We start from the raw sequence: 112352 nt of genomic DNA, 5'->3' as shown, positions 1-112352 counted from the left end.
ATTGGATTTGGCCAGGAGTGACAGGCATGTCAAGTAACAGCCACATTTTCACATTCAAACGCTCCGTTGTACACAGCAGACATTTCTTTGTCTGCAGGAGGATACAGGAGAGCAGAGGTGGGGTGGCTTCTCCACACTCACCAGGCCCCTTCCTTCTGGTGCCTGCGGCAGCTGCTAACCTGTGGTTTCCACCTCGGGCCCCACCATTGCTGCGTGAGCTCCAGCCATTCTGCTCACATTCCAGACAGCAAGAAAAGGCCGGAAGCAAAGGAGAGAAAATCTGCTGCTGTCCCATTGGTCAGGACTTAGTCACATGACGCTCCTTGCCGCACAGCAGGCTGGGAAATAATAATCTTTCTCTGCAGAGAGGCACTGTACCAGGCACCGGGGAATGGGGAGAAATAGGGAGTGAGTACTAGTGGGTAGGGGGTTTCTTTTGGGGCTGATGAGATGCTGAGATTGAGTGTGGTGGTGTCTGGACAATTCTGTGAATTTATGAAAAACCATTGAGTGACTACTTGTACACTTCGAATGGCTGAATTTTATGGTTAACTACATCACAATAAATGGTTTTATATTCTTTGAAGTAAATATTTGAGCACCTCACATTGCTAGGTACTGTTCTAGGCAATGGGGACCTGTCAGTGAGTAAAACAGAACCCCTAAAAAATTCATCCTCATCAGCTAGGTAAATGAAATGAGTGAAGCATAAAGTATGTTGTGATGGTAAGTCCCATAGAGAACAAAGGTGGAAAGGGGGATGGGGAATTGCAATTCTAAGTAGGGTGGCAGGGAAGGCCTCTCTAAGGTGACCTTTGAACAGAGAGTAGAAGGAGCAAACCATGTGGGTATCCAAGGCAAGAATGGTCCAGAAAGATGGAACAGCAGATTCAAAGGCCCTGCATTAGGAAGTTCTCAGGCATTTTCCAGAAACAGGGAGGAGGCCAGTGTGGCTGGGAGCCATGGAGGGTTCTGGGTAGAGGAGGGACATGGTCTGACTTGAATTCGAGCAGGATCCCTCTCACTGTGTGTGTGTGAAGAATGGGCTGTGGATGGAGTGGGCAGGAAGCAGGGAGACAGGCAAGGAGAAGACTAGGAAAGTCCAGGGAGATCTCTGCATTCACCGATGTTATTTGCAGACAGAACAGACAATGCAACAAAGAAGCAAGTCAACGTGAACTCAGTGTCAGGTACTGAGAGGACCCTGAAGACAAGCAAACAGCACAAGGGGATGTGGTGGAGACATGGAGGTGGAGGTAGCCGTGGCCTTGGACATGGTCAGGGAAGATCTCTCTCCAAGGAGATGGCAGATGAGCTGAGGCTTGAGTGAAAAGTAGCCGGCCTCGAGAAGAACCAGGTCAAGAACGTTTCGGGGAAAAGACGCAGCAAGTGCAGAGGCCCCAAAGAGGCAAAGGGCTTGGTGAGTTGAGGAACAGGGAGGCCGGAAGGCTGTTAGGCTGGGAGGCTGGGAGGCCAGGGCCTGCAAGGGGCGGTAAGAGATGTGCATGGGGTGAACCTCAGCAGCCAGTGCGAGCAGCCTGCTCTCAGTCTAAGTGCTCTGGGAAGCCATTAGAGAGTTGAAGTAGGAAAGTCAACAATAGCTTTCCTTTCAATGGAATCAATTTAGCTTTATAAGAATCTCATTCCATCGTCCCTATTTTTCTCATTCCATGGTGGACCGATGAACATTCAGACACCTTTAATGCACTGGTGTTTGGGAATCAAGGCCATTTGAGAAGTGACCCAGAGGGGTGTGTCTGCAGGGAAGGAGGGTGATGACTGGGCAGGGTGCTATCCTGTCACCCTGGGAACCGTCCCTGGGACCTTAGAGTGGCCTGGGAGAGACAAGGTTGGTGCACCCACTTCGAAAACCTGGGACAGTGAACACTTGCAATGATCAGGATCTCTGTGTGCCTTTATTTCAGGTGTTCTGAGGGCTGCCCACTGGGGGAAAATGTTCATCTCCTGGCCAAGAGCCAAACCCCCCAACCTCCTTGCCAAAATAACCCTTCCAATATAGGCAGCGATGTGCTCAGCCCAACCCCCTAATCAGTCCAGCAGTAGGTCTCAAGCACCTCTCGTCAGTGATTGAGCTGGTGGTAGTCATGTGACCCAGTAAAGGCCAATGAGGTGGTTGGGGAAGTCTGTGGGGAGCTTCCAAAGTGTGAGAGAAGCTCCATCTTCCTCCCCATCTTGGAGTCGTCATGTGAGAAGGAGGCCATGGCAGCCGTCTTGTGATCATGAGGGTAAGAAAATGTCAGCAAAATAACCAAGAATCCTGAGGCCTTTGAGCTGCTCCTGTGACAGACCTGGGATCACGTGTGTGTGGATTTTGTGTTAAATGGGGTAACAGGAGTAATAACTGTCATTACTGTTTAGACTCTAATTAGAGGCCATGTACCGTGGTGGTTCCAGCACCGGCTCTGCCTGGGTTTGAATGTCTGCTGAGCCACGAAATACCAGGGTGATTTGGGGCATCTCTCTGTGTCCCAGCCTCTGCACCTATAAAACAGGGATAATGGATAATAATAACATCTCCCTCATAAGCTTTTTGTGAGCTCTAAGTGCATTAATATTGTCATTCACAGCCAATGGAGGAGATGGAAAAATGAATATTCTCAGTTAGCCTCATAATACAGTTTCTCCAGGGAAACAGTATCTGACCCAGATCATGAAGAGGCAGGAAAAGTGATACCGGATCTGGGTTTTGAAACGTGAATAGGAGTGCTGGCTGGTGTAGCTCAGTAGACTGAGTGCCAGCCTGTGAACTGAAAGGTTGCCAGTTCAATTCCCAGTCAGGGCACACGCCTGGATTGCGGGCCACGTCCCCGGTAGGGGGCGTACAAGAGGCATCCAGTTGGTGTTTCTCCCCCTCTCTTTCTCTCTCCTTTCTCTAAAAATAAAAATATGTATATTTAAAGGGTGAATAGAAGTTCCCATGTGGGAAAAATGATGGTTGGGGTCAGGGAAGCATTCTAAGAGTGGAAGCCTGAGCAAAGACTCTGTATCCATTATCTGTAGCTGTGTAACAAACCCCCTCCCCACAAATGACATTATTTTTATAGTTTCTCATGCTTTTGTGGGCTGACAGGGACTCAGCTGGACAGTTCTTTGGCTGTTCTCGCTTAGGTTGGCCCTCAGGTAGCTGCAGTCAGGTGCCAGGGTCAGAGGGAAACCCGTGACATCAGAGATGGTGTCTTGCCAGGGCTGACTAACAGGCTGTGCTCAGCTGGGATGCTGCAGTGGCCGAGTCACTCTGTCTTTCTGTGTAATTTCAGGGCTTCTCACTCTCAAAGTGGCCTCCCCACGTGGTCTCTCCGTCTGGGGAGCACAGCGGGGGTAAGCCTTGTGCCTTTACAGGTCCAGCTGGTAGCTGGGGGAGGTTGGGTTAGAGCCAGGATAAAACTGAGTGGGGCAGATCACAGAGGAAACAGGTGAGATCGGGAAGTGGTGGGCAAGGAAGACAGAGATGGGCAGGAGAGACAGCAGTCCCCAAAGACTGAAGAGCTGGATTTTAATGGACTATTACCCTAGGAGAATCAGTTGATCAGCTCTTGATCTATGTGGCTTTGACTTCTCCCTTTTGCTGAGTCACTCCTTTCCCAGCACATCTTGGATTCCCAGGCTCCTCTGTGGGGAAGACATATTAGTTTACCTCTAATTGCTCTGCTGGAAGCCCGTGCCTTGGTCCATCCACGCCTGCATTTCATCATTGCTTGGCCACTAACCCTGGGAATTAATGGCTTTGGCAAAGTCCAGGCCACAAAAGAGCTCAATGGACTACATGCAGGTTTACCTATCTCCCTCCGTGGGGACCCTCTGGTGGCAACCGCATTTCCTCCCAGGGAGGGCGCCCAACGGGCCATTTCAGGGCTTAGCACAGAACATTACAGGTAGTAAACACTCAGAAATGTTAGATGGTGGCCAAGTGAGTGAATGGATTCAAGGGTAGGTGGATAAATAGGTGAGTGGGTGGGTAAGTGGTGCATAGATGCATAGGTATTTGGGATGGATGAGTGACTGAATAGGGGGGTGAATGAGTAGATAGGTAGATGCATGGGTGGGTGAATGGGTGAGTGAGTTGATCGGCAGGTGATTGGGCATATGGATGGATGGATGGCGGAGGAAGGGATAGATAAGTTGGTGGAAAGATGAATGATGTATGGCTGGCTGGATGGATGGAGAAGTAGTAGGTGGATGACTGGGTAGAAGGATGGATAGTGGTTAGAATATGTGAATAAATAAAAGAAAGATGAGTGGTGGGTGCATGGATCAGTGGGTGAGTGGGCAGATAACTGGGTGGGTGTGTGGTTGGAGAGTTTGGTGGCCAAGTGTATGGATGGGAGAATGGATGGTCGGGTTGATGAGCAGGCAGTCAGACTAGCACAGAACAGGCACTAGAATCAGACTTCTGGTCATTCAAGTAACAGCCAAAAGCTAGTGAGTCTTCTTTACATTAGAATATTTGGCCAAAGGGCAAAAACGCTAGACACACATTTAAATAATGTCAGACACACGCAAAACCTTTAGTACAGTGCCTGGTATTAATATTACCATATAGTAACTGCTTAATCAACACAAGCTGCTATTGTTGCTTGTTAGTATTGTGTGACTACTGTTAACATTAATGTGTATTTACTGATGTTAGGCATGGTACTAAGCACTTCGTACGCATTATCTCATTAGTCCTCCCAGCAACCATAGAAGGTAGATTCTATCTTTAATCCCATTTCCCCCATGATTATGATGATTATTATGGGATGTGGCAAGAAGAGAGATGGGCAAGAACACTGGCGTCCACGCTGTTGGGAATGCTGGAACTCTGGGTAAGACCGCAGCGAAGGGCAGTGGTCCTGAGTGACTTCCACTCAGAGATGTCAGTGATTTCCCTTGAGCCTTTGGGTCCCCTGATAACCACCCTCGTAAAGCAATTATTCCCTCCCAGGGATCCATGGAGGAGAGGGAAATGGGGATTAATTAGTCTTGCTCCGTGACCCGAGTGTTGAGAAACCTGAGTAGGACACTTGGTGGGATTATAAATAAGTAATGGCCTGGCATTGTGAAGTCCAAGAAAAAAAATCTAACTTCAAATGGACACATCTCTTGCCAGAACAATTTAGAGGGGGATTCACTTGTATCTACATGGATGCATTGTGCCAACTTGACCTCTCTCAGCTTTGGGGAGGTCTCAGCACCTCCCAGGGGGAGGTCTGAGAGGCCTGAGCAGGAGATGGTTTGTCACCTAGTGCTGGTTCTTGGCTTCCCACTCATTGCTTAGAAAACTGGGCTGCTGTTCCCCTCAAGGAGCCTTTTAGTTTTCTCATCTGTAAAATGAGATGGTTATACTTGAACTCTTCTTAATCGAACCTTCTGAGTTTTATTACTCTTTTTTCCCTGTTTCCTAGAAATTCATTTTTTGCCCTGTTTGCCATAAGTACAATATAAAGAAATGACACACTTCTGATTAGCAGAGAGAAAATTGTATCTGTTCGGGTTCTTTGGGACATAAATGAGAAAATCACATCCCCAAATAGGTTAAGCAAAAAGGGGTTTTTACTAGCTCACATAGCTGGAAAAATCCAGAGGGCTCTACCTTCAGGTATGGCTGGATCCAGGAGCTCTAATGACATTGTCAGGACTCACTATTTTAGTCTCTGAGCTCTACTTTCTCCCAGATTGTCTGTATTTCTAGGTAGTCTCTCCAATTATGGTGACAGAAAATTCTAAGAAATGAATACCTGTTGCTTCCAAATAATGTATATAGTCTTTTCATTTAGAAAATAAAAATTCTGAATTGGGCACTGTGCAGAGCTGGAGGAAACAGAGAGAGGCAAGACAACCTGTTTGGGTTTCTTTGGTCTTTGTGTGCCAGAAGCACAGACTTAAATTCATACCAAGACCAGCAAGTAACATAAAGGAGAAAGTGTCCTGAATGAGAAACATTGGGGAGGGGCAGAGACTGTGGCGAACTGGAGACCACATCCTGCCTAAAGGGAGCAGCTGTGACTCAAGGGCAGTCACTATTCTGAACCAGCCGTAATTTCTGTGTTACACTGGAACGTGGGCCCAGGGTGAATGAGTTCCTCTAATCTTTCAAGAGGAGCCAGAAATTCAGATTTTCATGTCAATGCCTCTGATGTTTAAATCTTGACTCAAATTTTTTAAAAAAAATGATGGTCAAACAGTACAAGTTCAAAAGTCACCAGCTCTGTTGGCTGTCATATGGGATTGCCCAGAGGACCAGAACACTACTTACACACTAGCCGTGTCTGCCTGCCTTCCCTCCCTCCCTCCCTCCTTCCTTTAAAAAAAAATGTTTAAATTTATTTATCTTTAGAGGGGAAGGGAAGGAGAAAGGGAGAGAAATATCAATGTATGGTTGCCTCTTGTGCGTCCACTGCTGGGACCTAGCCTGCAACCCAGGCATGTGCCCTGACTGGGAATCAAATCGTGATCCTCTGGTTCGCAGGCCCACGCTCAGTCCGGACAAGGGCTGGGGCTTGCGGAGATGCACTGACCTACACTAGCCAGGGCCCTCCTTCCTTTTTAAGGCTGTACACAAATATCAGTTTAGCTGACTTGAGGCTGTGAATCATCTCAGGGAGTCTCCTTATTAAAGACTTAGAATCAAGGAGGGAACAATAAGAGAGCTTCTTGCCAATTTTATTTCTGTATCCTTGTCGCCGACCCCACCAATAGGATTGGATAATTCTGAGGTCAGAGTTGTATCTTATTCATAAATTTCTGATATGCCCTCATGTAAGAGGATTATTCATTTAGCAAATATTTATTGAGCAGTTACTCTGTACCCGGCATTGTGCTGGGCAGTAAGAACAGTGTGGCAGACACTGTTGGTTGTTGACCCAAATTCTATCTCCACTTCTTCCTTGTTCAACACACTACAGTTTTGTAAGGGCAGTGATGAATGTTGCCCTGGGGGGGGGGCGGTCAGTCCTATTCTTTTTGTCAGTGATTGGTCTAGGAGTGGCTATGTGACCCATGGTAGAGAAGTTGGCAGCTGGTAGGGAGATGGTCAAAAAAACAAAGAAGAATAACAGGAGAATTATTGTTGGCCACCTTTGCCAACTTATCCTTTTTGCCTTGGAAAACAATTTTATGGCGACTGATGCAAGGAGTGGTAGCAGCCACTTTGTGACTCTGAGGCAATAAGCCCAGAATAAAGAGCCAATATAGTGTAGAAGACAGAGCAAAAGGATGGAAGAAATCTGGATCCTTAAAAACACTATGGAGCTGCTGAATCAACTCTCATACCAGCCTTCTCTGAATTTCTAATGTGAGATAACTAAATATCCTTACTCTTTAGGCCCTTATTAATTAAGGATTCTGTTACCTGAGATGGGCAAGACGGAGCAGCTCCTGCCCTTGGGTAGTCTACAGCTTACTAGATAATGAGAGCTGGTAACAAGTAGGTGCTTTCTATAAAGTTTCTCATAATAACCCTGTCAAGCAGGTACTCTATTTCCATCCCCATTTTACAGAAAGGAAAATTGAGGCCCAGAAAGATTAGACTTCTTGCCCAAGGCCATTCTGCATGTAAGTAATGACACCAGGCATTCTGACTCCAGAGCTTGCTCTCTGAGCCACTAGGTTGGCAGCACCACCTTCCTGAGCGAGGCTGCACTGAATCCTCGCTGAGCAAATGAACGGACAAGTTGCAGCAACAGGGTTGTTGGCTGGGAAGTGACGGAGCTGTTCCCATCATCTGCACTTCCAAGATCCAGGAGTATGCAGATGTTCTTCATCTGAATCTGCAGCCAGAATTTCAGGAATCAGGCCACCCAGAGGGAAGAATCTGCATGGAACGGAATATCTAGTGGGGGCCTTGGCTCAGGAATCCCTGCTGTTAGAGCCTCCGGGTTGTGAAAGTGCCCAGCCATCCTCACCACCATCATCCCAGTCCAGGCCCCATTACCTCTGGCCTGGGTGGGCAGTTGCAGAAACCTCCTGGTGGGTCTTCCTGCTGCCACCTTCTGACCCCCGACACTCCGTAATGCACACAGCAGTGGGAAGAATCACTTCAAGGCATAGCTCAGCAAATGGGACTTTTCTGCTTAAACCTCTGTCGTGGCTTTTCTTTTTTTTTTTTTTAAATTAATTTTTTTTATTGATTATGCTCTTACAGTTGTTCTATTCCCCCCCTTCATTCCCCTCCACCCTACCCCCCATCCCCACCATTACCCCCCCTTTAGTTTATGACCATGTGTCTCAAGTTCTTTGGATTCTATATTTCCCATACTATTCTTGCCCCCCATCTATTTCTATCTACTGTCTATGCTACTTATTTTCTGTACCTTCTCCCCCCTTCTCCTCCTCCCACTCCCCTGTTGCTAACCCTCCTTGAGATCTTCATTTCTATGTTTCCACTCCTGATCTAGCTGTCCTTTTAGTTTGCTTTTATTTTAGGTGTGGTTGTTAATAACTGTGAGTTTGCTGTCCTTTCACTGTTCATGTTTCTTTAACTTCTTTTTCTTAGGTAAGTCCCTTTAACATTTCATATAATAAGGGCTTGGTGATGATGAACTCCTTGATCTTATCTGAGAAGCACTTTATCTGTCCTTCCATTCTAAATGAAAGTTTTGCTGGATAGAGCAATCTTGGTTGTAGGTCTTTGGATTTCATGACTTGCAATACCTCTTTCCAGCCCCTTCTTGCCTGTAAGGTGTCTTTTGAGAAATCCGCTGACAGTCTGATGGGAAGTCCTTTGTAGGTGACTGTCCCCTTAGCTCTTGCTGCTTCTAGGATTCTCTCCTTCATTTTAATCTTGGCTAATGTAATGATGATGTGCCTTGGTGTGTTTCTTCTTGGGTCCAACTTCTTTGGGACTCTCTGAGCTTCCTGGATTTCCTGGAAGTCTATTTCCTTTGCCAGATTGGGGAAGTTCTCCTTTATTATTTGTTCAAATAAGTTTTCCACTGGTGGCTGTGCCTTTCCCCCTTCTGGTACCCCTATAATTCAGATGTTGGAGCGTTTAAAGATGTCCTGGAGGTTCCTAAGACTCTCCTCATTTTTTTTGAATTCTTGCTTCTTCACTCTTTTCTGTTTGGCCATTATTTGCTTTCTTCTGGTCCACTCCCTGGATTTCAGTCCCAGTTTCCTTTTCATCGCTATTGGTTTCCTGTGCAATTCCATTCATTTCAATTAGTTTCGCCTTCATATGTTTGTCTAATTTGTGGCTATAATCAACCAGTTCTGTGAGGATCTTGATCACCAGTGTTTTAAACTGTGCGTCAGAGAGTTTTGCTATTTCTTCATCGCTTAGATTTATAGGCTCTGGGGCTTTGAGATCTTCTTGAGCCATTTTTGGTGTGTTCGAGCCTGTTAAGTGCGGGAAGCGGAGCCTTGGACTCCCAGGTCGCTGGGTTATGACGCTGTATGTGGAGGCGGGGTCAGAGCAGGGAAATGGCGGCCCCCTCTGCTGTCTGTTTCTCGCAGCTGGGTGAAGAGCAGAGCTTTAGGGTGTTCACCGGAGCAGGGCCACTTAGGTCGCTGGATTATGACGCTGTATGTGGAGGCGGGGTCAGAGCGGGGAAAATGGCGTCGCCGCTTGCCGCTGGCGCTGCTGGCTCTCGTCCAATCGCCCACTCCCTCGCTTGTCTATCCACACACGAATGTGAGAATACGCGACCACAGTCAACCTGCAGCCCTGCTCCCTCGCTGTTTCCCCGCGGTCGCTTGGTGAGTTTCCCACCAGGTCCAACCCTGCGCCTGGATTCCGCGAGCCCGAGTCCATCTGACCGAGTTTTCCTGTGCTACCCTGCTCTGCCAGCTGCTGTTTTCGCCCCTCTTACCGGTCAGGCTGAAGAATTTGTTGTTATCAGACTTCTGAAAGGTTCAATTTTCTGTGTTCTGGCTGTGTTTTCTGTTGCTATTATTTAGTTGTCTGTGAACTTGGTTGTGTGAGGAAGCACGGCTTCTCCACCTATGCCTCCATCTTGGCGGAAGTCCTGTCGTGGCTTTTCATAAGGCTTTCTAAGCTCAAACTCATTTCTTAACCTTTAGTAGAAAAATCCCAGTGAAGCTCTGCGTGGCTTGGCCCTTTCCACCTCCGTAACGTCCCTTTCTAAGCTCATTTCCATCTTCGGGCTTTTCCTGTTTCGGTTTCCCTTGCCTGTACGCCCTTCCTCAGAACTTCACACAGTTAGTTGTCTGCTTTCTGCCCTCAGGTTCTCGGGGCAGGATGTATCACCTCCTCCAGGAAGCCTTCCTGGCCTGACCACCCTATCTAAAGTCGCTGATGCCTCTCTCAGGCAGGCTCTTTCACTTCCTCTTGTTTACTTTCTTCCTGGCATCTGTCATAATCTAAATGATCAGTTTATTTCTTTTCTTGTTTCTTAACTGCATTCCTCACCAGACTATACATAAGAACTGCCTTTTTTATTCTCAGTGTATCTCCAGTGTCTAGAGTAGTGCTTGACCCATAATAGGTGCTCACTAATTACTGGTTGAAAGAATAGCCTTTCCAGACCAGGACATGCCATGGCATTCTGTTAAATTAATTCAGGGTTTCTCAGCCTTGACACTGTTGCCATTCAGGGCTGGAGAATTCTCTATGGTGGGGGGCCTGTGCCACATGCTGGAGGGGTTTTAGCCACATCTCTGGCCTCTGCCCACAAGATGATGGCACCTTGGACAAGAATCATGAGAAGCTAACAGATTTAAACTATGTAATAATATATTCAACTCTATGGGGGGGAAATCCCTTTACATTTACAAGTTAAGGAAAGGGTCAGAGAGGAGAGGACCTTACCTTGGGGCCTAATGGCTTATTCACAGCTTTTCTCCTCCAGGGCAAGGAGCTCACTGCCCATTTACTTGTCATGCAGTAAATGTGCACATGAAAGAATAAATGAGTGAGTGGTGGGGGAGGGGCAACTATGACATCCTTAGGGAAAGCTTGCTGACTTCTGTGGGTAAGGGCTTCAGTTCTATATTCACTTTGGGGGATTGTTGATTAGTTCTGCCTGCCCCATTAGACAGGAGGCCCCAAGGGAAGTCATCTCTTTTACGGAGCCTGCCACAGGGCCTGGCGCACAGGAAGCTCTCAGCAGCTGGCTGTCCATCATAACGAGTGAGAGTGAGTGAACGAACGAAGGAATGACCAGGACAGATAAACCAGCTCTCCCCTCACTCTCTCTTCCCCTCACCTTGCTTTATTTTCCTTCTTCGCAGTTATCTCCAACTGCCGCATGGCATATTGGTTGATGTATTCATTGTCCACATTCCCCCACTAGAATCTATTTTAGAATTACATTTTAGAATCTAGAATGGAAACTCATGAAAGCAAGGGCTATTTAAAATTGCAGCCTGACCCCAGCCCCCACCTCTACCCCCTCCTTTGCTTTATTATCCCCCAGAGCGCTCATGGCTCTCTGACATCCTTTGCCTTTGTTTTCTTCGCTCTGTCTCTAGCCAGCTCCAGGAGGTGCCCAGGTGCCCAGTGTTTGTGTTTGCTTGAATGCTGTACCTCAGACGCTCATCCTAGTGTCTTGCACACAGTAGGCATTCACCTCACACTGTTGATAGGACTAAGAAAGGCAGGACTGCCAGGAAGGCAGGGGAGGTAGTCCAGGTGGAAAGGTGAGGACTGCCAGGCTCCTCCTCGCCCGAACCCCAAGCCCGCCCCCAAGCTCGGCAGCAGGCCAGGCTGGGCAGGCAGGAGTTAAGCGGCGCGCACGCTTGCTACCCGCAGGTGGCGCCGTCCCGCCTCGGTGTCGGACTCTGGGAGCTCTGAAGTGTGGGACAGAATCACAGGGAACGCGGAGCCGAAGCTCAGCCCCGACTTGTTGATCTCGCCCAAGCAGCCGCTGCCGCCGCCTCCGGAGCGGGAGGAGGAGGAGGTGGAGCAGGAGTCGCCTCCAGAACGCGGTCCTGCCACCCGCGCCCGCAGCGCCCGCCTGCGCCCCCAACCTCGGAGAGCTCGTCCGGCTTCGCAGCGCCTGCAGCCCCGGAGAGGCGCCTGCCCGGCCGGCCGGCATAGGCCGGGCCCGGCCGGGCCCCGGGTCCGCCGCTGCCCGCGGGCCGGGGTGCTCCGGCGGCCGGGGCGATGCCCGGTCCCTGGCCCCGGGAGGCGGCCGCCCTGAGGGTGAGTGTTGGGGCGTGCGGCCGCGGCGAGGGCGCAGGGGGACGTGAGTGGGGGACTCGCCTACCGCGCGGCTCGGCCTGTTGGTCTACCCAGGCTCAACGGCTCCAGACTGGGGTGGGTGGGAGTGGGGGTGGGGGGCGTGCGGACAGGGGCTGGGGCTTGCGGAGATGCACGGTATCATTCCAGGGCGAGGGGAAAGGGCGTGAGCTTCACTGCCAGGGGGCTCAGAGGAGCCCCCGAAATCACCAGTGCGCGGCAGGAGGAGGGCACGTTTTGAAAAGGCCAGAAAATTCAGCTCGTTTCCCCGCCTCCTACCTCCCCCACCCCCTTCCCTTCTAAGCCCCGGGAAAGGCGCAGAACCCGGAGTTATAAAAAGCCATCGCAGGAGAGGAGCGAGGAGGAGGAGGAGGAGGAAGAGGAGGAGGGGGTGGGGAAGGAGCGAGGGGAAGACGGAGCAGGTGGATCCCCAGGACTCTGCGCGCTCCTCCTGCGGTGGGTTAGGGGCACGGTGGGGAGGGCCGTGTGGGAACCCGCGCTTTGCGGTTCCAGGGCTCATCTTGTCGCCGGAGCGACCTCAAGATATACTCCCGCGGCTTGGGGAAAGGGGTCGCTCCACAACAGTGCGGGTCTGTCGTGACCACACACGGTCACGGACACACACGGAGGTCTGTTGTGACCTCCGACAGGTGGGCACCTGAAGTCCTCCAGAATCCCCCAAATTTTTAAGGTTTAGAAAAAGCAAACCTGCTGCCATCTGCCATCCCCCAGCCTTCAGATTCTAATTATCCCGGAACATGGGGAGGAAAAGATGCAAAGTCTTTTTTTTTAAAAAAAGTTTTTCACGCAGCTCCCCTCTCTCCCCATTCCGGGGCCAGGTTCGGGACTCGACGGGGACACCCAGAGAAAAGCGAGTTTCAGCACTCAAAGGGGCGGACAGCGCCGCGGGCGGCCGGGTCAGGCCTGGGCCTCAGAAACTCGGGTGGGGCCTCCCGGGTCCCTGGGGCGCCTCTTGGGGGCCCCCTCCCCGCTCCAATGGGCGGCTAGTCACTCCATCCATGGGGTGGGGCGGACTTCAGCACCGACAGGAGGGACAGCGCCCAGGCTTTCTGCCCCCCTGAGCTGCTTAATCTCTGGGAAGGTCAAGGCCAGCTGGGGCCCGGCTGGGGCCCGGCTGGGGAGGTATGGAGGGGCCGTGCCTTCCTGTTTGCTTACCTGCATCCGCTTTCTGCCTCGTAGCCGTCGGGATGGAGGTGAGAAGACGGCCATAAGGCGCGCCCGCGTGGCCCCCTGCACCCGCAACAGCCCACAGCGCTCCCTGCCCCCCTCCCCCACTGCGGCCGGCCTTGCCGTCCTGTGACAGCGGCCTGGGGGGGCAGGGGGGGAGGGGGCGGCCGGACCAGAGATGCCGGCGGGCATGACGAAGCATGGCTCCCGTTCCACCAGCTCGCTGCCGCCGGAGCCCATGGAGATCGTGCGCAGCAAGGCGTGCTCTAGGCGCGTCCGCCTCAACGTTGGGGGCCTGGCGCACGAGGTGCTCTGGCGCACCCTGGACCGCCTGCCCCGCACGCGGCTGGGCAAGCTCCGTGACTGCAACACGCACGACTCGCTGCTCGAAGTGTGCGATGACTACAGCCTCGACGACAACGAGTACTTCTTTGACCGCCACCCAGGCGCCTTCACCTCCATCCTCAACTTCTACCGCACTGGGCGGCTGCACATGATGGAGGAGATGTGCGCGCTCAGCTTCAGCCAAGAGCTGGACTACTGGGGCATCGATGAAATCTACCTGGAGTCCTGCTGCCAGGCCCGCTACCACCAGAAGAAGGAGCAGATGAACGAGGAGCTCAAACGCGAGGCCGAGACCCTGCGCGAGAGGGAGGGTGAGGAGTTTGATAACACGTGCTGCGCGGAAAAGAGGAAAAAGCTCTGGGACCTACTGGAGAAGCCCAATTCCTCCGTGGCTGCCAAGGTGAGCCTGGGATCTGGGGCTGCTGGGCTGGGGGACTCCTCCTGTGTCCCCAGGTTGATGACCTCTGCGGGGGAACTCGGGTCTTCTGATACGAAGACCAGAAACGGGGAGGGGCTATAGCCAGAGACCTTGGAGATAAGGACCAGCCCCTTCGGACTGATCCTATGTGGTATTGGTCACCCATCCTTTTATTATTCAATACTTTATACCCTGACTTATTTGGAGAAAGGGATTCATGGAGACTTATAAGAACCCACACAGCAGGAGATGGATACTGCAAACGAGGAAGAGAGCACAGAGAAGCAATTAAGCCTTGCCAGGGCATGTAGAGAGCTGTTTGGTCTATTCCACACAGTGCTTCCGAGTGAAGAAGTCCCAGGCTCAAGCCTGAAGGGTATCGCCCTGTGATTTTAATTTATCCCTCAATTTATAACCCCACTTTGCCTCAAGGAGGGAATTAAAGCAGCTTACAGACTTGCTTGGAGGATATTGAGATACTGTCAGGAAGTTTTTTACTTTAAAATCCTCACCCAAGGATATGTTTATTGATTTGAGAGAGAGAGAAAGGGTGGGGGGGGTTGATTTGTTGCCTCTCCTATGGGCCCTGATGGGCGATCAAACCCACAACCTAGGTATATGTCCTGACCAGGAATCGAACCTGCAACCTTTTGGTGTACGGGACAAGCTCCAACCAAACTGAGCCACTGGCCAGGGCCAGGCAGTTTTAACATAAGTAAGCAAAATGAGGCAAAGGGACTCTGAGAGGTGGGTGTGTGTGTGCATGACGCATGCAGCTGGCTGCGGATGCTTGTGGGCGAAGAAGGGTCACCCTCTGATTTGTTCTTTATTTATGTGGTGAGCTTATTCCAAGAATGGTTTGATGCAGGTTGTAAAGTTGCTTTCGCCATTGGAAGGAGATGTAAATTTCAGAACAGGAGAGAAGAATAGGCGATGTGGACAATAAAGCAGGAGGCAGGGATGAGTTTTATTACATTCTGGGAGCCAGGGGTCCTGTGTGCTGCCAGGTAAAGGCCAAGGGTATAAGGGACTGAGAGGCTTTGGGTGGGGGCCAGGCCAGAATGGGAGCGACTTCTCTGTGTCCTATGGGGATTCGGGGCTGCCTTGAAGAGTCAGGGGCCTGTCTTCCTGCAGCCAGTGTGCCAGCTGTCAGAATAAAGGACAACACAGTACGTTCGGCCCCATCAAGGAGTTCATCTGGGCCCCAGGGAGAGGCCAGAAAAGGGAGGCGTTGATGTCAAAATCCAGGAGGACGCAGTTGGAAAAGACGTGTTGAACATAACTCGCCCTCTGAGAGCAGAGCCAAAAAGCAGCGTGGGGCGGGGGGTAGGTCGGTGTATTCATGGAAGAAGAGGGAGAAAGGAGGAGAAGGAAGCCCGTGTGGCAGCCGTGATGTCCTAGCTAGGGCTGCCTTCACCCAGCCTGGCCTCTCATTGTGTGGGACCCCCCGGCTCAGTTAGCTCCTCCCCGAAGGCTCAGTTGCAAAGCCAGATCTGAAGGGGACCCTGTGGGGTCCTTTCCCCAGATCTGACTACCCAAGGAGACATTTTGGGAGGTGGGGGTGGGATGTGGGAGGAGTGTGGAGGAAAGCCTGCAGGTTTTCCCTCCTCCCTGGCAACTCTGAAGAGGACACATTCTGAGGCTGTGAGCTGTCTCTGGTCATAATCCTGCCCCAGGTTTCGTGTCCAAAAACCCTCCCTCTTAAGACAGAGTCGCTCACCCTTAACCGGCTTAGGATCAACAGACTTATTTTGCTATTTCCAGGCCTGACACAGGTCCCTGCCCTCCACATCCTGTTTGGGCCCAGACGTGACTCTCCCTCCTCCCCGCCCTGTCCCCTAAGACAGGAGATTGAGGGGCAGAGCAGGGGAGGGTCACAGGCAAAGGCAGTGCGTAGGTTGGCATTTGGAAGCCCCAGCTTGCAAAAGACACTGTTCGGGAATAAACAGCCTCATCTCTCCTTTGGGTTAATCCACTTGCAGGGACAGCTTTGTGACCTCTCTGTGATCCCGGGCTCAGCCAGCACACATTCCTGGCAGATGGACGGTCCGGGATATTCTGCAGCGAGAGCTGAAATGGGAAGGCAGGCCAGCTCATTGGCTCTCAGTATAGAAATCCTGACTCTCACTGATCAAACACCCACTGTGTTAAGAAGTATAACAATGCAATTAGTCCCTATACGGATTCTCTATTATTATCTCACCTTTCTCAAATAGGAAGGCTCAGAGAGGTTAAGTAACTTGCCCAAGGTCACACAGCAGGCAACACAGCAGTGCCAGAAATTCAAACTCAAGTGTGATTTTAAAGACCCTGTTCTTTCCATCATGAATAAGCGATGTAGCCTCCTTCCCATTCTCTGTTTCCACTCCTGCCCCTTGCAATCCACTACCCACACAGCAGCCAGAGTGAGCTTTCCAAAATGTAAATTGGATCCCATCGTTCATCTGCTCAAAATCCTCCAGAGGTTTCCCATCTCACTCAGAATAAAATCCCAACCTTCGCCAGGGCACCCCAGACCCCACAGAAGCCAGGCCTGTGACCTCTCTGAGCTCAGTTTTTCTACTCTCCTCTGGTTCACTCACTCCGCCCCCGCCTAAACGGGTCAGGCTTTATCCTGCCTCAGGCCCTTTGCACTTGCTGCTCCTGCTACTTAGAATGCTCTTTCTCACATTGGCTCACAGCCAGCCACTTCTCATTTCTCATTTAAGCAGGCCCCTGCCCGAACAGCCCCTCCTCAGAGAGACCGTTCCTGAGCCCTGTCGAAAACGGCCGCCTTCCCCTTAGTCTCTGTCCCATCACGAAATGTCTGTGCTGCACAGGCTGGAAGCCCCGTCTGAAATGGTATCTGCGTCCTTTTGTTTCTCTGTTTCTCCCACACATGAGTGTGAGCGCCGTGAGCTGGATTTACTGCTCCGTTCTCAGCACCCATCACGGTGCCTGGCATAGAGAAACTCAAATAACTACATGTGGAGTAAATGAATGGGTCAAGCAATCAGTCAGTCACTGTGTCTCAGGGTTTGGGGGAATCTGTGATGTCTTCCTCACTGCCTGCCTGCACCCCAGGTCTCTGTGCTCGCCTCACCACCCCCCACCCAATTTGGATGCCTTGCTGGTCAGGCAGCTAGGCCTGTGGAAACTTCACAGAGGCCACAGAGGCCAAGGAGAGGGTAAAATGGAGGAGCGTTCCTGAGTGGTTGTGAGATTCACAAATCTCACACATCTAAGAGCAAGAACATACCAGGGGTGCAGGCCCAGGTCTCGCTTCCTCCCTAGTTTCTGGCCTTAGGCAAGTTCTTCAAGGCTCCAAGCCCCAGCCCCCACCTGTGAAATGGAGGTAAAAGTCCCGTCCCCCCCCCCCCCCCCCGCAGAGTCATATGAGTGTTTGCCAAATCACACAGTAGGAAGGCGGCCTGTTGTTGTAAATATAAAGAGCTGAGTTCTCTCTGCACGGCTGGGTGGGCTGAGCTGCGGCAAACCCTTTCCCTCTGCTAGCGGTACCGGGAGGCTGAGCTGTCGCTGTTAATAATTGATGGGCTGTTCTGGCAACGCAGAGACAACCACAGAAGCGCAGGCACTAGCCTTCGCCGTCAGGGGAGTGAAAAATCAAAATCCATTAGGCAAAAGCTAGTGTGATTGATTCTTGTTTGGAACTGGGGTCAGCCCCAACAGAGTGAAAGGGTTTCGGTGCTGGGCCACCACTGGGTTTCCGCTTTCTCAGAAAACTACAGGCTTTCTCAGTAGGAGAAAGCGGGAACTAATTCACCAGGCTAGGAGCATCTGTGTTCCCCAGAGCCATCTCTGGGTCCAAGCCCTAAGATAACTCCTTAATATCTGGAGAAGCTGCGGCTTACTGTGCCAGGCACTGATTAGTGGAACTTTACATCCACCATCCCATTGAAATCCCTTCAGCAATTCAGACAGTCAGCTCATTTGGGCTGCAAGTAACAATAAAAAAACTTGAAGTGGTTTCTACAAGGAGGAAGATGTATCATCCCACATAACAGGAAGGTTCAGGGTAGCTGGTTTCGGGATAATGGCTCCATGGTGTCATCAGGATTCTAGATTTTTTTTTTCATCTTTCAGCTCCTCCAGCTCCTGCAGGTACCTTGGTCATCAGGCTTGATGCCTCATATCACAAAATGGCTGCCCAGTTCCAGCCTTCCAGTGTTGACAACACAATATCCAACCAGTGACATGGGGCATCTCATCCTTTGAGCCATGTTTTCCCCTGAGATAAACCTTTCCCCAGAACCCCCTTAAATCCCATTGGCCAGGATCAGGTCACATGCTCATTCTACAGGGAAGCCTGGGAAAGCCCATGTCTGGCATTCTCAGATGAAGGAGAGAATGGATTTCATGAATGGTGTTAAGACTCTTACAAAGAAGAAATAAATGGAGGTGCTAAGTGGTGCAGTCACTTGTCGGAGCACACACAGCTAAGTCCTCAGTAAATATTTGTCAAAGGAAGGAAAATGGCAGAGCCAGAGTTTGAACCCAGGGGCGTCTGGTTCCCAAGCCAGTGTTTCCTAATCCTGGAATCATTCAAGCTCGGTGAACTCCTCTGCTCAATGATGACCCACTTCTTTGGGCTATTTTCATGATTCAGTGATATTTCAGATATAAATGTAATTTGCAAATGGAAAGCACTTTATTAGCGTGAATTTTTATAATCAAAAGAGGGAGTATTCTTGATTTAGGGACAGTGGTCAGTAGTTTGCCCACCACAGACTTGATTAAGAATCAACTCAGGAGTCCAGCAGGTGTGGTCTGTTCCGTCCTACCAGGAATATGACAGATCCCTTTCCTTCTCCGGGTCTCAGTTTCCTCATTTAGGAAAGGGAGCCCACCGTGCAGGGCCATTAGGAGACAATCTGCATAAAGAGCGTGGGCCAGTGCCCAGCACCTGGTAAGCATTCAGTAAATGACAGTGGCGATTGCTAGCGTCATCACCGAATTCTTCTAGTCTGGCTACCTCCGTGGCTGGCAGCCTCTCCTGTTGCAGCGCTGTTGATTGTGGGGGATCGCTTCCTGCCCTGTTAGGGTTCCATACCACCAGTGGGATGGATGCGGGGGGCATCCATGCATCCTCATGGAGAAATAACGAGGGAAACCGGCTCAGAATTCGTGGGGCTTCTCTGTGCCATGAGTCGCCTGGCTGAGGCTCTTGCTGGCCCCAGGTCAGGCATCCTGGATGCTCCTGTTTATTTCTGGGAGACCATATGCCAGAGATTGAGAATCCTGGCTGTGGGTCAGAGAGGCCCGGGTTTGAATCCCAGCCCTGCCACTTCCTAGCTCTGGACTTGGTGCAAATCCTTCCCCCTCCCATAGCCTCCATTTCCTAGTCTGTCTGTGAAGATGGTGATACAAACCCACCTCGCAGGGCTGCCCGGAGGAGGAAGTATGGCAGTGCTCGTACAGTGCCGAATGAAGCCGCGTTTCATCAATCCAGAGTCTCGATTTGACTTCGTTGCACAATAACTTGACGAAAGATCAGGGCCCATTTCCAAACCTCTCCCACCCTCCTGTTACCCTCACTGAGGCTCGGGGATCTTCCCATTTCTGCAGGATGCTTGTCCGGGATGAGAGACTTTGGCAGCTGGTCTCTCAGGGGGTTTGAAAGTCTCTGATAGGCTAGAGGATGTGGAAATGCACAGGAAGAAAAAGTGGTGGCTAAAGGAGCAGCGTGGCCAGAGCTTAATTAACGGGAAGAGAACGGGCATGCATTAAGTGCCAGCTCCGTACCCAGTACTTTGCGCACTTCTATACCCGATGGCCTCAGGGAGAGGAGCCCTGATGGGAGAGCTGGATTGCCCAAGTTCAACGTTTGGCCTCTACTCACTGACCATGTGATTTGGGGCAAACTACTGCATCTGCCTGTGCCCTGATTCCTTTACTCATGAAATGGGTGCTGTAGCAGCACCTGCCCATTGCATGGCCGGCAGAAATGAGTCCACGCGTGCAGAGCACTCAACCAGGGTCTGACGCATGGAGAGCCCTCCAGAACTGTTAGGATGTTTTGTTGTTGTTCTTAGTTGTTGTTGTCTCACTTAATCCTCCTGACAATCTTGCTGGATAAATAAGCTTCTTTCTAAAAAAAGTATTATTCTTGCAAAATGATACCTGCTCACAGCCCCCAAGATAAAGCCCAGACTCCTCACCGTGGCCTTCAAGGCCTCAGCCAACATCTCCACCTTCTTCTCCTCCCAGCCTCCCTCCGTGGTATGATCTGCTCCCACTACACCGGCCTTTTGGCCTTCCTCCAATAGTCCTCCTTCCCCAGTCCCGCTCCACACCTTTGCCCAAGCTGATTCTTCTGCTTTGCACCGTCTTCTTCCTCCTGTCAAGAGAAAGGCCTGCAGCCTTCTCCCTCCCTTCCTCCACCACCCACACCCCCTTCCGGCAGCTCTGACTGCTGCCTCCTCTATGTCCTGAAAACCTGATGTTCAGACCTTCCTGGCACAAAACACCGTGACGACCAACTTATGTGTTGTTCTGGGGATGCCAGGACTGATCCACAGAGAGATAGGAACGCTCAGGACAACAGGCTCTGAAACGAGTACTTTTGAGCTGGGCGCCCTACAGCACATGACTTAACCTCTCTGATCAACTTCCTGATCCCTAGTTTGGGACCAACTCTATATTAAACCCTCAGAGTCGTGCCTGGCATTCAGCAAAGTGTCCAGTGCAAGTTAACTAGTGTTGTTTTTGTTGTTGCAGTTCACTGGTAGTAAACGTGTGTTGAGTGAGTCAGAGGGTAAATTGGCATGATCTTATGAAGGTAAGGTCTCCCCAGTACAGCCGTCCATCTCCTCCTCCCTCCCTTGTCTCCACCTGCCCACTCCCATGTCCACACTGCCCAGGCCAGGAAGTGGCGACAGCTCCCCTCTTCCACTTACGGCAAGGAGAAGGACGAAATTAGACATGTGAGGTGTTCCCTCGCCCCTGGCTGCTCCCTTTCGCTCTGCAGCGAGGCCGGCCTCCACCATAACTGCCCACCACGGCCTGGCAGGCGGACGCTGTCTTTGAGAGAATAATGTCACATTCGCCAATTCCACGCCATCACTCACATCTGCCAGGTAATGGACTTGGAATCAAACAGAGTCTAAAAATAAACCGCTACCTTTCCCTAATTGCTGCCTAGGGCCCTTCCCAGAGTCTTTCCATGGTCTGTATGCCCCTTGGGGCCCTTGACCTTGGCCAGCTCTGCCTCTCAGAGTCCTTGCAGAACAAGGAGGTGGCCTGTGATCACCGTGTCGGGGCATGTGAGAAGCAGAACGACAGGCAGAGATAAGATGATAATGTTATCCAGCTTTCCTTCTGCTTCTCAGGCCTGGAGTCCCCACTGTCTCTTTGAATGGATCAATTTTCTTTTATCTCCTATGCCTTGGATGAGTTTGCAGATCCTTTATTGTTCCTTGAAACACTGACTGCAATTTGACTCTGTCACTCCCTCCTATTCCTGGGACAATCCTCTTGGTTTCAAAGTTAGCTTCCTTTCTAGGCTTCTCTGATCCTTAGAACTTTATGTGGGTGTATGTGCGTGTTTTGAGGTCACCTGTTTTTTGTATGACAAACATTTATTGCTATATTCCAGGAACCGTGCTGGGTACTTGACAAGCACTTGTGTATCTATTAGTTAGGATTTTTGGGGTTGCAGTGACAAAAATGCAGCTCACATGAACTTAAGCAAGAAAAAGAGTGTGTATGTGTGTGTGTGTGCGCGCGTATCCTTGATTAAGTAAGTCTTTAGGGAGGGCTGAATCCAGGGGCTTAAGTAGGTCATTGAGGCTTGGTTTCCAGTATTTCTAACTCTTCCCTGTGGTGGCTTTTCAGCAGGCTGCACCAACAAGGCTGGAAAGATAGTTTCTAGCAACTCCAGGCTTCCATCCTGGGGGGGGGGGGGAAGCAAGCCTCTTTCCCAGTAGTTCCAACAAAATCCCAGGGCCGATTTTCATTGGCCCATCCCTGAGCCAATCACTTAGCCAGATATGGGTCACATGCCAATAGCTGGAGCTGGAATGAGAGAGTTCCCCAAAGAAAAATTCAAGTACTGTTTCCCAGAGAGGGAAGACTAAATGTAAGCTAGCAAAAAATAATCCACAGCCATGATGGAGTTTATAGCCGAGTGGAGGGCATTAGGCTTTAAACAAGTAAAAAATTCAATGAAAGAATAACCACGCAGTGTAATATGTATGCTGTGAAGGAAAGAAGCAAAGGGTTTTGATGGCTAATAGCAGAGCATGGTCAAAGAGGGCCTTTTGGTGTCCTCGGCCCTTTCTGAGCATTTGCACTGGATTTTTCCCCTTCCAGAGCTGCAGAAATGATGTCCTGTTTTCTGCAAGTTCTGCTTCTACCTCCCCTGCACTGCTTAGCACATTCCTTCTTGTTTTATCTCCCCAGCTAAAGCAGAATGTTCTCCAAGTCGAGGACTATATCTTACTAATTTCTGTGCTCTAAAGCAGGGTGGGTGGGCTTCCTGGTTTATAGATGAAGTTTAATTGGTACATCTGTCACATTCATTTACCTATTACCTAGGCTGCTTTGGGAAACAACAGCATTTACAGGAAAAGTGGACAGACTTGTGTTCTCAAGTCACCTCGGGGCCTGATGCCGAGGAGGGGCTTTGTCCGAGGGGGGTTGCAGGACAGGAGGGAGGAAGGGAGAGCACAAGATAGCTGTGTGAGCTTAAGGACATCACTTAACCTCTCTGGGCCTCTGGCTCCGTATCTTGTGATGCCAGCTGCCCCTTCTCGTCCTTCAGGTCTTAGCTCATGTGTCACCTCTTCAGACAGGCCCTCCATGACATTGAATGATCGGTTTGGACTGGGTGCTGTTTACACTCTTTCCGTGATAAAACGCCTCTGGTTTATTTTGAGATGAGGCCCACTTGGGGCAGCCGTCCTTCCCTTCCTCTTCCTCAGTGCTTCCCCTCCCCTCGCGAGCCAACCTCCTGGTAGGGAAAGTGGAAAGAAGTCTGGACACCCGAGTTTATAACCCCCACCCAGCCTCCCAGGAGCTTCGAGACAGACCCTGTCATCTCTCTGGGCCTCCCCTTCCTCCGTTTCCTCTCCGGGCGTGGTGACTGTGCCAAGTAAGAAAGACGGGCACTCACTCACCTGGGCCAGTGTGTGTGTGTGTGTGTGTGTGTGTGTGTGTGTGTGTGTGTGTGCGCACGCCCAGCACTGAGTGACCAAGCACAGATGCTTATTGGTTTTCCTTCTCCCTTTCTTTTCTCAAACGGGAGAGAGGAAAGAGCAACTGCCCCAAACCGCGCCTTAACCTGGCCTCTGATGAAACGGTGCTCACTCAGACTCTTCACGCAACATCTGTGCCGAGGAGTGGCGGGGGGTGAGGGACTCAGACACTCCCCCAGCCCCCTGCCCGGTCTCCGTCACACCCCCACGAAGCTCTGTCAAATGCAGCCACAGGCGAGTCCCCTAGTGCCCCCTCCCTCCCTCTAGTTTGCTGCCCCCAAACCCCTACCCCTGTATAACAATTTTAAACTGCTATTGGCCTCACGACTAGGAGAAGAGGCCAATCCAAGAGGTGGTCCTCCAGACAGATTGAGAAGTCCGTGGCGTGTGTGTGTCTGTTGTGTGTGTACTGTGTGGTGTGAGGTGTGTGCCATGTATGTTGTGTGTTATATGTGCATGGCATGGTGTGTGCCCCTAGTACTAAGTGATCCACTGGCAGGGCCAGCTACAGAATTTGAGGGGGTGCAGTGCAGAATGAAGGTGCAGCCCCCTTGTTCAAAAATTCACGGAGACAGTGAAGTAGTAAGCCTAGTGAGGTCCTTCTGTTGCTAGGCAGGTTGTACCCCAGGAAGCAGGCCCTGCCCTCGGGAAGGAATGACTCAGAAGGCCTAGGGGAAGAGTGGAAGGTCCTGGAGAATCTGTCAAGGAAAAAGTGCCTCCTCCAGCTCCCTGCCTAGGGACGCGGAGGTCAGAGCAGGGACCTCAGACTCGGATGGCTATGGGGGCCAGGCAGGTGGTGTTAACAGGTGAAGCAGTTGGACGGAAGAACGGGGGTAGGGCAAGTTCAATGAGGAAGCCAGGTCACACTCAGCCTTAGCGACAAGGAGGCAGCAGGGAGTGGTGGGGACTGTGGTAAACTGGGCCATGCGCTCCCATCTAAAGAATCAGCTGCTATTCGGTTCCAGGCTGGGTTCCTTTCTGGGCCCAGCCAGACATTTTAATTTTCATGTGCGGTATCCCAGCTTGAATGTTGGCAAATAATTTTTAAAAATTAAAGAATTTGTCACAGGCAGGTGTGGTTTAGTGGACTGAGCCACAGCCTATGAACTAAAAGGTTGCTGGTTTGTGGTAAATTTGTGGTAAATCCTTAACTCATTAGCTAATAGGATCCAACATGCCCCTCCCCAGCCCCAACCAGAGCAGGAAGGAAAAGCTTCTGTAGTGGTTAGAAAAAGCACTAGATATCAAGTCAGCAAACTGGACTGGAGCTGAGCCTCGGGTTCCTCATCTGCGCAATGGGAATAATAAACTCCTGGAGCTTGTCCGGAGGAACAAATAACATAAAAGCATGTAAAATGCTCAGCAAAATGCCTGACGTGCAGCAAGTGTAAGCTGGTGTTATTTTTATTATTTTGATTCATCATCTGAACATTTGGCTTATTTCTAAGTAAGAGCTGTGGGCCTGTGGTAGAGTTCATTGTATAGAATTAAAACTTCCTGTCTCTGTGGAGTGATGTCAGCTTTACAAATTCAAGCTGGAGAGCTTGGGCATTCAGAAATTCTTGGTAGAGATGAGTGTGCCAGGGATTGGGATTCTGGAGTTCAAGGTTGGAATTTTGCCACTCAGGATCACCGCTCTGATATTCATTGTTGAAGCATCCCCATTCAAGGTCACAACTCTGGGGTTCAAGGTCAGAAGCCTGCCATCCATTGTCAGAATCCTCAGTTCCGTAATTGGACCCAAGGAGTATGTGGCTAGAGCTTCCCTACTCGTGATCGAAACTGTAGCAGGCAAGGTCGGAATGCTGATGTTCCAGGTTGGAACTCATGTTCATAGTCGGAATGCTGAGGTTCAAGGTCAGGACACTTTGGCAGTGTTCATGACCGGGATTCTGACAGGCACATTTGGAACACCGACGTTTGGAGTCGGAACTCTTGTTCCCAATCCGTTATTTTGTGTGTCTCGCCCCTTATGTGTCATTAACACTTTACCGTCCACAGCTCCTGGCAGCAGTTTCTGAGGAAAGGAACCACAGAAGGTGCCCAGACCTCTCGGTAGCCAGTGGGGTCCTGTTACTTATGCCTCTTTTTCTTACTGTTTCTGACACCCACCCACTCGGGAGGTGCTGGCAGAGATGACACTATTCGTGGGAAGGCAACTACAGAATGGCCCCCCGGCCGCACCCCGCCCCAAACCCTTCAACCTGTTGTCAGCTTCATTTAAATCCCCGTCTCCTCACTGGTTGACCTGGAGCAGGCCCAGGGAAGCAGCGCTGCCGAGCCCTGGGGGGCACGGGGGTAGTTTCCCCACCCTGTCCCCAGAGAAGGGCAAATGGTGTTAGGCAGGGGTTGGAACAGTTCCCACGGCTCAAGGCTCCGCAGCCCAGATGTGTGGCTGGAAGTGACACCTGAGGAAGTGGAGCACTTTGCTGGTCACTGCGGTCACACCAAATGCATTGTTGGTGCCAACTGGGGAGGTTCATTGATCACAGGGTGGAGAGATGCTAAAAATCATCTTTTTTTTTAGAGAGAGAGAGGGGGAGAAAGGGAGAGGAACATTAAGGTGCGAGAGACACATCGATCAGTTGCCTCTCACACTCCCCGTACTGGGGACCTGGCTTACAACTCAGGCATGAGCCCTGACTGGGAATCGAACCAGTGACCTTTTGGTTCGCAGGCTGGTGCTCAATCCACTGAGCCACACCAGCCGGGGCGCTAAAAAATCATCTTTAAACTCTACTTACAATAATGCGCTCAGTGGAAAGGGGGGTGGCTGAGACGACGTGCTGGGTCCCATCCCCTAGTAAATGGTTATATTGCACCCTCCTCCCAACATTTATGCTCCACCCTTTGCCTTCCTTTGTTTTCCATCAGAGCCTTTTACACCACTTGGCACTTTACATGTTTATCTGGCTCTTGTCTGCCTTATCCCACTATGTCGTACGTTCCATCGAGACAGACTTGGTCAGGTTGTACTTCTATCTTCCCTGTGTTAACACGGTGCCCGGTATATAGTAGGCACCAAACAAAAACCTGTTGAATGAGTGAATGTTGCCATTCAGATATGGTGCAGTCACTCGATGCAGAGCCCGCCTCCCATCTCATCCACTGCACCTGTGCAGAGTTTTTGGCTGGGGGTGAGGGGAAGATGCAGTGGGGAGGGCCATCATCCCATCATGGCTCCTAATTGCTGTCAGGATAACTTCCAAAATCCCTACCTGGCCACTAAGGGTCTGTAAGAACCCACCTTCATATCACACACACCTCCTGTGGCTCCCTGCCTCCTTTCTCAGATCCCGGGATACCATTCTGGGTCTTGCCTCGGGGGCTTTGCATGTGCTGTGTTGACTAGCTCTTGCAGCCCCTACCCTGGCCCTCTTGGCCTCCTTAACTCATCTTTTAGGATTTTGCTTAAATATGCTTCCCTTGACTTCCCAGACTTGATGTCCTTCCCCTCACAATGGGCCGCTGGTCAGTGCTTTTAGGTTCCCAAGTTCATCACTGTGGGCACAGTCTTCCATGACCTGGAGGTTTCTTATGAGGGAGGTGGTCAGAGCCCCTTCCTTTTCACTCAAAAAAATGCCGAACCTGACCACCTCCCAGACACGAGACTCTCTCACTTAAGGGAGGAGGAGTTTGGGTCTCCCAGGGCGATTCCTTAGCTACCCTCCGAAGCCTACCCCGTACCAGCCCAGCACTGTGCGCCCTCTGTCCACCCAGTCACTGCTCACCCCTGACCTGCCCTTGCTGAGGACTCTGAGAGTTTAGCGGACACAACACAGTCTATTTCTCTGATGACACCCACATAGCTAACACGCATCTGCCACTCTACAGGGGTTATTAACTCACATAGCCCTCACAATGCCCTCTGAGGTTGGCACCGTTATTATCCCCATTTTACAGATGAGGAAACTGAGCCCCGGAGAGGTTGACTTACACATGCAAGGATAGAGCTAAGAGGTGGCAGGGCCATGTTTGAAGCCAGGCTGTTACTTCCCAAGCCCAGGCCCCGAATCAGCATGTCTCTCTTCCATCCTCTCTGTTGCCCTCCCCTCACTTACTTCTTCCTTTTATTCTTAGGCTCTTGCCTTCCTTTTGCCCTTCTCCCTTTTCTCCTTAAGTAACTCAAACTCCTCAAGGTATTAAACAATCCCATTGTGTGAATGTTTTGTTATATTTCCCAAATTTCTCCAATTCACTGGTGAATGGGTTGGGGGGAGAGAGTAAACTTCCTCCCAGTGTCCTTCAAGGCCAGCTCCTCCCACCCCCAAACTCTCTGAATTCATCCCCTATCACAATTTCTGACTTTGCTGCCACACTCGGACTTACCAAATTCCTTCTGCCTCAGGCCTTTGCACATGCTGTTCCCCCTGCCTGGAATGCTGTTCCCCTCTTCTTCACCCGGTTATTACCTGCTCATCCTGAAGCTTCCACATCTGGAAAGCTTTCTTTGATATCTGAATAGGTCAAATCCCCCAGGTGTAGAACTTTTCAAAGTTCTACGTGCCTATCTTGTTTGCATTATAATTTCACATCCCTTTACCGATCATGTGATTACTGCGCGCCTTCCCCCACCCTCAGTGGGCTCTGAGCTCCCAGGCGGCAGGACTCACCTGCTGTGTTCCGTGCCTACCTCCGTGTAAGCACTCCACGAAACTGTGTTGAATGAATGGAAGGCTGAATGAATTCGGAGGCTAGTCACAGTTGGCAGGAAGCTAACATCACACTTCTTTTCAGTGGGGAGTGGATTAGAAAGTCTGAAATGTCTAGCTGGAACTCGATCCAGAAGGTTCTTATCATCCCAGACTGAGAGGAACAAGGGCACCGCTTTTTTTACAAACAGCCAAGTGTCTTCTCTGATGCTCACAATGTGTTGAGTGGTGAATACAGTGTCTTCTATCAGATTCTTAAAGGTATATACCTGGCTTATATTTTATAGGATGCTATTGGATTTTCCTTAAGCAAACACCATAGGAAGACACTAAACCCAGGAAATGGAAGTTCTGAGGGAGGTTTTAAAATGATGGATCCCAGCGAGTTCACCAGATACATGGTTTACTTAGAAGTTGCACTAAGTAACTACCCTTGGGGGCAGGTGGACATGGTTCAAATCCTTGCTCCACCACTAGAGCCTGTGGCCTCAGACAGGCCATTCCTCTCACTGAAATGACATTGTCTCCAAACTCCATCCTCCAAGCACCAAAGACAGTAAACAAAACAAAACAAAACAAAAAAGGCCCTCATTCCTGGCTGTTCCAGCAAAAGTCCCAAGACCGGCTCTGATTGGACACACTTGCATCATAGGCTCGTCTCTGAACCAATCTCTGTTGTCAAAGCAAAACATAAATGTGGGGACCACCACTGCACCCAGGGAAAATTTCTAAAATAGGAATTTGCTTAATATTCTTTTTAAAAATCAACTCACTTATTTTATCTCAATCACGTTGTTTCGAGAGGAAATTAGACATCACGAAGAATTGGTACCATTTGCCATGAATCATGCCATGAAATTCTAGCCAGATGCCAGCGCCCGACACCTACTCTCCGTGCGTTGAAAGGGGAGATGTATGTGTTTTTGGAGAAGTGTTAAAATCCCATTCGCTTCAAACTGGGACTTTCCCCGTCAGGGAGTCTGAAGGTTGGAAGGAGAATTGGGAAGGCTGGTGCCTTCTCACCCTGAATCCATCTGATCTGGTGTCTTGCCCCTGTATAGCTGGACCAGTCTTGGCTCCCCCCAAGAATCATCTGAGGATCTTTACAAGACCGAGTGCCAGGCCACCCCCCCAGACCAATTAAGTCAGAATCTCTGGGGGGGTGGGACCCAGGGATTGGTATTTTTTAGAGCCCCCGAGGTGATGCCAGTGTGCAGTGAGGGTGAGAAATTCAGATTTCAGTGCCACCTGTACCGGTGGTCTGTGTCCCACATTGGCACACACAGGGGTTTAACAAGGCCACTGGGCTGTAGGAAGAGACTCCCTGGAGGCTGGGTTAGGGTGTCTCACAGAGTAGGGTCCCGTTTTTCAAAAAAATAAAGGCCGGGGAGTTGATCAGGGGTCCGTGGAGAATCATTCACCACTCTCCAGTGGGAAGGAAATGCATCCATCTGCCATTCAGAAGGATTAGATTCCTGGGGTGAAATTCAACTCTCACCCTGCCCCTACCCCTATTCTCTGGGTCTGACGGCTTGTTACTTGAACTGGCTGTTACTTCTTCATCTATCTGTCACCTGTCCCAGACACGGCTCTGCTGCTGGCCAGCTGTGTGGCCTCAGGCAGGTCACTCAGTGCTTCCCTGCTGTCCAGGTTCCTCGTCTGCATAATGGCAGCGCATTGCTGGGCTCTGTGATCTTGGAGGGCATTTCCCATCTGGAGACCAGTGGGTCTTCGTCAGGGAGCAGCCACGGGCTCCTCAACCCCACAGGTAAGCTCTAGCTCAGGGGTCCTCAGCCCCCCAGCAGGTCTGTCCCCCAGACCATAGAATCAAAGTCTCTACAGGCAGCCCAGGGCCTGCAATCTAACGAGGTCTCAGTTGATTCTGATACAGGTGGTCCTCAAAGTACAATTCTAAAGCACATCACCTATGTCCACCACTAAAGCCTCTTCTCCAGGGACCCAACCCCTGTGGACCACACCCTCCTCACTTGCAGCCTCCTTCTTACAGGCGAGGAAACTGAGGCTCAGAAAGGCTGAGTCCTCTGTCCAAGGCTCTACTGAGAATGCATCTCGGAGCTGGGATTTGAACACAGAATCTGCTCAGCTCCAGAGCTGGTCTTCTTCGTCCATTTTTAAATGGCAACTCCCCGCCTGCACTTTCTCCCTTCCCTGTGTTATTACTTTTCCATGGCAATGACCATCTCCTCCTGACCCCACTCCTGGTGCCCTTGAATGTGTGATACATGTGAGCAGGGGTTTCTATTTTGTTTGCTCAAGGATCCCAGCGCCTGCGTTAGTGCTGGGCACCCAGTAAGTACTTAAGGAACATGAAGGAACAATGAAGTCCTTGAACCTCTCTAAGCCTCAGTTTCCCCATGCGTGGAATTGAGTCCTTGACCAGCCCACCTCAAAATGCTATGCTAATAGCTGTTTTGCTCACTGCAGAGTGCTGTGCCCAGGTGAGGCGGCTTTACCTCGCCATGGGTGAAGGTGGAGTGTGACCTGGCCCTTGGCCTGTCCTGCTCAGGGCTGAAAGGTCTGGTGCCTTTCAAAGCTGGGGTTGAAAGGCACGTGGGTGAGTCACCTGCAGGCCAGGCCCTCACCTTCCCAAGGACCCTCCGCCCCAGTCTCCTGCTCTGCCACACCACCTCCCCACAGATCGGATCTCACCGCCCGCCCAGGGCCCGTCCAGGGGCCTCCCCTGAGGCCTGGCCAGGCCGCTTTGTCTTTCTTCACCTTGTAACTTCATCTACCTGGGCCGGTCCTCAAGCCAAGCCAGCCTGTCCTGTCATTCCTCGGTGAGTCCCTGCAGCGGGCACAGCAGCGTGACGAGCCCCAGAGCTCCAGCTCTGACACGCTGCCCTCGGTGGCTCATAGGACATTGAACTTGCACTCTGTTAGCCCGGATGTGGGACAGTGCCTTTTCTTTTCTTCCTCCTCCTCCTTTCCCTTTCTTCTTCAGTTTTGTATTTTTGTTTTTCAAACAACAGATTCAATGGCCGTCAGTGGAGGGCAGTAGAAAACGCAACCTCAGTTCAGTCTTTCCCTCATCTTTCCTCTAAGGGTTGTCCCTAAGTTGGGAAGGTTTTGGTGGCAATGAATGAATGCGACAGGGAGCAGTCGATGCAGTGGGTGCTATAGGTGCCTCACCCACACCCCTTTTTGAGCTGGCGCACCCCACCTGCTAATAGCTTATGGCTGCCCCCTCCTCACAACGACCCCTCTCACAATTGCCCTTGGCCAATAGGAGTCACCTGCTGGGGGCTTACAGCTCCCTCCCTGCTTGGGCAGCCCATAGACAATGACTCACTGAGGTGGGGGGTGGGGGACAAAGGCTCTGCCTTCTTTACTGCGAGCGAGCAAGATGGACTCCCTTGCAGTTCACGCTCCTGGGCTCCCTTATGGATCAGGCTGAAGGGAGCTTCCTGCTGAGACTTGCTTCCCTCGCTGGCTGCCTCCTGAAGGTACTTCCTCAGTGAATCTTATGCATAAGAATCCTTGTCTCAGGCTCTGCTTCTAGGGACCCCCACCTAACAGGCATGTGAGGAAGTGGTCGTTGTGTTGAAAACTTACATCCACGTACAAGTGCTAGGGACTGACAAGTAAGAGTGGGCCCCATCCAGGGCAGCCTGCCCCCACCCCAGCAGCTCCTTCCTTCCTCTCATTTCCCTCCATCTTCAGGATGGACTATCACTGACCACGCCCCATTGTCCCACTGGGCTGAAGAGTTTTGCTTCTTCTGCTGACTTGGTGGGGACATGGCCAGAGTGAGCTGCAGTCCAAGCAGTTGCTTGCAAAGGGCTTTTAAAGGCTGGCCCGGCCCTCCCTCCTGCCCTCTGTGCCAGGAATGCTCCCCGGCCCCAGCGGGAAAGCTCTGGCAGGCTGGGCCTTGTTTGCCTTCCCCCGGCGTTTTCTGAGGTTTCGCTTGGCAGCCTCCCTCGCCGACCTTGGACAGCGTAATGAAGTTGGGAGCGGCTCCACGCCAGCTCCCCATTAACGTGGGCTTTGCGAGTGCCTCCCGGGCTCCAAAATCTTCTGGCTTGCTCAGGGAAGGAAGTCGAGAGGGTGAGCCAGGCAGGGAGAAAATGAGAGATTCAGTGGTGCTGAGCGGTGTGACCTTGGACAAGTCACACCCCCTCGCTAGGGCTCAGGTCCCCCAGCTGTAAAGGAGGCCTTTTGGCTGGGCAATTGCTCCCAGCTGCCCACTGTGCCATTCACTGGAAAAACACGTATTGAGTGCTAAGTAGGTGCCAGGCACTCTTCTAGGTGCTGGGGACATAGCAGTGGACAAAACAGAGTCCCTCTCTCTTGGGGCGGAATAGCCCTAGTGGGGAGAATAGGAAGAGTGTGGGATTTTGAGCTAGAAGACCTGGATTCTTTGCGGAGCCTCAGGCACCTCATCTGTGCAGAGGGGTTGTTCTGAGGCATCAGAAACAGTGGGTGCAAATGTCTTTGGTGGTGGCTGCAGCCAACATTTATTAACTGCCTGCTGTGTGCCAGGGTGTGGGCACAGATGATAAGCCTCATGGTCTCTCCGTGAGCACAGAGACCATCACGGTGCTGAGTGAAGGCTCTGGAGCCGGACTGAGTTCAAATCCATCTCTGCTGCTTCCTCTGCTCCGGGACCTTAGACAAGATGCTGACCTCTCTGTGCCTTAGGTTGCTTGCCCATAAGAGAAGGGTCATAACTGTATCTAGAGTCTAAGGTTGCTGGAAGGATGGAGCGGGTCAGGACAGCGCCTGGCACGTAGGGCGTGGTCAGTCCAGGGGAGGAGCTGAAGGAGATGAAGAAGGAGCCTCCCCCTGGTCCGGACCCGGTACCAGGCGCTCCCTCAGCTCCCTTCGCCACCTGGACTAAGGAGGCCACCTGAGCTGCAGACTGAGGCCCAGGACTTACAGCTTGGAAACACCCCTCTCTGAGTGTGTACATGAGTGCATCCATGAGCTTCCGGACACATAAATCCAAGTACATGGCTGTGCGTGCTTGTGTGCACACATCTGACATGCATACTAGTCGCTGGGAAGAATGTACTTTGCTATTCCATTTATATGAGCTTTATGAACAGGCAAAACTAAACGGTGGTGAGAAAAATCAGAACAGTGGCTGCCTTTGGAGACATGGACCAGAAGGGGGCCTGAGGGAGCTTTCTGGGGGGAGGGAAATGTTTTGTATCTTAATTAGGGTGATGGTTACACTGGTGTATCCATTATCAAAGACACTGCACCAAACACTTAAAACTAGTGTCTTTTATTATGTGTAAACGATACCTCAGTGAGGAAGATGATATTGAGGGGAAAATTGATGTGTGGTCTTGTTCATTGAGGGCTAACTGACCATGTGCCAGACACTGTCCTAGGTACCTCCAGACATCTGTCATTTGATCCTGGAAGCACCCCATGTCACGTGCCTGTTTGTACACATGTGTACATGGTCCTGTGTGTGCCTGTCTTGGGTCTTTCTGTGCAAGCCGTGAGTGGCTTACAGAGCACACACGCCCATACTGACTCATTTCCACACTTAGGGACCTAAGCAGGTGCACGTGTGTCTGCAGAGGTGACCGTGAGAACAGACGTCTGCCAGCGCCTGTGTGACCTGCACGGGCACCAGTGAACAGCACTCCGAGCCCTGTGCCGTAGTTAGATGCTAATTGCATTCGAGGGCCGCAGTCTGTGTAGACAAATCAAGCACTGTTATCAGACAATAATGGCAGGGGATCGAGAGCCAGCTGTCTGTGCCAAGGAGGAGTGGGGACTCGTTGGCACCAGGCAGTGAGCATCTCAAGAGGGCGTCCAGGCTGAGTGGTGACTAATTTGCAGACATGGCCCCAGCAGCCAAGCACAGCAGGGGGGTGACGGGCCTCCCTGAGGATCTGTGAGCTGCTGCTGGCTGCAGGTTTTGTCCTGGGAGCAGCTGACGATTTAATTGTCTGAACAGAGCCTGCCTGCCCCTGCCACCCCTGCCTCTGTCCTTTCTGCTGCCTTGTGAGCTGGGGAGGATGTGGAGGCTCAGAGAGGGTGAGCAACTTACCTAGGATTGAACAGCCCGCAGGCCATCAACCCAGAGACTGAGCTTGGGTTCCCACACTTGCAGGCATTGTTTCTCCCAACGCGATCGGGCACCCACATGCAGCTTTCGTGATTTCTCGCCATTTCCTTTCACTCAAGGTACCATCATTTTCTTAGTATTATTCCTTACACAGACCACTTTTTAAATTTAAGTGAGTTTATTTTAAAAGGAACCTGCCATGAATAGAACATTAGTATCCGATACCCATAAATTGAAGCGGGGTGACCAACCATTTCTGTCCCCTTTTGCCTGGGATGGAAACAGTTTTCCGGACATTTCGGTTTTAAAATTGAAATGGTCCCCACAAACCAGTTTGAACTGATCACCCAAAATGGAAGACAAGTCTAAAAATGAATACCGTGAAAAGGAACTGGATCGTTAAACTCTCACCAGCCACAGTGGCCTGCCCGGGCTGAGCCTGGAGCCTGTTCTCTGTGCCAAAGAGAGCTCGGTCAGGACTGGGGAGCGCCCCTTGAACTGCAGTCCCTGCCCTGCCCCAGGTCTCACTCTGATTGGCTTAATTTGGTGAGTGCCCACACTGAGCCAATCACTGTTGCCAGGGGAATGCACAGTTCTGATTGGCCAGGCCTGGAGCCAGCTTCATCCAAGCCACCCGGTTCCCCAAAAGGGCGGGAGGGTAAAGGAAGCCCCTAGGCATGCTTGGAACAGCAGATGGCCCCCTCTGCCCTTCTAGGCCTAGGCTCCCCATTTGCCTCCTGCTCCCTGTGTCCCTTCCCTGCTCTGGGCCTCAGTTTCCCCATCTATAAAATGGGTGGTTGAGGGAGGTTAAGCTGAATGATCTCTAAGCATCTTCCAGGCTTTGACCTGATGACACATGTCTCCTTTGGGACAATTATTAATGGAGTTGGGAGGCGGTTCCTGCCTTTCTTCCTTTCACTTGCTCTGAGGTAGGTAAAGGGAGGTCACATAGCAGATGGAAGGAGCATGAGCCATTTCCAGGTGGAACTCAGTGGAACTTGCCACTGACACTTTCTGGCTCTGTGATTTGGGGCAAGTCACTTTACTGCTCTAAGTTTCCTTTCCTCACCTCTCAGATGGGAAGAAGAGGACTGTCTACTTACAAAAGTAATGACAAGGATTAGAACTGGCAAAAAGGTCTGTGATGAAGGAGGCAGGTCTGTAAGTGCATTTGAGTGCGAGAGACAGAAAGTGACACCAAGCTGGTCCAGACAGTAAAGGGCATGTATTGGATGGTGTAACCAGAAAGTTCCAGGGAGGCATGACCCAGGGGTCACCGTGGCGGTGGGTGGGTCGTGATGTCTTTGCCGTGTCTGTGATCCACTCTGCCGTGCCCTTCTCCGGGAGTCCGTGTGGTCTTGGGCTGGCTTCCCTCGTGGGAGCTGCATAGGCACTGTGAGGTCTCACCTGTGCTACCATGTCACCCAGAAGAAAACGGAACTCCTACCCTTCCAGCATAAGTCTGAAGTCACTCCGGTGGGCTAGTTTGTGTCACCTGTCCCCACGCTGAGTGATCTCCATGTCTAGAGAATGCAGTGTGCTTATCCTGGGGACGAAATGTGCTGATCGCGGCAGGGGTAGAGTCAGCGTTCTTAAGACCTTAGGGATCCCCTGCAGACCAGGGAGAGGCTGGGGAGGAAGCAGCGTTCCGGGAAGGACAAGGTCCAAAGGTTAAGATCGCTAAAGGTGGTCTCTGGTGATGATAATGATGAAGGAGCTCTCGGGGACAGCTCCTCTTGTGTTCACATCATCTTACACGAGGGGGAAACCAAGGCTCTGAAAATAGAGGCTGGTTCTAGGTGGGTGTCACTTAGACGTTGTGGGCCTTTGGCTGGGTCCTTCCTTGTAAGGCCCCCTGAAATAATAGTGACGCCCTGAGACAGAAAGGAAGGAAGGACTACAATGCATCGCACGTCTATTACGTGCGAGATTCCCTACACCATCTTGTCCTTCCGTCCTCGTAGCCACTGCGGGAAGTGGGCTCTGTCGTTGTTCTTATGTCACACATGCAAAATCTGAGTCTGAGCCAGCTGGGGTGGCTTGCCCAAGGTCCTACGCTAGGAGGGTGTGACGCTGCCTGTGTTTGAATTCCAACCCGAAGGACCCTTGCATTCAGTATGTGCCTACTGTGTGCTAAGTGCTTCCTGACTTGAGTGATCAGTGGGTCCGCCTCCATTTTGCAGACAGCCTGTCTGCGCTTAGGAGGGGGGCATGTACTCGGGGAGCTAGCAGAGACCTCTTCCTGGCTTCCAGAAATGGTCTCTTTTTCAAGCTGTCTTTGCCTTATGGGGCCTCTGTGATGTCTTTCTTGCTCTTTCTTTCTTCATCTTGCTCCCCATGCCCTGGACATTTTCTGGCCTGGCAGCTCCCCAGTGGAAGCTGCTCAGTCTTACAGGTTCCCAGTACCCAGCTCACCCAGTACCCAGAGCAAGCAAGTTTCTCTACAAACACCCAAGTCTTTGCCTGCCTGGGCCCCAGGGCTCAGCCCTGCCCCCAGCCACCGCCCCCGCCCCTCCTCAGCACTGGTTCTGTGCCAGTGTTTGGGCTGTGATGGTCCTGGCTAGGCTCGAAAAAGGAATTATTTCTGTCTCCTTGCATAGTTCTCAGCCCAATTCCCAAAATGGGAAGTGGCCTAGGAGGGCCTCCCAACCCCCAGCTCCAGGCGCAGAGGGAAGGAGGGAGAACTTGGCAGAGCCCGGAGAAGGAGGGAGGCCCGACATAAGACCACACAGACACACACACACAGGGACACACACACCAGCCTCTTGTCTAGCCCCGTGGTCTATAAAAATAGCAAACCTCTGGGATGTTCTCAGGCTGCTGCGTGTGCTCAGAGACTGCTGGGATGGGGCAGGGCTCGGTGAGGGTGAAGAGGAGGGGCGGCATGTGTGGGCCCCCACCTTGTGTCTAAAAGAGGACCGGGGTCAGGGCAAGAGGGGACACAAACAGGAAAACTGCCTTAAATCCTGGTCGGGGGATGGGCGGCCAGCCCACCCAGAATGCTTTGTTCCTGCCTGTGGAGCCTGGTCCTTCTGCCTCCTCCTCCGGGAAACTTTCAGTGACGGCCCTGGGCCGTGGTGTCAGGGTCCTGAGAGGAGTGTGCAGCCTGCCTCTCCCATTTCCCAGCATCCCTCACAGCGTCCCGTTGGAAATGCCCAGCCTGGGTGTCATTGTCATGACCAGCTGAGTCACTGGCCAGGGGGCTGGTTGGGTCTGACTGACAGCGTCTGACCGTTTGATTTGTCCTCCGCACCACTGATGGGCGAGCGGGGTGTCAGAGTGGTCGGCCTCCTGCCTTCCTGACCCCGTGCCTAACCGGCTGGCAGGTGACTAACTGGATGAATGGCTGTCTGTGTCTTTCTGCCCACCCAGGTGTCCGGCTGACCAGCCTGACCGGGCTGACCGAATGGGCCATCAACTGTCTGTCTGTCTCTGTGTCAGACTGAACGCTGGAAGCGGACTGGCTCCCTGTCTGGCTATGTAGTCGGAGTTCTGACGACATGGACGGCTGACGGTCTTTCTGCCTGTCTCTCTGTCTGACCGGCTGTCATAACTGAGTCCGGCAGGTCCTTGAATACCATCCTTTTGTTATGACATCGATGAGAAAACAAATTGGTTCCCGGCTGGGGCCACTGTCTGTGGGGTCTGCACGGTCTCCCCACGCACGTCCGTGTGGGTTTTCTCCAGGGACTCCAGTCCCTCCCACGCCCCACAGATGTGCACGTGAGGTGAACTGATGTGTCTGCACTGTCCCAGTCTGCGTGAGTGTCAGCATGTGCCCTGGGATGGAAGGGCGTCCTGTCCAGGGTGGGCCCTGCCTTGCACCCTGAGCTGCCAGGATCGGCTCCAGCCGTCCTCAACCCTGAACTGGAATAAGTGGGTCGGAAAAGAATTCTCTTACTTGTTTTTATTCATCTTTCTTAAGTGTATGTATACAGTTCACATTTCTTTCAGTGTTTAATATTAGGAATATTTGGGGTCTTTATTTAGAAGTTTGGTGATGATTTTATGACCAGAAATATGCCATAGAAACTTACTCTTGTTTCTATCAATCAGCCTGTGGGAAAATCGGTTTTACTTCGCTTAAAGTTTAAGTTTCCAAGTGCCTACGGCCGATGTTAAGTGAAGACTTGTAATTAGATGCAGAACAATTGCCCTCCGTCCATTTCCTTATTTAAGTGCCTTTCAGAGTGTCTGGCTGGGAGACCATTTGTCTGTCCACCCTGGGTGCCTGACCCAGTGCTGAGTGACTGATGGATGATCTGCCTGTCTCCATGTCTGTCTGTCTGGCTGACAGTCTGTTTGGCTGTCTGTGATTAAATGAATGACTAGAGTCTATCTCCTCTTCTCCTGGTCTGACTGCCTGGCTAGCTGTCTCCATGTCTGACTGACGAGGTGGCTGGCAGATGGCCTGTTGTCTGTCTGTCTGTCTCCTGGGTGCCTGTTGTATCTGACCAACAGATGACGATGAGAGGTCTGTCTGTCCATCTCCTTGTCTGACAGACTGACTGACCACCCATCTGTCTGCCTGGCCATCTGACCACACACCTGATCAAATGGATGAGTGACTGACAGACCGCCTGCCTCTCTCTGCGTCCGACTGACAACGTGGCTGACAGGTGGACCGTCTGTTCTTTCCACTTCCGTGTCCCCCTGACTAGCTCACTGGATATTTGACTCTCGACTCCCCAACTCAACGTAACTCGCAGGCTGTCCTGCGTGGCTGCAGGGCTCGAATGACGCGCATCTGGAACACCCCCACCGGCCTCGGCAAGCACACTTCCCTCCTCCCCTTCTTGTGTCCTTGCCCGGGGCCCAGAGGAGCTAACAATGTCCTTTCGTTCCAGTGGAAGGAGGGGAACTGGGCGGAAAACAGCCTCTCCTCAGCTTCCTTGGTTTCTAATGTCTGTACTTTGTGGGGGTGAGGAAGGCACAATGGATGTGTGTTCCCCACCCCCCCATCTGTAGGGAACCCCCAGGGGGCTTAAGGAGGGAACATTGTTCCTCAAGGAGGACACATGGCATTCTCCAAACATGACAAGCCCTGCCCGGGCCCTGCCAACCTTGGAAGCACCTTGGAGGACCCTTTTCAAAGCTGTACACCCTTCCCGTTCAGACGCTGGGCCCAGAACCAGGGAGCCGGCCGGCTGAGGGGCACCCAGCCGTGGGAGGACAGGCACCCTTTGTCAGAGCCTCCTCCCCCGACAGGAGCCGCACAAGCCGGGCCAGGGGAGAGTGAGGACTGCTCTGTGGGGTGGGGGAGGGCTCAGTCCTTTCTTGCTGGTGGCACTTCTTCCCGTTAATAGAATTCCGCCCAGCTCCTGGCTGGGCTGCTGTCTGACCTCCCTTCCTTAAAGACAGGATTCTGCTGGGGAATTTATTTCAGGACCAACATGTGTATGAACGTGGGAGGAGGAGCTGGAGAGGAGAAACAGGAGGAGTCAGAGAGCCTTCTCTTTGGACAGGGCCTCCCGAGAATTTAGCTCTGTCTAAATCATGCCTTCCTGGACTCTCTCAGGGCTCCTCGGGTGCCCAAGGTCGTCCCGGGGACATGGCACATTGGACAGTCTTTGCACAGGTGGCCCCCACCTCTCTGGGGGAGGTGGACAGAGGGCATTCTGAGAGTTCTTCAGATACCTGGACAGCTGACAACGGCATTTAGAGGTGGTCATGCATCTAAGGCCCACGTAAAGCTCCGTGTATGACCAGGGCATAGTTCACCAAGGTCATGGTTGACTCCATGGCCAGGATCAGGGCTCAACCAATAAGCAGGGACAGGACTTAGTAAGTGATCAGGGTCAGGACTCAGTGTTTGGTGAGGGCCAGGGCTTATTCTTGACAAGGATTAGGACTGGGTCTAAGACCAAGGGCACTGTCTAACCCTGGTCATGGCTTCGGTTAGGACCAGGTCTGGGACCAGCACCAGGGCTCAGATGGTAACCAAGGTCAGGGTTTAGACTAGGAACAAGGTCATGAAGGAATCTGTGGCCAGAGTCAGGACTCAGTGTGATCAGGATTAGAACTCAGTTTGTGACATAGGTCAGGGCTCATTCAGGGACTGGAACTAGATTCATTCTGGGCCCTTGGGCTCTAAGAGTCATCTCAGGTCCTTACCCCTGCAGAGGACAGCAGGCAGAGGGACCCATGTGCTACTGGTGGTTCATGCCCATCCTTATTGCTCTTCTACGTGGGCTCCAGGGGCAAAGCCAAGGTTCTTGTGAGTGCATGGGACAGGCAAGGTGCAGAGGGCTGCTCTCCAGTCCTTGACATTCTACTGGAAGTGGGACCAGAGGGCCATCTTCATGTCTGGGGCACAGTGGAGAGGCAGAGGACTGCCCCTGATGAGCAGGGAGGAGGAGGAAAATCAGAAACTCATAGAGGAAGTGGTTACAAGTGCAGGGTTGGAGCAGACTACCTGGGCTCCGATTCTGGTTCTGCCACTCACAAGCAGTGTGACCTTGGGCACGTGACCCATTCTCTCTGTGCCTTAGCTTTCTTATCTGCAGTATGGGGATAAAAATAGTATTTACTTCATAGTGTTGTTGTGAGGATTCTATAAGCTAAAGCGTGGAAAGTGTTTCTAGAGGGCCTGGCTGGGTGAAAGTTCTCAATCCACTTTAGGTGGTCCAGGGAGGGGAGCTTGAGCCTGGCTCCTGGCCCCCAGCCCATCTCCCCAGATGTGTCGGCCTCCCCTTGTTAGGTTCTGATGTCTCCATAACCCCCTGGATGTCATTGCTGCAACACTAATGATGCCTGTGGTCACTTCTCTAATCTCCCTGTCCCCCCAACTAGAATGTCCGCTTCCCGAGGGCAAGTTTGTTATGTCTTCCTCACCACTGTGTCTCCAGCACAGTTCCTGCACATAGTAGGTGCTTAAGAAATGGCTACTGAACACATGATCATAATAAAAGCAATGATTTACAGGGGGCCAGGCACTGGCTTTCTCTTCCCTCTAATTTTTTTTATTCTATCTTTTAGAAACTGATGATTTATTATGCTAAGTGAAATAAGCCAGGCAGTGAAAGACAAATACCATCTGATCCACCTATAAGTGGAACCTAATCAACAAAACAAACAAGCAAGCAAAATAGAACCAGAGATATGGAAATAAAGAACGAACTGCCAGTGACCAGAGGGGACCAGAGAGAGGGATAGTTGGAGAAAGAAGGGGAAGGGTCAAGTCAATGTGCATAGAGGCCACATGGACAAAGACAATAGAGGGGAGGATTGAATATGGGAGTGGGGGTGGGTAGGGCAGGGGAGAGTCATGGGGGGGAATGGGGACAACTGTAATTGAAGAACCCCCCCAAAAATGAATCCATGCACACGGTAAAGGCTGATGTAAACAACACAGAAAGGTATGTGATGGACGATCGAAACTCACCCCATCTCCAGGCTCGGGAAGAAAGCCCATTGTCTCAGACGGCCTTGTGCAACCCTCACCTGTTTGAGCACTCACATTCACATCCCACCCGATCCGGGGAAATAGTGAGTCTCGCCTGCCGTTTTCCACTGCTGTGTTTCCGCCACTTAGAACAGCACCTGGCAAATAGTACATTTTTCAATAAGGGTGAGTTGAAAGTTCAAGGTTTTTTTTCTAATACCAATGGGATTATGTCATACATACTGTTCTCTACCTTGCTTTTTGACTATTCATAAATTAATAAATCTTAGAGATCTTTCCGCATCAGCAAAAAGACACTTACCTCATTTGTTTTAATGGCTACACAATCTCCCGCGCCATGGACTTGTTATTTAAGTAAGCCCTGTGTAGAGGTAGTTTTTGGTTTTCATTTTTTCTCACTTGTAATGACAATGCCTTACTTAAGCTTCACACCTCAACTCTGCAGTTATCTCTGATTTGGGCCAAGAAGACTATACCTCAGAGAGGTCCAGGCACTTGCCCAAGGTCACACAGCAGACCTACAAACCCACTCCACCAGCCAAGCGTTTTCTCTGCTGCCTACCAGTGCCCCTCACTGTGTCTTCCCATCCCCAGCCTCAGAAAAGATGTCCCGCCACACTCCCATCACCTGCACAGGGCATGGTCCTCTGCCAAGGTGTCCCTGGCCTTTGGCAGTGCCCCCTGGGAGCCTAAGCTGGACTTGGGAGTATGGGAGTTCCCAGATGGATGCAGGATCCATTCCTCCAGAGCCGTGGGTAAGGCAATGCTCCTCACCAAGAGGTGATTTTGATCCCTGGGGGGCACTTGGCAATGCCTGGGACGGGACGTTTTAGGTTGTCACACCCAGGGGGATGGGTGCTACTGGCATCTAGTAGGTGGAAGCTAGGGATGCTGCTAAATATCTTATGGGGCACAGGACAGTCTCCCACGACAAGGAATTATCCAGTCCAAAAAGGCAACTGCACTGGGGGGAAGGAACCTCACCATAGGTTCCATGTTAAGAGCACCGACTTGCACGGTAGACTTTCTGGGCACACTCGGCCTGCCACTTACTGGCCGAGCGTGGACCTTAGGCAGTTCCTTGCACTCTTCTGTGTTTTCTTATCTGCACAGGGGTAAGAGTAGCCTCTCTCTTCCAGATTTGTGCATATCACCTTCGTAAGCATCCTGGCAGGTCCCTGACCTGTGGAGGCCCTCAGTGTGCAAACCTGTACTTGGAATCGTTGCCCCGAGAATCCAGGTGTCAGAAATAGCTGGGAGGACTGTGCTCTGCTGAGACCCCAGGACAGCCAGGCCACTCCCTGCTCCCACAGCCCGGCCTCCCCTGTGCAGTGCGGCCATAGTCATCAGATAGAAATGGAACCTTCTGGGTGCCGCTGACCTCTGATTGGTCAGAAGACAGTTACTATTTTGGGGGCTGCAAAAGCAGCTCCCTGGAGACCCTCAGCCTCAGAGATTTTCCAGAAGGGGAGTGTTAAAGGGTCTCAGAAACCAACAGCTCCACGCTGTCCAAGTTACAGATGGGGAAACTGAGGCCCATAGAGGGGGCAGGACTCATTCACCCAGCAAGGCAGTGGTGGATCCGAGCTGGGAGCCAGCCCGGGACATGCGAGGGTCTCAGGCACAGAGCAGCACCCAGGCCACATTCGTTCTCCCTCTTTGCTGAGAATCTCTGGAATCCAGCCTGCCAGGGAAGCAATGTCATGGAAGTGTTTACAAGCCCCGCTTTGACATCACACAGACTCTGGTTCCAATCCCAGTTCCACCAGTTAGCTGTCATGACCTTGGGTGGTGGGCAGGGGGAGTGAATCAAACTATATGCTGTGAGGAGAGGGTCCATACAGTGGTCTTCGCAGCTGAGTCCCCTCAGCTGCCCTCCAGGCCAAGGCAGGGCTGGAGTCTGGAGCCCAGGTGAGCCCCCGGATGCTATCCGAGGCTGGGCAGCCTGGGTCAGGCCAGACAGGCCAGTCCTCCATGCCAACTCGGGCGACCAGTGGCCAGCTAGTGTGAGAAGCCCAGGCGGGCTCCAAGTCCTGACATGCTGGGCTGAGCCGGGGATGCCGACCGGCTGCAGTGGCCGACTTTTGAGGCTAAGCGCTAGGAACTGTGACGTCACGGAAATTCTTTCTTGGGCCTCACAGAACCCCGGCAGGGCCTCCGCTCCTGCCATCTGCTCCTCAGCCTTTGCAGGGGCTGTTATGGGGAAGAAAATGCGGCTCGGAGAGGTGACTTCATGGCTCAGGGACACCAGCTGAGCGCCCTGTGCTAACTCTGCGGACCCCTGGTGACTCAGAGAAAGTCCCAGCCTGATGGGGCTCACCCTCTGGTAGGAGAGATATAAGAGAATTTCAGGAAGGGACATGTGTGGTCAGGAGAAAGAGGAGAGGAGCTGAGTGACAAGTGGAGGAACAGTAAACTTAGATGATATTAAGTGGACTAGACGCTTTGCTGGTGTTGACTGAGTGGCAGGCACTATTTGAAGCAATTTACATGTATCACCTGGTGAGGGGGTCAGTGAAGGCCTCTCTGTCACAGAGAAGACAGATCACGCTCCCCTCACACACACGCTTCTCGGTCCTTGAATTCAAACCAGAAAAATAAGGAGCCGTGTGGATAGCGGCCTGCGGGCTCCCCAGATGTGAAGGCAGCAAGTGCAGAGGTCCTGGGGTGAGTGGGGGAGATTCTAGGAACAGTGGAGAGACCCGTGTGTTGCTGTGGAGTGAACGGAGCGGGGGACTTGGTCAGCAAGGTTTGGGGAGTACAGTTCAGAGCGCGTGGCCGTTCAGGTTGACATAGTGGTGGAGCCCAGGTGGTAACAGGTCTCAGGACTCACACCCCAGTGCTGTCTCGGGGGCCACACTCTCCTGCCCCGTAACCCAGGCTTCTGCCCCACTCGCAGGCAAAGACCTCTCCTAGGGGGTCTGTGGCATCCTGCCTCGAGGCTGGGAACAGGTGACAAGCCCACCCCTTTCCCTTCCCTGCTCTGGTCCAACATCAGCCCATGTCAGAGCCCATCTTTACCACTTCCTGACTGTGTGACCTTGGACAAACAACTTTACCTCTCTGTGCTTCAGTGTCCTCGCGTGCCGCGTGGAAGCAACCGTAGGGCGGGCCCACCCAGGAGGTTGTTGTGAGAATGAAAGTAGGCTACGGTATATCAGGTACTTGGAATAACACCTCGTAAGTGCTTAATAAATTTTGGCTTTTATTAGTTTTGGCTATTCTTATTTTGCTTTATTTTTACTCCAGGCCTCTGATGTTTGCATTTGGCAGGGGTGGGGTGCTTACAGCCAGAATAACTTGGAAGCAGGGATCATTCTGTCTGGGAACTGGGGTGGGGGGGGATCCAGGGCACAGACTCAGGCCCCACCAGAAGGTAGGCGGTGGTTCAACTTGTGGCCACTTAGCTACTGGAGTGAGTGAACTTGTTAGGCACCTACTGTGTGCCAGGTGCTGTGCTAGGCAACGGTGGAGTGGAGGATGGGGAATCGGAGTCATTGCCATCCCCCCCCCACAGCCTCGCCCACCTGCGCAGGCCTGCAACTCTGCTGACAGTGGGCGTCGTCATGGGCGCCCCACCCGTGTGGCAGCTCAGGCTTTGTGCTCGGAAGGGCCCCGCACTCTGTGTGATCCTCTGCCGTCACTGTCTTGAAATTCATGACGATGTCTACACGAGGGCTCTGTGTCCTGTGCACGGCACATTACGTACCCAGTCCTGGCTAACCCCCACTCCTACCTGAGCCAACCATAATGGACGCTTTCTTTCACTGGAATTTAGAGGCATTATTTGTTCTATCTAGTGTAATCAAGTGCCTCGTGAGTTTTCTCGGAGGGTCAAGGAAAGCATTCACCCTTTAGAGGAATGGGAATGCCCAAGAAGGGGTGAAGGGGGCCTGATGGTGCACTGAGCGTGGGAGGGGGGAGGCGGAACATGCATTGCCAGGGGCTTGTCCCCTGAGGTATTCAGGTAAATCAGGCCTCTGACCCCCAGGGTGCCAGAGCCTTCTGGGAATGCAGGGAGTTAATGCTGCTTCACATCACTTCGTGTCGTTTCATTTCATTGTTATTCTTGTTACTATTAGCCCACTTTGCACAGGTTGAAACTGAGGCTCCAGTGGTTAGTGGGAGGAGGGGGAGGACTCAGGGAAAGGGGGAGAAGGAGGACGAGTGGGAGAAGAGGGGGCAGCAGAAGGCGGGACCATGCTTTGAATTCCATGGTCTCCTGGCTCCTTTGCTTCTCTCCATAAGAAACGTTAAACCCTAAATTCTGGCTGCATGAAAGAAAGACAAATGTGTTCGTGACACAGGTACATGTGAAAACTTTTTAAATCTGCAATCTTAAAGTTCATTCTTTATCTTTCTAATTGTAAAAGAAATTAAAACACTTGGGAGGAGCTCTGGCCAGGTGGCTCAGTTGTTTGGAACATCGTCCTGTGCACCAAAAGGTTGAGGGTTCCATCCCCAGTTGGGGCACATGCAGGAGTCAGCTGATCAGTGTCTCTCTCTCTCCTTCCCCCCTTATTCCCCTTCTTCTCTCTCTCTATTCCCCTTCATCTCTCTCTAAAATCAATGAACATATCCTCTGGTGAGAATTTTTTTTAAAACATGGGGGTGCGGGGAACACCGGAAGCCTGGTGAGCTGTAGGTCTGTGCCTCCCGGGCCTCCCGGGCCTCCCGAACAAGTCTGCCTGACAGGAGAGGCAGAGAAGGAAGATGAAGAGAGGCCGGGAAGGAGGTAGAGGAAGAAGAGAAGGGGCTACGTCTCGTGGCAAAGACACCAGGCTGCGATGAACAGCCGCGGGCCCTCTGTCCTCAGCCGCCATGCCTTGTGGGAGCAGGTGTGCCCTGGGCCCCGCAAGGGGACTGCCGACCCTGAGAGGGTGGACCACGGCCCTGTCCCCTCACCCCTCCTGCCCCAGATGCCACTGCCGGACTCCACCGAGTGGACCTGTCTCTTCTGATTGATGTCATCACCTTGGCAGGCCACACCTGGCAGGCAGCCAGCCAGTCACAGTTACCTTTTGCTGCCCTTAAGGCAGCTATTTACTCCCAGTAAAATGTCCTTAATTTCCAAGGCATTATGACTAATACCAGATGATTATGGCCATTAATATTTATGGCTGACATTCCCAGGAGGGGGCCTGGGTGCTAATTGGCACTCACTTCTCCTTGTGCCTCTTTTCTCAATGAGATTTTCGATTTCCGCTGCCGTTCGGGGTTTCAGCCACTTCATTTCAAAGGGAAATGGTGCGTGGGGCACTTCCTTATTTCTGGCTGATTCTCCCACCTCCTTCCTTCATTTCCTCCTGATTCTGTAAGCAGCCTAGAAACAGGCCGGATGCGTGAGGGACTCCAGGGCACCGGCGAAGGGCTGGGGTCATGGCCAAGGGGAAGATGGCTGCAGGGAGCTTCAAAGCAGGTCTGTGCTTTCGCCCAGAGGAAGTGAAGGGGAGGGAGGCAGCGGGGAATATGAACGTTTGCCCAGAAACAGAGCCCCGTCTCAGACACCCACGCCTTCCTCTATCTCTAATCAAACATTTTCTGGTCTTTTTACATAAGATGGAATCTAAACCAGCCCCTCCCAACGCCCCATCTCTGGGTTGGTTGAACACACGGGGGTGTTTGGAGGCATCTGCATTTGGGGCCCTGGTTGGAAAAGACAGCTCACACCCCTCCCCCTTTCGGCTCCTCGGTGGTGGTGGGGACAGGGGGCTGGAGTTGCCTGAGCGGAGGAGAGAGAGGTACTTTGTCATCTCTACGTTCAGGTGGAAGATGTGTTATACGCGGCAGTGTGTTCCCATGGCCACCGAGGGAGACCGTCCTCCCCGGGGCGGTGGGGGGTCCCCACGTGGCCTCACCCACTCACACGTGCCCCACCAGCTGGGGCTGGGTGGCAGTCTCAGAGTGCCACTCGGTGCCAGGCAGGCTGCACAGGAATGAGGTGCCAGGAGGGCAGGGGGTGCAGTGGAGCGCTTGTTACTTAACTAAAGGGGCAGCTGCTGCCCGGCTCCAGGGAATGGCTGCCACACAGAAAAAAATGGGCAGAGTGCGGCCAAAGCTTCTGGTTGTCTAAGAGAAGTGGGAGATTTGTATCATACGTCCACAGTCCCAATTATTTTTATGGTTAGCAGAGAAGGCAAATAATAAATTTGGAAAGAAGTGGCTATTTTGGTTGGCCAGTTGGTGGCCATCTTGCAAGCTGAGCAGGGCATGTCGCTGACAAAATAATAGTGGCCCCACTCAGCATCCTTTTGGGGTGTTTGGTAAGGAGGTGGGGGGTGGAATGTGTCCAAGTTCCCAAAATAGACTTGGATTTAGGAACTAGAAACCTGGATCAGTGGATCATGTGTCTCTGAACCATCATTCGAATCTACCCATTGGTGTGGATGTGAGGTGAGGACAGGGTCACCATGACTCTGGCCCACATCTGCCCCCACGTTAAGGAGTGGCCTTGGGCTATGGCCTTGCCTTCTCTGTGCCTTGGTCTCCCCATCAGAATAATGGTGGAGTTGGACTGTTTCCTGGGATCTTGCTAGTGCAGACCGACTGCCCCCCTGTGCATCTCCCAGAACATTGCCTGCAGCATGTAGTCCGTGTGATACCCAGTTGTTGGGGTCACTGTCAAGAGCAGGTCTCCCCTGCTTTATCCACTTATTCTTTAGCAACAGCATGTTGAACATTCTCATGTTCACAGGCATTCCCTTCTTCCTGTGTTGACAGGCACTGTGCTGGGAATGAGGGTAAAGCATTAAGACAGGGGAGGTCCCTGCCCGCATGGGCTCACGTCCCACTGGAAGAGGCAGGGAAGGTGGCAGAAGCCATCTGCATTTCTGCTCATTCTTGTGGCCGCAGGCTAGACTTGACTCATTACCTGGATTGCTTTGGCCAGGGTCCACCTGGCTACACTCGGCCGAGCTATTAAAGCTTTCAGGAACCCTTCTCTAACTAATTCCCCGTGCTCTTCTGCCGGCTGTCCCCGTGACTCAGGATTTGGTTCTGACTGGTCTAAGGCAGAGTGGCTCGACCTTGGCACTGTTGACATCTGGATTAATCTGTGCCATGATGACAGTCCTGTGCATAGTAGGATGCATAGCTGCATACTTGGCCTCGACCTACTAAATGCCAATAGTACCATCACACACATGTGCACACACACACAATTATTACAACTGAAAATGTCTCCAATGGTTCCCTGGAGGGAAAACATACCCTTCGATAAGAACTGCTGCTTTGAGACCATCATGGTTAATCCATTTCTTTTACTAGTGATGGTTTAGGTGTGGACACGTGATGCCATTCATCAAATCTGCCAGAGGATTTCTGGGACAGTTTTCCTCTATTTAAAAATGATAGGGGGATGAGAAGGTCTTTTTTCATACTCTTGGATGTGGTCATGTCTTCATGTGATGGCTAGAGCAATGGCAGTCATCTTGGGCTCATGAGGTGAGCCAGCCTGGGAATGGCATCAGTCCTCTGGATGGTAGAGCAGGTGATAGAGAACTTGGATTCTAGATGATACTGTTGAGTCCCGCCAAGGTGAAGTAACCTTATCTCAGGACCTTTTGTTGTATGAGGTAATAAATCTCATTTGTTTGAGCGACTTCTACAGCATCTTCTACTTCTTGAACCAAGAGCATTCCTCACTGATAGATCATACTTCAGACTTTATCTCTCATATCAACTTCCCCAGAGAGCCCTCCCCTATTGCTCAGCAGAAATTAGGTCCACTTTATTATTCTGAACTTTTCTTGGGTGGCCTTCATCCCAATTTATGTTGATACTTTGTGCGTCTACTAAGGCCTGTCTTCCTCTGCCAGATTGTGAACTCTATGAGAATGCAGAGCTTGTTTTGTCTTTTCTTCCACTGTACTCAGTGGCTTGACTAACACAGTTCCTGGCGCATAGTAGGCCCTCAATAAATATTTGTAGACTTAATTAAGTAGATGGGGAAATGGGTGGATGGTTAAATGGATGGATGGATGAACAGATGAATGGATGAGTGGAAGGATGAGTGGATGGAGATGCGAAAGGGTATGTGTTAGAATTGTTGCCTGTATACTGTGGGGGGAGATTTTTCTCAGGCCTGCAAACTCCAAAGCCAAACCTGAAGTCTCAGCAGTAAAGTGAGGGCCCCTAAAAAGCATCTCCCTTAACACAGGGGAAAGACAGCCTATGCAACTGCACCAGGCAGATGCTTCACAAAGCAGCAGCTTCATCTTCTCTCTTAGATCCCAACATCAGGGTTGTTTGAGAAGTGGTTGCAGAACACACAGCGTGTGAGCAGCACGCCACATTTCAGAAAGATGGCATTGAGAGAAACAGTGCAGATCTAGCCTAGAATCCCTGGGCAGGTGGCGCCCCGAGAAAAGACATTAGGCTTTGTCCAAGTGAAATGTGGAGAATCGTTGTATCACAGGCAGGTGGGGATGGTCATGTTGAAGCCCCCACCAGGCCAGTGAAGGGGGATGAGCTGGATTTCATAGTACAGAATGGGAAGCCCACAGAGACCAAGGAATCTGACTGGCAAGTGGGCCAGATCCCAGTCTGGACAAGTCCCATGTATTATAATGTAACCGAGAGTGCCAGGCACTGGCTATGTGACATTGGGTAAGTCATTTCCCCTCTCTGAGCCTCCTTTTCTTTGCTTGGATAATGGGAGGGCAGTGATACTCAGGCACAGCACCTGGACCGCCTGGACCTCTCGTCAGACTGGGCTCCTTTTCTCATCTCCGATCAGGCCACCTGGGGGGATTGACGGGAAGTGGTGTCCTACAGATTCTTAACTCTCTAGGAACAAGCCCTCAGGTAAATCCTTGGGGCTCAAGGTGGACGTCCCATCTTGAAATCCTTCCTGAGACATCGCACAGTGTGGGACTGCCTGTGCCGGGGACATTTTCTTATCCGTGCGTTCCCCCTTCTAAAATTTTGTTGTCATGGAAATGCTTCTTTTAGTGTTTTATAAAAAATGGTCGGGCTGGGATATAATTTACATGGCATAAAAATCACCCGTTTAAAATGTATAATTCAATAGTGCTCAGTCTATTCACAGAGCTGTGCAGCCGTCACCGCAATCTAGTTTTAGGGCATTTTTATCACCCCAAGAAGAAACCCCATATTTACCCGCAGTCACTCTCCATGGCCACTTGCCCTCAGCCCTTGGAAACTACTAATCCACTTCCTGTCTCTATAGATTTGCCTTTTCTGGAAGTTTCATAGAAATGGAATCCTGTATAGTATGTGGCCTCTTGTGTCTGGCCTCTTTCACTTAGCAGAATGTCTTCCAGATGCGTCCACCTTGTAGCACGGACCCATACTTTGTTCTTTTTTGTGGACGAATGAGATTCCATTGTCTGGGTAGACCACATGTTGTTGATCCTTCATCAGCTGGTGGATGTTTGGGTTTTTGACTGTCTATGAAGATTGCTGCTGTGAACACTCATGTACGAGTTCATGTGTGGATGTGACTTTTGGCTCTCATGGGCATTCACCTAGGAGTGGAATTGGTGGGCCGAACAGCGACTTGGTTTGGCGTTTGGAGGGGCTGCTCCCTTGGTCTTCGTCCCCCCTCTGCCCCCAGACTGTGCAGTAAGTGTAATTTAGGCCGGAGCTGTCCTTGTGATCAGGCTTTTACCTCACAGTGGGGCATTCCAAGTCTCTTCCTCCAGCCCCCAGTTCTTGGGGATTCAAATCCTGTCTCTGCCACTTCCAGGCTGTGTGATCTCAGGAAGACGACTAAACCTCTCTGAATCTCCATTTCTGCACCTGGAAAATGAGGACAAACTCTATTCCTGACTAGCAAGACAATCCTGAACATCAAAATGGGGGACTGTGTGTGAGAATTCTTTGTAAAAACCTGAAGACAGCTGTAGAGATGTTATCTGTTCATCCAAAGTATATTTATCAAAGGCCTCTTATTTGCCAGCTACTGCTTTATGTGACAGGGACAGGGCTGTGACCGAGGCAGACGAAATACATGCCCTCTGAGATTTCACATTCTGCTATTTCAGTCACAGGTTGTGGCCAACTGCTCTGTAATCTAGAGGAAACTGGGCTGCCTTTTTGGGCCTCAGTTTTACCACCTGTAAAATGGGTGGACTGGATCCATCCAGGAGCAGAAGAATCCCCATTTCTCCTCCCAGACCTTCATATAATGGGCACAAATGTACCATACAGTAAAGACTTCCAGCTGTCAGGCAGTGTCTTCGGGGGACAACAGAGGTGGGCTCCTCCTAGCCACACAGAATGGTCAAAGATGGCCCATCTAGGACAAGCACGTGGACTGCGAGGACCTGCCTTCCCCTCGCCTTGTTGGCTCTGGGACATAGTGACACCAGCATCCCCATGGAGCCCCTGGCCAAACTGGCACGATTCCGCCTGCTGCTTGCTTCCCATCATAGAGCCCAGCCTGGTGGTCGAGGCCTGGCCGCCAGGTCACAGCTGAGAAAAGGGCCCCTGGGAGTGTGTGTTCCTTAAGAAGAACAAAGATGTAGGCAGCAGACTAAAATACACATGGAAAAACACCACTTTTTGTTTTTTCTCTGGAAGGGTGGCTGAGTGATTCGCAGCAGGGGACCCAGAACATCTGTATTGAAAACGCTGTTATTATAAGAGAGCCAGAGGAGGGAGTTGGGAGCTGAGGGTGCTGGCGGAAGTCACCACCCCTCCCACCCCTGGATGCAGTCCAGGACGGCGTCTGGCCCGTGAGCTGGGCTTGATACCTAGTGCGATTCTCACTCCCCCTTCCCCACATCACTGCTCACTCGGCGTCCCTTTTCTTGCTGCAGAATCACCTGTGGCTCCCCATGACCCTCAGGAGAAGTTGAAGTGACTGAGCAAGGCATTCAAAGTCCTCTCAGTTCTGTCCCCAGACGACTTTGCTGGTCTCTTCCCACTCCCTGACTACTTATTGGCAGTCCTAGAACTTGACCTGCATGTTCATGCCTCTGGGCCTTTGCTTACCCAGTGCCTTCATTGAGAATGCCTGGAATAGTCCAGAAACTTCTAACTGATGAAAGCAAAAAGGTGGCTGTGCTCCATCCTCTTCATCCCAAACCAAAGACCCTTGGAGACCTCACATTGGAGACCCTCACCGCTAGCTCGAAGACTCCCAAGGCTGTGTGTGGGCACGAAACTGAGCCAACAGGACCCTGGCAAGCCGAATGCTCCTGGCTCGTCCGAAGGGCTGGCCGCTACGCTGCTCGGCCCTGCCAGCAGCTGTGGCCTGTGCAGGGATGCACCTTGACCTTACAGTGTTTCAAGAGAAGTTGAAAATTTGGATTTTCAGATGAAGCCTCCCGAATTTTAGAACTGTCAGCAACTCATTCACTCTTCTCGAAATACTCTTTGGACCAAACAAAAGCTGTCTGTCTGTGGGCCAGGTTCAATGTGCCAGCCACACATTTTCAGTCTCCCTCTTCTTGTTCCAATTAGGAGGACGGAGTCACAATCTGACGTTTACTATATTTAAATCTGTGTTTGGCCTTATCGCTGAGGCCGGATTAGGTGCCTTCTCCCAGGGTGGTCTTGATAATATCTCTCTGAGATGATGAGGTTTGTGCCGAGAGCTGAAGGGAGTCAGGGGGTCCAGCTGTGGCTGTCTGGGGGAAGAACTTCCTAAGCAGATGGAAGGACAAATACAAAAGCCCTGGGGCAGGAAAGTGCCCGGTATGTTCGGAAAACAGCAGCAAGGCTCGTGGGCTAGAATGGAGTAAGAGAGGGACAGTGGAAGGAGATGTGGACAGAGAGGTAACAAGACCAGGTCTATATAGGGCCTGCGGGACTCTGAATCGAAATCAGAATGAACAGTTGAGAGGATAAACTGATGAATGAATGAATGAGTTTCAAACTGCTTTCACTGCAATATTCATATTTGGGGAAGGTGCATAAGTGTGGCTGACTGGGCCCAGGTTCTGAAGTCCTGAGAATTAATTACCCTGAAAGACAGGTCAGTGGTTAATATCCCCATGTGGCCATGAGTCTTTCACTTTTGTAATGGTCCTTGGTTAGAAGCCTCAGGTGGAGAGGGTTCTTTGTGAGAGCCGGTACCTATGAGAGAGACCAAGAGGAACTGAGGCAGAAAGAGATGGTGCTGACCAAAATACGCATCTACTTCAGCATCCTCATCCCAGCCAGCCAGGGGCACCGGGCCTCCATGGGGGACTCTGAGTTCATCCATGCACCCACAAGATTTCCTAATCGCCGAGTCCTCACACCCCCCACAGTAACCCCCGTCAAACCCACTGGCTATGGCATGTGGCAAGCCTGCTCCTGTCCTTGGCTGCACTTGGCCTATGAGAGTATTTTCTGCTTTGATTCAGGTGCTGGCATCCCAGCTGCTGGCAAGTGAGTCGGGTAGGGTTGCCATGGTGACCCTCAGGCATGGATTCCCAGAGATATTCCCTGCATCCTCCGGAGCCTGCCACCGCTGATTGCTGGGGGAGAGTGTGACTCACCGTTAAATATATCTCGGCCATCCAAAATTGGCTGCTCAGCCCCAGCAGCCGGATGTAGGGACAGGCAGCCTCTGGGGGGGGGGGGGTGGTCGGGAGGCTGAGAGGCACGACCTGTGTATCTTTGGGGCCTTTAGCTCCTGTCATTCCCAGCTAGTACCTTCACCAGCCCCCTGCTCCAATCACCTGCTTTTCCCAATCTGTTTGGGTTTCGGTCCCAGCTCTGTCACTTGCTAGCTGTGTGACCTTGAACAAGAGGCTTCAGTTCTCTGGGCCTCAGAATTCTCTTCTGAAAAATGGGGGTCATGTGTGTGTCAACGGTCAAAAACTGTGGAGGGTCGGAGATTTTACTTTGCTTGCAAGCTAACCAGCCAGCCTGCCACTGTTTCATGGATGCTGGCAGAAGACACGAGACATGGGGGTCAGAGATGAAGGACTTTATTACTCACAGTACAGCAGGCAACGTGAGCTTCGTGTTCACATCCGTTCTCTTTGCCCCGACGTTCCACAGGAGCGCTTGCTAAACAGCCCAGGCGAATGCAGCACCACTTAGATTTGTCACAACTGAGAGTTCCCAAGTTTAAGAAACCCCCCAATCTTATAAAAGGGCTGCTGGCACACCTGCCCAGCCTTTGCCCCTGAGAGAGACCTTATCTTTACTATACTGGCTGGGAAACAACCCAGAGCGAGTACTGTCTCTAACTCCCAAGGCTGTCTGCTATACGGACATCCTTGAGGAGATGGTTCAGGTCAGAGCTGTTATTGTCTCTTGTCCCAAAGCATGCAGAAATTAAGAGACCTGTGGGGAATTGCTTCCCAAGGTCACTTCATGAGGCTGTCCAGAGGAGCAGATGAGCTCATACATGTAAAATGTTTTGCACAGTGCCGGGCAGGAATACATACTTAGTAAGTGTTAGCTGTTATTCTTCTTTGCGGCTCTTACCTGACTCGTAGTATGATCTCTTTTTGACTAGTAGGAAGTCAGAGGCCTTCTGCTCCATCATTTCCCCAATTAGGCATAAAATCAAAGCTTCTCTCCCTTCTGACCAGGACACACTCATTTATCTCCTTAACAACCCCATCCCACCCACCTCATCTCCTCCCTCTGCCTTGCCTGGGCTGTGTTTTTAAAAAACAGCTCTATTGGGGAATAATTTACATACCTGAAAATGCATTCATTAAAGTGTACAATTTAATAACTTTTAGTAGATTTTCAGAGTTGTGCAGCCATCGCTATAATCCGGTTCCATGGCATTTCCAAGAGAAAACTCATGCCAGCTCCCCATTCTCACTCCCAGGCCTGGGCAATCTATTTTCAGTCTATGGGTTTGCCCCTTCTGCACATTTCCTGGAAATGGAATCATACAATGTGTGGCCTTTTGTATCTGGCTCCTTTCACTTAGTGTAATAGTTTGGAGGTTCATCCAATGGGTAGCATTTATCAGGCGTCTGTTCCTTTTCGTTGCTGAGTAGTATTCCACTGTTGGATAGACCACAGCTTGTAGCGGCTACTTTCAGTGGGTGCCTAAGAGTATTTTCCAAGACAGTGCGGGTGAAAGCTGTCAGTTACAGAGCAGGCATGGAGTCTCATTGCTCAGACCCTCTCTGCTGGCGCTCCTGAGCCTTGTCCTGGTGTCATGGCCCTTTTGGGACTACTAGCTAACTTAAGAGAGAAAGAGGAACTAGCTAACTTAAGAGAGAAAGAGAGGAACAATTTGGCAGATGGAGTTTCAGTGATCTTTAAAATCACATGACAGACCCACTTCCATGCAAAACAGGCAAACCTACGTCCATGGAGCCAGTCCAAGCCCTAGAAAAAGGAGCGTTGATAAAGAATTTACAGGCTGAACTTCCCTGACCTCTTCCCAGTTCCGTCTCCATGGCAGCCCCATACAATCCATTCCGGAGAGGAGCAGAAGGAGCGGTTTCCGGTGCTTTCCTACGCAGTGGCCTTATTTCCTTCGATATTCCAAACAGGACTGCAGCTATCAGTTAACTTGATGTTCCATGAAAAATAGCTAAAATCCTGAATTAAGGAAGAACGTCTCTTCTCTACCTCTGCTGCCTTCACCCCTGACCACGGAGGACTCTGGAGGTGTGTTTGGTTAATAGAGGATTCTATCTGAAATAGCGAAGAGTCCGAGACTATTCTTAGCTCTTCTTATTGAGGACACTGGAGAGAGATGGGGAGAAGCTACAGGCGACATTTCCTGGCCTGATTTATTCCTTCAAATAACCAGGACTCCCTTTTATTATTACAGTCCTGCATCTGGACTTGGGGTTCCTGCAAGACCCAGGAAATTCCATCCAAGTTGGGAAGGTGTTCTGGTGACCTATTGCTCTCTAACAAGCCACCCCTAAAGCTTGGTGGTTTGAAACGAAATCTTATTTGTTTGTGAGTCTGGCACCTGTTCACACACACGGCGTGCACCGGGCAGCTCAACAGCCCCACCTGTGTGGCTGGGGAGCAGCTCCCAGTGGCCTGCGCTTCCTCACAGCGTGGTGGCTGGGCTCCGGGCAGGATCACACCAAGGGAAAGCAAGTGAATGATGCTGGTTTCTCCGGGTTCAGGTGTTTAAACCGGCACCACACCACTTTGGCTCTGGTCCACTGAACAGGCAATCACAGAGCCCAAATTCAAGAAGAAGGGACAGAAACCTCACCTCTTGGTGGAGGAATGGTGACAAGTGGGGGAGTGGTGTTTGCAGAATCACATGGCACGTCAGCAGGTCAGGAGGTGGGGGAGGAAAATGCTTCACGGGACTATTACAGGGCTCACCCCAGAACAAGATCTTCCTACTGCTTCGCGTTGGCCAGCGTCGATTTGGGCCGACTTTCGTCTTGCCTCACGGGCCACGTGTGGAGCAGGTCTCTGCCCTGTTTGTTCTGTGCCCCTTGTGCCCTTGCCTCCCACCCTGAGGAGCTATGTGCTTGGAAATCCAGGTCTTGTTGCCCAGCCCTGGGTTACGATGTCATCTCAGAACGGAGGCGGGGGGCTGACAAATGAGTCAGCAGAACCGTGGGCAGCTGGCGGCTCCCGGCCTTTAGCTAAGCGCCTGCCTTAATGGAATCCAGAGAAGGCTTTCCAAACACATCTTCCCTCGCCTCTCACTGTATCTCTTAGGAGAAGATGGCCAGTCTTTGGATGTCTTCTAAAGAACCCACCAGCAGGGAGTCGTGACCCCAGACTGAACTCGGGGCCCTATGTGACTGACCGCCTTTGTTGTTTGAATGACCTGCAGTCCTTACTCATTTCAGGCCCTGGCCTGCACAGCTGTGCTTGTCCACATGGCCGTCTTAGCAGCCAATCACCAGGTCTAGTGTTCTCTGAGGATCATTACTTGGATTTGGGGTGAGAAAACCAGGGTTTGAGTACTGACTTCTTAATAACTCCTCTTAATAACTCTGGGATATCCGGCAGGGCATTTTATTTCTCTGAGCCCTACTATCCTTTTCTGACAGGCAGAGGAACTATTCAAGGAGACCGCCAGGATTAAGTAGACAATGTACCTTAGTATGCTCCACACAGTGCCTTGCCCATAGTAGCTGCTCAGTTAATGGTAACTGTCTTTGTGAATGATTATTTTCTGTATACCAACAGTTTTTTGACATGGAAGCCAATCTGAGGAAAGCCAACTTGGCTTAAGATCTCATTTGCTCTTTACAAAGAAATCATCCTGGTTTTTCTCTGCTTCCTTGTCCAGGGGTCTCTGGAGGAAGAAGATTTTTTTCTTGGGCCACACATTAAATACACAAACATAACGAAAACAAAAAAACCTCTTAATGTTTTAAGTAAGCTTACGATTTTGTGTTGGGCCACATTCATAACCATCCCGGGCAGCTGCGGCCCACGGGCTGCGGGTTGGACACCCCGGCGTCAGGCATTTGGAGCAAGATTTCACTCTGTAAATTTTACCTTGAGCTCAAAGAAGCTATGGCTGTGCTGGTCTGACTGCTTTGAGGAAATGGAATGTGCTTTGCCTCCAGTCGCAAAACAGCCAGACTGGGTACTGTCGCTGTCGTGACTTGGGCGTGTGGCCAGCAGATGAAGTGCTCGACCCCAGGAGGAAGTTGGGTTTGCGTGTCCTGGAGAGAAGGATCCATGATGATTTCAGAGCCCTCTGGCCCAGGCAGTCCGAGTCGTGAGGCGTCTGTCCGAGGACCTGGAATCGTGTGTTTGCTCCTTTAACAAATCTTTACTTAGTGTCTACTATATACTGGCCCCTGGCCTGGTGCTCAGGATTCAGCAATCAAGGAAATGGACTAAGGCCCCCTCCTCCCCAGCTCATGCAGTTTGCATTTTAGAAGAGAGAAAAGAGCCCTGGCTGGTGTAGCTCAGTGGATTGAGCCTGCAAACCAAACAACCTCAGTTCGATTCCCAGTCAGGGCGCATGCCTGGGTTGCAGGCCAGTTCCCAGCAGGAGATGCACAAGAGGCAATCATACATTGATGTTTCTTACCCTCTCTCCTTCCCTTCCCCTCTAAAGATAAATAAATAAAATCTTTAAAAAAAAAAAAAAAGAAGAGAGAAAAGAGCAGTAAACAGTAAGACACAACTAAACAGATGCCAGCTCTCCAAGATGCAATATGTCAGGAGCGAGGGGACAGGCATTGATGGGAAGTAGGTGCCGTTTGAAACAGAGGGGCCAGGGGAGTTGTCTCATGGAGGTGACACTCCAGCAGAGACCTGAATGACGATGTAAGGAAAGGAGACAGGCAGAGGGAACAGCAAGTGCGAGAGCCCTGAGGCTGGGGAGGGCCTGGAGTGTTCCAGGAGCAGCGAGGAGGTCACTGTGGCTGGAGTAGAGTGAGGAGAGGAGAGGCAGAGGTCAGAGAGGTCAGAGAGGTAAGCAGGGGCCAGGCCATGCAGGATCTTGTGGGCCGTGGTGAGGCCTTTGCCTTTTGTTCTGAGTGCACTGGGAGACGTGGGGTGGGAGGTTAAGCAAAGAAGGAGAGGGTCCGGCTGAGGCCCTCACAGAACCCCTCTGGGTGAATGTGGAAAATGGATTGCATTGTGTTGTAAGAGACCGGGACAGGAGCAAGAGGATAGTGAGGAGGTGATGGCAGTTGTCCAGGCAGAAAAGGTTGGCGGCCTGGACCGGGGCATCTCTCTGGGGCTGGTGAGCGGTGAGAACGCTCCAGACGCTGCTTGAAGACAGGTCTGGCAAGTCTTGCTGGGCCCTGAGATATTCTGAGATTGTCACCGGGGGCTCAGCATGCCTCCCCCACCACCATGCTCAGCAGGATGGCCCTGACTAGAGTCATCAGGCCTCTGCCCCAGACTCTGCCCATTGGGTGAGAAGGAGCCTCTCCCACCCATGCCCAGGGGACCGAGGCCCTGGACTAGGCCCACCCTGTTTCCCCCCCACCCCACCCCTCGCAGGTGTCTCAGTGAGAGATACCTTACCGAGTATAACACCCCCAGCCCTGTGACCTTAGACCAGTCTCGCTACCCCCCCCCCCCAACACTCTGACTCTGGGCTTCCCTACTGGTAGAATGGGAATCATGGAACCCACTCTGCTGCCTCCTGGGTGGCCGGGAGCATCAAGTGAGAGGTGGCTGGTCACAGGCTGTGAAGACCGTGGAGAGCGATGCTCACGAATGGGTTAAATTCAGATACATGATTAGCAGGGCCGTTTGGTCATTTCCACCATCACGCAGGCTGTTGGGAGATTTTGACCTTGGATTAAGTCAGGCTGCAGCCCTGGTGAAATCAGCATCTCTCACTCATTCTGTGGAGCTGGGCAGAACTGGGTGGAGCTTCTAGCTTGGCGCTGGGAAGGGCTGTTTGCAAAAGAGGCAGCAAAAAAACAACAGAGAGACCCCTCACTTCTTAGCAAGACCAGCCTTGCACACTGGGAATTCCCTCTTGCCCACAGTCACCAGGGCACATGTTCTCAGGGGCAGGACTGACCCCGCCCTGCACCCTAATGAGGTTGTCTCGGTCCCCAAGGAGTGGCTGTTTCCATGCTCTGAACCTCCCCAGTCTGTCCCCAAGGAGAGCTGAGGCAGGGTCCCCTCAGGCCACGAGAAGCCTGAGAGACTTCTATTTTTTGACACTCCCAGAATATTAATTTGTCTTAAAAAGAACTGAAGAATCCCTAAAGTTATGGTACATTGAAAATATTAAGTTCAACAAATGCAGGCTTTGGATTCACCTGCGTGAAATTGCAGCAAGCTCACAAGATAACCACAGGGCTTGTTCTGATTGCCTGCATACTTACATTTTAAATTCGTGTTATTCTCTGAGAGCGGGTCTGTGGCAGGGTGCAAGGGTGGCGCGGTGTGACGGACGCAGTCTTCCCTCTCTGCTCCCTCGGTGGCCCTGTTCATGCTTGCAACCCATTTAGAGATAAGGCCAACGTTCTAAAAATGGTGCACTGTCAGCTTTTGGGATAGGTCATCTATTTGCTTAGTATGAACGTCAAAATATCCACAAAGGCACATAGTGAAAAGTCCTTCTCCCACCCCTGTCCCCCCGATCCCCTCCCCAGAGGCAGCCACTGTTGCCGGTTTCTTCCGGAAATACTCCATCCACATGAAGTAAATCCAGATCCTTGTATGTGTCTGTTCTGCTCTGTGTTTTACTGGCATGGGAGCTGGTTTACACGTAACCTGTCTCATCACACTTTGTTTGCTGACAGCATCCCCTGGGGATTGGCCCCCATTTGTGCTTATTGAACTACCTCGTTCTTTTTGACAGTGGCATAGTGGTCTGTTGTAGGGGGACCCACCGTTGGTGTAACTTCTCCCCTGCTGATGGGCCCTGCAGCTGTTTTCACGGTTTTTGATATAGGAAACAATGGTGCAGTGGATGACCAACCTCACACTTACATCATGAAAACCCTACTTAAGACCCTTAGGGGTTGGGAGGTCTGGACATAATGACCTCCCTTTTGCCCACCCCCCAACCACTTCTTGGAAGCTGAGCCTTGGTTGATAACAGCATCACAGAATGAGGAGAGCATTCCAGGCAGAGGGGACTGCCGTGCAAAGGCCCTGAGGCATACTTAGCTCAGTGTGCTTGGAGAATGGCAAGAAGGTCATTGGGACCAGAGTGGAACATGCAGGGGGAGAGAAGTAGGAGATGAGGTTAAAAGAGGCCCCTTCAGAGGGGAAGGGGTTCGTGATGAGGCAGGAGGGCGTGAATGAATGAAGCCACATCTATGACAACCGAGAAGGCATTATGTTCTGAGACAGGCATGGCCCTCTCCTGAAGTCTGGTTGCTGGAAAGACTGGCGGCCCCTCCCCTCTTGGGTCCCCTAGACCTTTCCCCGATGTCACCCATACAGAGGAAACAGCCCAGTACCCTGTCACAAGCCTTTGGTGGACTCGGCTCTGACCCTTCCCAGTACTCACACTGGCCTGGGCCGAGCACATCCTGGGAAGGAGGGAAACTCATGGGGGGAGCAGCTGAGGTGCCCCAATATCAGCCACCCCATCTTTCCTTCATCTTTGTGTGGCCAGCCCCCACCTGTCTCAGTTCAGAGCACCTCCTCAGCCTACTAAACGTCAGGTTGCCTCTCCCTCCTTGCCCCGACGCACCTAGCCACCCACCCCCACTGTTTGGAGCCGCCGTGAAGCCTGGTGGTTTCAGAGGCCAGACCGCCCAAGTGGAGCCCAGCTCTGCCCTGAGAACTGCAGGCAGCCCGCTTCACTGCTCCCACTTCAGGGCTGGAGCAAGACACAACAGGTAAACACAGGCCGAGCCTTCCAAACAGGGTCTGGCACAACCAGGGCGCTCAGAAAGGTCAGCCGTCCGCCCTTCCACCTGATGCCAATCCCCGCCTTAAATCCTGTCTCCTTTTATTCGTTTCTTATTTGCTGTCATCTCCTCCTCCGAACCATGCACTCAGAGAGGGGGTGTTGCCCATCGGGTTCAGCCTGGTACCCCCAAGTGATAGCTAAAGAGACCTTGAAGGACCAGAGGATGGCCGAGAGAACATAGCCCTCCTGTGGCCCCAGGGAGCAGCCTAGTGTGGAGGCGGGGGAAGAGAACTCGGGCTGGGGGAGGTAAGGAGTTGGGGAAGAGAGAGGAGGGGAAGTGAGGGGAGGGCAGGAGCCAGATCGGGGGGCCTTGAGAGCCACAGCAAGGAGTCTGGATTCATTCTGAAGGCACTGGGGAGCCACAGAAGGCTCTAGAGCAGAGGGTAGTGACCAGATCAGATCTTGTAGAAAGATACTTGGGGTTCTCCAGTGGGAGAGACTGGAGGAGGCAAGCCTAGAACAGGCCTCACTTTTCCCAGGTCAGACAGACCTCTCTGTCTCTTCTCCCCTCCCCTCCCTTTTTCTTCCTCCTCCTCCTCCCCCTCCCCCTCTCTCCCCCCTCTCCCATCTCTCCTCCTCTCTTTTCCTTCCTTTCTCTCCCATCATATTCTCTCTCACACTCACTCAGCTTCTCTCCCCTCCTCCCCTGATAACAAAACTGTCCTTCACCTTCCCCAGGCTGGCTGGCCGGCCCTGGCGCCCTTGCTCTGGCACAGATCATTGTTTTAATTAAACTCTGGAATCTGTTTTACTAACCTGACATCTTGCTTAGGGAAACGGAAAGATGAGTTGCCTGGGGCCAGAGAGGCGAAGTTGCCAAGGGGACTGTGGAAAGGTTTCCATGGCCCCATCCCAGGAAGGGGCCCTGAGGACCCGCTGAGCCCTAAAGAGGCATCGGGCACCGCGGTTAAGGGTTTGAGGTCTGGCCTGGCCTCTCCGCTCCATCACTCACTCGGGCAAGTGTTGCTCTCTGAAGCCCTTTCCTGATCCAGGAGGTGGGGGTGTTAATAGTTCCTCTCTTGTAGAGTGTTGTGAGGTGTAAATGAGTTATACCTCAGTGCTTTTCAACCTGAGGGTCCTAAAATCGATTTAAGGGGTCACAACCACCAACGGGGGGGAAAAAACAGAAGGGAAGGGCCCCAGTAGTATTGTCATAAGGATGTGGGTGTTGTGGGTGTTTATTTTAGGGGAGTCTGCTCCAGGGGCTGTTTTTGTAAATGTACCTCTTACTTGGCTACCCTTCTGAAAGGCTGAAGCGCCACAATAAACTCAGTTAGAAGAGTTTATACAGTAGGTGCTTAAACAGGGATGGCTGGCATTTTTTAATGGGAGCAAGAAAGATTTCTCATTTTTCTGTCATGTCCATGATGTCACCCCATCTTACACATGGGGAAATGGAGGCTCAGAGAACAAAGAGGTTGCACTAAGGCCACTCCACCAAACCGAGCTGCAAACGTTGGCGTGATCTGGCCTATGTTTGTGCCACTGACCTTCCGATCGGGAATCTGCAGGGGACAGGACTCAAGGCACAGGCTGGGTGTGGGTTCTGGGGCTGGGCCACCCTTGGCTGTGACCTCAGCCAGCACAAGGAGGCAGCAGGAACTCCTGATCTTGCCTTGCTAACCCCCACTGCGCCCCACCCCCAGCAGTTACAAGGGAAACCCCAAAGGGGAGGAGGCTGTGGTTTTTCTGCTTCCTAATGGATTTTCCAGAAACCGACAAGTCTAGAAAAGGTCCCCATGTGAGGCAGGGGAAGACGAGCGGCTGGCACAGGGCTGGGAGGGGGCAGCCAGTGCATCGGGGTGTGCAGACCACAGGGACTGTCAGGGTTCTGTGAGGCCATGACCGAGAACAAGCCCTCGATCGAGAGGCCTGGGTCCCAGCTTGGTTCTGCGGCCCCAGGCAGGGCTGTGTGCCTGAGGGCTGGCTCCTTCCCCTCTCTGGGCCTTGGAGGTCAGTGACCTCTGTGCACTGGGCATGGTGGCGATGATGATTTTAGAAGTCTCACCATTCACATGTTTCAGAGATTCCCCCAGGAGTCTGTGATTCTGATTCTGAGAAGTCTTCTCAACTTCCCCACTGGGGGAGACCTTGTGCATCTACCCATCCATCCAACACACATTTATTAAGCACCCCTGTGTACCAGGGGTTTGGAGATACATCAGGGGTCAAGACAGACACAATCCCTGTCCTCTCAGGGCACCCACATTCCAGTATTCGAGACAGTGAGCCAGTCAAGAAAGAAATGACCCATTGCTCTGAGAGCCCTTCCCTGTGTCCTGTGGCAGCAAGGCCTCCCGGTGCAGGGGACACCTGAGCTGAGCCCTGCAGGGCGAGAAGGGAGCTGAGTGAGGAGGCCACTGCACTAGTCCTACAGGCTGTGCCCGTGGCCCCGACAGGGTGTGGTGCTGGAGGTGGGAGGAGCGGTCAGACTGTGGACCTGTTTGAGGGCGGAGCCCACGGGGTCTGCTGATGGACAGACGCAGCCGAGGCGGGGCTCTCAGGTCTGTGGACCGACGATCCAGGAGGATGGAGGTGCCGTTTTCCAAAACTGGAAAAACCTAGTAAGAAGCAGGTGGTACAGGATCAAGAGCTCCACTTGACCTTGTTGTGTCTGAGAAGCCCGTGGAACAGCCAAGTGTCAAAACAAACCTCCTCCCACCCAGCCAGGCCCCACCAGCCCAGATCATGAGTGGAGGGGAGCCCGCCGTGTGGCAGATGAATTCCCATGACCCACTTCTGTCTGCCTGTGGCTATCTGGGTCACCCGGGCCGCAGGTCCTCGCCCCCCTCAGAGCCTGTCCGGCCTCCTGTTCTTTTCAGTTCTCTGGCCCCTGCTGCCCAAGAACACTGAGGGAGGGAACCAGAGCATTCCTCTCGCACTGGCCCCTCCGTGAACCTGAACTTCCCTGCCTCTGTGCCTTTGCTCTCCCTGTGCCCTCTGCCTAGAAGTGCCCTCCCCTCCCCCACTCTCACATGTCCACATTTGTCCCCTCCTTTTATGTCAAGCCTGAAATCCTCTGAGAAACCCTCCCTGGTTTCCACTAGAATAACAGAAACCATATTTTGAGTGTGTACTATGTGCCAAGCCCTGTAAAAAGTCATTTATCTTTCTTATCTCATCTCATCTTTGAAGGTAGAGGTTATCATTGTTTGACTGATAGAAAGTTAAGAGCGAGGGAGGTGAAACCACTCTCTCAAGGTCATATGAGAGAAGTGGCAGAATGGGGCTTCAAACTCTACACTCTGTCATGTCCTATAAGGCAACTTAGGTACTTCCTCTGCCTAAGGCACTTTGGGCTCGTCAAAGGCATAGAACGGGTCTATTTAGGTTATGCAGCCCCGGAATCTGGCGCAGTCTCCCCGTAAATGTTGGATGGCCGGATAGATGGCTGGGTGAATGGACAGGTGGATGAGTGGGTGGATGGGCAGATAGATGAACAATGGATGAACAACTGGATAGACGAATGGATGACAGATGGGTGGATGGATAGGCAGGTAGATATGTGGATGGGTGGTGAGTGGGTAAATAGGTGGACAGGTGGACAAGTGCGTAGTTATGTGGATAGGTAGATAGATGAATAATGTATGGCAAGTGGGTGGATGATGGATGGATAGGTAGAGAGATGGTAGGTAAGCAGATGCATGGATGAAAGGATAGACAGGCAGCTGGACAGACAGATGGATGGATGGATGGATGGATGGAACTAAAAAAGAGATGAGGGGGGTGTGAGAGAGAGGAAATTTCCGCCTGGCAGAGCAGTTCTTGCACATCAGGCCATGGGTGAGGCCCCCCTCTCACTTTGGGAAGCTCACGTGAGGAGTCCAGCTCTCTCAGAGAAGACAGGCACAGATCCACTGTCTACTGAGCCCCACCCGTATGCACCAGGCAGCATCCTAAAAGCCTCACACATACTAACTTAATCCTCAGGAAAGCCCTGTGAAGAAAATGCAGTCCTTATCCCATTTATCAGATGAGAACACTGAGGCTCAGAGAAATCAAGCCACTTGGCACAGGAGGGAGAACCCTATGGATAAGCATCACACAGCCTGTTGGTGGGATGTGCACTGGAGCCTCCGGTAGCCCTGAGGGGTCCTCCCACCCCAGGGCCTTTGGGCTTTCTGGTCTCTGCCTGCCGTTCTCTGCCTTAGGCTCCTCCCATGGTCAGCTCCTTCTCCCAGTCAGGTCTTGGCTCAAACCTCTCCTCTCGCAATCGCCATTGTTAACCACCCCACACAGTGCCCGAAACCACTCTCAGAATAATCACTTAGGGCACAGATTCGGCTGCAGCGACAGAGACCCAGATAGCAGTGACTTAAACAACATCAAAATAGTTTCTCCTCTTTCTCTGTCAATAAGGAACTCCCAGCTGGGTAAGCGGCAGAGCTGAGATTCGAGCCCAGAGTCTCCTGGATCCACTGCCTGTCCCCCTCTCCCCTACTTCGTATGCACAGGGCCCTGGGACAAAGGCAGCATCTGTGCCTCTCCAAGGCCCAGTAGGGAAACAGACTCAGAGAAAAGAAGGAATTTTTCTAGGTCTGGGGCGAACCCAAACACTGGCATCCGGGTCTGACTCCAGAGCCTGTTCGCTCAGCTCCGTGTGGCACTGCCACCTGAGTCCCCACCATTCGTGCCGCTCCTCCACTCCACCCAAACACGCCCCTGTCAGAAAGTCCTTCTGAGATCTGACTCAAAGCTACAGCATGTCACCAAGGGAGGGAATTCACAGAAGCTTCCGTTTCTGTTCCCGCTGTAAGTTTTGGTCTTGGGTGGAACCAGCAAAGCATGGAGAGTGGTGAGCACAGAGGACAGAGCACATCTGAACCCCAAAGGAGGCCAACTGCCAGCAACGACGCTTCAAAGAAGGAGTTGGAGGCCAGGGTGCCGGAGTTCAAGTTCTAGCCCCAGCGCTTCCTTTGCTGTGTGACTTCCGTCAAGCCAGTGACACTCTCTGTGCTTCTGTTTGTTTGCCCTTGTGGAAAAGAGGCCTTAATGGGTGGGGAGTTATGTCCGGGTGCTTTGTCATTTGAACCAGAGACGTCACACTGGGTGTGAGTGGAGACACAGGCCCTGCTCTCGGGGAACTTGAGGCCAGCAGGAAGCCCAGGCCTCCCAGGGGAGAAAGCATGGGGACAGAGCAATCAAGGGGACAACAATAGCAGTTGTGATGGTGATTAATCACCATGTGCAAAGATGACAGGATCTGTGGGGCCTTCCCAGGGGCCGATGTGGCCTGGAAAGGGGTCCCGATTCTTCGGGCAGCCGTCTACTGCACAGCTGCAGCTGGGGTCGGAGAATTGCCTGTTGTGGGGTCTCCCTGAGCACTGAGCGAGTTCAGCAGCAGTTCTGGACCTGGTTTCTCCAGGCAATGGGCCAGCCACGCACCCCCTTGACCACCTCACTCAGCTTTGCAGTAATTTGCTTGTCTGTCTCTGTGCTGTTAACCTTTGCAGGCCTGGCTGCTGGCCCAGGGCCGATCATATTTAGCCGTGCAATAAAGTTAAAATGTATTAATTTTAATTTTCAGTTATCTGAAATATGCAGCCCTTCATTCATTCAACCAGTGACTGCGATGCATTGGGCATCATGCAGGGCACTCTAAGTAGAGTGCAGACTGGTTGCTGCACTGGAACCCCCAGCACAGGGGCAGAGATGGGCGGGCATCACAGTGAATCACAGAACTGTCTAAAATCGTGTTGGCAGGACCAGGAAGAGAGTGAGGCAAGTGCAGTGCCCAGGGCACAAAATGTAAGAAGGTGTTCACTCTCAGGGTCGTGCAAGGGCACGCCTCACCCTCGGCCAGGCCCTGCACTTTGGTTCTAATAAGTTTTGCAAAGAAAAAGTCCAAACGTGCACAGGCCCATGGGGCTCAGTTGGCTAGAGCACCATCCGGTAACCGAGAGGTTGTGTGTTTGATTCCTGGGCAGGGCGTGTACCTAGGTTGTGGGTTTGGTCTCCAGTCCCGGCCTTTCGGGAGGCAACTCTCAAATCAAGGTTTCTCTCCCTTCCTCTCTCTCTAAAAAGCAATGAAAAAAGTCCTCAGGTGAGGATAAAAAAAAAAAAAAGAAAAACTGCAAATGAAAATTTAAGCAGAGAGATGTGGCCCAGTCAGGGAGGTAGGAGAGGGTGGAGGAGGGCAGCCATCCGTCCTTCCATAGGTGGGACATAAAAACACACACCATTCGGGGTGATCATTCTTACCCCCCAACCCTAAGTTCCCTTTCTAGATATCAACTACTGTGTTGGCCGATGTTACCACTCAACTTCCCTAGAATAAAATTTGTAGGTAATATACCTTACCAATATACAGAATTCCCCAACCCCCTTCAACAGAATGTCCTAGCTTTAATAGAAAGGAGAATTACAAGGAGATAATTTATATTAAACTCGTAGGCATTTCAATATGCAAATGCCTGGGTATAACACCAACCCCAGAAAGCACCATGAAGGTGTCAGGTGCTTACCCTATACATAGAAGCACCGCGAATGTGACAGTGACAAAAACAGAGAGCTCCAGGTGTGTTGGCAGCTCAGATGCCACAGACGGCATCACCATCATCTGCGTGGTTTTCTTCCAACGTGGTGAGTAATTCTTGGGAAAGATCTGAACAGAAGGAAGTGTCGTTCTTCCCCTGCTCTCTCTGATGGTTAAATTTCTGGAAGTTCGGGGTACATAAGACCTTGGCAGAAGATATTTGGTGTGTTTGTATATAAAATAGAGCCCGAGTCTAGGTTCAGGAAATTATAAGCAGCCCTGTCTCGGGCATCACAAGGTCACCTGGCCCGCAGGCCTCTGCCCACTCAGTGCCTGCAGCATCCTCTCCCATCCTAACGACATCCTCCCAGGTTCCCAGCACGTGTTCCTGTGGGCAGTGCATCCCCTGAGAATCACAGCACCCACCCTCCAGCTCCCAGCCAGTCTCTGAGGGCAGGCTGTTGGGTATCTGTTGATCTTTCCATTCTCAGCCTAATGGTTTGTTTATTTACAAGGCCGTTATCAGACTCTGGCACAAGCCCGAGTGCTCTTCCACTTGCGCACATCCTTGGTAATTATCCTTGGAAGTAAAGGAGCCAACAGCAGCACAAATTATCTCCCGACCAGTTGGAACCAGCCTTGCGAAAGACTCCCAAGGAAGTCAGCAGCCCCTGGCTGAACCCACTCTGAAGTCTCGGTCACTCCAGACTCACCCTGTGGACACAAGCGGACATAAGGTGGACACTAGCCAGCTCCCGTGTGGGATCAGGCCAGAAGCAGGCAGCTCTGAAATCCAGAACCCCTGCCGATTGTTTCTTAGAACCGTGACCACCACGAGCCCTCTCCCCGACCACAGGCTTTTTGTTAGAACAGGGTTTCTCTAGCCAAAGCATCCAAGTCATGAGAACTGAATTTTTCTCACTTGAAAAGGAAGAAAGACAGAGAAAAATATTTTTCTTTTTTTTTAAAGATTTTATTTATTTATTTTTAGAGAGGGAAAGGGAGGGAGAAAGAGAGAGAAATATTAATGTGTGGTTGCCTCTCACATGGCCCCCACTGGGGACCTGGCCTGCAACTCAGGCATGTGCCCTGACTGGGAACCGAACAGCGACCCTTTGGTTTGCAGTCTGTGCTCAATCCACTGAGCTACACCAGCCAGAGCAGAGAAAACTTCTTTATTTACTCCTGCACCCTCTCATTGCTCCCTAACGCCCCCCACATCAGACACGGGCCTCCCAGCCTCAAAGATGGAGATCACTTCTGCGATAAGCCACATTACTTCTGGCCTGTTGAACTTCCAGGTTCTGGGTCCTCACAATTGAAAGGTAGGGATTTACAAGAGTAAATGATGAATATCCATCTCACGTGATTATATTTGGAACCCAACCCATAGGCGTGTGAACCTACTGTGTGTTATTGCTCATCTTCCTCCACACCTGAGAGGTAGGTCTTCTCATCCCCATGTTACAGATGAGAAAACAAGCTCAGAGAGGGCTGTGGTTTGCCCAAGGCCACACAGCAGGTTGGTGGCAAGGCTGGGGTTTGTGCCAGATCCGCAGCCCCCACAGCCCACCCTTGTGACTGTCACCCTGCTGCGAAGTCCTTTTCCTTCTCTCAGGGAACAAATAGCTGTTTACCCAATTTCCTATGAGCAGGTTTCTAAAGAGGCCTCCAGAGTAGATGAGCAAGCCAGAGAATTCATCAGTACAGCACCTCATAGGGAACTTAGTATTAGCCAGCCGCCCACCCGCCTGGCTCTAATTAAAGGCCTGTCTGTCTTCCTGCTTTATAAATCGTGGTTTCCTGGGGCCTATAATTTAACCAGTCACAGTCAAGGCCTGGCCACCACTCCCGTCTTACTGAGGCTAGAGATAGAGAGTCAGGTACTATCAGTAGGGCCTCAGGCTCAGACCCTGACTCTGCCATAGGGGCCAGGACGAGGGGAGGCAGGGAAGGAATTCTTCTAGGGCACAAAGATCCAGGACCAGGAATAGTCATTTTTTCTTTTCCCGCAGACACCAATGTAAGTCTGCATGGCGAATCCTATCTTTATAGAAGATGTCACTCTTTTGCTCACCATAGATTTTTTGCATGATTTTCTGACATATTGCATGAAAAGGCCTGGCTGGTGCAGCTCAGTGGATTGAATACCAGCCTGCAAACCAAAGAGTCCCAGGTTCGATTTCCAGTCAGGGCACATGCCTGGGTTGTGGGCCAGGTCCCCAGTAGGGGGCGTGTGAGAGGCAACCACACATTGATGTTTCTCTCTGTTTCTCTCTGCCTTCCCCTCTCTAAAAATAAATAAATAAATAAATAAAATTTTAAATGTTGCATGAAAATATAACATATTGATTACTGAGGTTTTTAAGGATTTTCTTAAATTTTGCACCCTAAAATTTTTTTGCTCTAGTCTGGAGCCCTGCTGCCACAGCATGTAACTTCTGTCCAGTACCCATCTTCCCAAGCCGCAGTCGTCCCATTTATAAAATGGGAGTACCAACAGCATCTACCTCATCAAGCTTCTGGATCTGAAGTCCCTGGCGTACAGCTGGCACTCAATAATAACTTCCATTATGGGGGAAGGGAAGAAACTGGGGACATTATTGGCATTGGGGGCTAGACAAGACTTCAGGATGCAGGACTGTTTGTACATCACACAGTGTCTCTCCCATCCCTGGTTCCCACCCACTGAACGCCAGGGAGCACCCCCACCCCAGCACTGTGACAGTCAGAAACGCCTGTCCACCCTCACATTTCCAGCATGCCTCCTCAGGGACCTTGCCGCCACCACTGGGCTAGATTGCAGTCTTGGAGTCACACAGACCTGGATTCAAATCCAGCTGGTCCTTTAGCTGTGTGGCCTTGGGCATGTTCCTTAACCTCTCTGATCCTCTTGTTTTCTCCATTTGTAAAATGGCGATAATAATATCTCATAGGGGTGGTTCAAGTGTTTGGATCTCCAGTTTCTACTAGCTGCTACTGTTATGATGTCGTTTGTATTCAAAGCTATACACTCTTCTCGGAGCCTGCTCTCTTGCGGCAATTTGTGGGGGAGGAGACAACCAGCTATCAGCAGAGCTCGCAAGCTTGCAGGAGGAAAGGAGCAGATCTAGACTGTTAATGTGTATTGATTGAACCAAACTGCATTTACATATTTTAATTAATTGCCAACGTTAACAATTTGGGAGATTTCACACAGATACAATAGATTTTTTTGTTTGTCTTGAGAAACTGGAAAATTAAGCCTCCCTTGGGCCACCTCTATTCCCCTTGGAGCCGGTGAGAGGTGGCCAGGCACCAGCCCCACCACCCCAAATTTTACATGCAGCCAGCTGCAATCATTTGCACTTCCTGCCTGGCCCCTCCAGAGGCTGAGTTTTGAAGCCTGGCTGGCTGGAAGAGAGAGGAACAGAGCAGGCTCAGAAACCCAGAAGGAAGAGTTTTAGAAGGAAGCACGGGATTGGGACTGAGTTGTCAGGGAAGATAAATCCTATAGCAACTCAGTGTGCCTCAGAAAGTGGCTGAGAGAATCAAGGTTTTTGTTGTTCCATCTTGCAACTGCCTTTGCAAATTGCTAAGAGCCAGGAAAATATTAACCTTCTAGGGAAGGGGTCTGGGAAGAAGCATAGTAGGAGCAAAAACCTGGAGCCTGGAATTATCCTTCATTGCCCAGGTAGTATTGACAGGAGTGGGGAGACAGTCAGGTAAGGGAGAGAAAGCCAGATCAGGAGACCCTAAATCCAGTCCTTATTCTGCCATAGACTGGCGTGGTGACTTTGGTTAGTCACTCCCCTCCCCCACCTCCCCCAGAATGGGTGAAAAGAAAAGGCTGACCTGGAAGGTACCTTAGGACTCAGAATTTGAGATCATCTTTTTTGTTACACACCCCCTCAGACCAGTGCACAGTAGGTACTCAAACAGCACTGTACTGTTTTTGTACAGAGCTGTGCAGCAATTTGGCCCGTCCCAGGGCTGTGTTCTCTGAAGACAGTTGAGAAGAGCTGTAGGAACAGCCAGGAAAAGTGGTTGTGTGTATACGTGGCTGCCTGGTCCTTGGACTAGAACTCTAGGGAAGGTTCCGAACACAGGCAAGAAAAGAACGCCTGGATGAGAGCTGGGGTACCTTTGAGGGCTCAGGAGACAGACTGTTGGGTCAGGGCAAGGGGGCCTGGCCCTGAGCAGCAGCCTCTACTCTGGGTTAACGTGCCGTCTCTGAGAAAGGGATCAGGTGGTGGTCACTTTATCCATGGCAGCTGACACAGGGCCTGACAAGCCTGGAGGCCGAATAAATAATTGATTAAAAGAAAGATGGAAACAAAACAGAAAATGAAGGGAGAGAGGAACGGATGAATGGATAAATGGATGATACAAGACAAAAGGATGTTTGATGGTGGATGAGTGGATAGAAGATGAATGAATTAAAAAATGGAGAAAGCAGAGGGAGGAAAGAAGAAAGAGAAATAAGGAGAGAAAGAAAGTGAAAGAATGGACAGGTTGAAAGTTGGGTAGGTGGATGAACAGAAGGAAGGAGGGGGGGGAAGGAAGATGGGTGATGGATAGATGGAGAAATGGGTGGATGGAGGAATAAAGAATGGAAGATCGGTAAAAGAATGAAATTGGATGGGTGTTGGATAAATGGATAGATGGATGGTTGAGTAGGTGGGTGGAAGAAGGGGGCCTAGTTCTGCCTGAAAAACAAGGCATTAATCAGCACCCACTGCGTTCCTACTGTGCGCCCAGCCCCACGCTCGGCACTGCTCAGAGACAGAGCAGTAAAGTCAGTATTCCCCTCTCCCACCACCCCCCCCCCAACAGGGAGTTCACTGTCTGGTGGGTAGAATGGTTTGGAGGCTGAGTCTGTTGCCCAAGGCTGCCCAGGTAAGAGGTAAAATCCACAACAGCCCTTCAATTCTGCCTGCAAACTGGGCCCCTCCACTATAGTCTCAGACCCCTGAGGAAGGGAGAATGACCTTGGTCAGGCTTCCTGTGTGGCCTGGGAGGGAGGCTCCGTGGAAGGTCCTGGAGCCCACCAGAGTGGCAGCTCCGCCAGGGCAGGAACCAGGTCTGTGTTCGCCACTGCATCCCAGCCTCTAGTGGAGCCTATGCTCACACAGAGGGCAGTCAGTGACATTTCTTCAATAAATGGATGAGCGGGTGAGTGAATGAATGAATGAAATGAATTTGCGTAGCTTTGCCTGTGGCTGTAGGCGGATTCCATCCTCTTCCTAAACCTCAGTTTCCTTGCCCCTACAATGGAACTAACAATACCCAGCATGCCTTGTGAATTATGTAACCCAAGGAGAGGTTTACAAACTGACAGTGTGATGTTAATAGAGGTGACAATAGTAGTACCAGCGTCAGTCACGGGAGTAGTAGTGGCCCCAGCGGTCATTTGCATTCATAGTGGCAGTAATGGTATCATTACTGGTAGTGGTGCTAGAAGTATTAATACAAGTAGTCATTGCATTGCTGATGGTGGTGATGGCTATATTCATGGCAGATGTAAGAATAATGCTGTTGGTAGCTGATGAGAGGAAAAGGAAGGGCATTCCAGGAAGAAAAGCATTCTGATTTCAGTTGCAAGTGATGGAAATCTAATTCAAATTGGCTTAAGCTAGAAAAGAAAGGGAGGGATGATTTATTGGCTCATGCAATTGCAGAGTCCAGAAGTAGCTCTGGCTTCTGGCCCAGATACACATGCCCTTGAACTGTATCGCTAGGACTTGTCATTGCAACTCAGTCTCTCTCCATCTTTTGTCTCTGCCTTCCCCGGGGTGGGCTTCACTCTCAAGGAAGCTCTCTCAGCCTCCAGGCTTCCAGTCTCCCAGCCGGTCAGTCCCTCTCAAAGGACAGCTCCTCCTCTCAAGTAGTTATAGCCAGAGTCCCAGGGTTTGCTGCCAGTGGCCCGGTTTGTGTCACATGCCCATCCCTAGGCCAGTCATTTTGGCTAGGAGTAATGGAGCGTGCTGATTGGTCCAGCCTGAGTCACATGGCCACTCCCAAAGCTGGAGGTAAACAGGGCAGTGTCATCAGAACTGGGGGAAAAAGACATGCGTGGCAGGGTACCAGTGGGTGGCCTTCAGAGGTATGGCCAGGTAAAGATTACAGAGGTCCAAGGTAGATGCTCAACAATTAGTTTTTCTCCTCCCTGTGCTCTGAGGATAGGGAACAACCCATAAAACGTGGAGGGGAGAGCAGACCTGGATTCAAATCCCAGTTGCTGGCCGCGTGGCTTTGGACAAAGTACTCAGCTTCTCTGTGGCCCAGTTTCCTCATGTACAAAATGGATTGTTTTGAATATGAAAGAGCTTTTTGCTTAAAACAGAGCCTGGCACAAAGTAAATCCTCAATTAATAGAAGTAATAGTGCCAACTGCTATGATTTGTGAAGATTAAAAATCTCGTCCTTCTGCCTGGATGCTCCTCTCCCAGATCAATATGCAGCTGGATCCCTCTTCTCCAGTTCTCAGCTCAGACGGCACCTCCTCAGAGAAGCCCTCCCTGACCACCAGAGCTAGTGATGCCCCTCTACCCCCAGTCACTCTCTATCCTGTTAGCCCATTCTCTTGCCTTTGTAGTACTGGAAGTGACCTTTTAAGTTTATGTTTCCTCATTTAATATCTGCTTACCCCACCTAAAGGTTAGCGCCCTATAGACAAGGTCTGTCTTGGTCACTGCTGTAATCCACATTTGCTAAATGAAAGAATGAATCCCTTTCTTTCACCAACATGGTGGTTTTGTATAGTGCCACCCGCCATCAGGAAAGCTTCTAGGATGGAGATGCGCTCCCAAACTGGCCAGGGTGGAGGGTCGGGGAGGCCTGGCTGAGCCTGCCACCCTCTGCCCTTGGACAAGAGCTCCCTCTGGTCTCTGGTCCTAACTCTGTGGAGGGTCTCAGCTCTGGGTGGCCTTAGGGGACTGGAGCATCCACCTTGACTTGGGTCATTCAGCCAAGGTCAGGATAAAGCCGACAGGACAGGGCGTTCAGGCCTTGAATTACACATCCTTACACATCCGGCTGCTTAGCAGGGATTAGTGCAGACACCACGCCTACCCTGTCCAGGCCGGAAACAGACCTGGGCAGATGGCTCACCGGCTGCCTCTCCCTCCCACTCCTCAGGCCCATCCTGCCCTGGGGAAGCCACAAGACCCACCGAGACTGGGCAAGGTTCTGGGCAGCGTGGCTGTGGTTTCTGTGCATTTTCATCTCTATTCATGGAAGGCCTACTGTGGAGTCGGCCCTGAGTTCACATTTTATATCTTCTCGCTCTGTCCTTCAGGATGGAGCAGGGGCTTTTTTAAAGAATTCTGTTCCTCGATAAATGGTGATGGGGCACCTACTGTCTGCCAGGCACAGGTCCAGGCCTTGGGGACGCAGAAATGGCCAAGTTGGTCCTGTTTTCATGAAGCTTTTAGAGGGGAAGACAGGCACTCTGTGAGCAGATAAAGAGTTTTGAAACGCATTTCAGCTCTGAAAGCAGGGAATGGAGAAGCGGTTGGGGGAGGGAATGCATGCTTCAGCAGATGAGATCGCCTTAATTTACACCCTGGTCCGAGGGAGCTGAGTCGTGCCCATAACCCATGGCTGCTTGAGGGAGCCTCGCTCCCTGGCAGAGGGCGGAGCGTGAACCCTGGGCTCCTAAATGTTTGTTGGACGGCAGAATGAATATTCCGCTGCTGCTCTAACGCCTTGCCTAGCTGCCCATTGCCCGCAGGGTCTCCTGCAGACCCCTCAGCTAGCACCAACTGGCCCCTCCCAGTCCTAGCTTTTCTGGCCTCCCCAGCATGCCCTTCCTGGTCTTCCCAGCTCAGGAAATGCCCCACCATCCTCCCCGTTGCGCAGGGAAAAACCCGGGATTCCCTCCCAGGTTCTCCTTTTCCTCTACTCACGCATCTGAGCCATCAGTGGTTTGGTGAGTTTCACCTCCAAAATATGTCTCGAATCTGTCTTCTCTGTTCTTGACCGTCACCATCTCTCACCTGGACACCTGCCAGGACTCCTCACTCAGATTCCTGCTTCTCTTCCGGTCCCCTACAGGCTGTTACCAAATGCAGCTGGAGGATCGTAAAGCCTACACTGGACCGAGTCCCCAGCCTGCCGAGAAGCCCTCTGTGGCGAGGATGGTTTTCAGAATAAAAATGTCTTCTCAGATCTCCAGGCCTTCCTCACTTCTCTCTCCGACCTGATCACTAGTGCCTTTGCCTTCCTTCCATCTCCTGGTACACTGTTCTCCTTTCTCTTCCTCTAACATACTACTCTCTTCTCTGTCTCAGGGCCTTTGCACTTACCTCTTCCTGGAGCAGCCTGTCCCCAGATCTTCCTATGCCCAAGCTCTTTCACATCCCTCAAATCTCCACTCCAATGTCACCTCCTCAGAGAGGCCCTCCGAAGCCACTTGAAGTAAAAGTACCCACCCCTCCCCACCCTACTGTGTTTTTTTATTCCATCACTTTCATTGGCAGAGTGAGTGGTAGAGACTGGAAGGGGTCTTTAGGGAGTCCTCAAAGGGGGGTGGGGAGTGGAAATGCAGGCCTGGGCTCAAAGATAGCAACTACACAGCTTCCCTGTGGACCAGGAAGAGCAGGCCACACACTGGTGGGTAAGGAGCTAGAGCAGACAGATTCCGTCCCGCCTCTCTGGTTCAGAGAACCCCGTGGGCCCAGCGGCGGGCCCAGCGGCGGGCCCAGCTTCCCTGAGGAACCCGTGACTGTTTCTCTGGCAGGCTTTAGTCCTTTCCCTCATCGCTGGCCCCACTCCTAATGATTTATTCCTAGGCTCACAGACCCAGATCCCTGCAGAGGCCAGGCAGGCCTCATAAACAGCACATGTGTGAGGCTTGAAAAGCATCGGTCTGGAGGAGCTGGTGGTCAGCTCCAGCCCTGGGCCTGTCGCTGAGGATCGCAGGCCCACAGTAGCCAGAGCTTCAGAGTCTTTGTGAGAAGCTGGAAATCTGGATTTGTTGGGGAAATAAATATTGGCAACTAATTCACCGTGTGGGCCAGACAACCCGTTCTCAGGTCAGTGGAACCCTCCAGCTGGCAGGGTGGCCTCTGTTCTCACTTGTTACAGCCACACCAGTGGCGGTCCGTGGGGTACACCTGCTCCATCCGTGATTTCATCACTACCTCACAGATACAGGTGTGGTAAGGGGGAACCCACTTATAGATGAGGAAACTGAGGCTCAGAGAGATGCCGTGATCATCCATGCCGGGGCTGAGCCTACATGTGGCCCAAAAACTAAAGAACTTCCAAACTCTGCACTAAGAGCATCTACCTTTGTCTGATTTCTTCTCCCCATCCTGCCCACTGCACACCAGGGGAAACCAAGGCTCGGCGAGGTTAAGGGATGGACCAGAACTCACCCAGCAGGCAAGAGCTAAGACTGCCACGCAGCTCTGTCTGACATCAGCATTTGCAGGCTAAAAACCCTCAGTCTCTGTCCAGCTTCAATGTGAAGCAGCTTTGAAAAGTTCAAATGACTTGGCAATAGTGAAACTATTGTTGGTGCAAGCTCCTACTAAAGCTCCTACTAAGCGTAAGTCTTTAAGAAGTGCTAGGACTCTGGGCCCTTCCCTGGACCCTCCCCACTCCCCATCCTGCCAGACGCAGAGGACAAGGGAACAGGGGTTGGCTCTGCAGAACCTATGGACAGTGTCCTTGGCTAACATTTCCTGTGCTCCTTGTTTTTGATTCAATCCACTGCTCTCTGCAGCAGGGATGGACCGATGCCATTCATCACTGTTAAGACTGACAGTCCCTTCCTCAGCTCCTAATGCCCTAAGCCCGTGTAGGGAACTGGCAATCACTCAAGCAGAAAGGACACCGGCTCCCCCTCCATTTCTCCCTATCAGCTCCTCCCTCTGCAGGGACCAGAGTCAAGTCCCCCACCATCACCAGAGACATTGTCCTCAGATGGGCAAGAGGTTGCAACACCACGAGCTCCCAGAATTCCTGCTTTGGCAAGGCTCGTGGGAATGTTGTTGAACTGTTAGGAAGAGGCCATCCGACCCAGGGCTTGTTCGGAAGAGTCAGGTCACCTCGGGGAGTTGGGGTTTGGCAAGTGTGAACCCTCAGTTACTGCAAACAGATTCATATCTTGTCTGGAAAGCTCTTCATATGCTGTAGCAGTCTTCGGAACTGCACCAGTCTGGGTTTGCGAACTCAAGGCCTGCAGAGCCCTGACAGATGAGAAATGAGAGACGGCCTTGTGGGGCGGCTGGCTCTTCAGCGCCAGCCAATGGTTGCTGCCAGGAGTGCAGGTTGAGTGTAGACACATCATCTGATTTTCCCAGAGAATCCGAATATATGAAGTTTTTAGGTGAAATCTCCCCATTTTGAAACTTGGGCAAATATGTGAAAATAGCTTTTTCAGGCCCAGGCCTCTGGTTTGTAACGCCTAGGACACCCCCTGCAGTGCCACTCCACCACCTTTCCAGCTTTGTGACTTGGTTGCCCTCTTGTGATGAAAGCCTCCCGTGTCTGGCTCACCCCAAGTCCTCTGTCGTCATCCTGTGGTCCAAAGGCACAGATCCCGGGATTTGCGTCTCTTTGTGCTCAAGCGCGCCCCCTGCAGGCGCCTGACTCCAATTTCTCATCAACCCCTCACCAGGGGCCCTCATGGTCAGGGGAGGGGGGGACAACCATCAGTCTGCTCCCAATCCCCTTAATCGGATCAGTGCCAGTGACCCTTTATTTAAAACTCCCTGGCGGTAATCTCTGCCCTTAAAGCTGCGGAATCGGAAGTGCCATAAAAGGAGAGGAAGGCTTGATGGTCCGGAAGCCACCTCCTCTTATGTCCTTGAAACTGGCTTGGGAAACCCACAGACTTGAGACAGATCTACCACTTACAAGTCATGTGGCCCTGGAAAAGTCACTTCCTTCTCTGAGCCTTCGATTGGTTCACTCGCCTTTTTATGCATTCAACAACTATTTAGGGAGCCCCTGCTCTGTGCCAAGCCCTGCTTCAAGCTGGGGACACAGCCGCGCCAGACTGCTGACATTCTATTGTGGAACACAGAGGAAGAAATTTCAGCTCAGCAAGATCAGTGCTGTGAATGGGAGGAGCTCAGGGGCTGTGGGCGTCCAGAGGATGGACGTGCCCAACCGAGACCTGGGGGCCAGAGAGAGCTCACGGGAGCAAATGGCCTCTGAGCTGAGCCCTGTATGGGGTGCACGAATCACCCAGGAAAAGTGGGGGAGGAAGGGCACTCCAGGCAGAGGGAACAGCATGGGCGAGGATCTGGAGGTGAGAGCTACCATGGCAGTAAAACTTGGGAAACGTGAGTGGCTCTGCCAGGATTCCACATGAAGCACATGGTGGGAAATGCAGGCGATGGTCTGGAGAGAGAGGAGGAAGGTAGTCTTGATATAAAACCTAAATCACTGTATCAGGCCCGCCAGCCTTACCCAGATCTCACCTCCTCCCACTTTCCCCTTTGCTCATTCAGCCCTGCCCTCACACAACACCTTTCTGTTGCTGGAAATGCTAGGCTGACCCCCGCAGCAGGGCCTTTGCCCATGCCGTGCCTCCTCCCTGCACTGCTCAAACCTTTGAACAACACACCCCTCTTCCTCAAGTCTCAGCAACCAGGACACCTCCTGAGAGAGACCTGCCCTGACCACCCAACCTCATGTGGACATACCCAGTGCTTCTTCCCCGATCCCCCTGGTTTGTTTTCAGTAATACGCAGCACATAGCACTGACATCATCTTGCTCCTTTATTGGTTTATGGGTTTGTTTGGTCTGCTTCTCCCTACCAGCTCCTTGAGTCCAGGGAAACTGTCTTTCTTCTCCATGCTGCATCCCCCGCAAAGGAGTTGGAACTTCCTCCAACAGCATGGGGAGCCACTGCTGGGTTCAGCACAGGGCTGTGGCTTGCTCGGATTTCTGCTTCTCTCCTCCAACCTGTCCCCGTGGTTGCGAGGATGAAGAGCAATGGGGTACTCTTCATAGAAAGCAAGCTTTCATAGAGCTTCCATAAGGCTTATTTTACGTGTCATACAATTCACCCATTTCCAGTGCCCAAGTCAATGCTTTTGTTTTTAATTTGCCAAATTGTGCAACCATCACCCTCAGTCAGTTTTAGGATGTTTTCCTCATCCAAATGAGATCCTGCCTGCCCGTTAACTGGTAATCCTGTCACCACCCTGGCAACCACTTCCTGTCTCTGTAGATTTGCTTTATCTGGACATTTTATAAAATGGAATCATACAGTATGCGGTCTTTTGTGTCTGGCTTCCTTCACTTAGCATACGTATGGTTTGCAGGATTCATCCATGTTGTCGCACGTATCGGAACTTCTTTCCTTTTCATGGATAAATATGTTTCATTACATGGTATGGGCCTAGCACAATTCATATTTTTATAGATATGAATTCATATCTCGGCCGATAGACATCTGGGTTGGTTCTACTTTCTGACCCTTATGAGCCATGCTGCCACAAACGTGCATGTGTATGAAAAGCAGTTTGCAGCCCTTAAACTTGAGCTGCAGCCCTCAGCCTGCCTGAGCTTCTGGTTGTCACTGTGCAGACTTGACCCCAGAGGGCTGTGTGACCATGAACCAGTCCCTGCCCTTCTCTTCGTGAGCCCTCCCACCTCGCCGAGATGAGGCTGGGCTCTTTTCTGCGTGGACATTCTGCGCCTCGTCCACATTCCCGGCAGCGCAGGGAACTGTGCAGAGGACGTGAGGATAGTCTGCACTGAGTGCTGAAGCCGGAGGTGGCTGTCCCTGCGATCAGCCCCCAGAGCTGACAGGATGAGGAGCACCCGGCCTCTCTCAGATCTGTTCTCCCAGAGCACCAAAGCCCACTCACCCATTTGGCACAGACAATGGGCTCCAGAATCCAGAGCCTCCTCACAGGGAGGGAATTTGGGGATAACTCCCAAGTCCCTAGTCCTGGCTCCCGCCTCTGCTCCCCGGGTCCCTGGAGTCCTGCCCACACCCGACTGGGCTCACATCCTGGGAAAGCAAAGCCAGAAATGCAAAGGCCTAGTCAGGGGCCTGAGCTGGGGCCGAGAGGACTCGGGGTGCTGGCTGGGCCTCCACTGCCGAGACCCATCTCAGAGACCAAGTCAACACTGTTCATTCATTTGGGTTTGAAGCTGTTTGTAGGATGTCCGTGGCTATAGCCAGGCCTTGGGCCCTTCAGACCTAATCCTGGACCTCCAAAAGCAACCTGTCTGGGGTTCAGGGTAGGGGTGACAATAAATTACCCAAATACTAATTTAATAACATAACATATATTAAGTGACTGTTATGTGGTAAGTGCTCAATTATTCGCATCTTCATTTCAGAGATAAGGACCTGGAGGCTCAGAGAGGGGAAGTGACTCACCCAAGGCCACACAGCCTTGGAATAATAGTGTCGTGACTCAGCTTATAAATAAGTGTAAGCCTGTGGAGTCGCAAAAGCTGATCTAAGAGCCCATGAACTCATTGAATTCTTATTGCACCCCTGCCATGACCGACATCCCTGCCTTGCAGATGTGGAAACAAGCACACAGGGTTTAACTCACATTAGGAAGTTCCCCAGCCAAGAAGTGCGGCCCTGACTCTAGTGGGTCCTGAAGAGAGAACGATCTTGAGGGTGGGGCCAGGAGGGGTCAGTCAGGGAAGCCTCTCAGGCTGTGTGACTGCACATTCTATGTGGCACTTCCGTGGGCTTACACACCAGGAAGGGCACTTGGCGCCCTGTGACCCTTCCAACCTATCCCTGAGCAGCAGGCACCCAGGACCCAGCAGGGCCTCTGCGCTGCCCCCCCCCCATTTTCTTCTTTCCTAGGCTGAGAGGAGGGAAAGGGGAGGGCACAAAGGGGGTGCCCGCCTTAGAATAACAACCCTGAGGACCGTTCAATAGCTGGGTGCATAATTCATGGGTCTGTCCGAGACATCAATTGTGTAGGCCGCCCCCAGAGTTGTCAGGGGTTAGAAACTGGAGCTGGCTTCCCCACCAGCCTCAAGGAAATGGGATCTCCCAGCTCTTAAAGGAACAGGCTCCCCAGGGACCTACTCCTTCTCCTGCAGGCTCCCTCCTGGCTGGAGTCAGAGGCTACAGCAGCAACCTTGGGGCTCAGCCCAAGGCCCTGGCTGGCTGCCCAGTAAGCTTGGACCCACTCTGGGCCTAGCTGGCCCTAAGCTAGTAGCTACATGCACAACCTCCCCCCACCCCAGCCTATGAGGGGCTCACTATCGGTATAGCCTGGGGTTTCCCAACCTTGGTACGGTTGACATTTGGGGCTGGACCCTTCACTGTGGGGCTGCCCTGTGTATTATAAAACATTTTAATAACATCCCTGGCCTCCACCCACCAAGGTGTCCTTCCCCCAAGTTGTGGCAACCAAAAATTTCTGCAGAATTTGCCAGAAGAACTGCTGGTGTAGCCCTCATTTTGCAAACAAGGAAACTGAGGCCACCCAACCAGTAAACGGCAGTGCTGGCTCCCAGGTCCAGGATCCACGCTCCTACCTCGATGCAGCCGTTCCCAGCGTGTACTGCCAAGGTGTTCTATTCCAATGACCGCGGATTTATTTTCATGAATATTTAATACATACAGCCCTAGCATGCAAAAGCAGTGATTTATTGCTTAGGATGAGGCTAAAGGAAAACAATGAAGGCGAGTGGATTTTGTTTGTTCATTTTGGGTTTGGTTTTGTTTTTTCCTGTTCAGGAAAGAGTAGTACAGGTAGCAAAAGAACATGTGCAATATGATGTCAAAACTGAGCCAAATGAAACCATTTGTCAGGGCCTGTGTACATTTGTATTAAACACTCTGCACAAAAGCAGAGAGATGAGAGGAAATTCTGATGATCTCAGGGGTGGAGAAGGACACAGGAAGTCTCACGTTACTGTGACGGGTTCTGTTTCTTAGCTTGGGGGGCGGCTTCACAGATGTCGTTCGATTATGGTTCATAAACGTCTGCAAATTGGATCTACTTTTGTGCGTATCAGATAGTTTATAAAGTGATTGCAGTATTTTTCTTGTTCAATGAGTGTCAATCGAGAAAGTAAAACTCAAGCTTTTTTTTTAAGACCCCATTATAGCAAAAAAATCAAGATGTTGGTAAAGCAACTGAGATCGGGAAGGCTCTGCACCGCGAGGCGCTCCCTGTCCTGTTCTGAGCTGGCCTAGAGAGACGCCGGGGCCCTCTTGCTGCCTGTGGTTCCCGGTGCCTCACACCTAGTAAATGATCAATAAGTAGTTGTAACACTGACAACTGAATGCTGGTCCTGACCCTTGCACTTGTAGCTCGGTGAACTTGAGCAGCAGCCAGCAAACACCGGGAGTGCCTGCCTGTGTTATGCCCAGGCCTGGGCGCAGAGATAAGTCTAAGAACTGATCCTTGCCCACCCCACCCCCTCACAGAGCTCACAGGTGCTGGGCAGTGATGGACACGCACGTTACCCTGTGATGCGACGTGTGTGATATGTACCCCAAGGTACAGCAAAATAATAGGGGAGCCCCAAGGATGGAGTGGCCAGACCCACCTGGGGATGGTGTCAGGGAGGAAGGGACAGGGGGACATGGGCTTGGTTTTTAAGGATGGCCTACAGTTCACTGGACAGACAGGAAGAGCACAGGCGTGCGGAATTGACCGGCAGTTGTGAGTAGCTAGAAAACTATAAAGTTTGGGAACCTGCAGAAGGTGAGGCCAAAGAGAGGGGTGGGAGGAGTCAAATGCAGAGGGACCTGACAGCCAGGAGTCCTGAGTGGGGATTCACTGCAGGGAATAGAAGCCCCTTACACTCTCCCAGACAGCAACGGTGTTCAAATGCAGGATTCAGCGGGCAGTTTCCGAACAAGAGCAGGAAGCAGAGACTCGCCAGGCCACCCGGAGGCTGGGCGGTCTGGGCAGTGGGGTGGCGTGGGCTGAGATATTCCCCCAGGACAACAGCGGGCACTTGTCAGCCCCTCGCTGTGTTCTGCTAGAAGCTGTCCTAAGTGCTCTGGGTGTGTTGACACATTTAATCTTCACTGCAGCTCTCTGACGTAGATACTGTTATTATCCCATTTTGCAGATGAGGAAACTGAGGCTTTGAGGAGCTAAATAACTGGCTCAAAGTAAGGAAGTAGCAGAGCTGTGACTTGGACCCAAAGTGGTCTGACACCAGAGCCCACGCTCTTAACGGCTGCCCTCTTCATCCTCTGTCAAACCTCCTGGGTCCTTGCCGCTCCTTCACTCTGTCCCTTCCCTGTGTTCTCTGGCTTCTCTCACAGGGTCAGCACTCTGTAATTTCTTTATGGCTTCTCTGTTCCCTGCAACATGGGACACACTTGCTTGGAGCTTGGGTTTGACGTCAAGCTGGTTGAAGCCCCTGGGCCAGTCAGTAGCAGTTAGGATCAAACTGCGCAAGCTCGGTGACGGAGCAGCCCTATAGCAGGGACTACAGGGGAGGGGACAGATCTGAGAATAGGGTGGCAGATGGGGTCGGGGGCAGCTGACAGACCATTTTAGGAACTTGGATTTTGACCTGAAAGCAGGGGAATAATGTGAGGATGTGATTGGATTTATAGTTTTGAAAAAAACCCTCAGAGCAATTTTATTACATCCGCTGGCATTTCTGAATAAGCTGCCAAATGACATAGGCTCCATTAACCTCAGCAAACATCCAGTAAGCCCTTTCTCTGGGTGAAACCCTGTTCTTGACCCAGGGGACTCAAAGGTAGTTGAGCCTCCAAAGGTCCATGGTCCCTACTGGAAGTTAATAACATGGGTCCATGATGCCCGTGCCTTTCCGGGGAATCGCCCGCCAAGTCATATGTGTGTGGAAAAGGGTCTATAACTTTTACCTGATTTCTAACACAGTGTAAAGAGCTCGCGCTCGGGGATCAGACTGGCCGAGGTGAAAACCCCAATTCCGCCACTTCCCAGCTTCGGAACCCTATTTTCCTTCCTTGCTCATTGGAGATGGAACACAATACGCTATAGATAGAATACTGAGGGTTTTGCAAGAATGAAATAAGGTGTCTCATGAAAAATGCTAAACATGGTGCCTGGCATACCATGAACGCTCAGTGGGAGGTAACTATTGTTACCGTCATCAGTCTCACGGCGTGAAAGCAGCTCCCACCCTGCGGTTGTGATGCACCGCGGGTCTAGTTCACGAGTCAGGGAGCTGCCTCTTTTTGTCAGTAGTTTTACTGAAACACATCTACACACATTCGTTTGTGTGCTATCTAAGGCTGCTTCCACACTGCAATGGCAGAGCTGAGTAGTTGCAACAAAGAATTCATGGACTTTAAAGTCTAGCATATTTACTATCTGGCCCTCCATAGAAAAAATTCACCAACCCCTGTGTTCCATGATTAGCTTCCAATGACTTCAGTTCTCTGAGCCAGTTTCCACGTCTGTACAATAAATGGGTTTGTATTTAAATCATCTTTTTAGCTCAGCCGCCCAGCCATTAAGTGAATAGTGTGATGGGAAATGTTCCCGAATGCTGAGGAGCCTCCTGCAGACTCAGGGTATTAGGGTGACCACCCCATTGCTGGTTGATAACTAATGTCACTCTCTTCTCCTCACAGATCCTTGCCATAATTTCCATAATGTTCATCGTCCTCTCCACCATTGCCCTGTCACTCAACACACTGCCCGAGCTACAGAGCCTTGATGAGTTTGGCCAGACCACGGACAACCCCCAGCTGGCCCATGTGGAGGCCGTGTGCATTGCGTGGTTCACCATGGAGTACCTGCTGCGGTTCCTCTCCTCGCCCAAGAAGTGGAAGTTCTTCAAGGGCCCACTCAATGCCATTGACTTGCTGGCCATCCTGCCGTACTATGTCACCATCTTCCTCACCGAATCCAACAAGAGCGTGCTGCAGTTCCAGAACGTGCGCCGTGTGGTCCAGATCTTCCGCATCATGCGCATCCTCCGCATCCTTAAGCTTGCACGCCACTCCACTGGCCTCCAGTCCTTGGGCTTCACCCTGCGGCGGAGCTACAACGAGTTGGGCTTGCTCATCCTTTTCCTCGCCATGGGCATCATGATCTTCTCCAGCCTTGTCTTCTTTGCGGAGAAGGATGAAGAGGACACCAAGTTTAAAAGCATCCCTGCCTCTTTCTGGTGGGCTACTATTACCATGACCACTGTTGGGTATGGAGACATCTACCCCAAGACTCTCCTGGGGAAAATTGTGGGGGGGCTCTGCTGCATTGCGGGGGTCCTGGTGATTGCTCTTCCCATCCCCATCATTGTCAACAACTTCTCTGAGTTCTACAAGGAGCAGAAGAGGCAGGAGAAAGCGATCAAGCGGAGAGAGGCTCTGGAGAGAGCCAAGAGGAATGGCAGCATCGTGTCCATGAACATGAAAGATGCTTTTGCCCGGAGCATCGAGATGATGGACATCGTGGTTGAGAAAAATGGAGAGAATATGGGTAAGAAGGACAAAGTACAGGACAACCACTTGTCTCCCAACAAATGGAAGTGGACAAAGAGGACACTCTCCGAAACCAGCTCAAGTAAGTCCTTTGAAACCAAGGAGCAGGGTTCCCCTGAAAAGGCCAGGTCATCTTCTAGTCCTCAGCATCTGAACGTCCAGCAGTTGGAAGACATGTACAATAAGATGGCCAAGGCCCAGAGTCAGCCCATTCTCAATACCAAGGAATTAGCCACACAGAGCAAACCAAAGGAAGAACTTGAAATGGAGAGTATCCCCAGCCCCATAGCCCCTCTGCCCACTCGTACGGAAGGGGTCATAGACATGAGAAGCATGTCGAGCATCGATAGCTTCATTAGTTGTGCCACAGACTTCCCTGAAGCCACCAGATTCTCCCACAGCCCTTTGGCATCGCTCCCCAGCAAGACTGGGGGCAGCACGGCCCCAGAGCTGGGCTGGCGGGGAGCTCTGGGCGCCAGTGGTGGTAGGTTTGTTGAGGCCAACCCCACCCCTGATGCCAGTCACCACTCTTCTTTCCTCATCGAGAGCCCCAAGAGTTCCATGAAGACCAACAACCCCTTGAAGCTCCGAGCACTTAAAGTCAACTTCTTGGAGGGTGAACCCAGTCCATTACTCCCCGTTCTGGGGATGTACCATGACCCCCTCAGGAACCGGGGGGGTGCTGCCGCCGCTGTGGCTGGACTGGAGTGTGCCACACTCTTGGACACATCTGTGCTGAGTCCAGAGTCCTCCATCTATACCACAGCAAGTGTTAGGACACCCCCCCGGTCGCCCGAGAAACCCACAGCAATAGCATTCAACTTTGAAGCAGGTGTCCACCAGTACATTGATGCAGACACAGATGATGAGGGACAGGTACTATACAGTGTGGACTCCAGCCCTCCCAAAAGCCTCCATGGGAGCACCAGTCCCAAGTTCGGTGTCGGGACAAGATCAGAAAAGAACCACTTTGAAAGTTCCCCCTTATCCACCTCCCCTAAGTTCTTAAGGCAGAACTGTATTTACTCTACAGAAACATTGACTGGAAAAGCCCCCAGTGGTCAGGAGAAGTGCAGACTTGAGAACCATATCTCCCCCGAGGTCCGGGTGTTGCCGGGGGGAGGGGCCCACGGAAGCACACGGGATCCGACCATCTGAACCAGCCCACATGGAGGACAGACTTGTGGCAAGGCCCGTAGAGGCGTGCTGCTCAGCTTACCTGCCACAGAGCCTTTCTGCATGAACTCTGAAACAGAAAGGCTCTGCAAAGCCCCCAGAAAGAAGAAAAACTCTGGAGAAAGCTCCCCAAGACCTTGAGAGCCATGGTAGGTCCACCGGAATGCAGCTAGCCAAGCTGTAGGACCTGGCGCCTCCCTGTAACAACTCCACTGCCCTCTCTGGGAGGTGACATGAGCAGAACTCACAGCCACCACTACCACACTGTAGACGTAACCAAGGCCACCTGCTCCCTGTCCTTCTCTCATGGCTCTCCATCACAGCTGCAGAAGGCAACATCTCCCGTCCCTCCTGGCTTCAGCTGGAGAAGGATATTGGAACACGTGGCTAGTATTGGAAAAAGTGGGTTGACCAATTTGCTCTGGGCGTTGCCTGGCCACCTCTGGGAGCTCCTGTCCATCACCTCCTGGGTGGACCCCACGGTTAGAAGGCCACAGGGAGTGCTTGTGTCATGGAGAAATCTCTGCACTGTAAGCCTCGATCCCAGTGCAAAACCCTTACTCAGACGGCTTCATTGACTTCCCCGTTTCGTAGTCCCTGAGGTTTTATTTTGAGATATCATCGGGGTGAGTTGTACCACTTGTACTCAATTCTAATTGCCCCCTGGCAATCTGGGAAGGGTTCAGAAGGCGGGCATTCAGCCAACGGTGTGAATGCTGAGCATTGCTTTAGGGTTGTTGAGGGAATACATTTTCTGTACATCACTGGTGTAGACTCAAAAAATATGCAAGTGTCAAATATGCAAAAGAAATAGCTTATTCAAAAAGACTGTATGTTCCCGAAGAACAGAATAAGATCTGACTTTTTTTTTTACCTACAAAAATGAAAGGGAAAAAAAATCCCCATTTGAAATGCCCCGTGCAGACTTTCGAATACTTCCTGCTGTGGCAGGGAGAGCATCTACTATAATAGAAATCCTCTTTCTGTTTCCTGTGGTATTCAAGTTTTTAAAAAAGTTAAAATAAAAAGCACTTTATGTTTTTCAAAAATAGGTTCTACCAGGGACAGTGTCACCATCTTGCACTTTAAAAGAAGCACTATTTCCCGCGGGCTGCTTCCTGGGACTCTGGTTGGGTGGATGCTACAACACATGCCTGTGTCCAGCCACAGTGGGTGACACTGTGCTGGTATTGTCGTCTGCCAGGTCAAAGCCTGCAGGCGCCTTCCCTGCCCCTCCGAAGCATCCCCTAAGTCCCCTTGCAAGGAAGAGTACGTGGCCCATGTGGAGGGCCTCTCATAAAGTCACGTGTACAGGACAGGCACATCTCAAAAGAAGACAGTAGGCAGTTGGGCATTGGGTACTGTACTCTGTTCTCTCTCTTGTCAACCAGCTGTCGGTGTGTTTTCGGTGTCACCGTCTATATTAATAAGCTCAGCTCTCCTTCCTGCAGCCATCAATGCAGCCAGTACAGACAAAAGCAATAAGTATCTGTGCGCATCGTGAGCGGTTGTAGCACATCTTCTGGTCTTGGTGTTGCTGTCCTAGTGTGGTGCACTGGCGCTGGTCTGCTTGAGTTCAGTCTGACCCTGTGGTGTTGCTGGCTGTTCCTCAGTTCATTGACATTGGGTTGAGCCACTGGTTAGCATGATGCCAAGCCGATGGCCCATCTGTCAGTAAAGATAATACGTTATTGATCTGCCTGTTTGTAGTACCATGGACTGATGCTGTTCTCCTAACACAGTTTTAGGAGATGGTGTCCCAAGTACAGCAGTATATATCTGTCCGTCCTCAGCTGTGACAGGTATGTGTCTTCCTGATGAGACAAGACATGGTGTTGTTCCGCTGTCCTTCATACAATGTTATCGGTCCACCTGTTAGTACAGTGGCGTGATCCACCTGTTCCGTACACCAGTGTCACAGAGTTGTTCTGCCTGCCCTCCGTACAGCGCCACAAGGCTGGCTGCCCGTCACAGGTGTGATGACGTGCGGTCATTCCTCGCCCCTAAAAATGTGTGTCCTCTGCTGAATGCACACCTGGCTCACACTGCTTCTTGGCATCTCCCAGGACAACAGATCCCTCCAAGAGGGGACAGTCCTGCTCTGTGCTGTGTTAGCAAAGACAAGGCATGTGAAGTATCTTGACTCTTCCAAAGTCCCTTCAGAGGACTTGACGGCAAATGCAAAGGGACTTAAGGGACAGAGAGAGAATGAGGTCATGCTGTGCTAGTGACACACCAGAGAGAGGCAGTGGCAGTGCCCCTGGGGGCTTGGCGGGGGTGGGGGGGCATCTCTTCTTCATTTTCATCAGTGTCTGCCATCAGCACAAACGGGAAAATTCAGGGAAAACAAATGCTTTTTAATAAAAGTAAATAGTTGTGATTTCTGATTCAGATATTTTTAGAGCTGATGCTATCTGTAAAAATTAATAATATAGTCTATTTTACATATCAGGAAAGTGAACATGTTTAAATATAGCCATATATACTGAGAAGGAACTTACCACCCCTTCTTCAAATCAAGGCGTTTCATTCGTTGGTTGAACCAGATGAGAAGTGTACAGATTGGAAATTCTCTCTCTTTTTTTTAAAACTAATAACCAATTGGTGCAACTCTCCTCGTAACCAAAGGCCCTTTCTGCCTTGTGTGGTCACGCAGGGCCCGGCCCTTCCTTCCTCATGCATTTTGTCTGACCTTAAAGTAGCATTTTATCGAGTCACTTTTGAAGGACGAATTCAGAAGTATCATGAAGAACCTACCTTTTCAGGCTGAATAGCCAGAGTCCTATAGAGTTCTTATAGAAACAGAATAATTGAAACTCAGCATATACTATGCTTAGAAAGTATTGTGTTCTGTTTGGGTTTTTTTCTTTTACTTGTGTATGTCTTGTGGGAACATAGCTCTTACCCTGTGCCCGATTAAAATAGAGCGCTGGGAGTGTATCCAGGCCCTCACCTGCCAAAAAGGAACACACTGAGGTTTTTAATATGTGTACATCCTACCTGTACCCGTGTACATGCACTAGGAAATCTACCTAGGAGTCTCCATGAGAAGCTAACCTTGACCAACAAATCTTGATGGAGGAGGGGAAAGTCATGGTTTGGAAGCAGGTATTGCTTTACCTTGGTGGTCCATGTCCCACCCATTTCTGAACCAATAAAAGCGGGAGGAAAAAGACAAGTCAACCCAAAGAAACAAAACTAGGGGCTGGAGGCGAACTCTGTGAAACTTGTCCAGAGCCCAGCTGAACTTGAGTCCCCCCAGCTTCCACCATTATCAGAAAGGGCTAGGGACCAGGTAGCTATGTGTCCCAACCACACAGAGCGGGGAGAGTCTGCGAGCCGCGGACAGAGGCAGCAAGCTCTGGAGAAGTCCTTCGGTTCGCCTTGTTCTGTCTGGGGAAAGAAAAAACAGCAACAGGATGTCGGTGCAGTAGATTTCTCGGTGCCTTCTTTAGGAATTTTATCTTAAGCACACTGAATGGGGGAAGAAAAAAGAGGAGAGAACCTTTGTTTCCGTGAAACCCCTTTCTCTAAAAGCACTGGGGATCAAGAAGGAAGCATTAGACGTGGAAACAGCAAAACCCCGAGGAGGCCATTTCCTCTCAACCCGCCCGGCTTGCCCCTGAGAATTGCTGGCCATGCAAACTTTGTCAGACTGAGTCCCAACCTCTCTTCCACCGTGTCTTAGTCACCGTAGCCTCGTTTCTGCCCTTTCTCCTAATAAGTCCCACCTTTCTAAGGTGGGAAAAAAAAAAACACAGCAAGATTCTCCTCTGTAAAGTTGTAATGTAGTGTTGACTTTTGTAAACTGTTGTATATTTCTGTTTCCTCCAAGTCACGGCTGGAGTGTCAAATCCACGGGAAAGGGCAAATTTAAAATCCACCACGGACAAGGCTCATTACAGCCAGGTCTCTGGCTCCCTCCTTTCCTTGTATCTCTGCCAGCTAGTCCCAGGCTTCAGCCTCCAAACAAGGAACTTTGAATCAAACGAGAGCACGGTGAGCTGCCTCTGAGATTCTTTGGGAAAGGACTTTTTCTGTGGCTGCGAAGCTGATAGGAGGGAAGAAGGAGGCTCAGCCCAACCCCCCGCGAGACAGAGGAGAGCCTCCAGCCCTGAGCTGAACTTGCTGACCTCTCACTGCTTATAGGACAGCATCCAGATGCTCTAAAGGGACCCAAGCCAGCCCCAGCGACCCCCACAAATCAGAGTTACCTCTGCAGTTTCCATTGCCATTTTTCTGGCTCTAGAAGTATCTGATGTGTGACTACATCATATAGGTTGTCCACATATCTCAGAGTAGTCTATTTTTCTGTTCAGATAAATATAAAATGTATTTTTAGCAAATTTATAATAGGGCCACTGAGTCGAATTTCTTTTGTAATATAGAATAACACCTTAGGAGGTTTGTTGTCGGTCATTATCGTAGCTGATGTCTTCTGGTCTTTTACGTCCATTGTCCCGTGGGCTGCTTTTTTTTCTTTCTTCGCTTCCTAATGATTCTGATTTTCTGCGAGCGCAGAAAGATGCCAGGGTTTGACTTCCTCGGCAGACATTTCCTGCCACGAGGCCTAGAGACTATTGATATGGTCAGCTTCTTCATTCTGTCTCTGTGTTTCTCGTCATCGTTCTGAAGAATCCAGGACACACATGCAGGATCGAGAGCAGGTGACCCTCAAAATCAGGACGGGATGTGGGCTTGGTTTGGCTCGTTCCTACACACGTTTGGGAACCTGAGGGGACTGAGTTTTCTCCTCCCCCCCAAATTTCAGACCCAAAAATCCCATGCAGGCTAACTTCCCGCTGGGCGTTTCTGTGCTCCAGAACACACCCACGCCCCTCCTGGCTGGCCTGTTGCCATGTCCAGCGCCCTGCTCCCTGTGTCAGCAACTGAATCTGAAGGACGGAACATGTTTGGTTCTTGAGAACAGGCTGGGCTTCAGATCTCATCAGCTTTTTATCAGTTCTTCATTCCAGTTCTTTGCCAGCAGCCTCACCAACAGACAGTGGCCAGACAGGCTTGCAGCCAGACCCTGTGAAGACATGTCCCCAGAATCTGCCATCTCATCTCTCTTTCCTTTTGCAGCTGCTGGCTTCATAGAGCCAGAGATCTGGTCTCTGCGGCAGGGGCTGCCCACGCCCTTCTAGGCCTCAGGGAGTTTCTGGTCTGTCCTGATTGTAATTCCACCAGGTAGTTTCCCCCCCCCCCCCCCGCCGTGGGTGGGCAGAGAACACCTCACGAAACACGATCTTCAGCAAAAAGCAATTTTTCCTTCCATCAGCTCATGCAGGAAGATGAAGAAAGCTCAGATAATCTCCAACTTGCATTCATTTCAATTTTCATATCCCACCCGCCTCACTCTCCACTTTAGGGCTCTGGCCTCTGCCCCGAATCAGAGCTCAGAGCCAAATCAGGACTCCTAGAGGGCAGCGAACCACTCCCTGCCCCACCCTACTGAAACATCCCCAAGAGGAACTAATCTGAGTACCAATCTATTATTCTGGACTAAGACCCTAATCAAAGTTTTTCCAGCCCCCATATTCTTGGTAATCTGATTTGAACCAGAGCCAAACAAAATAGACCAGATTTGTTAAAACTTCTGCACAAGAACATTAAAAATAAATTGTATTTCCCAGTAGCTTGCTGAGTTTGGAGCCCAGATAAACAAACACCCTCGCCTGTGGCTGTCTGCAGCTAGAAAGAGGTTGTATAGTTTGGGTACCCATCCACTGTCCCTGATAACTGTCTTAACCTGGAATCTTTCGGAAACTCCCCGAATTCCAACTTGAAGAAATGGATTTAGAAGGGTCTCTGTTAATGGAGCGGCACCTCAACTTCACCTCTAACTTTTCCACTCCTCCCTGCAAAGATCCCAAAAAGATCAGAGATGGAGTGGGCAGCTCCCCTGAGGAAGAAATCACCCACCTGCCAGAGGGCTGCAGGCGGATCTCTGAAAGTTTCTCTTGCCTGAGAAGAACAGGGCGGTCAGCTTCAGCTCACATGAAGAAAGCACTTTTAATAGGTAGGGCTGCCTCACCATGGAACTCGTTGCCGAGCTGGGTAACGGTCTCCCTGACATCACAGGTGTTTAAAGAGAGGCTAGACGGTGTACAGAGTGGAGATTGCACAGGGACCCTCTCGTTGCATAGCAACGGGACTGAACAACCTGGGAAATTCTCTCTCCCCCTCTGTTTCCTGGCGCGCGTGCGTGTGTGTGTGTGTGTGTGTGTGTGTGTGTGTGTGGTTTGAACATCTGGGCGTAGACTCAAGTCACTGAGGCAAAGGCAGGGAGGGCCATTAGCAGGAACTCAAATGTTAGGATTTGCAGCTTTCAAAGAGGGTTCTAGGTTGAGACTGTGGTGCAGGACACCCTGTTTGCTCCTGTCCCATATCCTGGACAATGTCAGTGACCCTGTCGATCACCCATCCAACCTAGTCTCAGTGTCCTAACAGGAACCCCGTGGGGTGGGATGACACTCATGCTACCCTCCCCCAAGGCCACCCACAAAGCAGCCCCATCTCTGGCTGGCTGGCTGTCTCTCGGTGCTTCAGCCCCTCTGCCCAGCCCCTGTGCCCTCATAGACCTGTGGATTTCTGTACAAAAGACAATTATCTTTTACCCACTAACCAACCAGCTACTGCCCAGGCAATAGCAAATGAACAAACTGCCCAGGCAATAGCAAATGGCACCATTCCAAAAGGGCTTTTTTCCCCCCCTGGCAAATAAAACAGGAAATCCCATTCAAATCCTTTGAAAGTCCCCACCCAAGGAAGTTAAATCCAGAAGGGACAAAAGAGAGAGGCAGCCGTAATCCAGTTCCAAAGCAAAATAAGGCTTCGGCCACCGCCAGGCCGAATACCTTCTCCCACCTCTGTAGCCCCCTTCCCAGGTCTGGGTACTGCATTCTTCAAGGGGAGCATGTGACAAAGAGGTTTTACAGTCCCCCTTAGTTTGTATATGCTGGGTTGGAGGAGGCAGTCTCCAGCTACTTTATCACAAGGTAAGGCAGGATATGTGTGAACAGAGAGACTGAGCAGCTGCCAGTTTCCAGGCTTTCCCCTTTGAGGCTCTTTCCTGCAGAAATAGCTCAAGTTAGTGGCTGCAATGGTATGACAGTCCTGAAAAATGAATTAACTCCCAATTCTGTGTCGTTAGGATGCTCTCAAGGGTCCTGCATGGACCACCCCATCCTACTTTCCTCCCTGAGCTAATCCAGGTTTGGAAAACAAGGAGGGAAGCACAGGAGAAGATGCCCACGAGAGTTGGATTTCTCCATGACTTGGCTCATGGACCCTGGTCTTCACTAGGGCTTTGGGCTCTCTCCTAGATAACCTTGACCTCTGAACTCGATGTGTCTGGTAGATAGGGAAGAAAAAGGTCAGCAGCTGCTGGGGCGGCAACTGGCCCTTTTTTCTCCAGAACTATCCTGGTTTTAACCCAAGGTCAAGGTCTGGGAACACCATTATCTGCACAAGGAACTCAGGGTTATCCCCCAATGTATGTCCTTGGCACATAGTGGTCACCCAACCTGTGTTTTTGAATGAATGTGTAAATGATTGATTTCTGAGTGAGCGATTGATGAGTGAATGTGTGAGGGAATAGAGGAGTTTATTAGTTCTCACCTGGCTTGAGGTATTGCTAACTGGGAAGGAAGGAGAAATGGGGGGCCCTTCCGATTAAAGCCTGTAGTAGCCCCACCAATGCCATCTGTCCTTTCACTCCATCAGGGGCCAAGGTGATGACCAAATTTGACACTTGTCTGCCCTAAGGGCCATGGCCTTCTCAGAACTACACTTCCAGGGGACCTATGGGGCATTCCCAGCCTCCTTCCTACTCTTCCACTCTGCGTTTCCAGCCTCATGTTCCAGTGTAGCTCACATGTAGCCCATGCAGAGATCACAGAGTGGTTTTCCAATGAGCAAAGCCAAGGGTTCAAAGTAAGGGTTTTCCATGGTCTGGGATTTGCTGGGGGCAGGAACACGGGAGATGACATCTAGAAACTGGATCACCTTCCCTGAGCCATGGGAGTCCAGCTGAAAAAGAGGCCCAGCCTGCCCTCCAGCTTTTAGAGCCAACAGTCTTCCTCTTCGAATGCCCCCATGGTAGCATGTGCCCGATCCTGTTAGCTCAGACCCTCTGTCACTCCAAGGAACCAGGGTGTGAGGTTGAGGTTCTTCTGCCAGCAAAGCCATTCTGATCGCCCCGCCCATGATGGGGGCCAAGCCAATCACATTAGCCATAAATGACCAATGTCCTTAGCTGCTCTTTTCTCGGGGTTGTGTTCTTGGGTCCTGTTCATCTCTGGTCAGTTGACGTCTCCAGTCCTACCTGTAAAGGTGAAAACAAGCATTACACAGACACACACACACACACACACACAAGAAAACTAAACAAAAAATCCAGTGTCTTTATGCATGTGATGAGATGAAATTGTGACCTCCAGCTGCTGTCCTGTCTTGTAAAATACGTCCAAATGTTTAAGAATTTCTAAGCAAATGGTCCCTTAACGAGGTCTGCAGAGTTCAATAAAAAGGTATGGAGAAAATAAGCTTGGTGGAATTTGTCTTATTTTCTGGAGGGCACAGAAAGGCAGAGGTGTGCAAATCTGCAGGGGAAGCTGAACTGAGGGACTTGGAGGGGCACCTCTGGCTGTTCCTCTTCACCTGAAAGAGAGAATATGAAAATATCATTGGCTTGTCACCCCAATGTACAAGGAGTAGCAACCCGCCCCATGGGGTGCTGATGGACCGAAGCCCCCATTCGGTCTTCCGGCTCTCGTGTCAGTGGTACCTGGGGATTCCTGGCCTTACTATCTCTCTGTCTCATAAAGATATCTCACTGTGCCTACAGGGGCCACACACTCCACTCTCACCGTCCATCCCTTCTCTGCTTCATTGTTCTCCGCGACACTTATCACCTCTGAAACAATATACTTAACCTATTTATGCTGTTGATGGTCCACCGCCCTCCAATAGAACATAAATTTGGGAACTAAAAAGCAGAGAGAACAAAGACCAAAGGAAAGAAAATAGAACAGGATACTCGTATCCAAGGATGGTGTCTGTGTGTGTGTTTGTTTTGCTTTGTTCTATTTCACCCCACACAAACAGTAACTACCGTGTACACTGCTCTGCACTTGGCTTGTCTCATTTCATCCTCATACCTTGCAAATCATTCTGTACCAATACAAAGACAGCTTCCTCGTTCTTTTGTAAGCCTGCATCATGTCTTGTTGTACACAGTAATTATTAGTCTCCCACAGCTGAGCGTTCAGGTTGCTTCCCAACTTTTGCTGTAACAAACTGAGCTGCAATGAATGGCCCGTCGGTGGTTCCCATGGGCTCTGCCTTCCAAACAGATCTGGAATCCGCATCTCTCGGCCCTCTGCTGTCCCAGCTCCGGGCCATGCCATCACTCTCGAACTGCAGCGGCCTGCAGATCAGGCTCCCTATTTCCACCCTTTCGGGCTCTTCTCAACACAGTGGCCAGAGGAATTCTGTCAGACTGTCAGTCTGATTATGTCACTCCACCATCAAAGCCTGTCAAAGGCTTACCATGACATTTTGAATAAAACCCAAAGTCCTTGGCAGAGTCTGCAAAGCCATACATTCCCAGGCCCCCGCCTGTCTTTGCTTTCACCTCCCCCCTCTCTCCCCTGAGGATGGCCTGCTCTATGGTCACTGTTCTCACTGTGCCTTAAACATGCCCGTGTGAGCTCACCTAATGCCACCCCTTTCCAGCCACCCTCCCAGACTCCTCTACCCCATCTGATCTCCTATCTTATTACCCTACCTCCCTCACCCGCCTTCAGACACGTTGGCCACCAGTCAGTTTTCCAACGCACCAAGCATACTGCCACCACAGGGCCTTTGCTCGGCTGTCCCCTCTACCTGGAACATCCTTTCCAGGCTAGCCACAAGGCTTGCTCCATCCCCTCCTTCAAGATCACTTTCTCAGCAACCTCTTTATCTGACAATCCTGTTTATAACTGTTCATAATGACAACCTCCCCTTACACACACGCACAATTTCACAATCCTTCCCCTTCTCTGCTCTGTTGTTCTCCATAACGCTTACCACCTGTTGACTTACCCTATTGTATTTATTTTGTTTATTGCTTATCACCCTCCACTAGAATGTAAATTTCTCCCTCTGGCAGATCATGAATCCCAAAACTGAAGAGTAAAGAACAAAGACTGAAAATAAAAAGCCAGAATTTTCAAGGATTATGGGACAACTACAAAAGGGGACATATAAGCATAATTGGAACACAAGAAACAGAGGGAATAGACCAAGGAACAACAAAATATTTGATACAATAATAGCTAAGAATTTCAGCAAATTAATGCTGGGCACCAAACCACAAATGCAAGAAGCTCAGAGAACACTACGCAGGATAAACACCAAAGAGATGACACCTAGCGAATAACAAATCAAACAAACTACAAGAAAGTAAAGGTAAGAAAAAAATCCTGAGAGAAACCAGAAGAAAAACAGGTCACCTATAGAAGAACAAAGATGAGAATTACATCCTCTTTCTCCTCAAACACCATGCAAGCAAGAAGCCAGTGGTGTGAAATACTTAAGTCCTGAGAGGAAAAACCTCCTAGAATTCTGTACCCTGCACAATTCTCCTTCCAAAGTGAAAGAGAAGCAACAACTTTCTCAGGCAAACAAAAATCGAAGGAATTCGCTTTTGCCAATACAACTGTCTTGCAAGAAATGTTAAAAGAAGTTTTTTAGAGAGAAGGGCAATGAATGATATAGGTCAGAAACTTGGATCTACATTAAAAAAAAAGATCATCAAAGAAGGAATAAGCGAAGATAAAATAAAAATTCTTCTTTTTCTTATTCTTAATTGATCTAACAAATAACAGTTTGTCCATAACAATACAATGGGTTTGATTATGTGTGCTTTTGTATATATCTTATGTACATAATGTATATATGTTTATGTGTGATATATAAAAGTGAACTGAATGACGGAAATGATACAAAGAACAGGAACAAGAAATGAGGATTCTTTTGTTATTATTGGGTACTCACACTACTCATGAAGTGGTATAGTGTTATTTGAAGGTGGACTTATATTAATTATAAGTGGACATTGCAAACATAGGGCCACCACTAAAAAAGGTATTTAAAAAGTATAATTAATACACTAAAAAAGGGGAGAAAATGGAATCATAATATGCTGCATTGAAACCTCAAAAGGCAGAAGAAGAGAAGACAAAAACACTGTAGGAACAGCCTTACCTGGTGTGGCTCAGTGGATTGAGTGTGGGCCTACAAACCAAAGGGTCGCTTCCCAGTCAGGGCACATGCCTGGGTTGCAGGCCACATCCCCAGTGGGGGGCGCACAGGAGGCAACCACGTTGATGTTTACCTCCCTCTCTTTCTCTTTCTCCTTCTCTTTCCCTCTGTAAAAATAAATTTTAAATCTTTTAAAAAATATTGTAGGAACAAAAAGCAAAAACAACAAATAGAAAACAGTAACAAATATGGCAGATATTAATCCAATATTCAATAATTGCTTTGAATGTCAATGGTCTGAACTCACCAATTAAAAGAGACAGATTGTCAGAGTGGATCAAAAAGCAAACCCACCCTGACTGGTGTGGCTCAGTTAGTTTGGGCATCATCTTGCCAAGCTAACAAGTCACTGCTTCGACTCCCAGTCAGGGCACATGCCTGGGTTGTGGGTTCCGTCCCTGTCAGGGTGCAAACAAGAAGCAACCGATCAATATTTTGCTCTCACATTGATGTTTCTTTCTCTCTCTCTCTCCCCCTCTCAAAAAAATCAATACATAATTTTTTTAAAGCAAGGCCCAACGCCATATGCAGCACACGCACCCCTGCCGCAGGCGGTGAGTGCAGGTCTGTGCAGGCGAGTCGTGAGCACACATGGAAAGCCGGCCTAACTGCGCGGTTTTGGAAGAAAGCACACAGACTGGAGCCTTCAGCACCGCCCTAGGGAAAGCAAATGGGGAGCTGTGATCGCCCAGCCAATCAAGGGAGGGCAAAGGATCTCAAGAGCCTTCCTCTTAAGAACCTCCCCCACCCGAGAGGAAACAAGAAATGTGAAGCAGATGTTTCCACAGAAAAGGTCTGAGAAAGCCTCTGAGTCCCAGCAGGACTGGCGGGTAAAGGTATTTTTTTCCAAAGGCAGATGTAAAGACTGGTGGAGGGAACTGCTTCTTCGAATGTGGACATTGAACTCAATGCAAGACCTCGGGGAACAACAGAAAAAAATGAAGAAAATACGATATCATACCAAAGAAACACAATAATTTTCATGTAACTGACCCCAGCATTATGGAGAGATCTACAGCTTCCTGAAAAATAATTCAAAACAACTGTTTTAAGGAAGCTCGGTGAGCTATAAGGAAACACAGAAAGACAAATCAATAAAGTCAGGAAAATAATACACAAACAAAATGAGGAGCTTGACAAAGAGACAGAAATCATTAAAAAAAAACAACTAAGCAGAATTCTGGAGCTAAAAAAACATAATGAATGAAATTCAAATTCAATAGAGAGCATAAACAGGAGACTTAAACAAGTCCAGAAAAAGAATTTCTGAATTCAAAGACAGGTCATTTGAAATTATCCATTCAGAGGAGAGCAAAGAAAAAAATGATGAAAAAGAGTGACAGAAGCCTACATGAATTATGGGATATCATCAAATGAAATAATTTATGAGTTATGGAAATCCCAGGAGAAAACAAGGAGAAAGGGCAGAAAGCTTATTTAAAGAAATATGGCTGAGGGCCTGGATGGTGTTGCTTATTGTATTGAGCGCTGTCCTGAGAACCAAAGGGTTGCCATTGCCAGTTCAATTCCCAGTCAGGGCACGTGCCTGCATTGCAGGCCAGGCCCCCAGTAGGGGGCGCACAAGAAGCAACCACATATTGGTTTCTTTCCCTCTCTCTTCTTCCCATCCCCTCTGTCTAAAAATAAATAGATAAAATCTTTTTTAAAATATAAATAAAAAATAAAGAAATATGTCTGAGAACCTACCAAATCTAGGGAGAGAGATAGACATCCAAGTTAATGAAGTCTATAGGTTCCCAAACAGATTCAACCGAAAGAGATCTTCTCCAACACACACTATAACAAAGCAGTCTAAAGTTAAAGACAGAATTTTCAAAGCAGCAAAAGGGAAAAAGCTCATCAAGATTAATATACAAAAGTCAACCTCTTTCCTACATACCAACAACAAACAAGTGAAATTTCACATTTAAAAAACACAATATCACTTACAGTAGCACCCCCCTCCCAAGTTAAATAAGTATAAATCCAACAAATATGTATTAGCTCTACCTGTGGAAAACTCTAAAAGTATTATGGATGAAATTAAAGAACTAAATACAGGGAGAGATTTTCCATGCTTGTGGATATAAGACTTGATATTGTCACAATGCCGGTGGTGCCCAACTTGATCCAGGGACTCCATCCAATCCCAGTCAAACCCCAGCAAGTTATTCTGTGGCTATCAACAAAATGATTCTAAAAGGCACGTAGAGAAGTCAAAGATCTTGAATAGACAGCACACTATTGCAGAAGGGCCAAGTTGAAGAACGGGCACTGCCCGACTTCAAGACTGAACTCTAAAGCTTCAATAACCCCTCATTCCGCACACACTGGCACCTACATGTCAGCTCTGGGTAAGCATCGCAATCCCGAGACAAGTTAAGACATTCTTTTCTCCTTTGTTTTTTTTTCTATTACCTTCCTTCTTTCTCCTTCTTCATTCCCCTCCCCCCTTCATGCCTTCCTTCTGCCCGTAAACATTTATTGAGAATTGCGAACAAAAAGGAATGAAGTACTGACATACTCTACAATATGAATGAACCTTGAAGACGTGATGCTATGTGAAAGAAGCCGGTCATAATGGACCACATTTGTTACAATTTCACTTACATGAAATGTCTAAAATCGGCAAATCCATAGGGATAGTGATTATTTAGGGCTGCAGCTGGGGGTAGAGTGGGAGGAAATGGGGAGCAAATGATGGTTAGCAGGTTTTTTTCTCTTTCTCTGGATGATAAAGTGTTCTAAGTTGATTGTAGTGAATATATTAAAACTATGACACTGCACACTTAAAATACATGAATTACATAGTAAGTACATTATATCTCAATAATGCTATTATTCTTTTAAAAGTCAGTCCTAATAAACTCTGTACATAGAAATAAAATGAATAAAGTAGGAAAAGAGTCAAAAAAAACAAAAAAAAAAACAAAAAAAAAAAGAGAATTGCGGGGGCTGCGGATGCCCAGGCCAATCCGATGAAGCCCGCAGACCCCCTTCTCAGAATAATAATGCTAAATGAATAAAATAAAACACCAAACTTTACAAAGGAACCATATTTGATTGAAATTCAAGTATCACAATATTTTAAAATAAGTGGTATAACGATTGATATATTATTTTCGAATTAAAAAATAAGACCCAGCAGTAAGTATTATAACGAGATCTCGTAGTGGGTATCTTAGCTATAATTTTGAGCTGGTGAAGGGCATAAATGTTGTTTTGAGACATCCACAATGGCTATAATGAGATACAAAATAATCTATGATTTTTATTAGTGACAGTGTCACAAGTGCTGCTGATACTACTGTGATTTGTTGCCTATATTCATAACTGAAGGAAGGATGACATTTCAGCTCAAGGTCAGTGAAAATAACAATATAGAATGTTGTCCCTTCCAAGTTCCCAGACCCAGATCCCTGCATTAAGGGACTTTGAAATCTTTTTCATGGGTCATGGGTCACAGCTAGCCCTCTCAGAACGAATGAATAATATAAACTAGACTAGACCGGAATAAAATAGGTTAGCATGCGTCACTCACAACAAAGGTGAGTGCAGAATTATGAAACTTTTATTTCACTTGTGTGTGTGTGCGTGGGTTTTACAGGTCACGAGGCAAAAATACTTCCTGCGACTCATGGGAAAAATATCTGGGAAGCCATGGCTTGGGGGAAAGCAGGCCTAGCACGGCCACTGCCACTTTGCAGGTGCAGAGATCCTTGTCCCTCCCTCTGGGCCCAGCCAGCCTTGGTTGGCCCCTGGCTGCACCTTCAGCCCACGCACAAGTAGACACACAAACCCAAGCTCAAAAAAGGCGATGCTGTCCATGGCTGCATGACTATTTCTGCCCTCCTTGGGGAGAGGAGCAGGTGTGGCAATGCCCATGTCCTGAGCTCATTGCCTGTCGAGGGGACGGGCCCCTCCTGACGGCCACATGTCCCCACAGCAAATATCAGGAGAGCTGTTTGTGAAGAGCCAGCTGGCGGCACGTCCGGAGGTGTCAGGCTGCAGAGGTTTGGGGCTCATTAAACTGCCTCGGATGAGGCACTAAAGCGATCTGAGAGCAGGCGGATGTTTTTCTGCTTTTTTGTACGTGTGTGTTCTTCTTATTCCCCATCCTGGAAATCAAAGGAGGGAGTCCAGGAGAGCATACTGGAATCAGAAAAAAAATTTTTCTAAGAGAATCTCCTCCCTGGTCTCCCAAGGGGGAGGGAGTTCGACACTCTGCAGATGGGCTATGAAGGAACAAATGACTTGGTTGTCAGATGTGTAGGCAATGAACCCTCTGTAACACAGAGGAAATTGTTAAAGGGGAAATAGGGGCTTTGGGGGGATTTTAAACTGCAGCTCAATCCAGCAGTTCAGAAGAGAAACGTTGGCGGTATCTGCAGCATCTGAGTTCAAATTCTGACACTATTTCCTTGCTGTGTGACCTAGGGAAAGCCATTTGCCCTCTCTGGTCCTTGAGTCTCTAGTCTGTAAAGTGGGAAAATAATAACATCTACTTCAAGGAGCTGCTGGAAGGTTTCAGTGAAAAGGTAGAAAGTGCTTAGCCCAAGGCTTGACATACAGTGAGTGCTCAATAGTGGTAGCTGTCACTGTTACCTTCATGATTATTTCCACTGCAGCCTGGTGCCTATGTCTGTTCCTTAATGCAGATTTATTGTCCAGGCTGACCTTCTCACGATGCCAGAAGTCATGGAGAACATGAAATCACGCTAATTAACATTTATTTACTTATTGTGCTGGTAACGGTTCACATCCTAATTAATTCCTAGCAGCAACCCTATGAAATACAGCCTATGAAATTACCATCATGAATTTATCATCACCAGCAACTCTGTGAAATGATCATCATTCTCAGCATACAGATGGGGGACCGCACCATCTATTGCCTGTAACAAATTACCCCGATACTTAGCGACGAAAGACAATAATAAACGTCCATTACTTCACACGGTTTCTGTGGCTCAGTAATTCAAGGGTGACTTAGCCACACGGTTCTCTGAGGAGAGACAGCCAAGGTGTCATCCAGGGCCACAGTGATCGAACGCTTGACTGGGGCTGGAGGGTCCCCTTCCAAGGAGGGGCGTGGCCTCAGTTCCTCACGAGAACCAGCCACGGGTTTCTTGCGTGTCCTCCCAAGACGGCTGAGGGTTTCCCCCAGAGCGAGGGATCCGGGAGAAAGACAGAAGCTGCAATGTCTTTTTTCAGTTTTTTTAATTTTAATTCATTTTAGAGAAAGAGAGAGAAACATCGACTCGTTTATTGTTCCACTGGTTTATGCATTTATTGGCTGGCTCCTTTTTCTTTAATCCTCACCCAAAGACACGCTTCCATTGATTTTTAGAGAAAAGACAGCAGAGAGAGAACATTGGTGTGAGAGAAAAACATTGATCGGCTGCCTCCCATACCTGCCCCAGCCAGGGATCGAACTCGCAACCTAGGCATGTGCCGTGACCAGGAATCAAACCGGCAACCCTCTGGTGCACAGGACCGCACGCCAACCAACCGAGCCACGTGGCCAGAGCTCATTGGTTGATTCTTGCACGTGCCCTGACCAGGGATCAAACCCGCAATCCTGGCACATTGGGCCAACGCCCTCACCTACTGAGCTACCCAGCCAGGGCCTTGCACTGTCTTTATCCCCCAATTTTTTTATGATGAAAAAAATACACATAACACAAACTTTGCCATCACTAGCCTTCTTTTAAGTGTACAGTTCATGGTATTACATAGATTACTATTTTTGGGCAACCATCACCACTGGCCATCTCCAGAAATTTTTCAACGTACAAAACTGAAACTCCGTATCCACGGAACGCTAACATCTCACTCCCACACCCTCTGGCCGCCACCCTTCTCCCCCCTGTCTCTGTCATTTGACTCCTCGAGGTACCTCACGTAAGGGGAGTCATGCAGTCTTTTGGGGACTGACTTATTTCACTCAGCATAGTGCCAAGTTCATCCACGCGGCAGCACGTGTCAGAGTTCCCATCCTTTTTAAGGTGGGAGAGTATTCTACTGTCGCTATGTCTTTTTATTATCCAGCCTTGGAAGTCACACATGCTGTCACTTCCACAGCATCCAATTAGTCGTCTGGGTCAGCCCTATTCACTGCGGACGAAGACAACACCGGGAGCGAATACCAGGAGGTGAGAATCATCAGGGTTTAATTTGGAACCAGGCTACCACAGAGCTGAGTTCCCAGACGTCTAATAATCTAACCTAAGGTCACACAAAGTCAAGTGTCAGACCTGGGACTCGAACACAATCACATGCCACAAGCACCGCCCCTCGACCCACACCTCTACACAGCTTCCGCTGATGCAGGAAGAGGCGCCCTGCGGGGCGGAGACTCCCGTGGGGCGGAGACTCTGAGGGGCGGAGACTCTGAGGGGCGGAGACTCTGAGGGGCGGAGACTCCTGCGGCGGAAGGTGAGGAGGTTCGGGCCGGAGTCTCGTTTCTGGCGCTAATTCACTCACTACGTGACCTCAGGCAAGTCATTCCCCCTGCCTGGGCCTCAGTTTCCTTATTTGACGTCAGGGGCAAGAGTGACTACCCGTGACGTTGAGTTGAATAAAGAAAACGAATACAGCCTCTCAAGCTTAGTCCACAGCCAGGCAGAAAGAATACATTTCCTTCCGGTAAGTTTTTCAAACGTTTGGTTATTTACTAGGCAATCATTTCCTGTGGTAGCACCTGGAAAGGGGGTGAAAGGATCTGCAAGGAAAATCTCCCTCTCACTCCGTCCATCCGGCACCCAGTTTCCGTCTCCAGAGGCAACCACTGTTACTAGTTTCTTGTTGACATATTGTGTTTCTTCGTGTTCTTAAACCCCCCTAACTGAGCTGGGAAGAATGTTAGCTCAGTCCCTCTTGGGGCTGGAGGTCCTGGCTCCCACCTGGCACCAAGGCATGGAGGGTGGAGGGAGACATGGCCTTCTAGTTGTCAGTTATCTAACCACCTTAGTGACTTTGGGGATGCCTCTTGTCCCAGACATGTAGAACCCTGGAAGCCAAGGGGAGGAGCTGGGACTCGAACCCAGGTCTGGAGGCCAATCTCTGAAGCATTTTATTACTCTGCCAAGTGTAGGGGGTGAGTCTTGGAAGCATTAGGGAAAACATCAAAATTGCAAGCATGCAATTGCCCAGCAGTGATGAATAGCACTGCCTCTCGTTGGAATAATATGCATGACTTAAAATTTTAACTATGGATAATGTAAAGATATTAAACATTCTTAAGCTATAATGTGAAGTTAAAAGCAAATAATTCTAGACACAGCTAAGGCACTGCCCAGGTTCTGCGGATCCCCTCCCTCATCAAAGGTGAGATCGCGTGTTTCTTCTGGGCTCTCATCACTCTGCCACAGCCCTTCGGGCACCAGGCTCTTCTGGCACCTGTGACTCAGGTGATCTGGTTAATCCAGCAGATCTGGAAACCAGGCAGCCTGGATTCAGACCCTGGCTTCTCTACGTTCAACCTGTGTGACCTTGGGCAAGTCATTTCGCTTTTCCGCGCTCTGTGAACTGGCCCTAGTAACAAGAGCTCCAAAGACTACAGTGAGGATTGAATGTGTCATCTCTTGCAAAGTCCTAGTCACGGTCACTAAATGTTAGTTACTGTGGCTTGTCCCCTCTGTACCAGACTGTGAGCTCCATGCAGGCAGCAACCTTGTCTTATCTGTGCGCTAAGCACCCAGCACGGAGCCTGGCGTTCATTCCACAGGTACCTGTTGAACACCTTCTCTGTACCAGGTCCTAGGGAGATAAAGGTAAATGAGACCTGGTCTGCGCTCTCGTGGAGTTAATATTCTGGTAGGGGCACAGCAAATAAATAAATAGGCAACTAAGTGAACAAGAAGACATAGGCTAGTGCTCAGCACTGGGTGGTGATAGAAAGGGAATGGAGAGTGTTGCTCTGGATGGGCAGTCAGGGAGGGCCTCCCAGAGGTGGTGATTGTGAGACAAGGTCTGATTGACCAGAAGAAGCTAACCACAGGAAGATCTGGGAGAACAGACATTCAAGCAGAAGGCACAGCCAGTGCAAAGGCCCTGAAGCAGAAAACTCTCAGGCCGGCTTAGTGAGAGAGGAGGAGTGAGGAGGAGAGGAGGAGTGGGAGGTGGGGGAGATCAGCAGGAGCCCAATCACACAGCATCTTGTCAAGCTGAGTAAACAACATGGAGTTTTCTCTCCAGTGGTGGGTTTAAGCTAGGAAGCAACATTGTCCTTGCATCCCGGAGCATCTCACATAATGAGAATGGTCCCAGCCTAAATCCAGAGGCCCCTGCTCATTTAAGCAGGGTCCAAACTCAGCCTGGAGCAGCTCAGCCTGCAGTCATTACCATCCATCCTTGTCTCGGCCTCCTTGCAAGCCAGACTCAAGCCCCCATTAATATAAATGAGGCCCTTTGCTGACTCGATTTCCAAATGAGTCCAGCCACTCAAGATCTCTATTCTGGGAAATGTGAAATTTATGTAATGAAAATTAAAAGAGAAACTGGGGAAGCAGCTCCTTAAGTGCCTTCTTCCTCAATAAGTGAGCCAGGTCTGCGCAACTGGCAGGAGATGGATGAAGGCGCCACTCAAGGCTGCTGGAGCCTGTGACCGGCGCAGGGAGGCACACTGGCTGCAGGCTGGGTGTAAAGCCTGTGATAATAACAGCTCGTGCTCACCGCTCCTGCCCAGCCCTGTTCGAAGCACTTTACTTACATGGGTTATCTCATTTAACCCACACAACTACCTGAGGGGGTAGGCGCTACTCTTTTCCCCATTTTACAGATGGGAAAACTGAGGCTTATATTGGAAGAATTACTTGATCAAGGGCACACAGCAAAATAGTGGTCAAAATGGGACTGAGGTCTGAAACCCTCACAGACCCTCCTATCCAGAGCTCAGGCCACGTGGAATGGAAGAAGGGCTCTGGAGCCAAAGAAACCTGGGTTCAAATCCAAGCACCAACTACTGACCTGCTGTGTGACCTTGGATAAGCCATTTGCCTCCCCAAGGTTCGATTCCTCTATAATCACAGCCTTTTCTCCATAGTGTTTATCTCTGAATTACAGGAGATAATGTATAAAGATCTCAAGCACAGGATTTCAGATACCCTCTCAAACTGGCTTATAAAAAAGGGGGAAAAATGTAAACTCTTAGAACTTAATAGTCTTGAAAGAACCCAAGATGGTGGAGGAGTAAGTGGAAGCAACACTGTCCTTCCAGAACAAAACTGGAATCACAACTAAATTATAGAAAAATCATTCTGAATAACCAAAAGAACACTAGCTGGAGAGAACCCTTATAACCAGGGAGAGACGGAAGGAGCCACATCACCACAACAAGACTAGTAGAAAGTGCAGAGAACTTAATAGCGTTAGGGTGATGGCTTCAGGTATGGCTGAATCCAGGAACTCCAAAGATGTCAGTAGGACTCAATTTTTTTTTTCTCTCTCTCCATGTGGTAGACCCTCACCAGGAGTTTTCAGGGTTCTATCATTATTACAGCTAGAAATCTTGGTTCAAAGAGAGCTTATTTTTTCCAGCAGAGTAGCAAAATTCCCAGGATTCACTCTGACTGGATCATCTTAGATCATATGCTCATCCCATAACCAATCTCTGCAGCCCCAGGGATGGACTATGCTGATTGGGCCACTTGGGTCACACGCCCACTGCTGGAGCTATGAATAGGCTGCAGAAAGCCCAGGTTGAACCACTTATGAACTCTAGCACTGCAGGTGGAGAGAGTGAACATCAACAAGAGATGTAGCTTAAGATGGCAGGAGGAAGTGACCTCATAGGCACCTGCTGCAGGTCCAGCTTCCCACTCCTGGAGAGGCAGCTCTTAGACTTAGGGTCTGAACCTATGTACCAGGTAAGACTAAAAAACTAACAATAATATGTCCTAGACGCTTCACATATATTAACCTAATCTTCACATGCATAAGAGAGGTTACTATTATCATCACCAATTCCATTTCACAGGTGGAAAACTAAGGCAAAGAGCTACTTGCCCAAGGTCAAATGGCTGTTGAGTGGCAAAGCTGAAAACATACTTGGCAAAGCCATGACCCCAACTGCCATGCCTGACACTCATAAATGAGCAAAGGGACTCAGTCCAGAGCCTCTCGGAGTGCTGGACGGAAGCTCGCGCCTTATGCGGAGAGCACCCAACACAGCTCTGGCCCATCCTTGGTGGCACCCGGGAATGTAAACTCACCATGGCAAGATCGTCTAACTTTCCAACACCAGAGTTTTATGCGAACTCTCCTGATTTTCAAATGTGAACTCGCTGTTTAATTTAAACGTCAGGTGACCCAGTAAATCATAGCCTCATTCTAGGTGTCTAGGCAGGATCAGTGCAAGATAAAAGCTCAGGGCCCCTTGTTCAAAAATTATTAAGAATTGCAAGACAGTGGATGCAGAGCATTAAACCAAGCAGTTGCCCAGGGTGTGCATCCATGAAGCCAGCCCTTCCTCTAAGGATTCCTAAATACTTGTTGAATCAAATGAAAGGGAAGGAAAAAGGAAGGAAAACAGACATTAGCTGGCACTGTATATACTAATACATTTAAATCTCGTGGTGGCACTATACTCATATTCCCATTTTCCAGATAAGGGGCTTAAGGGAAGCGAAGTCATCTGGTTATTGCCAATACTGGACAGAATTTTCTTTTTTTTTTTATATTAAATTTTATTTAGTTACTTTTCAAGTACATTTTTTTTTTAATCTATTTCTCCCATCCCACCCCACCCCCCCACCCAGTCTCCCCCCTCCCCCCCATTCCCCACCCCCCCCCCAGTCCTCATCTCTGTCTTTCATACTTGTTCCTCAAAATCCCTCCCCCTTTTTCCCCTTAAGTTCCCTTCCCTCTCCCCTCTGGTCGCTGCCCACTTGTTCTCTATTTCAGTGTCTTTGTTTTTATTCTGTTTGCTTGTTTGTTTCATTCTTTAGCTTCCTGTCAAAGGTGAGATCATATGGTATTTGTCCTTCAATGCCTGGCCTATTTCACTCAGCATAATGCTTTCCAGTTCCATCCATGTTGTTGCAAAAGGTAGTAGCTCCTTCTTTCTCTCTGCTGCATAGAATTCCATTGTGTATATATACCACAATTTTTTGATCCATTCGTTTACTGATGGGCACCTAGGTTGCTTCCAACTCTTGGCTATTGTAAATTGTGCTGCTATGAACATTGTGGTGCATAGGTTCTTTGAAATTGATGTTTTAGGATTCTTGGGGTATAATCCTAGCAGTGGAATTGCTGGGTCAAAAGGCAGGTCAATTTTTATTTTTCTGAGAAAATTCCATACTGTTTTCCATAATGGTTGTACCAGTCTGCAATCCCACCAACAGTGAACTAAGGTCCCCTTTTCCCCACACCCTCTCCAACATTTGTTGTTTGTTGCTTTGGACAGAATTTTCTGAGGTAGCAGGGTGAGGCACCGTATACGGGAAGGGGTGAAGTAACAGAGGGAGAGAAAAGCAAGAGGAAAAGAAGCTGCCCAGGGCCTGGGTCCCAAGCTGGGCTGCTCTCCGGTCTCTGCCACGACCGTGTGGAATTTGGGGAGGCCACCGCACCCCCGAGAAGGGCCTGTGGCATTTCTGAATCATGGTGCCATCCGCCCCGGTTTGGCTCCTCTCCGGCGATCCAATTACTAAATGCAGCCGCATTCTTTAAAAATGTCTCTCCTCTTATGTAATGCAATAGTGACAAACGCCAAACAGATGGTGCTGTGACAAGCTTTTTAAAAGTTGATTAGGAGCTCATCTTTCAAAATTAAGGTATGGGCATCGAAACGAGCTTCAGCCGGCCACAAAACTCCATCGAGATAAGTCACTTGATGAATTAATTGGCAGTGCCAGGGTTTGACATGGGGGGGGTGGTCAAGTTGACTTGTGAGCAGCAGCCAGAAGATGCCTGGTTTGGATGGAGTGGAGAAATGTCTTGAGCCTCTCAAAAGCCCAAAATGCTGGAGCCTCTTCTATCCATCACCGAGACTTTTTTTCAAACTTTTACATAGTCTTCAAGAGAACCGACCATCTCTCTCTCCTGCAGAAAAATGGGTTAGTCACATATTGTCAGATGTTGCCAGGGAGCTCTGCCCCCCTCTCCCGCTTTCTCAGCATTCGAGGATGAGATCATTCCATTTGGAGCCAATTATAGATGGAGAGCACTGGGGATGTGCAAAGAAACCTCCTCAGAGGCCCCTCTTCCCATCATAACGGGCTGTACCGTGGATAGGCAGGAACAGGAGGCTGAATGTCCGGTCCCAAGTTCAAGCTCGGGGTTTGTGAAGGCCATGCATTCCTCAGCCATAGCTCGGATCTGTTCACAGCTAGAATGCTGGGCCATCAGCTAAATGAAGGTGGCTGGCCTCAGAAGTTCAGAGCTAGACGAGTTCATAGAGATTATCGCCGTACAGATGGGGTAACTGGGGCACAGAGAGGGCAAGTTGGTGGCAAAGCCAGATCGCTTGGAGGTAGCTCTTCCACCTGCCGTGAGGATATCTGCTGTCCGGGACCTTCCCAGCCCCCTTTCCTGCTGTTTCTGATACCAACACCCTGAGTTTTCCTTGGGGAACTATCTTTTCCCCACTCTTGGTTCATGTAGTTCAAGTAGAACTGACCCCTCCCCTGCCTCCAGGGATAAGCACCTAGCCCCTCCCCAGACAATCCGAACAGTCCATTGCCCAGTGCCTGATTGATTCAGGGATGAGCGTGTGAGATGCACCACGTCAATTAGCAGTAACCCCAGGGCTTTAGTGGAGGCTAAGTTCCTCCACTAAATAAGAAACTCTCTTTCTCTTGGCAATGCTGAACTGACAGGAAGAAAGCCTAGTGCTCCTGGTGGCCATCTATGCTACCACAAGACGGAGGAGATGCAGGGCCCATGCAGAGGAGAGCAGGGCCCAAAGAAAGTGACCCGGCAGCTTCGACCTTTAAACCCCTGGGTCCAGCTATGCCTGAAGGTAGCACTATCCTGGGTATTCTACCTACATGAGTCAAATTTTTCCATTTTTGCTAAAGTTGTTTAGGTTTCTGTCCCTCATCCCCTAAATTAGAGTCCTGGCTTGAGGTCCTTAGATGTGGGGTCAGGTTCAAGGAGCACCCCACTGCATGCTTCCCACCTCCATCCTCACAACGTTGCTGATCTTTTTCTTAAAGTATTTGCTGGATGGAGGTAGCTCCCCCTGCACCACAGATTCACTGACTCTGCACAAGCTCCAGCAACACACTCCAGTGGGAGCACCCCAGGTGGATGTCACTTTCCACTGTCCCAAGAGATGGCTGTGCCTTCTGGACACCCGTAACTGTTCCCATCACAGGCCCTGTCTTGCTGTTCAGTCGAGAGCACAATCTTTGGAATCCAGTTTGAATCCCAGCTCCATCATCTCCTAATCATGACAGCTT

At 50.5% G+C, this 112352-nt stretch overlaps 1 protein-coding gene across 2 annotated transcripts; it reads left to right on the top strand.

The window, feature by feature from the left end:
• The first annotated feature begins 11767 nt into the window (after positions 1-11767).
• KCNB1 (potassium voltage-gated channel subfamily B member 1) lies at positions 11768-96182 on the top strand. 2 transcript variants are annotated; one of them, XM_037167119.2, is made up of 3 exons: positions 11768-12103; positions 13340-14072; positions 85606-96182. In XM_037167119.2, exons 2-3 carry the CDS (start codon positions 13506-13508, stop codon positions 87613-87615), a joined length of 2577 nt encoding a protein of 858 aa, XP_037023014.1. In that variant the 5' UTR covers positions 11768-12103; positions 13340-13505; the 3' UTR covers positions 87616-96182. The 2 variants fall into 2 exon arrangements, with proteins under 2 accessions (XP_037023014.1, XP_037023023.1); XM_037167128.2 differs by lacking the exon at positions 11768-12103 and adding an exon at positions 12557-12595.
• Positions 96183-112352: the final 16170 nt, after the last annotated feature.

The sequence above is a fragment of the Artibeus jamaicensis genome, unplaced genomic scaffold (genome assembly GCF_021234435.1).
Source record: "Artibeus jamaicensis isolate MK-2021 breed Jamaican fruit bat unplaced genomic scaffold, CSHL_Jam_final contig_685, whole genome shotgun sequence".
In the NCBI taxonomy this organism is placed as follows: domain Eukaryota; kingdom Metazoa; phylum Chordata; class Mammalia; order Chiroptera; family Phyllostomidae; genus Artibeus; species Artibeus jamaicensis.
Note: the sequence above shows the minus strand (reverse complement) of the source record. Positions and strands in the feature narration are given on the sequence as shown.

Coding starts and splice junctions, on each gene's coding strand:
- KCNB1 (XM_037167119.2), top strand. CDS start 13,506: ATGCCGGCGGGCATGACGAAGCATGGCTCCCGTTCCACCAGCTCGCTG. Junction 14,073..85,605: donor ATTCCTCCGTGGCTGCCAAG/GTGAGCCTGGGA, acceptor TTCTCCTCACAG/ATCCTTGCCATAATTTCCAT.